General features: G+C 39.5%; 4 protein-coding genes across 7 annotated transcripts in view; 1 reads left to right on the forward strand and 3 right to left on the reverse strand.

Annotated features, from left to right (window-relative positions):
- Window positions 1-595: 595 nt before the first annotated feature.
- crybg2 (crystallin beta-gamma domain containing 2) lies at window positions 596-39,967 on the reverse strand. Its single transcript, XM_084919530.1, has 24 exons — window positions 39,659-39,967; window positions 32,781-32,886; window positions 28,454-28,609; window positions 25,206-27,820; window positions 16,864-18,040; window positions 15,780-16,535; window positions 12,759-12,806; window positions 11,477-11,595; window positions 9,165-9,378; window positions 8,202-8,341; window positions 7,948-8,074; window positions 7,826-7,861; window positions 7,605-7,744; window positions 7,342-7,468; window positions 6,327-6,484; window positions 6,070-6,196; window positions 5,932-5,964; window positions 5,345-5,457; window positions 5,082-5,211; window positions 3,241-3,380; window positions 3,000-3,123; window positions 2,273-2,431; window positions 2,018-2,177; window positions 596-1,660 (listed from the first exon to the last, which is right to left on the reverse strand). Exons 1-24 carry the CDS (start codon window positions 39,850-39,852, stop codon window positions 1,572-1,574), a joined length of 7,188 nt encoding a protein of 2,395 aa, XP_084775656.1. The 5' UTR covers window positions 39,853-39,967; the 3' UTR covers window positions 596-1,571.
- A 9,241-nt stretch (window positions 39,968-49,208) lies between these two features.
- Window positions 49,209-61,207, reverse strand: prdm1b (PR domain containing 1b, with ZNF domain). 2 transcript variants are annotated; one of them, XM_084919995.1, is made up of 6 exons: window positions 60,366-61,207; window positions 56,799-56,918; window positions 54,818-55,058; window positions 52,172-53,091; window positions 51,923-52,051; window positions 49,209-51,430 (listed from the first exon to the last, which is right to left on the reverse strand). In XM_084919995.1, exons 1-6 carry the CDS (start codon window positions 60,534-60,536, stop codon window positions 50,864-50,866), a joined length of 2,148 nt encoding a protein of 715 aa, XP_084776121.1. In that variant the 5' UTR covers window positions 60,537-61,207; the 3' UTR covers window positions 49,209-50,863. The 2 variants fall into 2 exon arrangements, with proteins under 2 accessions (XP_084776121.1, XP_084776120.1); XM_084919994.1 differs by lacking the exons at window positions 56,799-56,918; window positions 60,366-61,207 and adding an exon at window positions 55,283-56,758 and having other exon boundaries at window positions 49,227-51,430.
- A 14,776-nt stretch (window positions 61,208-75,983) lies between these two features.
- Window positions 75,984-90,361, forward strand: LOC146363239 (prolyl endopeptidase). The gene is made up of 15 exons (XM_084919924.1): window positions 75,984-76,061; window positions 78,752-78,826; window positions 78,933-79,066; window positions 79,186-79,316; window positions 79,431-79,640; window positions 79,750-79,871; window positions 80,288-80,393; window positions 81,148-81,339; window positions 83,111-83,308; window positions 83,709-83,812; window positions 85,386-85,522; window positions 87,372-87,466; window positions 87,575-87,706; window positions 88,378-88,534; window positions 89,701-90,361. Exons 1-15 carry the CDS (start codon window positions 76,020-76,022, stop codon window positions 89,993-89,995), a joined length of 2,130 nt encoding a protein of 709 aa, XP_084776050.1. The 5' UTR covers window positions 75,984-76,019; the 3' UTR covers window positions 89,996-90,361.
- Window positions 90,362-96,979: 6,618 nt separating this feature from the next.
- epha10 (EPH receptor A10) overlaps window positions 96,980-144,179 on the reverse strand; it is a 166,779-nt gene continuing 119,579 nt past the window's right edge. Inside the window, exons 6-19 of one of the 3 annotated variants that reach the window (XM_084919679.1) lie at window positions 129,621-129,745; window positions 125,614-125,887; window positions 123,539-123,647; window positions 116,326-116,448; window positions 112,946-113,001; window positions 108,794-108,919; window positions 107,477-107,662; window positions 104,981-105,042; window positions 104,379-104,495; window positions 103,527-103,613; window positions 103,042-103,194; window positions 100,600-100,790; window positions 100,333-100,497; window positions 96,980-99,407 (exon numbers count right to left, since the gene is read on the reverse strand). In XM_084919679.1, the coding sequence (XP_084775805.1) occupies window positions 99,293-99,407; window positions 100,333-100,497; window positions 100,600-100,790; window positions 103,042-103,194; window positions 103,527-103,613; window positions 104,379-104,495; window positions 104,981-105,042; window positions 107,477-107,662; window positions 108,794-108,919; window positions 112,946-113,001; window positions 116,326-116,448; window positions 123,539-123,647; window positions 125,614-125,887; window positions 129,621-129,745 (1,889 nt within the window). In that variant the 3' untranslated portion in view covers window positions 96,980-99,292. Of the gene's footprint in view, window positions 99,408-100,332; window positions 100,498-100,599; window positions 100,791-103,041; window positions 103,195-103,526; window positions 103,614-104,378; window positions 104,496-104,980; window positions 105,043-107,476; window positions 107,663-108,793; window positions 108,920-112,945; window positions 113,002-116,325; window positions 116,452-123,538; window positions 123,648-125,613; window positions 125,888-129,620; window positions 129,746-144,179 lie in introns of all 3 variants that reach the window. The other 2 variants (XM_084919678.1, XM_084919680.1) reach the window with 2 other exon arrangements.

Consider the following 144,179-nt stretch of genomic DNA (forward strand, 5'->3'; position numbering starts at 1 on the left):
AACAAAGCACTATTTAAAGGGACAATTTGTATGCATCTCATTACTATGGAAATATTAGAAACAATTCAAATTTTATTTTTATAGAAGCGTTTAAATAATAGTGCAGGTGGCCTAGATACTTCCAGTGGCTTAAGTGAAACCACTGAAAGCATGTGATATGTGAATTAGGTCTAAATTTGTGAGTGAAGTCTGAAATTTTAAATGTCTTTTAAAGATTGAAAACTGTTTATTCAAGCATGTGCACTACTATTGAAAGTAGCTGAAATGCTAGCTGAATTGGGGTGAAAATAGTAGAGGTCACCAAAGTTTATTCGACACTGCTAAACCTTGCAGAAAGCCTCCCCATAAGAGTTGAAGCTGTTGTAGCTGAAAAGGTCCACCAACATCATATTAACCCTTTGGATTAAGAACTGGAATTCACTCGAGTGTTCTCAAAGAGCTAAAGTATGAGCACTGATGACGTTGGTCTAAAATGCACAGCAGATAATGTCCTGAGTAGTTTAAAAAACTATGATGAAAAAAAAGAAAAAGAAAAAGACGAATGGATTTAAAAAAAAAAAAAAAAAAAAAAAAAATACACCCCTATTTTGTAATCTTTTCTACAATCATTTTATTCAATATTTAATATTTTAAAACCTTTCCCTCCTACATAACATGAAATTACATCTTTAGTATCAAATATTAACATACAGCTGAAGCAGGGAACACAGAAACATGCACATTAAGATTTACATCAAAATATGTCAAGAAACGGTAACTCGACAGAAACTACACAGTTCATTGCACTGGACCATGCATGTATACGTAAGTGCAACATTTCCCACAACACATACAGGATGTTTTTTATATTACATATATAAAAACAAAAAACTTAAAAGCGTAATACGCATTTCTTGAATACTAAACATCCTTTTGGCTTCACCCATCCAGCTTCACTATAAACCACAGAAGGCCATTTTGTTTTCATTCCACGAAATCAAATGCCCAAAAGCAATTTGAATTTCAAACTTAGAGTTATAGTAAACAAATATAGGACAAGATGATGTTCCTCTTCTACAGACAAAAAAAGCCCACATAAACTCAGATTCCGATAAACATGGAAATCCCAGGCTGGATAATCAAATTGTTGACAAATGATCAGCTGGAAGGTCAAATGAAAGTCGCAGAACAGTGTGAACCATATACGGAATTTTCACTGTACATCTTTAAACAAATAGCATGTATTTGCTATTGGTTTTCGACTGTGCTCCAAATGAAACTAAACAACTCAAGGCACTTATTTAAACTCTTCTTTAGTAAAATACATTTTGAAAATGATTAAAAGAAAAAAAAACAAAAAAAAAAAAACATTTCATGCTATGAATGCAAACTAACAAAAAAACCTTGAAAACAACTTGCTTCTACGCATTCTTGCTGTTGGATACTGATTTCAAACTAGCTCATAGGTTTTAGAAGGAATTGCATGTCCTGAGATGCAGTAGGTCATGAAACAGATACAAGAGTGTGATATTGTCTTGATATTTCAGTATCCAAAGTGGCAAAGATAAGCTCGGTTCCTGTGCTGCTGATGGCTACAGCAACTCTATCTCCCACTGCTGGCTGGGCCTCTCATCATTCTCGGGCATAATGACCACGTGGTCCTTGTCGTAAGTTTTGCCACCTGATGAAAAAAGTAGTTTCACAATGTAAATCTGACTAATTATTCATGCTGTAGTGGAATGTATCTGAATAAACTCATTTTCATTGTGGAATTGTTATTTTTACATTAATACATAAAATACCCCTGCCAGTGAACACTTTATTAGATTAAAAAGGGAATATGCAGGGAAATAAACTTGGACACTTCTGAAAATTAAGTTGATATCATTTGAGATTAGATAAGATTTTGTGATGACCAATTATAACTTAATATTTAATAATTTTAGAAAATGAATGCCAGTAAAAACTACAATAGCCACTAACAACTTTACGCGCAACAAATATTTAAATGTTAAATTACGACATTTTCTTCTCATACCTTTAACATCCAGGACCATGCCAGGGAAAGTATTGCTAGCGACGAGGCCTTTCATTTGGGCAGTCCAGGTTTGAATGGGCTGTCGGGTTTCTGTCCACAGAACCACCTTTGCTGCTGGCTCGATGTTGCCAACCACCTGAAGGCTCATGGTTGGGGACAACTACAGAATACACAAAGTATTATGTTGGAAAGAATTGTCAAGATTTGGAATGTATGACTGTGTTGAGGTTTTTGGGATGTCACCAGCATTGTTACCTTGTTTTTAATCAGTCCATCCTGGTAGAACCAGATGTCACTCAGTGGCTCCACCTCAGGCGTCACCACCACTCGTCCCGATTTCAACTCCTCCACGCCACCCTGGACGGACAGGAAGTGACCTCGCTCTGTGTTCTTGATACGGAAAAAGTGGCGCTTCTGTAGAAGGAAAAAATAGCACAATGTACTACTGTTATAGAGACAGACAACTCAAAGTTATTTGTAAATAAATACTAGCTGAAGTGAACAGAACTGGCTGCACTTGTAATGATGGACATTAGTTTCATTTTTTTTTCTCTCTTTCTTTATTTCGTTTTTTTTTTTTTTTAAATATAGGGACCAACAGAATCATCACTCTCTCCGTTTTGGAACTACTGGATACTTTTAACATCTGAGATTTATAAAAATGTCAGCCTGGTTTACTAATAACACTAATGGGTGACCTAGAACACCAAAATCAACACCTTTAGGATCATATTCTTCTTCTTTAAGGCTCCTAATGAGGGTTTTTCTATGCAACCTTCACTTATTGTGTAAAGGGAAGGCTCTGAACTGGTGCTGACGACAGGAGCTTAAGTCTATAAACATGATTTAATGCCATTAAAAGCAGGAAGAACATAATTGTATAATTTTCTTTTAATAATTAATAAAGATTCAAACTTTCAGAGGTTCTCTTATTGTGTATCTCATGTTTAAAAGTCATTGTAAAGAATACTTGTTAACAAACCTGTCTGACTGGGTACATTGAGCCAATAGTGTGAAGGGAGCTGAACTTTGGCCAGTTGGTGATTTCAATTGGCTCCAGTAGGAAATGGCGCCCCCTGTAGTTGCTGTGTTCGCATATCACCCAGCTACAAAGTAGGAAGGTGGACACGAAGCATTACTTATGACAACAGTATCCAGGTTCTCAGCAAGATATTTTTAGTTCACTATTAGCTGATGAAGCCATTTAATTGTATGTAAGTTACCAGCCGCTGTTGACTCTGAGTGACAGGATGTGGTTGTTGAAGCCTTCTTCGACCATACTCAGGATCTCTGTGTCTGTGGTGATCTCTCTGCCCTCCAGACACTCAAGCCCGAACAAAGAGATGGAAGGAACTGAGAACAACTGGAGAAAGAAAGAGCATTCAGTAAGGCCATTGCCATTGCGTGCAATAGGTTGGCAGCCTTAACATGAAATTTCCCACTCGTGGGACTAATAAAGGTATCTTATAATCGAGAGCAAAATTTTCCCTACACTACAGGGAGTGCAGAATTATTAGGCAAATGAGTATTTTGTCCACATCATCCTCTTCATGCATGTTGTCTTACTCCAAGCTGTATAGGCTCGAAAGCCTACTACCAATTAAGCATATTAGGTGATGTGCATCTCTGTAATGAGAAGGGGTGTGGTCTAATGACATCAACACCCTATATCAGGTGTGCATAATTATTAGGCAACTTCCTTTCCTTTGGCAAAATGGGTCAAAAGAAGGACTTGACAGGCTCAGAAAAGTCAAAAATAGTGAGATATCTTGCAGAGGGATGCAGCAGCCTCAAAATTGCAAAGCTTCTGAAGCGTGATCATCGAACAATCAAGCGTTTCATTCAAAATAGTCAACAAGCAAGAAGCGTGTGGAAAAACCAAGGCGCAAAATAACTGCCCATGAACTGAGAAAAGTCAAGCGTGCAGCTGCCAAGATGCCACTTGCCACCAGTTTGGCCATATTTCAGAGCTGCAACATCACTGGAGTGCCCAAAAGCACAAGGTGTGCAATACTCAGAGACATGGCCAAGGTAAGAAAGGCTGAAAGACGACCACCACTGAACAAGACACACAAGCTAAAACGTCAAGACTGGGCCAAGAAATATCTCAAGACTGATTTTTCTAAGGTTTTATGGACTGATGAAATGAGAGTGAGTCTTGATGGGCCAGATGGATGGGCCCGTGGCTGGATTGGTAAAGGGCAGGGAGCTCCAGTCCGACTCAGACGCCAGCAAGGTGGAGGTAGAGTACTGGTTTGGGCTGGTATCATCAAAGATGAGCTTGTGGGGCCTTTTCGGGTTGAGGATGGAGTCAAGCTCAACTCCCAGTCCTACTGCCAGTTTCTGGAAGACACCTTCTTCAAGCAGTGGTACAGGAAGAAGTCTGCATCCTTCAAGAAAAACATGATTTTCATGCAGGACAATGCTCCATCACACGCATCCAAGTACTCCACAGCGTGGCTGGCAAGAAAGGGTATAAAAGAAGAAAAACTAATGACATGGCCACCTTGTTCACCTGATCTGAACCCCATTGAGAACCTGTGGTCCATCATCAAATGTGAGATTTACAAGGAGGGAAAACAGTACACCTCTCTGAACAGTGTCTGGGAGGCTGTGGTTGCTGCTGCACGCAATGTTGATGGTGAACAGATCAAAACACTGACAGAATCCATGGATGGCAGGCTTTTGAGTGTCCTTGCAAAGAAAGGTGGCTATATTGGTCGCTGATTTGTTTTTGTTTTGTTTTTGAATGTCAGAAATGTATATTTGTGAATGTGGAGATGTTATATTGGTTTCACTGGTAAAAATAAATAATTGAAATGGGTATAATATTTGTTTTTTGTTAAGTTGCCTAATAATTATGCACAGTAATAGTCACCTGCACACACAGATATCCCCCTAAAATAGCTAAAACTAAAAACTACTTCCAAAAACATTCAGCTTTGATATTAATGAGTTTTTGGGTTCATTGAGAACATGGTTGTTGTTCAATAATAAAATTATTCCTCAAAAATACAACTTGCCTAATAATTCTGCACTCCCTGTATGTGAGTGCATTTCTTACCAAGGGCACAATCTTAACAGAACGAATGGAACAGTCAGGGGGGCAGCCCATGCTGGTTAGATTGGGGTAGTCTCCTTCAGATAAGACATACAAGTTCCCAGAGAACTGTTCATTCTCATAGAGGACCCAGCTGAAATACACAGCGTTAAATTATGTGTCTTTATTGCTTTGCTTATTGACTTGAAAAAATAAAAAACACACACACACACACACACACACACACGTCAACTAACTTTTAGTCACTTTACTTCCTGCTTACTCACCTTCTTCCCGTCACTCTGCATGACTTGGTAACTAATTTTTCTGGCATTTCCTCCTGTTTGCAGTTAAAGATGTAACACTCTCCCTGGAAGTCTGGCTCAGAGTACAATTTTATCTGACAAGGAGAAATAGGAAAAGCAAGGTGAGATGCCAGCTGAGAACATTTATATCTGAACTGTGACAGAAGCAAAATTAACAGGGAAAATGTCAAGGTGCTTAAGTTTGACCAAGTTATTAGCTTTAAGATATGCTCCATCCTTGAAAAAGGTTTTAAGCAAACAAATAGAAACTCTGGATTCAAGTAATACAGTTCAATACAGTTCGCACATTGTTTTGGGACTGCTATCAGGCAGGGGACAGAGAAAGGTGAAGAAAAACAAACTCTACTGCAGTTTATAAGTTATACACTAAGCCTGTCAACCTTTGTTTTTTAGTTATTTTGCTCCACTGTTCAAACAAAAAAAACCCCAAAACAAAACAAAAAACCCTGCATAACCCAAACTTAGTGTTGTAAAGAAGAGACGGTCAGAATTGCTCTGCTTCAATTCAATTCCCTATGAAAGCTTTCTTTCCACATGACTGTACTTACCTCATCCCTGGACCTTGAACTGTCATTTGGAGCCTAATAACAAGACAAAACAAACCAAACCAAAAAAAACAGAAGAATTACATGTCTGCACAGTTCTTAGTTTAGCAGTTTGAAGATATGACTCCCAGTGATTCTCACCAGTAAGATGGGCTGAACTGAGCAGATACGAGTGTCTTGAGACCCCCAGTCAGCACAGTTATTGTAGAAGCCTTTCTCTAGAATGTACTGGTGACCAGAAAAGTCCACATGTGAGTAAGCGATCCATCTGTAAGGAAGACAAACAAATACCTGATTATTGTAAAACCTGTCAATTCATCGGTACAATGTAAGAAGAGGGGAAAAATATATATATAAAAAATATAAATAAAAAATACTGGTGTCTTCTACACACTTACGCCCCACTGATTACTTCGATTGAACACGTGGAGGTTTTGTAGCCAAACAGCTCAACGTCAGGGATGGCCTCTGTCACCTCGAAGGTCTTCTCCTCTTGCACTCCATCTTGGTCTTCCTCTAGCTGCTCAAACATCACCATGGCAGGGTCTGTCAAGTCCTGCAAGAGACAAAAAAAAAAAAGATTAATAGTCTGCATTCTAATATTTATCATGTTACTGATAATATAAATCATATCCGAGTCCCTTCATTTCTCTGGAGCCTGTTGTTATGAGTTTGTTGTAGACTTGTAGTCAAGACCGCCTAAACCAAGACCAAGACAATATCAAGACCAGACCAAGACAGACCGAGTCAAGACCAAGGCAAAGTCGAGACAAACAAAGTCTTTAAACTGCAGCCAGATGCTGCTTCATTTACAGGTGTCAGGCATATTTATGTGTTTTTGCGATGCACTCGCACAGCCCTCCTCACCGCTGTCTACTGTCTCACTCACTTACTGAGAGGACAGACGCATGCTCCACTTGACTGTCGCGTCTCTCACCCTCTCTGTTTTTCACATAATGTGATTGGCCACAATATGGAGGGACTGGAGCGCAGCTGAGCCACTGTGTGAGAGCTGAGCAGCGAAAGGAAATTAAGTGAGGAGCCGGCTCTCGCTCAATGGGAGTCGACTCTTCTGATTCACTACAAAGCACTCTCTAAGCACGGCTCTTACAGCTGATGCTTTTGAGCATGACACATTATCGAACGTTACATTGTGTGTCATGGATACCGTTGACTCCGAATCTCCCGACAACTGTGTCGATCTGAGACAGCACGACCGAGACAGCAAGACCAAGACAAGACCGAGACCACGTAAAAGTGGTCTCGAGACCAGAAACACGTATTAACAATTTCAAGTTAAACGGCCCTCTTGCAATTTAATGTGCAGCTTTCACTTACTGGGAGCCACAGCTGTTTCGTTTACAGACATAAGAATGAACAAATATTAGTTCTTATGAAGTCATTGTAACTTACTGCTCGAATGACCCTAACAGAGCGCAGTTCTGCATCACAGCCTCCCCACACCCTCCAGTCATGATACTCTCCTTCCTCCAGCAGGTACTGGTGGCCTCGGAAACCCTCCTTCTCGTAGCCCACCCACCTACAGAAACAGAGAAAGGCACATGGCTTAAAAAAACAAAACAAAAACAAAGTAATGATGTGATCTGCAGCTGTTAAAACTTGCAAAATGCCTTTTCAAGGATCACCGAATACAAACAGGCAAGAATACCACTTACATTCCTCCTAGTACTTTAAGAGAGCCCACGTTATACATAAAGGTTGTTTGCTGCCTCTCTATTCTGGTCATAAAGTCTCTCATGTTGGTGGTTATGGTCCTCGATTTCCCAGTAAAGTAGGGCTTTTCATAAATCACCATCTGGAGACAGAAAGTCAGCTTTTAAGTTTCAGTAATAGTTTCAGTAGCAGTTTGTGAACAGGAAAATTTATCTTTCTTCACCTTTGGATCATTCAGATGTTCCACCTTTGGTTCACCCTGTGATTTAAAAAGAAAAAGAAATCCAAATTAAGTGCAAGTGATAAAGAAGGCAGATTGTAAGTGCTTCTAGAAGTGACACTTACTATTTTGAGTGGATGTAATGACCCCACGTAGGGCTGTTCCACCCCCCAGGCTGCTGGGTTGGAGTACCCCCCAACCTCCAGGACTCGTGGTACACCCTGGAAGAAAGGCTGCGCGAACACAAGCCACCTGAAGAGCAGAAAAATAGATGTCAGTAAAAAACATTAAAGCAATCTGATTTGTCAAATTGGATGAAATGCAACACTAGTGACAAATGATCAATATCATATTAATTTTGGCTTTGGGCATCACTCACAGCCCTGCGTTAATAATGATGGAATTGGCCTTAATGGGGAAACCAAAAATCCTGGCATCATCGGAAGTATCTCGGAAGATGACTTTCTTTCCCTCCGCTTCCTCTTCAGGGAAAAGGCTGATTTCTGGAACGCTGTAGTCCTGAGGGAGGATAGAGGGAGGCTGTAACGCTGCTGTCACATGGGAAACACGTGACTTACAGATAAACATCATAATGAGTAGATTTTTACACCTCCAGCATGGACAAGAAAGTTGTCCACCCTCTGTTAAAGGAGCTTTAGAAGAAGAAGATAAAGAATGTTATACCCTTTACTAACAGAGCAACACTGTTATAGTTCTGAATACAGAATGAGCTGATGTGAGACAGACACCTCTACCAACCAATCACTGTCAAGTACTGGGAGACAACCCACGCAGGTGACATTATATAGGTATGGTATGTTAAAACAAAAATAAATATATGCAATAGATAAGTGTCTCAGGCTTTTTGATGTGAATAGTCCATATATCTCAGATTAATAAAATAGTAAATGGCCTGTATTTGTATAGCGCTTTACTTAGTCCCTATGGACCTCAAAGTGCTTTACACTACATTCAGTCATCCACCCATTCACACACACATATATTCACACACTAGTAGAAAATAATTAAATATTTATTTTCATGCTTCAATGTTTGGATCCTTTAAAACAAAGTACATTTGTAGTAGTATCTGACTTGTCATACTTGTCGGCCCAGTCAGGTGTTGACACTTATTTTTGACACTAGATGGTGCCATTGAGCTAAGGAGCAAACAGCCACTCGCAAGATTGAAAACAAAACATTTGAGAAGAAATCAGCCGTTCATGCTGATATAATGATTCTGCAACAAAATGTTCCACTGCACTCAGTTAGCTTTCAAATCCTAATTCAGGCTTTGTGGCAACAACCAGCGACAACAGAATTGAAAGAAAATTCTCCTTACCCTCACTGCTCTTCGTATGGATCCGATGAGGAACCTCCTGGCTGGCTTGGTCTCCTTTTGCTCATCATTTGTGTCTCCGTTCTGCTCTTCTCCCTCATTCTGTTCATTCTCTTGCTGCTCTTCTGGAGGGCTGAACGGGTAAGTAATCTCGATGTCACCCTCATCCAGAGCAATCTTCTCCCCTTTGAAGTTGGGTTTCTCATAAAGCACCCAGCTAAAGGATTAAAAAGAAGAAGAAAAAAAAGAAAAGAAAGGGCAGTGTAAGGTTACAGCCTGCTGCGTATGACCGCTGTTTCTCCTGATAATACGTTTATGCACTTTTCATAGACATTTACTGTTGCAACATCATTCTGATGTGTCAAAGCATCGAGTATTTCTCATTATTAATGTAGAGATAGTATTTGTTATTACTCTCATTGATGCCAGTGTTGATTTTACCCAACTATACGGCTTTGTTACTAACAAAAAGGGTTTTAGAGGCAGGGACATTAAAAACCTGACACTAGTCATTCACTACTTTACAATTTTGCTTTTAATGAACCCAAGGCACAAAACTTTATGGGAATCAGAAGCTAAATGAAATCCTACTACTTTGCTACTTTTTAAGATTGGCTTTTCTTCTTTACAGCCCTCTCTTTAAATAGAAGAACACACACTTTCTCTTTCTTATAGATGAAATTCTGCATGAACAAGCAATCAAACGCACTGCTAATAATGAAGTATGTCAGGCAGTTTTTCTACCACGGTCTGGTAAATGTTGTGCAACTCCAGCGGTGCTACAGTTACAAAGAGGATCAAGGATTATGTGAAATGCGATCAATAAATATAGCCTAATAAATGAATATTCCTCTCTAAATATGAGTAAAAATAGAAGACACCATAGTAGAAACATGCAAGTACCTTTAAAATGGACCCATATGCAGTATGCTACCAATAAAATCCCAACACTTGAGCTGCTTGACAAAGGTAATCTCTTTATAAAAGACAGATTTTTTTTAAAGTCAGAGGCTGATGGCCTACAAATGCCACTTACTTTGCATTCTTAAATTAGAGTATTAGCTGAGGTTTGGGTAGTGGCGCAGGAAATGGTGTGTGAACTGACAGTATAATCATCTCATTGTAAGAAGCTGAGGAAGCATTAGTCTAGTGTTAGTACAGGCCAGCGCAGCAACAGCAGGGTTACTGCAGGTTCACAGAGCTGGCTGTGTTTGACAAAACATTCCATGTCTGAGGCAGGTGTGTGTTTAAGCTTGTGTTTGGGGTGTGTTAACGATTGAAGGAATTTGCATGCCCACAGCACATCAATAGCAGTCTTGTTTTTATAACGCTACCTGATCACATCCGGAGAGAGGAGTTTTATTTGGAAAAACCACTGACTTGCAGCTATAAATTCTGGTGATTAAACAGTTTCTGGTTAGAAAAGAAAAACAAAAATCTAGTAAATCATGAAAAACTTCTTTACTTATTTCCTTGTGAAAAGCTTTGTGTCACTTAATGCCATTTTTTTTTTCTTTTAGATACTCACTGCAGAGTTATGCATTAACATGTAGTAAGAAAGCGCTACTTTCTGCATTTGGTAAATAACAGCATTTAAAAGTCCAAAGTCCCAGACACCTGTATTAAGGGGTTCTTTGTTTCACTGCATGTGGGAGTGCCCACAGGTGAAAGTCTTTTGGGAAAAGGTAATAAATCTGTTAGGCCAAATCATTGGTGATGTGCTCTGTTAACGATAGGTCTTTTGGAAGCCAAGCGATGTATTGCGTGTTGGAAAGATCAAAAAAAAATATGTGGACTATCTCAGTGGCTTAATGGACTGACGTCTATACCAACTCTGGAGAAAATAACTTATGCATTAAGAAACAAACTGAACAAGTTTCGGGCCATATGGTCAAAATTCTACAACTTTTTTGAGAAATGCAACGTATACACTATGGACTTGACGGCTTGAAGTGCTAATTTGATATGTATGCCTGCCCTCCCCTCCCCCTTTGCTATGGCTTGCTTTATTTTTGTTTCTATTATTATGCCTTTTGTCATTATTTTATTTTATGTTCACTGTATATTATGTAAAACTAGTTAAAACCTAATAAATAAATGTGTCAAAAAAAAAAAAAAAAAAAAAAAAAAAAAAAAAAAGTCCAAAGTCCTGTACAAGATAATAAAAAGTTAAATACATACATGCATGCCTAAAATACAATCCAAAATAAAAACAAGACAACAAGTAGTATCTGTTATCGACAGCAAGAGGATCCATATGGATTTGTTTTACGGGAGAAGGGGAAAATAAATAAGTAAACGCTTCCAGCACTTACCCTCCTCTGACCACCCTGATAGAGATGGTTTCCTGCAGCTCCCAGGGTGTAGCATCAATGACATCACCGTGTACCTCAATCCTTTGGCCGCACATACCCGGTCGGTCAAAAATATACATCTAGCCGGAAGGAAGACAAAATGTTAGCATAAATTATGACTGCACACTTGTAAAATCAGATGTTTTAGGCTGCAGGTCATATAATCAGATATTGATAATAATTATGAATTACGTTGAGTACAAAATCAGTGTTAATATTACAGTAGATGTCATTTAATACTACACAAGCACCTGGGATGAAACTGTAGAAAAGACAGAATTACTGCAGTCTAGACTTTATCCTGTGCTGCAGAAGAGTCCTTTATATTGTCAAAGGAAAATAAAGCCAACACTGTTGAATGGCATCATCTCCAGTTTCATATTCAACCTTAACCTTTAGGCGTTTAATACTAAAAGAGTAGAAAGCTGACTATATGGTATTGAGATTGCAAACTTCTTGCATAGTTGCATTTCCTGATTATCAATAGAATCTAGAACATTAAAAAGTGGAATAAAATTTTGCACATCACAAGAGAAAATGGAGGTGCAGATGTGCATATATTGGTGTATATATGGAATTTATTGAATAACAAAAACCTGCCCAAGTCTAAAGCACAGACATGTTTGGGACATCCAGCTTTAAGGCCCTACAGCATGGGAGAGAACCTAAACCTAAATGGAAGCTCCTCCCCAATTATTAAGAATCATTTGTGGGTAACCTCAGTGAGAAAATCGAAGAGCTCTCCAGCAACAAGCACAAGCAGGTCTGAAATTAACACAAGGCCACAATGGTACAGGCAATAGTGTAGTAGGTATGCACTTTAGTTACCAATCAAAGGCAGAAATTCCACAGAAGAGGTTTGGGAGGGTTTTTATTAGCATCTCATAACAATCCTATTGTTTAACCAGACAGTCCGCGTCGTCTACTGCAGAATGGTTATGAAATGATGTGTAGGCTCCTACGTTACCAAGAAAAACAGTTTTGTAACAACAACTTATTCCCCCTCAGGTAAACTAGCAAGGTGTTGTGTACTTAATGGTTAACAGACTGAGATTCACAAGAAAGCTCTGCTTTTAATGGCCATTTTTTAAATTACACTTCAATATGCTAGCTGACATTACTTTTTAGCCACTTTCTAGTTCAAGTTAGTGGCAAAAGTGCCTGTCAGCTTATACACGTTTCTAAAAGGCACGTGGGTGAAAACAACTCTCACTGAAGAGTGCGGTTTGTGTGGCCAACTCACCTTTCCAGGACGAGGATTAAGCTTTCCATGTTCCTTCTCCTTTGTAAGCTATGGACAAACAGCAAAATTGTAAGGATTAAACAGACATCATAGGACATTATTTTCTTTTACATGTTTTTACGGACTCTGAGGGAAAAGAAAACAGCCTTGGTAAGCCACAAGCATGTAAGACACGCTATTACGCCCAGGTTCTAAACATGCCACACAATCCAAACAGTGTTACTGTACTGTCACCTTGTTCAACAGGTTCTGAGGAAGTCTGAAAGATGATGTGAGAAGACTTAAGATCCTTCACGACAATTCAAGGACAGCTTTAACAAAGAGGAATACATTCCTCTACTGAACCTTTTTGACACTTCTGACTTGGAACTACAGCATGAGCTCACATGACAAAGAAAGACATTGCACTGGAAACAAAAATGAATGTGCTGTGCACCCAACAAGTAATTAAATAAATTATTTTTAAATCTGAATTGTTTTTAGAATGTTTAAAAGGACAGACTGCGATGTGGTTGAAGCCACAGCAAATTAGAGTTTTGGGTGACACTGGTGTGTGATGAGGTATCACTTCACTGCTCGTCTGGGAGCTCTGCAGGAAACAGGTTACAAACTAGATCATGTTACTGACCAATGAGTGGCAACAGCTGAAGCTAAGGTTTCAAGAGTCCCTGACCTAATTTAATTCAGGAGCATGTTTGTAATAAAAATAATAATTATAATAATTTATTTTTTTTAAACATGAATAAAAAAAATAATTTAAAAAAAGGATGAAATGTATTCATACTTAAAAAACAAAACAAAACAAAACAACAAAAAACGTAAAGACAAAATAGTAAAACAAACAAACAAACACAGATGGTAGTAATCCCACTCAAAGGTGACTGGGCTTTTTCTGTTCTTCAAGTTTCTGAACTCTTGAGAAATTTCCTTAAATTAATAGCTTTGCATTTTCACAATAAATTATACCCAGTAGTTCATACTGATATCGTACGTTAAAAGGTGACCATTGTCTGCATATCATAATTAATTTGGAGTTTGAGTTTTAAGTTAGCAGTAATTGAGAATCACTGATTAAAAACTTTCACTTGCTAAAACCTACTTAAAAAAAAAGACGACATGTGCAGCTGTGACATTAAACTAATGGACCAATTAAAATCCTGATTAAGAAAAAAAAATGATGGAAATGTAAATTACGATTAGGTTGGCCAACTGTTATTGGGCCTCAGGCTAGTAGCAAGGCTAAAGTAGCACGTTCAGTGCAGCACCTGCTTAAATAACAGATGTTTTTTTTCCTGCATGCCCTCTGCACACGTTTCTTTTCTTAACATCACTAAAAACCTTGAGCCAAAAATCATTCAAAGTCAGAAAGCTACATCGCCGATGGAGACTGCAGAGTTTACTGCCTTCTTGATGCCCTACAGAAACAAACTCACACAGACACGTTTTACCTTCTGTTCCTTTCCCTCCCTGCAGCCTGGGTACAAGATCTGCTCTCCAATAAAATGAGCTACCACAAATGGAATGTGCAGTTTCAGCAAATCACATATTTAAAAACAAAACAAAAAAAGTTTGACCGTGTAATGAAATAACTGACGACTGCAGCAAACAAGAAACTGGGGAAGAGAAGGGATAACGGCTGTCATCTTTTCTTCTCACACAGGTGTCTCCTTATGTGTTCCTGTCATAATTCATCTAATCAAATATCAAGTTTGAAGGGAAAAAAAAGAAAAAAAAAGAAATGTGAGGATGAATAAAAAAAAACTAGGGTGTGGCCATGTCTCTGCAGGAACAGACAGATAGCTGGGATGGGTGGGGAACCCAGCTGAGACCATTTAAAAACAAAATAATAATAATACCACGGCTATTTAAGCAGTTGAAATGACTATAAGTATACATCAAAAAAAGGGTTTGCAGGATGAAACCTCCTTAATTCTTTGAGAATGTGATAACGAGAAATAACTAGAATACATCAGTGGGTGTAAAACTCTTTTGAAGTAATGCTCGTGTCTTACACAAATAATCTTTTCCCCACAGTTTGGCTCACATCAACAACTCAGGAAGCACATCTGAAGTCAATATTAGTGTCAAACATTGTGTCACACGAGCTTTGATCACTTCAGAGTTCTAATTGGACAAACATTGTGCCGGTATTTGTGTTAAATGCTACAAATGCCACAGGCCTACACTGACATTTCACTCTTCATATTCTTCCATCACTTATAGAATTGTTGTGCTTCCTAACTGCAGCTGCTTAAAACCATCCTGTGCTTTGTGTTTCGATGGGGTGGGAAACAGGATGTGGCAGAATGAACAAGAGAGTGTGTCCCAACATTCAGGCATGAGCTCTGTAGGCATATATACATAAACTAAAGTCTTCACCTACATGCACTTTATCCTATGAACTTTGGGATCTTCACTGAGAAATAGAATGTTTATATAATAAATAGGAACATTTATTTCATTTTGAAGGATCGTTTTAACACTGTATGACACTGGAACCACCAGCAGGCCCATCCTTTAATCACTGCTGGTGTTCTATAGAAATTCCATTTTGAAGCTTATTTAAATGGCACGTTTGGCATACAAATGCCAACAAAAGCCACAGATAACTGGATTTGTTGTGTGCAGAATAACCTACATGTAGTCATTAAGCTCACCTATTGTGAGCTGACCTGTTTTGTCATTTCTTACAATGGGAGAAGAATGGATCAGAGTATGGATGAGAGCTGCCTGTAAGTAAACACAATCATAGGATTTTCTTACTCATTCTGTTATCAAAGGGATAGTTAACCTTTCACACTTCACCCAACCCTCCACTTAATGCAACTGTTTGCATACTTTGAGCAGCCGCACTCGAAGACTTAGAAATATTCAACGAACGTGTCATCGAATATGTTATTTTTTAATAAAGAGGTCACACTGTACGTTTTCATGTCTAATGTGATCATTTCTTAGCCTGGATTGTTACATTTTTAAATGTCAAATCAACAAAAGCATTCTCACAAATTTAATATTACTCACATAGGCATCGGGGAAGGCTCTGTATTTTGAAAGTAAGTTCCTGTCAGGCTCAGTTGTTTGGCTCTGGAACTGAGACTTTCCATTAACATTGCTGAACAATGAACTGTGGACCCCCACAGCGGCATCACTACTCAGGCTCCTCTGCAGGATGGGAGTGCCCATTGTCCCGCTACCCACACCCATCGCCATCTGAGGGGTCTGGCTAAACATTGATAAAGGAGTGTCTGTGTTGGCGAATGGCCTGTGGAGGTCAATCGAGCCAGTTGGGCTGAGGAGGCGAGTGGGGCTGTTGCTGGCAGGTGGGGAGCCAATGGCCAGAGATGCAGGCCGACTCACATGAGTGTTCAGGTCTTCGGCTACGCTCAGAGAGGAGGATGAGGAATTCATAAGAAAGGAGAGGCGCTCAAAGCGCGATCCACCTGACTCTGTGCCAGTGCCAAGGTCACCCATCCCCTTTAATCCCGCAGTCATGTGATCTTTTAAAGATAAAGTTTCGGGTAGGGAGCTGGTGTGGAACACTGACCGATGGGCTTTTCCGTTTTCTTGTGTCTGAACTGTGGATGACGGCTTGTAGTTACCAAAGAGGACACTGTGATCAAGGCGAGAGCTTGTGGTAGGAGATGGAGGTACTTCATTGCCATTAAGCACTGGAGATTTTAAATCCTCAGACGAGTCAGAGGATTTTCTCATTACAGTACTGTTAAGAGTTGATGCTCTAAAGGGCAAGTTGAGACCTCTTGTTCCAGGCTGTCCATCCTGCAGGTGACATGACACATGCATAGTTATGCTAAGCTCTGAAGCATTCACCTATGAGATCTATGCCTTCCAAACAATGCAATGAATGCAATTTCATTTTTGGTGCTGACATATTTGATGAGTTGCATTCAAAAATATGCAACTACAATTCCTGAACAAACACATAAGGAGTGTATTATAAATTGCTTATAGCTTTAAAGAACATTTCAATTTTCATGACTTCTACAATAAGCAAAAACATAATCATAAAAACAATATAAATAAAGGTAAATAATGAAACAGCATGAAGATTTTCTAGCTCATGAAATTAATTTTAAGTCTACGATACCTGATTCTGCCTAATCAGTTCCAATGGAGAACGACTGTCTCTTGGGGAAGTCCTCTTCAATCCCAGGTCAGCAGGCAGAGTATACAGTCCATTGAGGGACTCGGCTGGAGCGCCAGTTCCTTCCATCTTTGTTTGGAGACCGCTCACGGAGTCAGGCACGTCAGAAGAGACTGGGCTTGGAGCATCCTCCACAATGGGTGGCAGAGAGGAGGCGAGGCCTGCATTAGTGGTGCGTATGCTCACATTCTTCTGCCTCAGAGAAGGCCCCATGCTCTTTAAAGTATCCACCAGAATTTCCATGTCAAACTGGCTGGTGGAGTCTTCGTCAGGGGAGGCAGGAGGAGTAGAAATAGTAGCTACAGGGTCAGAGACAGCCTCCACAAGTGTGGCTGTGAACACCCCAGTAAATCTGTATGAGTCGCCGTCCTCTTCCTCCAAACTGTTGTTGTAGCTGGTTTGTTGTGTTGAGGAAAGGCTGGATACAGGGAGCTGTTGTGGCTCCCAGGCTGACTTTACACTCTCTGACTCTCCCTCTCTCCGTCCCAGTGTTTCACCTGCAGCTGCTCCAGGCTCCTCCTGCTCCAGTAAGCTCCTCCTCCAGTCATCTGCTGGTGCTTTGACTGGGTTGCTTTCACGGCTCAGGTAAAATTCATTCCTGTCACTCCACCTGTTGCCAAGGGTAATAGGTTCCTCCAGAGAGGGGAGGGAGGGGGAAGAGAAGGAGTCAGTGAAGCGTGTGTATGCTGTAGTGTCAGGCAGAGCCGAGGAAGAGGAAGAGGAGGAGTTACTGGACGAGGTGTCTGATATATTGTAAGTCAGGGAGTCAGAAAAAGTGTAATTCTCTGTTTTACTTGGTTTATACTGACTTACACCCTCAAATCTATTTTTCCATTTATACTCTGAGTCAAGATCCATTTCATTTGACTCAGTCGAGGTGCTCGTTTTGCTCAAGTCCACTTCATCCTGGCTATTATTAACAGCATCAGCCTCATTAATGAGAGATAGTTTACGAAAACGATGTTTGGCTTCATCCTCTTTGGAGAGAGACGAGGTCTTTATTAACAGTTTGGTACTCAGGCTGCGGTAGCCTGAATTCATTTTGTCAGCTGATTCCTGGCAGTCGTCCGTCTGTTGACTTTCTGAACTTGCTGCGGTGGTCCTTGAAGCCGTCAAAGACCTACACAAATAGCAGAAAGAAAATAAGGTGGTAAGCGTTTCACAGCATACAAAGAGCTCCAAGGCAGAGTCTTCAGGGTGTGGTGGACACACAATGCCAACAATGCAAATTATACAAAGCAATATCGCTTATCTTGACTAGCATGCAACGTCCAAGTTTGCAAAACATGTCACAAATTTTGTTTCCCCATTTTATATCTGCTAAAAAAAAAAAAAAAAAAAAAAAAAAAAAGTACTATATAAATGACCATAAGCAAAATGCATTCAGCTGAGGTATTCAATTGACCTGAATACTTTACAGAATATAATCTGCACCAACAACCTCTTTAGAGCCATCTTTTTAGTTTTAGCCTCATAGCCACACTTGCACAGCAAAGTTATCCACATTTCAATATAAACATTAGATAAGAACACTCAAATGTAAGTACTACAAAGCGCTGTGTAGGAACTGAGACAGGCCGTTGATTCAGAGAACAACTCAAACGCCAAAGACGTGTTTAGAAGAATATAAACTTTTTCATACCATTAAAAAACGCACGATGTTCATGTTAAAATCTTTAAGGAAATTTTGCAATAAAAATTGTATTTTGTTGTTTAGTTTCAAATGCTTCTCTGTATTTTTTGTTGTAAACAAGTTTTTGAAAGATTTTTGAAATATTTGCGTTAACTTGTTTTTATGACAGGTGGTCTCATAACTTTGTTAAGCACTGTAGCTCAGGCTCTGCTACTTTAACTTTGGTCAGTTTTCCCTCTTTTTTTTTTTTTTTTTAAATAATTAATTTAAAACTCTTTAAGCTTCCCAAACCTTATCCATGTGAAAAGGTCAAATACTGAAGAGTATCCCTTTAAGAGAAGATTTTATACTTAATTATACTTTCACGAAGCAACAGATCTTACCAATTTCTCAAGAATTAAGATTCAGTTAGTGTGGGAAAAGAAATCCTTTATGACTAAATGCATTTACTGTGCATTTCTCCAATTATGGGGTTGTTTCTCTTAGATTTGAGAGGTTTTTTTAATCAAAGTTATAAGAATGTATTTTTACCATTGTCTGTATCCCATGGTTATACCCATCCAAGCAGGGCATACTAGTTATGACTAAAAGCACAACTAAAACAATTATCAATGTTGTTCAAGGAAACAAAACTAAATATCAAACAGCTTTCATAAGTCGAGCAGTAAATCTGACTTGATCCTCCATTAGTGACTCATTTGACCTTTGACCACGAGGAGAGGCTCATTTATAAATTGTGTTTACTCTAATGTGCAAATGTTGTTTTTTTGCTTTTTTACAGTTTCAGACAAAGTAGTGCATGACTGCAATAGTAGGGATGATTATTTAAAAGGTCACGAGAATACAGTCACAGCAATACGGTGAATTACTCAACCAATTTGCTCTTCTACAATGTGGGGTGGAGATGGTCTTAAAGGTCAAACTAAATGGTGATTTTAAAATGTTGCAATACTGTTGCAGGTTTCAAGTGTGCATCTATGTGTGCACATATATCCAAAATAATTTACTTGGTGAATTCCCACTACTTAGGCATTCTAGAATTTTAGAAACCCTGAAAGACACAACGCTGGGAAATACTGCTGATCCAGTTTTAGTTTAAAAGCTTTGGGAATTGTTTTAGTTTGATGCGGGTCCAGTCACAAAAATTAAGCCAAAACATTAGAGCAAGGCTCACAAATGTTTTGTGATGTCACCACACCGAGCTCATCAACATGTACCGACAAGCTGATACCGCATGTGTACTTCTACATAGATGGGGTGTCATTTGTGTAACTTTATAGATGTATTTCTTTTTCTTCCCATATAATTTTTTTAAACTAGTAAGAATACAGAAATTTAAAATACTTTAATCACATCATGTGAAATATTGGCAGGAAGTAAACAAATGGATTTTACAATGCAAAAAATCATGCAGCCTATGCAGAGGTAGCAGCAGCAGCTTTACGTAAGGCATGAGAAATGGCAGTAGTATGCACAGAAGGGACTGTGGAGTGCCAGACCTGCGGTCTTGACAGCTTAAAGCTTGGCTTAAATTAGATGGTGCAACAGGACAGTGATCCCAAGGTGTTGTTACAGTCCAGTTAAAGTCCCGACTTCAACCCAACTGAAATGTTGTTGTGGGGGCTTAAGAGAGCTGTACATTAGCTGTGGACCTTTAGGTGCAGCATTTGTCAGTCTCAAACCTCAATCCTTCAAGCGGGAAGATTTATGGGGAAAAAAAGGAATGCTTTTTAACTATTGTTTTGCATAAACACGGAGATTCCTGTCAAGGGGACATAAAGGTTTCTTTAGAAACAAGAATGTAGAGGATGATAATTATAAAGGTGTCAAGAAAGGTGACTGGAGAGTCTGGCAGTGATCCTAAACTTCTTCATGCTGGCCTGCAACAATCAGCCACATTTCATCATACACCAAATATCAAAGAACATCACTACCCTCTGTATAATTTCTTGGGAAACCTTATGATCTCTTGACAGGAATGTAGCTTCTTTCAGTAATAAAAATAAATAATAATAAATAAATAAATAAATAAAAAAATCAACAGTTTTAAAGTATCGCAGTCTGAAACTGACAAATATCTGCACCCAAAAGGCCTCGACTTTACTCCGAGAGACAGTGCATCTGCAGTAAAAGCCTATAAATGGTGCCCTTGAATGATTGCCGGTTTAAGTCTTGTGCAAACAGATGAACTTGATCTAGCATAATAAAAAACACACACCCAATCTACAGCCAGCTTACATGAGAAGCTGCAAAGGACCAGAGGTGTAACGCCTTCCATATGCTGAAGGCGTTTTTGGTTTTCTGTTCTTGGACTGTCTAAATGATTGAACTACTAAAATTCTTCTCAAGATAAAACTGATAAGCAAGATACTTAAGATAAACTTACGCTTGTGTTAGCCTTTGAACTTAAGAGAATATCTATTGACTTAATCTAGCCTGTCAAAATTTATTCCACTTGTGCAGATTTGAAAACTGTTTTCAGATTGGTATATCAGCATAACGTCAGTGGTTTTGCACTAGTTATAGTATGTTATAGGAAGGCACACACACACACCTGAGATGAAATCCCTGAAGACTCTTTATCTAACACGTTCATTGTTTAAACTGAGGAAAGATCAATTCTGTCAGGTCAAGGTGTGGTTTTGCGAGTATGTTCCAGTCATTTACAACAAAGGGAATTCTCCACAAGTCTGACATTCTATGGATGTCTCAACTAAGCTGTCAGATGGTCACACGTGGAAGGAAAACAAAAGGGAAAGCCCAGTGTCATGGTTTAGTTTAAAGACATAAGTGGCTTGACTGGCTTTGGTTATACTCTCACCAGAAACAGTCCTATGGGCCCTCAGTTTTGCACAGAGGTAGGAAAATAATACAGCAGATATCAAAACTGTATTTTTACAGAGAAAAAAAAAAGTTCAATGGATAAACTGCATTTCATAAATAGGAGGTCCCTAAGAGGCATCACAAGTGGAAATGCGCGTCTCACCCGACTTCAATACACAGAAAGAATGCACGACAGGTGGGGCTGGCTAAATGCCTTGCTCATCTTTCACTGAGCATCAGCACACCTCTTCATCAGAAACCTGTTGTTATTTTGCCAGAGGCCACAACATGTTTGTCGGCTTGCCATGCAAACAGGTGAGCACTACTGTACTTCTTACTAATCCTCATTTGTTCTTTTTCAGTCTGCAAAGCTTTTAAATTACCCAGCTAATACATGCAGCTCTTCACCTTCAACAAGCATAAACTGAGTTTCGCAAGACGCATTCTGATCTTTACCAAAGTCAAAAACAGACGCAAAATCTAAATATGACACAATTGCTTGGTGAGCTTATTCTACGATTCGTGTTTCACAAATCTTAGGGCTTCTTTTTAAAATAATCATTTCAAAATTAACACAGTAAACATACGTTACCACCCTTCCTGTGAGGTTAAACTACAGCCTGTTTTTAATGTTTGAGTAATAGCAATCTTTCATTGATTACCTACCACTCACAGCTAAAACACCTCTTCGGTGCCATCTTGTAGTTTTAAATGTACGTCAAAAATAAAGTGTCATGAAACAAGTTTCCTTTTTGATAAAGCACATAGTTGGGGAATCCTCCCTTAGTTATGCTGCAATAGGTGTATGTTGCTGGGGGATTCCTATGATGCATTGAGTATTTCTTCTTCAGTCACCTTTCTCACTCACTGTATGTTAATAGACTTTTCTGCATTGCATTCTGGCTCTGTTCCACAGCATGTCTTTTATCCTGTCTTCCTTCTCTCTCCCCAACCGTTGGCGACAGATGGCCGCCCCTCTCTAAGCCTGGTTCTGCTGGAGGTTTCTTCCTGTTAAAAAAGGGAGTTTTTCCTTCCCACTGTCACCAAAGTACTTGCTTATAAGGGGTGATACGATTGTTGGGTTTTTCTCTGTATGCATTATTGTAGGGTCTACCTTACAATATAAAGTGCCATGAGGCGACTGTTTGGCGCTGTATAAATGAAACTGAATTGAGCATCGTCTCACAAGTCACAGTAGATGCAAGTTGTTACCCTTTCTGAACTAGGTGTAGTAGTAGTTCTGTAACAGCTACTTTCTACTGCAATCTTGTTTGTACTGCAATGTTTGATTTTTTTTTTAATTAATTAATTAATTTTATTTATTTAAAACACCAGATGCCCCAAAATGGATTTGTGTGTCCCGCCAGGACCAAACTGGCAGGACACACAAACTGGGGATTTTCTGCCACAAGATGGCACCAAAAATGTGCAACAAAAAGTTACTGCCTGTCATCTGCTTCACTGATCATAAATGATCTGAAGACTCGCACCATTCCTGCTGATAGTTTAAAGATGTTCATAATGTAGAGGTTGCAAAGCAAAAATGTATTTTATAAAGTCTTGTGATATGCCAGTAAGTAATGCTATTGTCTTGTGCTTTATACTCTTAAAATTGTGCTGCTCATCTCTTTTATCGTCACAAGCCAACATGCTCAAAACATTGTTAAGCTTGATGCATCAAACGGAGCAGGTTTCACTTATTCAGTGTGTTACAGGGTCAAGGTGTGGTCACAAGCTCAAAATTCTTTCCATTTTTTCCTTTTAACACTACTTAAAGTTTTATTTGTTCAAGTAAATAAAGAAATCTGGTTAAATGCCAGCTTCAGACAAAACAAAACAAAAATTTTTTACTCATGATGGCAAACACAGTTGTGTTACATAAATGTGACAATATGAGGGCAAGTGCTCTACGTGTCAGGACTTGAATTTAAGTTTGGTTAAATATCAAGAATATTACATACAAGTACAAGTACAAGGCTCTGCTCCTGATACTTCTGGAGAGGATGCTTAAAAAACAAAACAAAAACAAAAACAAAAAGCCACATACATAATATGCAAGTGACCTAGACATTCTTCACATACACCTTCACATAAACCCATTACTGGAAAACTACCCTGGGTACCCCTGAGCAAGGTACTGTCCCTACACACTGCTCCCCGGAGGCCCAATGGCTGCCCACTGCTTCACTGAGTAAATGGGTTAAATGCAGAGAGACATTTCCCCACAGGGATAAATAAAGTATAACGTATACATTATAAAACACAAAGCATGCAATGTGGATATTCCAACCATCCTACATCTCCAGATGCAGGAAGAGGGCCACCTGTATCATGAAGGACCCCACTCACCCAGCACACACACTTTTTGTCCCGCTCCCCTCAGGCAGGAGGCTGAGAAGCATCAAATGCAAAATCACCAGACTGAGAAACAGCTTCATTCCAGAAGCTGTGAGACTTCTCAATGCATAAATGGACAAGAACTGCTATTGTAGCACCTTAATCACTACTGACACTGTCACTTTATCAATGCTGGTCATCACACCCTGTGCTGCTAAACTTTTTATACTTATATTTATACCTACATTCTATATCCATACTCCATACTGGTACTCAGATTGTTGAATTCTACTTATCATATTATTTATCGTATTATTTTATTACTTGTTATTCTGTTTTCTTTTTTAAACAAACTTTAAAAAAAAAAAAAATACAAACTTTACAAATATGAGGATTTGCTGTGTTCCTGTCCATATGGAAAACAAATAGAAAAAACTTATAAAAGACTTGCATCAGATGTGGCCTACCTCATATAGTGAATCATATAAGGCTTATATGATTTACTCATGAAAGTGGCCACTTTCATATATTGTTTTAGTAAGTATCCAAAACATACAAGTTTCATTTATATAATTTTTCTAGGGATCTTATATCTGTTTCCACTCTTGTATGCGTTTCATACAAGTTTCACACCAGAGACAAACTTTATAAGATTTATATGCATCTGGATGGATTAAACAAGCAGCATGACAAAATTAGCTTGGACTCGGGAGAAATGATGTATATTTGTATCCATTTTGTGCTTATAATTCAAAAACTACAACTACTCCTCCACACTGAAATGACACAAACATAAACTGATAGACTGAGCCTTTAGGGTTGATTGGATGGGATGATGTTGATGGAGGGGACTTTATAAGGTTTTGTTTTGAACTGAACTTTCAACCCCTTGTTACTTACATCTCAAGACGTTTGTATGAAAGTACATTTTGTTATCCTGTAACAATCAGAGTAGGCTGGCAACATCTATCGCATGCTCATTGGATTTGCTCAGCCTATATCATTTATTTACAGAGCTGAGGCTAAATCACTTAACGTGGAACTTTCTCAAGGGTGTGTTCATGATTCACAGGTATGTAGAAATCTGTGTTGGTAAACAAGGCAGCTCATCAACTGCTTTCCTGATCATCACAGGACGTGTTTAATCTTTACACATTTAAGAAGCTTCATTGAATGACTACTGTACATGGTAATGTGTAAATGTGAAGCTGTGAGTTTAGAGTCACTAAAGATGGTTTTAAATAACACAGTCTGGCGTGTGCCTGAAGCTACACGCTGTACATTCCAGCACAGCAGCTACATAGGCAGCAAGAATGAAAACTTGACACTCAAATAGGTAAAACAACTCTCACTTGTTCTCTCACCAACTTTCCCTTAATACTCTTACCATGAAATGGCAAAAAGAGTTTAGCGCATTTATTTTAAGTTTTATAGTTAAAAACACTCTTGGAGTCCAAGGAGCTTTTTCTACATTACAGAACTTTCCACTTACCCTTCATTCAGGTCAGGCTGGGCTTCCTTTGGATGCTCGCAGAGACCCTCTGCAGTGTCACTATCAAGATGGTGTGTGTCTGCGTTCGATGCTGACAGCTCAACTGCCACCTGTTCTGGCACGGTAATGTTTCTGTCAGGGCTCTGAGTAATTGTATCCACCCACTCAGTGCTCCGTGGAACCCTATTGTGTTCAATCTCTGTGGCATCTGATTGCAGGTGAGTGCTGTGTGTCAGATTGCCCATGACAGCCTCTGCTGCCCCAGCAGTATCTGTTAATGTGCTGTTTGTTATGCCCATGCTATTTTCTGTGTCTTTGTTGCCTTCACCGTTCTTGTCTGCATTCACAATCAGTGGAAGTTGCTCTTCTGTCTGTGTTGTTATATGCACAATCACATCCTCTTCCTTTGTGTGGCTGGAAGTAGCATGCTTGCAACCAAAATCGGTGAAATCTTTGTTAGGCAGAGTTTCTTCCACCTCTGTTGGAAACAGGTTCTCTCCATTAGAGTGGTCTTCTGTTTCCAAGTCTACAGTCCAGTTTCCCCCAGACTCTTCTACCTGCCCATGCTGCTCACTGGGAGGAGGAGCAAAACTACATACCATCATTGTGTTCACCTGCTGAACCGGTGTGGCTAGTAAATCCTCCTTTCTACCCTCCTCCTCTTCTTCTTTCATTTGTGGCCATACAGCAGTTGATTGTTCTTCCACCCAACTCTCAGATGTTCCCATTTCATGCACTTGACTGCCTGATTTCTGTTCTTCAAGTTGTTGCTGTACTTCAGTTTGGCCATTATAATCCTCTCGCTTTTCTTCATCGTCCATTTTGTCTTCTTTCTGTTCCATTTTCACAATCACGACCCTAAAATCTCGTTCATCTCTCTGGCTGATCCCTTTATCCATTGGCTCCGAGTGCTGTACGATTTCCTCACCTAGCCTCACAATGGACTCTTCTCTATCATCTATTGTGAACATCTCTTCGTCCCCACTCTCCTCTGCATTGTCCTCCTCAGCACTGTAGTAAATCTCCTTTGTACTTTCATCATCTGATCCAACACTTAGATATGCTGGACTTAAGAGCCTGTCATTTCGCACCGTTGGTCCAGAAAGGGCAGAAAACTCATCTGTCGTTTCAAATTCTACCTTAAGATCCTTCACCAGATTCATTTTATCAGGCACCGAAGAGCTACAGCCTGGATAAACGTTTGTGTCGTCTGTGACTAACTCTTTGACTAGGATCACTCTCCGTTTGGAGTCAGTAACCTGAGCATCTATCCCGTGGGATGTTTCATAGTTGGATATGGGAGGGGCAGGGTTCTGACACAAAGGGCCTGACCAGACACTGTCGGTAACAAGGCTTTTATTGTCCGATTTCAACTGTGAACGGGAGCGGGTCAGCTCAGAGTAAGAAATGCCAGCACTGTCAGAATACTTGGACGCTGCACTGAGAGAGGTAGGCACATATCTGTTTTGGTTTTCTGGGACTGTTTGAATCTGAGAAGCAGAAACTCTGGAGCTCTCACCAAAAGAGCTTCCCTTTATTTCACCGATGGAGGCCGAACCATCAGGAGCATCAATCATTCTGCCAGCAGCCAAGTCAAGATCACGAGAAGTCAATGTTTGGGAGTACTGAGTATTTGTTTCTGCATGACTTTCATCGTGGGTTTTGACAATGACAAATTCTGTTTTGGTGTCAAGAAGTCTTTTATCAGTGCAGATATGAGATGATGGGCTTAGGAGTGAAGAGATTACCTCAGAGGTAAAATTCTGGGGGAAAAGTGACTCGTACAGAGCTCCATAAACTTTATCTTGATGGATGGGAGCAGTGTTGCTTTCGCTGCTAACAGCTGAGGTTGTGCTGACACTCTTGGCATTTTCAGGAAAAGACCTCTCAGTGTGAGAAATGAAGATTTCATGATGGTTGGCAGCAGAGTCTGCACTGCTAGCTAACTTGTCATTTTGAGGATCAGGACTTGGCCCTGTAACAGTGGTGTAGTTACTGTTGTCAACACTTGTCAGGGAGGACTCACTATTTGAAATTGTACTGTCAACTGTGTCAGGGGCATCAGACTGATGATATGGTAAAGTCCCACTGGTGGATTCATTTTCTTGGGGGATATAATCATAAGAATTATTGCCCGAGTCGACAGTTGCTGCTTCGTAAGCCGAACTGTCAAGCACAGTTGGTGGCTGGCTGGCTAGAAGGGTATGTTCAGCCTGGGTTTGAACAACAGAAGCCGTTTCTGAAGTAGCTGTCAGAAGAGCTGATTTGACATCATTTCTGCTTGAGCTGTCGTGAACTGGAATGTTCACTTTCTCCTCCAGTGAGCCGGTATCATCAAGTTGCAGCTCAGGAATGGAAGCAATTGGAGCTCTCAGGGTTTGCCTCTGCACATCCGAAAGATCAGAGGCATTCGTAAGAAGGCCCTTTGATTCTTGTTGGGTGTTCACAGTGATAACTGGGACTGACTGGGACTGTGCCGAAAGAGTGAAGTACGAGTCAGTTTCATTTGCAGCTACAGGGGGAGGTGAAGGGATGTCAAATTTACTGTCGCTGTCAAGCTCTGGTTGAGACATACTGAACTTCTTTCTGTTCCCTGGGTCCCGTTCCACAGGTGTCTAGAAGAAGATTAGTTATACTTTAACTGATGAAATACACAATACAGTTTTAACCTGAGAGATCTGTGTTTTTACACAATGATTTGTACCCATGTAAACAAAAATCATTATTAATGTTTCACATTATGAAGCTGGAGGGGTAGCTGATGCAGCATTTCACTACTCTCACCAGCAACCCAAGATTGAGTTATAGACATAGATTTTCACATTTGTGCATTAGCGACCTGTTCAGAGTGTACCCCACCCGAGTTGAATAAATGTAAGCAAATGGATGGGCAGATTGATTCTGTTTTTATGTTTTAATACTTTAGTATTTCAACAAATTACTTGGTTGGAGTTAGGAATTAAAAATTACCGGGTTTGGTTTAGAAAAAGTTCATGGTTTGGCTTTAAATACAACAGCTGCTACTTCTTTTACAGCATATTCAACAATTCATGCCCATGAATACGACTACAATTATGTGATCATTTCACAATTTGCTATGAGACCGAGCTGAAAAATGAAACCCAATAAATTTAGCACATAGCAATACAAAAAGTATTATCAGGACAGATATGTTCCTTCAAAATTGCTCTAAGTGATTTTAAATATACTCAATTTTTCAAAAACCTACAATATTGATTCACTGTTACCTCTTCCTGCTCCTCAATGCCTTGGGTAGGAAGACCAAAAGTGCTCTTCGACATATTCTCTTCATCTTTCTTCTTCTTCTTTCTAAGACCAAATGAAATGGTTGCAAACCTCTTAGGCTTACGAAGGTCCATCTCTGAGTAGCTTAACGCTTTGGCCTTAGAAAGACAAAAGTACAGGAAGTAAGGATGGAGTGTAAAACACTCTTTAATGCAAAAGGAAAGAATTTGTTAACAAAATACACGAGGTGTAACTACAAATCTCTATGGATGAGACTTGTATGGCTTTATGCCATTAAAAGCAACATACCTTGCTCACAAACACTACCTTTCACCAGAGAAAACACATACCAAACATATTATAATCCCTTGCTACATGTTAATTAGAAACCATCCCTAGACTGTGTATTCCAATGGTAAGAATGAGGATATTACTCAATACTACTAATACTGTAGTAGTATACGTAATACTGTAAACAAGAAAGTGAGTTGACACCCTAACTTCATTCCTAAAAGCTGCTCCACCCTGAGAGGAATGAAAAACTAGTAGAACATGGTTAGCTACATTACAAGCAACAGCACTGCTGATTAAAATATTATGATTAATGAAACTGAGGGCAAGAAAAAAAATCTGATCCTATAATTTCACAGAACTATAATTTAAAAAAATACGCTGCCAAACAAAGCAAAAATAAATCCATTTATTATGTTAAAAGTAGAGATGGCACGATACCACTTTTTTTATGTCCGATACCATAAATTTGGATATCTGCCGATACCGATATGAATCCGATATAGTGTATTTTTTAATCAATAAAACGTTTTTTTAATATCTTGCTGCATTTTGTATAAGTTTATACTCAAGTTTAAATAAATAACAACACTAAAAGCTATTCTGTTATACCTGTATGTAAAAAAAAATACACTGCGCCCAAAATATTTCATAGTTCAGCAACACTGATCAATCTAATAAACTTAAACCTACTCCATCCTCCCTATTCTGGTATTTTAAAGAGTACTTAGCAGAAATATTAAGCAACCTAACTAATAGGGTTGCAAACTCCCAGCAAAAAAAAAAAAAAAAAAAAAAAAAAAAAAAAAATAGGGAACCACCCCCCCACCCTCCACCTCATGATGCTTAATCGATGTAATCAAATTTAATTTAATGCAGGGGGAAAAATGCACAGAAATAAATTATTTTTCAAGAATAATTAAATAGATTCAACATCTTTCTTCAACAGAATTGCAGACTGCACAGATGGTACCTTCCCAAAGGAAAAAGTAGTATAGCTTACTAGGCTATATTAGACTTAACAGTTACTATATACAGTAATGGACTACTATATATTTTACATCAGATTAAAACTTTGGGTGTAAGATTCAGATAATTATTCATTAAAAGCTAGACATTTTAAATGAGAATAAGAAAGAAAAGTATGTCTGTGTGCCCCCTTTTCCCTGTTCATGCCCTATCGGCCCCCCTGGCTAAACTTTGCTAGATCCGCCCCTGCACAGTTACCAGCCGTCAGCTACGCAGAAAAGGATCCTGGTGTAGAAAGTAATATTAAATAAATTCTAACAACAGCTTATCAAGCTTAATAGTGCTGCTGTTGTTCAACCGCTGGTTTCCTCTTTCTGGTGAGAAGTGGGTCAAAAACTAAGAAGAGAGACGGACTTGCGACAGAAAAGCCGATCAGCTGATCATTGATCAGTTTCACGATTGAAGTAGCAGCAGGAGAGAGAGAGGGGCAGTCGCTCCATATATCGGTTGTTAAGCTTAACGTGGGAATGATTTACAAAGATTCAGAGATGAACTTACACACTTGCTTTACTTCTCTCTGGGATAACTTCCTCGGAGATGAAATGCTGGTTTGGTAGCGAAGCTACAAATACACACAGCCGCTCTATCACGTGATGCATACTGCTGCGATGTGCTAGGTTATGAGCCGAGTTACGCCGTGTAGCAAGTTTTGTGAGGTGCTTTTTTGATATTTAATGGATCGGATTACATTTTTTATTTCTCGCCGATATCCGATCCAGTAATTTGGGTCAGTATCGGACCGATACCGATACATAATATCGGATCGGTCCATCTCTAGTTAAAAGTCAAACTTTCAAAAGTAGAGCATCAAAATATTTTTGCGGGCTTGTCTAGGGAAACATTGAGTCAGAAGTGGTGATGCTCTTCTAGTGGTTATGTTTTGTCAATCACGAGTGAGAAAGGAAAGTAGAAGTCATTACTTTCTATCAGACAACAGTGAGATATCAAACTGGGTGTGCCTGTTAGCATTCTTTCTTTGAGGGAGAGTTTGGAAAGTATGACAAGCTAATAAAGCATCTAAATAGAGATTTAAATAAAGTTTCAGTCGAGTCTGTGGTTTCTCCTAAATGTGAAGTCTCATATGTTAAGTAAGCTATGTTATCAGAATAATACTTTACGTAAAAATGTGGACAACCACAGAAAACAAAACTATACAATCTATAGGGAGATTAAGATTTAAAAGGCTGAAATATTTATAGGTAGGACAAATCTTTCTTTGTTATTTCAAATCAGTGTGAATCCAAAAATCTCAGCTTGACTTATAATTAAATTAAAAAGGAAATAAGTGTTTCTTTTTCAGCTAAATATCTCCATGAATACAAATAATTTTAAAAAAAGCTTTAAGTCCTCTATATTAGATGAAAAAACCAAGGGAGACAATGTATATAACGAATAAGCAACTGCATGTCAGAGTTCCCAACATGCTCACAATACTGTTTATGCATTCTACACTTATGGAATAAGTCTATCTTAACCTTTGGACATTTCTGGCAAACAGTGTAGCACCTGGTGGGGAAAGCGAGTCTTTTTTTTAGACTTATTTGATAATGAAGCGCATTATGTTATGCAGCCAAAGAAATGTTCCCATCCATCAGCAATGTTAACCTACTCTGCTGCCAGGCCTTAATCTTCACCACAACGCTGCTTAGCAAACTTCTAGCACCCTCTTCTGGTGATAAATTGCACTTGCTTTCCTTCTTCATTATATTAACATGAGGGCCTCTAGAGAGTTGATGCCCTATTGTGAGTAGTCATATACAGGGATTAGATCATAAGCAGGGCTCACTTTTATAGGGATAACCCAATTGAGAATTTAATAATCCATCAACAAGACTGTACTGACATGTACAGTGCACATTTGAATCATTATGAGAAGCATCGTTCTGTAAAATAAGACCCCGAGCTATGCAGTAAAACACAGCTGGCATAGAACCAGCATTGAAGAAGGGCTCATGAGGTAGCATTATATATGTTTAAGAAAAGAACAAAAAAATCTGGTCCCAAGAAAATTCTTGTTGAGACAGGTTTCCGATTTCTGACTGCTCAGAGAAAAACTTTAGATTTGTCCTGCAATCCAAGAGGGGAAGATTTGAAGATACAGCAACAACTGGATTTTATTCACAAACTTGTGTCAAAAAAGGAAACGTATCATCTAGGATTACTTGCGTGTGAGACATAAAAGTGAAACTGTAGTTTGAGTCGGCTCTATCACATTTCATGTGAACATCCTGCTTTTACCCTCAGTCTTTAGTTCTGGGTAATTTACAGCCTTGTAGAGCCTAGTTCAGTTTCCTATGTGGAAAAAAAATAATAGTGAAAGTTTCTCATTTACAGCAATAAATTAAAATAAAAAAAAAAGGGAGGTGGAGATAGAGAATTGCCGGAAACAAATGAGGTGCAGATAACATCTTATGAGGAAACTGGTAACACTTTTCATAATGATGATCATCTGAGGGCAGGGCAGAGTGGTGACTTTAAACTTGTTGCATGTTGGGCAGCCAGCCATGAGCTTTCAGTTGCCAAGTTTGACAAAACACTCGTCGTCTATAGTGGCTGTCTAACATTATCCTACTTTATTCAGAGCCGTGACACTGCAGGTTTAGGGAGAAATATCAAAAAGAATCTCCTGCTTATATTTGGGTTCAAAAGCTGAGAAGCAATAAAACAAAACAAAAGAAGAGCATTACTGTATTTTAAAATAAATATATTCATTACTTATTTTTTAATTATGAAACTGGAGATTTGAAATTAAATATGCAAGACTTAAAAAAAAAAAAACAACCTCACAAACCTTTCACACAGTATTTGTTTTCTTCCCCCTCCTACAGCTGCTATAGTTTACTACTTGTTTTTTTTTTTTTTTTTTTTTTTAAATTGCTGACTAAAATGTTATCTTTATGTAACATAATACACAATTTTTCAGTGTAGTTACCAAAAAATAAATAGAATATACAAAATTTCCAATAACTGCATGTGAAGAAGCTCACTAGTTACAACATCTTCACTGACCTTAACCCTAGGTGCGGTGGCATAAACAGGAGGTGGCTTGCTGTCTGGGCCATTGTTGTCAGAACCGGGCTCTTTGTCGTCTGCGGTCTCACTGTTTGCAACAGCTCTGAGGAGTACAAAGTTAAAAATAAATAAATTAATTAATTAATTAAAAAGTGAATGGATCGGAAATGTGCTGAAATATCCCATATCCATGATTGACTGACCCCAATTACAGAATTTGTACTACTTACAGTGTAACAAAGTAAATTATAGGCTATGCTCAAAACTATGAGGAGGTTTATGCAACTCATGTACTATTGTGTGTATGTATATATTGACAGATTTATTGTTTGCCATCCAGTGTGTGCATTACAGAGGGTGCAATTTTTGTTGCCTAACAAAATGAAACAGTGAATCACTGCTAATGGAATGCTGAACAGAACCGGCTACACAGAAAGTGAGCTGGTGCTTCTTAGAACTGAGATCAATGTTGCGAACAAAGGTAAATTAGGCCATTGGGATAGATGACGTACTTAAAAACGTTCGCTGACACCTAAAAAACACTGTAAAGAAAAAAGTATTTTTTTTTTTTTTTTTTAATTGAATTGAATTGAATTATTAACCAATTGGACCAACCAACCAAGTGGAGCGACAGGTGCTGCCTTTGTTCGGTCATCAGCACGGCCTCTAATTCATGTACCGCTACAAAGGCTTCAAAGTCAACAGAGAAGCTCCATCAATCACAAGCTGTCACTTCATTAAACAAGCACAACAAAGGTCTCTTTATGTGCAGGATTTTTCCGCTTTACACGACCGGATGCTCAGACAAGAAGCCAAATGACAAGCAAACACGTGGAGCTGTCACAATTTATAGATCACTGTGTTGAAACTCTTCTAATCCAAACACAATTATTTGCCACAAGTACGCATGAATATGCATTTGGCCTTTATGTGTACGGTAGAGTTGGGTGAAAACTGCTCAGTCTTTTTTGTAGCTTTACTGATAAAAGCTGATATGCACAGGCTGCCTTAGTCACACAAAGGGTTTTTTTTGTTTTGTTTTCTCCCCCCTGTGGTTGGCAACCCAAGAATCAGTCAAGTAACTAACCACTGCAGTATCTGAGACACAGGAGTAGTTTCTGGTAGAACAGATGTCCTAGAACAAGAAGATGAGTCATATCTTCGCCCCCGGGTGAATGCTGTTTACATATCAACACACAAGACACCCAAAAATGTGCAAAGCCTTTCACTGTGTGAAAATGCCACAGCTTAGACTTGTGGAAAAAAAGGGAAACAAATAAAGGTCTTCCTTTGATGAAGTTCAAAGTGCTTCCTGTACTTTCTGTCTGTGCTGTGCAATGTGAGAGTGTTAAGAGATAAAAATCAGGCCTACTAAAGTCCTGAAGCAAACACACAAAAATAGTTAGTACTTTAAAGGAAGAGTTTGAAATTTTTAACACATCTATATGGTAAATTGTTAGATGGGTGGTGATCAGCTTAGTTCAGCATGAAGTCTTTAAATCATAGTTATTTACCTGCCTACCCAGTCTTCTAAGCTAACCCCATACACAAACACGGGTATAATTTTTTACTCTGTAGTCACAAATGACCCACTACTCTACAGTTCCATTAGATGACCCATAATTTTAACATTTCAGAAACAAAAGTAACTTTTATACTGCTAGTACTAGATACTCGTTAGTCCTTCACCGTGTCACCTTTGAGTGAAGAGAATGAGGGCTTCTTCTATACTAGCTGGTTATGAAAACTACACTTTTTCATTACACCACATATTTCAAGCCTGTAGAAGAAAAATGCAATCCACTTTTTGGCCAAATTACATTTCCTGTATTCCTTAATGTTGAATATTTCACAATTTTACTCTCATTAAATTGTGAACATAATCTTTAATCCCTGAACTGATTCCATCTTGGTCCCTAAGCAGAAGGAAATAATCCTATTCCCTTAAAAGCAACACGAAGAGCAGTTAAAACAATGACTTTCTCACACACCCACAGACACAGAAAAGTTGAGAAATGTATTTTGCACACTTGTAACACCAGGACCTCATCCAGTTCATAATCCATTACGATTGACAGGTTATTACCACTAAATGACAAATAAGCCCTTCATCTTCACCACAGTTTGGGTGAAGAGCCATCAGGTTATCACTGTGTTCAAACTTCACCAAAGTCTGACCAAATGACCAAGTCCTACTGCCTGTAATGATTGTTGTGAACTGTCGACATGCAGAATGGAGGATGAATAAACATGGTAAGAGCTCGTCCGTCTTTCGCCTGGATGACCTAATTATTATGTACAATGCCAATGCATTATTTCGGTGCCTGGGTTACTGAGCCTTTATAAGTTTGATCCTTTTACTATGTAAAAACTACATCTGGAAGTTCATGTTTTTTTTAAAAAAAAATGTTCATGGTCTTGTCTATGTGAAACTTTATTCTAATGCTCTGTGTGCACGCAGTGTCAAATCAGAAAGTAATACCTGCTCTTATTAAACCACCTAGTAGTGAGTAAACACTGTAAATGAATACTTGATTATTCATTAATCCACACCGAAACAAACATGTTGCTAGTATTTCAAGAGAGCCTTATTGCCAGCTGTTGGCATCACCACTTTAACACACCTCTTTTAAAGTATAACACCTTCATGTTTAACTGTTATGTTATTTAGAACAGCGGTCCCCAACCCCCGGGCCTCGGACCGGTACGTGAGTCGTTTGGTACCGGGCCGCGAGAGTTGAGGCTCAGGTGTGAAATGTATGGTTTTCAGGGTTTTTAAATCGGTTTTCAGCGTTATTTTGTTATCGTTTTGATCGTTAACTCTGTTTTCCTTGGTCTTTTCACGTGTGTTATGAATAAATCTTCTTTTTTTTCGGTACCGGTACTAGTTTTAATTTGTTGTATTTATCCGTGACACCTTAAAGGCCGGTCCGTGAAAATAATGTCGGGCATAAACCGGTCCGTCCGTTGGGGATCGCTGATTTAGAATACACAGCTATCACCATTTGATGCTCATCACCACAATCACGCACTTTCTTTTAGAATACAGACACAATAAAAGCGTTAACGACGGTTTCTTTGTCATCTGCAGGAAAACATCCCACAGTTTAAAAACATAAATAAATAAAATCCATGTTTGTGTGGCAAGTGTATTGATAAAGATCCAAAGAAGTGCAGTGTTGATAGTTATTTGGAAGACCAGTTCTCAAATTTTGGATAACATTTACTCTCACAATTGTTGGCATGGGAGGTCTTGAGAACTCTGATGAAGTCCAACCACACGACCCATCACAATTTTCAATCTGGGAAAGGAAAAAACAAAACAAAAAACAAACAAACAAAAAAAAAACAACATATAGCGAGACAGTTTTTTAAATTTGGCTGTTGATTCTTTAGAAACGGCAGCAGAGGAGCTGAACCACTTCTTTGCTCGCTTTGAGGTGTCCCACCCATCATAGTCCCCTTACCAAAGAGAAAAAAAAATAAATAAATCTACTGCAACCTGCCTGTATGACCGGCCAGCAGTGCTCACCCTGGTGCTGAAGTGCATTGAGAGACTGGTCTGGATCATATCATGTCCTTCATCCCTCCCACATTTGATTTGATTTCCCGCATGACAAATTTGAGCCCACTGCTCTTCATACTGTACACCTACGACTGTGCTCCCCCACTCATCACAGTATCACCATTGTCAAATTTGCAGACGACACCACTGTGATGTCATTTCTAGTAGGGGTGATTCTGCCTAAAGGGACAAAGTGGTGCGGACGACAGGTTGGTGCAGGGACAACAACCTGCTACTGAACACAACCAAAACCAAGGAGATTGTTGTGGATTTCAGAAAAAAGAAAACAGACATTAAACCACTTTACATCAATGGTGTTGGGGTTGGACTTCCACTTCCTGGGAGTTCACATCACAAGGACCTGTCCTGGGGTGTGAACAGAGGGGAGCTGGCAAAGAAGGCTCAGCAGAGACTTCATTTCCTGTGAATCCTCAGGAAAAAAAATAACATCCCTCAAAAGCTGCTGTTGTCCTACTATCAATGTTCTATCAAAAGCATTCTATGCTACTGCCTGTGTGTTGTTACCCTCTCTGGACAAACTGCAAAGTTCTCGCCGTCACAGGAAAGCAGGAAATACCATAAAAGACAAAATAAATAAACAATGCCCAAACTCATCATGCACAACAATTAGCAATAATTTGATCTCATTGTGAAAACACGTTTCCAATAAGAGCTGCAGAAAACCTCACATTCTTGACATCTTACCTCTGAAATATTATTTGAAGTTATCAACTAGACTGTCCTTGTCAAGTGAAATCAATGCCCCTTTATCACCAAGAACTAACTGAATAGAACAAATATGCACGTATGAATGACTTAAACAGCATTGTGTAGCAATGCACTGCTCAAAGCATATCCTTTGTTTTAAGTACAAGGCCTTCTCTGACTGATCCATTTTTCAGCACTTTGTTATACAATTTAATGCAGTGGTGTGAAGAAGAAAAAAACAAACAAAAAAAAAACCCCACTGCCAAAATACAGCATTCTTAACTCAAAACACATTGAGTTTTACCTTGCTTACTCTTCTGGAACAGACATAACAGGTTCAACAATACAGTGACTTATTGTGAACTCAGCTGGATGTATTAAACACCCTTGTGCTGAGACATCAATGTTACCAGCATGCATCACCAAACACAATAGTGTAGCTTGTGTGTCCAATTGATTTGTAGTTTCATGATAATGCAACAGGCATGTGGAGCGGCAGGTTTGTCTACAGAACTTCCACTAATCCATAAAGCCACACAAGAGCGTGACAACCTAAAGAGTGGGTGTGTGTGGTTTGTTTGGAATTTCAAGTTTCCTGCAACGTAATACACTGGTGGTAAGGTTTCCAACACATCCAGTGTGACTTTGACCTCACCCTTGAACTTTATGAAAAGAGATGGGAGTCAAAACAAACAATAAAATGAAGATTTATTTCTTAGCTGATGAAATCCTCAAGTCTTGATAGATAAAATCTGGAACATGGATTAAAACGAAATCCTCAAACTAATAACAAAAACAGATTCAGTCTACATCTGGAAACAAGTCTATCTTGGTTGCCCATCCACAGTGTCAACAATTAAAAAAATCCTTTCATTCACAGCAAAACAATGTAATGTAATTCTGCACTTAATAGTTTATAAAATGATTTCTAGATATGGCTTGTATAGACAATCAGTGGATAAAAGACTACCAAGACTGACCTGAATATGTTTCATTCTGCTTTATGTTTACACTACTGCAATATTTTATTGATTATAGGGCGATCGTGGCTCAAGAGTTGGCAGTTCGTCTTGTAATCGGAAGGTTGCCGGTTCGAGCCCCGGCTCGGACAGTCTCGGTCGTTGTGTCCTTGGGCAAGACACTTTACCCTACCGCCTACTGGTGATGGCCAGAGGGGCCGATGGCGTGATATGGCAGCTGTGGCTACAACTGTAGCTTGCCTCCACCAGTGTGTGAATGTGAGAGTGAATGAATAGTGGAATTGTAAAGCGCTTTGAGGGCCCCGAAAAGCGCTGTATAAATGCAACCCATTATTATTTTTGAATGATGCATGATTTTTTTATGCATCGTTTAAAAACTTTACCCTTGCATAACCTCCATGTGCAAAGGCAGTCACAGTGTCAGCTCGCTGTTTATTTTTCTCTGTGCAAATACAAACCGTCACTGGCGCTCATCTACAAACACATGAACAATATGATTCTATTGTCCTGGCCTGTGATTAGTAGCTTAACCTCCACCCCACCTGTGTCTATATGCACACCCAATGGTGACTTATACATCCTTACAGCTTTAAAGCATGTCTTGTTTATTGCCTTGCAAACATTTGTGACCAAATTCACCATTCACACATTTTATTCTGCTACCTGCCACCTACTATGAAACACCTAAGACCTCAAGGTAAGGTTGAAATCTACCAACCAGATCAACTAAGTCAATGTTTACCCTGGAAAATAAAATGAACATATCCTGTTTTTTATGACTTAGAACTCCAGAAACTGTTGGGGTCTCATGCACAGCTATAATTTATGAATAGACAGCATAAAATGGGCCTGTGACGGAGGCCCTGAGAGAAAAGTCTAAACGAACAATATAGAAAAAAACCTAGGTTTACACTGGACGCCTTTCCATTTGATTATTTTTCATCTGGTTTGAATTCTGCATTATATCAGATAATGGTAAACTGAAACACTCCATCTGAAGATTGAATTTGAGCTTCAAGGTGATTTTTCTAACAGAACTTTGCCTCAAAAGCAGAAATATGTGGGTGGGGCTTGTGAAATGGCCTAGTTAAGCACCAGATTTGAATCATTGGGGGTTACAAACCGAGGACACATGCAAACGTTTTGCTGCTGAATTTTTTTTTTTTTTTTTTTTGCATGCAAGCTCGATATCAGTTTCCAGCATGCCATATCATAAGACTGTGGACAAATATGCAAAAAGCATGTTTTTGCTGAAGGGGACAGTGCTAAGCTAAGTATGCGCTTACTTTTATCCAACTCTAAAGTTCCTTGTGGCGCTATAATTATATTTAAGTGTACTACCCATTTCAAAGGTTGTTGGGATGTTTGCCCAAAAGCTCACAGTCTAGAAACATCTCAACTTTTTTTTTCCCCACAGCAGTGAGGATTGCTTAATTGGGACTTTTCATTTAGGCTACCAATGGAAACAGTAGGCGCAGGCTACTTGCTGAAAACTAAAGTTTATCTGAAGCTTTGCTGCTCTTTAAAGCGTCAGAAGCTGCTTATTACCCCTTGAGCAATACAGCAAATGCAGGCATGAAAACAGGTCACTGAGTCAACATCACGACACTGGGTAAGCATACCTGAGCACCTTCTGGCTGTCATTAGCCGACTTCTCAGAGTCGTTCTTGGACTTTGTCTTGAATTTGAACAACTTGAACTTCTTCTTCTCCCCTTCGTTTTTCTGCACATCCTTCTCCACCGATTCGTCCAAGTTGGCTTCGCTCTTGGAGAACAAACTTTTCAGAGACTTTCTGGTTGAACTCCTCTTCGCCATCTCTAGTCTACTGGGTAACGTCAGAGGGCCGAGTGAGTCGGGTCTTCTTCCCCACTGATCATTCAAAGCCGATGAAAACAGGCGAGGGGCAGAAAAGACTTACTGACAGCTGACAGCTGTTGCTCTGGCTGCCTCATTTTGTGTGCAGCACGCAGAGCTCAGGTGCGGGACACGCCCCCCGGGGAACACCCATCTCAGACAAACAGTGACACTCACTACAGATGATCACCGGTCTTGTTAACATATTTTTGCAATGGCGACAACTTCGGGAAATTAGTGGAATTTGTTTTTATTGGCTTTACTGTCTTTGGTGTTACGTAGTTCAGCAATTATTACCCACAGAAATTCAGCGGTTTATTAAAAATACAATGTCAAGGGCCTTAATATGCATATGCAAAGACCATAAAGGCCAAATTTTTAAATTTTTTTTAAATAAAAAAGATGTTTTAGGTGCTAATAATAATAATAATAAGAATAAGAATAAGAATAATAATCTCGATTTAATTAATTAATGCTTTAGTCAGATATGAAGGGAGCCTTAATTAAGGTTAACATGGTCAAAGCTTTCTGCTTTTATAAATTATCTATCTATCTATCTATCTAATGATAAATCCATGCGTAAACGTATTACTTTACACTGATGCGTTACAATGCGTTGTTTGTATGCAGTCTCCACGGTTCTAGGACGACATCGCCTGGCCTGTGTGCAGTTTGCAAGTCAATCATCAGGCGCTCACATGCGTGTAGATTGCTTTGCCACAAGATGGCATCCCAAGATTGCTCAGTCAAATCAGAGCGCTCTAGCTGCTCAAAGTTCAAGCATGTTACCTGTTAAACCTGTTGACTGAGGTGATGGATTGTCCATAAAATAAGGAACAAACAGAGAATAAACTGATTTCTTCCTCCTTCTTCCTTGTTCCCAGTAGCATTACAGGTTATGGCTCATATAACTCTCTCATGTGGCGATGAGTGAAGAAAAAGAAGCCCTAATTTGACTTAAACCGTTTCTGATAAGATAAAGAGTCGTTTGTTTGGTCATACACTAACGTTTCACTGCATTTTTTTACTGAGAGGGCCCCTACTCTTTTTCTATCATGGTGCATGATAGAGAGAGACAGAGTGAGCAGATGACAAAGATAAGACACGGAAAACACAAAACACATGATCTAGTTTTTATTGGGGGGGTTGGGGTGAGCTCATTCTGGTCACATTGTACTGGGAATCCCCTTTGGTGGCCTGTTGGAGCACAGTGTGAGAGACTTTGAGAAGAAAAGGGTGTTTTGAACATTGGGGGCTGAAGATTTAGGTTTAGCACAGGAAAAAAAAAGATTAAAAATACCTTAAAGGTTTAATCCTCACAATTACTAAAAATGTACATGTACCAATTTGTGCATCACATTCTAACAGCGAGAGACTCCGTGACATTCCTCTCCTATACAGTCTGGCTTTACTTCATTTAGTTTTACTTTATATTTACTTTAACACTGCTTCCCCATTGCCAACTCTACTCAACCAACCAACTAAAAAAATAAATAAAATAAATAAATCATCTATCCAGTCCATCAATGGAAAAGTTAGCTGCAGTTAAACGTAATGTGCTGGAATCAGAGGTTAAAATGAAGTAGTAGGTAAAATCCCGTGAAATGTAATTGTTGGGTTTTTGCTGATTATCAGCAAATGTTCTGAAGCAAATGAGAGAAATTGTGTGATTATGAACTCACATAACAGAATGAAAACCACACATTTTTTTTTATCTTTATATGTGAAACCTTTAGACCCATTTAGCTGACTGCTACAACGTCACAACCTTGTGTTATTACTCAGTGCCCCACATCCATGTTTATTGCCTTTACCGCTGACTAAAAATAACTGCTACTGAAAGTCAAACATTAAGGCAGGATGAAGTTCAACAGAATTTATTAATCCAGGTGAAACATGATTCAAAGGAAGCGCATAAAAAAAATGGAAACATTTGAAAAAACCAACACATTTGTTGTCTTTTTACAACAATCACTGGCTATCAGTGAGCTAAACTGAAAGGGAATGCTGTCAAGGAAAGGGCTGTGTGTTTGTTCACTCAAGGCATAGCCACCTGCATGAAAGAGCACACAAATAAACACACGCATCCCTTTTAACATTATCGTCCTTGGAATCTTTCTCTTGAATTAAGACAAAAAGCTATTTGATGCTCAGGGGTCATAGCATTTGTTTGTGAGATAAAACATCACGAAGCGATTTGGTGCTTGTCCAATACAGGCCCTTCTCTCCAGGTAAGAGGCCAAGGGGCAAGAGGCTTGGTTACTTTTAAAAACAGTCATCAATTACTCACCTAGTTATTGCTCTGCTGCTGTGTATAATGTTAAACAGACATGTGACCAATTGCTACAAACTTAACTTTTATGTTTTTGTTTAGGTTTTTTAAATTGCTTACATTTTATTATGTAATCTTTTGCCAAATTATTAATATTTGAATTTAAGCAAACGTCCTTTCTCTCACACACAAATTGGCCACATCTATATACCCACAGTATGAGTATACTGTGAGTATACTGACATGAAGAAAAACAGATTTGAAATGTTATGGATAGCTTCAAGCATTTAAGATTGAATAAGTCACAGTTATATGATTAATAAGGGCAGGTCATGTGTTTTAATTTACATCCTCTTTTAATCACCTTCTATTAACTGCCTAAAGTGTTAAATTCAAAGTGGTCAATCACTTACTGTAACAACTTCTGATGTCACCTTGCTTTTTTTTTTCAATCTGACAGGGTAAATTTCCCAAATTACTAACTCAAAGGTAACTTGTTACAAAGTTATCAAACCCCAATCCTGTGACTAATGGACAATCTAACACAGCGGTCCCCAACCTTTTTTGCGCCACGGACCGGTTTATGCCCGACAATATTTTCACGGACCGGCCTTTAAGGTGTCGCGGATAAATACAACAAAATAAAACTAATACCGGTACTGAAAAAAAAGAAGATTTATTCATAACACACGTGAAAAGACCCAGGAAAACCGAGTTAACGATAAAAACGATAACAAAATAACGCTGAAAACCGATAAAAACCCTGAAAACCATACATTTCACACCTGAGCCTCAACTCTCACGGCCCGGTACCAAACGACTCACGGACCGGTACCAGTCCGAGGCCCGGGGGTTGGGGACCGCTGATCTAACATACAGTATGCACAAGCCACAGTGAAACTAATTCTGTGAGTAGCAATTTAAGGTTATATGTCATAACCCTTCAGCATCATCTGAAGGGTTATGACATTTCTGGTTATGACTGGATGTGTAAAGCGCTTTGGGGTCCCTAGGGGGGACTAGTAAAAGCGCTATACAAATACAGGCCATTTACCATTTACCATTTCAAGACATAAAACTACAGCCAAGTTGAGTGTTACACCCTCTGGCTGATCTGCTCCTGTGCCAAATTTTGTATGTGTTCAATATATGTTTTCACCTGCAGCCAAGTATTCTTTGCCTAACCTGTTGCACAGCAATGGCATGCTGTCAACTGTCACTCAAAGATATTCTTTTTTAAGATCAAAGGTGTTGACCAATATATTGAATGATAAATGTTTCATTGAGTTGTTAAACAAATAAATATAGCAGGTAGAAATAACTCCTCTGCAGTTAATTAAATCTTGCCGATAGGGATAATAATTTTGTTCCTAAAGAATGTTAATTGAGACCAAGGTTTAAGTTGCAACTGAAAACATTAAGCAGAGTTTAGTGAATTTCCTGCTTCAGACAAAGAACTCCCGATTTATTTTTGTTCTGTATCTGTATTTGCTGAACTGCTCTCTTTGCCGCATATACACTGAGTCACTACCACAGTCACTGTTTCTGAGAAAAGAACTGGATATAATGTGACAGGTGCTTCCACTGCTTATATAACTTCCCATTAATGTCTGGTAATCGTGACAGCCAACTGTTGTTTCTACTAAAATATATGCGACTTTAACTTTCAGTTTGATCGGATTGCTGAAATTTTTTCTTTACAACATGACACATGTTGGAAGTCAGACGTCTTTTTCAGGGGTTTGTGGGATTTTAACAGTAGACGCTGTCCTAAACGAGGTGTTGATGAAGTTGAAGGTTAAACCACTAAAGACTGGGTGTTAGTTATTCAAATGGTTCAATGGGAGAGGTGTAGCAATAGTTTTCTGCTCTGTGGTAAGTCCGTTCTCTGTGATGCTGCAGGCGAAATTTGTTCTGTGAAAATAATGGACGCAAAGGAAATGACTCCATTTGGACATGTAATTGAACTATCAAGCAGTGATACCTATAAAGGCACATCGTGACCGTGTCTAAGTTCTCACTTTCCCCAAGAAAGTGAGAACTTGCAAGTTCAACGAATCTGAAACGGGATAGTAACTTCCCTGGAAACTTTCCTGGAATCTTTGCTACCTTGACATGCATAATGAAGAATGAAACTTGCTTATGTAGAACACACTAGGAAGGGGAGGTAGCTGATTGCAAGGTCCAAGAAAGAAATTCTCATCATTTTCTTTTTCACTAACTGCATGATTACCTCTTAAAGGGACAACTTAAAAGACTTGAAAGACTTACCTTAGTGACGCTCAGTGGTTTTTTATGTTTTCTTTTATTTTAGTGTATTTCTTTCATTTTCGCTTGCATAATTTCCGGGTGGGATTCTTAGGAACTGCATGAAGGTTGGAGCTGCATTGGTTTGCTGTTTGACATTTGAAATACAGGGTGTTAGGATTTTAAGAGATTATAAAATGTAGAGACATCAAGTAGATGAACGACACGAAAGACACTTTCATAAAAACGCGTCATGTCAGCCAGGAAGTAGTGGAGCGATGACAGATTACCGCCATTGTTTCTAAAGCAGTCTGTTCTTTTTAGACTGATATGGTAATAATTTTTACTGACTTCTTGACAATCCTGTCATCTGTTGATGGATAAATGTATTTCTCAGGTGAGGTATATACAAAATACTACAGTTGGAGGTTAAGATATTAGGTTAAGATATCTCTTGTAATATCTTTTATGGCCAGACTGATTTGCATATATTTGCACACAAAAAGTAATAATGGTCTGATGGACTCGTGGTTTAAAGGGAAGAAGGGCTTTAACGGTCACGCAGTTGATTAGCCTTGGCTATATGTAAATTTTAGCTTTGTGTTCACTTTGCTAAAATTCACCACTCACATTTTAAAGCCTTACTTCCTTGAAAGATCTGTTATCAATTGCCTGTAAGTGATAACTGAAATGCTAAGCTAATGTTAGCTTCTAATATATTGCCCAGATATTGGAAGCAAATATTAGCTCAGGATATAGAGAGGGTTGTCTGCCAGTCAGAAGGCTGGTGGCCCAATCTGTCCAGTCTGCATGTCAAAGTATCCTTGGGCCAGATACTGAACCCAAAGGTGCCCATGATGCATCCATCGGGGTGTGAGTAAGAAGGTAATTGTTAAACAAGATACTAATGCAAAGAAAAGAAAAAAACGTTTGTATGAATGCATATGTCAAAAGTACTTTGAGTCCTCAGTTAGGTAGCAGAAAAGCTCTAAATAAGTACCAGTTCATTTACCAATTACCTATTGAGTGCTGGCAGCAAAGTTAAATATGGGCAAACCGCAAGACCTGTGGCTCAGTGTCTTTTGGACACAATTTGGCCATCATGCACGGCACCAAACACAGCATATGAGCATAAACACATTATACTGATACTGTGGGGGAGGGGTGACGATTTGGGCTTGTTTTGCAGCCACAGGATACAGGTACCTTACAGTCATCGAGTGAAGTATGAACTCATCTGTATATCAAAGTTTTCCAATGTCAAATGCAAAGCCATGTTTCTAGCTAAAGCTTAGCATGCATTAGGACCATCAGCCCAGCAAGTCTCCAACAGAATGGCTAAAAAAGAAAAGAATCAAGGTGTTGCAATGACCCGGTCAAAGTCCAGACCTCAACCTGATCTAAATGCTGTGGTGGAATTTTGACTGCCATGCATAAAAAATGGCAGTAAACCTCACTGAACTGAAACAATCCTGAGAAGAAGAGTTGGCCACGATTCCTCCGCAATGATGTGAGAGATTGATGAAGTCATAGTGAAAACAATTAGTTCAAGTTATTGCTGCCAAAGGTAATTAGTATACTTTTTCACACTGCCGTTGGCTTAGTTTTTATTGAATAAGTAATATCATGTTGTTAAATGTTATGTGTTGTTGCTCATCTGAGGTCATCTAATTTTAAGATTTGTCATAGACCAGATCATTTTTTATTTTATTTTACTGTGCTGTGATATGCTAAACTTTAGTTTTGATGAAGGGTGTTGTTACTCATTCACATAACTATACAAAGGCCTAGGCTTGACATCAACATTCAACAGTCTCTTTAAAATAGTTTCACATTAGGGTAAAGTAGCTAGAAGTACCGACAGTAAAATGATTTCATATGAAGCTGTAATGCTATGAGAATTGATTTTACATACATATATACAGATAGTCTGTATATGTTTAAAAAATGTGTATAACAGCTGTAATGAGAGAGAGAGACCCAACTATTTATATGTGATAAGGACCTAGTCTACATGTTATTTTTTTTCCCTTCTTTTCATAAAAAACATTACAATGGGGCTTTTTTTTCCTCCAAATTCTGAGAGCACCTTCTGCATCTATTGCTCACTTGCACAGTAACATGAATATGTAGCTGGCAGCTTGCCAGAACAGAAGGGTTTCCTGTCACCATGGTGGTTTGCTCACATTAAAGGTCTGAGAGTGTTTTTATTCTGGTCAGCGGTGTGTAGGTGTTTTCTGTGGGGTTCTCCCCCACAGCAGAGATGACAACCAGAAAACACTACAGAATGAGAAGTCACTGCACAGCAAAAAGAAAAAGAAAGCGGTTAAGAGAGACAGATCAAGAAATACCTAATACAATTACTGTAATGAGCAAACCATATTTACAGTAACTTTAAAGTTTAGTTTGATTGAAACTGTCTCATTGCCATGGAGAGACAGCGATCAAGTAAGAGAATTATATTGGGGTTTGGTGTTCTTTTAAGTACAGTACTGGGGTAAAAACATTTGCCAATTCTGGGCATTCACGACAGTTAAATATCAATTTCAGTAGCAAAAACAGCAGTGGTCTTGGATGTCAGACGCTTCCCAAAGTAGGTTCTAAACACTGGGTTTTAATTTGGAACTCTATTTTAGTACAACTTAATGTGTAATAAATCTAGACCATGCTTTTTTTGCAAAGTCGGGCAATAACAAGTCAAGGCCTGCAGTGTTTCTTAGTAGTTTTTTAAAATTTGGGCTTGTAAAAATACATTAAATAACCAGAACATCAGGATAATGAGTCAGTCTAACCAACCTGCAAATGAAAAGAAATGGACTTACCTAAACCTAATCATACCAAAACACAAAAATTGCAATAAAAACGACTTGCTTTATCCTGACAAAGCTGTGAAAGCAAGCACAAATATACGTACCTTGCATTTATAAGTGGTGCTTCTGTGATTCACAGTGTTACTCACCTCTTCCCATTAAACACTGTGAGCTCTTGACAGTAACACAGCAACAAAGAACTCCATAATAGGAGAATGTGTTGTGAGACTCTGTAATTTTGTAATATTGTAACGTTGTGATCTAAGCACACTTTTTTCACTGGTGACTGAGTGATTTAATTTCCTTTACTTTCTTGGAAAGAGTGTACTGCCGTCAAATGAATGGCGGTAAGCAGAATGTTGCACTGTGTTGCCATCTATGACGAACAAACTTGGTAACTACATCATCATGACTTCTAGTTGCTGGTGCATATCAAAAAAGGTTGTGTCAGGATTTTCACTTGGCTATTTGGGTGATATTTTTGGCTATAATTCTATTGCTATTTTAACAGGAAAAAAGTTGGTAATAGTCACATAATAAAAATAGTAAGATTAAAAAAGAAGGAAAGGATTTAAAAGGCCCAGTCTTTTTGTTTGAGTTCAGCATGCCTGGGTTGTCTGTCTGGTATCTAGACTCACATTGGCAGTTAGGATAAGGGGTCACACAAAGCTGATTACTAGCTCCCTAAGTTAACCCAGGATTAAGTTAACTCTGGTTTTTACATTAAACCGCATCTAACCAATTATGGATGAGTGTCCTGGATGATTTTAAAAATAAAGGTAAAACTATATTAGAGGTTAAGCACATAATAAAGAATGAAAGTGACACAGGTGCTGCAGACAAAGCAGCAGTGTGAGAGGAAAATCATTGTCCATTTGTTTAGTGTTAAAAGCCCATATGACTGTCTGTGTGCTTCAAACATTTTGTCCACTAAGACTGGAAAACTGTTACTATATATTTATTGACTTATCAGTATCACTTAAAGATAATCTCATTATTATAACTATTTTATTAAATTAATGTTTGAAAGACATTTTTAGTTTTTATTCTTTCATTTGGAGCCCAGCTGTGCTTGATTATCCGAGAGACAGTGAAGAGTAAACATAAAAACAGAATTCCAGTGTAAGCTTACTCTATGTGAAAATTTAATACAAATAGGTGTTTTGTTTTAGGATTATATATTTATTTACATAGAACATTTTAATTGTAAAATTGTTTGCAACCAGCAGAAAAAGAAATAAATTTGCACAAGGATCTATATTTAATCAATAATTTATATTTAATACTGATGCTCATGAGGGAAATACAAAGACTAGATCTTTTGCCTTTGACTTAATTTTTTCTAATTCTCTATTTTTAACATGGTTTGATTTTATATTCTGTTTATACTATTTGTATATATACAGCACTTTGTGAATCCTAGTTTTATTTATTTTTTTTATAAATAAAGGTGGTAGGGTATGGTAGATCTTAATAAAAATCTATACCCCTATACTAGCTGTGCACAGAGGTCTCAGGGATCATTCAGTAATGGCGATACTGTTTTCAAGAGAACAGATTGGTCAGTAGGGCATGATTTTATACCTGTTCATCTTTATTTATTGCTCTTTTTTTTTTTTTTTTTTTTAGCATTAATGCTCATTCAAAGCCTGGATAAAGGGGCCAGTTGCATCAGGAAAGTCACCTGATAGAAAACCTGTTTAAACATTAAAATACATTCCCACAAAAAACTTTTTAGACTTCTGGGACTGTGCAAAGTGAATTTTCAGTAAGACACAGTGAATGGAAGTCACTTTTGAGTAAAAATAAACCTGTAAAACAGGTCAAATGTCTCCAAACACATAACACTGTTCCAAAACTAGACAACGATCTCAGTTTTTTAAATTATTTTGATTAAATGGATTCGATTCTTATCAGATTAACTTGAAGAGAGAAGAATGCATTTGTATTTCTAAATCACTGGCCAAGAGCGTTGAGGCACAGCGTGCTAAGAAAACAGTGCAAATACACAAACGCAAGCAAATTTGCCCTGCAGCTACATGACTCAGACGTTAAAAGCTAAATAAATACCTGTCTGAAATTTGTCAGCACTCCTGTTTATAGTTGTCTCATTATTATCTGAAGTTATGTTTTGACCAGTTTCATGTGACCTTTTTGGTGTTTGTCAAATCTGGCAATTGCATTGTGTGTATTGATGTGTTATCACAGAAAGCCCAATCGATCACTGGATTTCAAAAGCAGTCACACACAAATTTGCTACCCTGGCATGAATGCACTTGAAAACACGAGATGTATAGAAACAATAGCTTTAATGTGCTACATCATGCAAATATAAAAGTATCATCAAAATAGTCTCTCACATATAAATTCTTAACATATCATAACTTGTTTGCAAAAATAAACTACATAAACAAACATACTGTACATTTAAAGCACTAAAAACAAAGAAAAGTATATTACTCAATAGTAAAAGTTTTAAAGAATGGTTCCTAGTTACCTTTAGGCAAAAGCATACAGATATTGCTGCTTTATTATTACAGTGCCACAATACAAAAGTATTAAAAAGCTGGAAAATTGTGCCCCTTTGTTTGCACATAGTTTTTTGGGGGGTTTTTTTGTATTGCTGAATGAGGTACCGATGTTTCAGTTAAGATTTGGATGAAGCTCTTTTTCTTTTTCTTTTTTTTTTGCAGTAACATCTGGAGTGAAACTTTTGTGTAAAAGACATGTAAAACGTTTGAATCCAACAAAAAGCTGTAAGAAAGATGAAACCTCTTTGTTTCCAGAGGAACCTGTTTAAATAACTGTTTACACTGAATCTTGTCTTTTGTTTCTTTTGGCTACATTATGGTTTGATCAGGACGGTGTGTCTTTGATATCCAAGTTGGCAAGTAATCATCGAAAAGGTGAATAATGCTTTGACTGAATCTCTTTAGAATGTAAGAATGAGTTAAATAACCATGTGAAAATATTGCTACATATTCATGGTTTTTGATTGTAATTTTGGCAAATGCTTATTCCCAGCAGTTTCAGGACACATCGAGTTTCCCTTTATCATAAATAAATAAGACAATCGCAGATAATATTAGGAGTTGGTTTGTGCTATCACTGCGTCCTGCCTTTGATTGACAAAGTAAAATAACGCACACAGTACAATATAACAAGTGAAGGCTCATCCACAGGTTCGTGCCACGTTGTTGTTCCTGAGTCCATTTGCGGTCTTACCAAGAGCTCAAAATCTCTTTGGAAATGTCAACACACAGACGCAAACACACAAAAATAATACTACTAGAAAAAAACAAACTAAGAAACAACTAAATAAATAACGCTGATGGCATTTAAAAAAGGAATAAGTTAAAGCACAAAAGAAACAATCGTCTACCTGAGTAAAAGGGTTTTTAAATACTTCACAGCTTAACAACACCTCCCATGTTTATCTTTTTTAACTGAGGTTTGGGAGAAAGTACAGTCACTGAATACTATCACCCAGTCTTTGGAATGCTCTTCTTTTGGTGTTGTGCTCATTGGATTGGGTAAGTTAATATTCCTTGTTATGCCTCGTATGGCACAATAGGAGATTTCATTTGGTGACACTCATATTCTTGGTAGATTATATGCTGTATGTTCAACTTTATATTCCTTCTCACTGTCCTTCTGTTTTCACAGATGGCCGTTTGTGGAGATGAACGACGCTGGCCCTCTCCTGGTAGGCGAGAGGGGGATTGTGGTGTGGTGCCGATTGGGTCACGGGTGTCAGTGGTGCATTAATAGCTGCAGTCAGAGCTTTTAGCAGCATGGTGGCCTCCTTCTGGTCTTCTTTTCCTTCACCTTCTAAGGTACGAGCCAGCCAGTGCTCGACGGCTTCCCCAACCTGAGGCGCTGATGCTGCTTCTGTGAGCGCGTCTGCCTCTTGGCTGGCATCAAACCGCTCCACCATCTCTTTCATGTGCACATTGGCAGGCGTGCTGGAGTTAGCTGGGCAGGTGCTGCGCTGGTGGATGCAGAGAGAGAAATGGTGGAAAAAGGCCTGGGCGCAGAGCTGGCAGCGGTAGGGACGGTCGCGGCTGCTGTGGAGACGGCGGTGCAGCTTGAGGTGGATGTACTGCGTGAACTTGGTGTTGCACAGCTTGCACTGGTAAGGCTTTTCCCCAGAGTGTAGTCGTAGATGCGTCTTCAAGTTGCTGGTGCTGCTGAAGCGCTTGTGGCACACCTGAAACACATGGTGTGAAAGGTCAGCACTTCTGTGAGTAACGTACACATGACTGATTCTAAAGTGAACCACCTAGTTGTGTTTAGGTTCAACTTTGATAAATGATGTCATATTATGGTATCAGGATTGATCATGTTATTCCAGTTCTCTGGGTAAAACTAGCTCCATCCAACAAACTTCACACCCACAGTGTCACATAAGCAAACAAAAGCATAAAGATACTGTCGCATGACAAACTGGGTTGTGGCTCGGTGAAAATCAAATAGACACTGCATTACCAGAAAGGTATGCGAGTCAGAAACCGGTTACCTGTTTTGTGTACACACTGAGTTTCTCTGTGTCTCTCATACTCTCGGTTTTACATCAACATTTCTTAAGTGAAGAGTCAGGTTTAAACAATAAACAGTAACATTTTCTGAGTAAAGAGCTTGCATATCAAGCACGTAAAAAGGAAGATAAAAAAACACACAAAGGTTAGGATTATCAACATACCTGACATTCATGTGGTTTCTCTCCCGTGTGGACCAGGTGATGTTTCTGTAGGTGGGCAAGCTGAGTGAAACTCTTTTTACATAGGTTACACTGGAATGGTCTCTCGCCACTGTGCACTCGGAGGTGAACCTAGAGACAAATTATAGAAATTATACAAAGAGAAGTCATGAGTATTGAGGAACAACAGTAATAAGTGTAAAGTTTAGCTTAAAAAATAGGAAGTTATTGAAATGAAGTTAATGTTGTTACCTTGAGGTTTGACAGCTGTCCGAAGGTCTTTGAGCAGATATTACATTCATACTTGATCTTTCCATTCTGCTTCTTCAGTGGATAGGGCAGGGATTTGTGACCAGGCCCATTGCGTGGTGCAGTGCTGCTTTTGGTTGTAGCCAGGCTTAGGTTCATAGCCTCCTCACAGCCAGAGGGGGACTGCTCAGGGGACTGATAGTGGCTGTTGGGCTTGGCGGGAGGGGAGAGCTCTGGAGTGGCTGGGGCTCCTCTTGGTGGGGAAATATTTGGTGTTAGCTCTTTCAGACCTCCTTGTGGAGATGGGGTGTAGGAGAGAGACACTGGAAGAAGATTAGGTGCGCCGATAGGGGGATACGGGAGTCCGTCAGCGCCGAGGTAGCCGCTGTATTGGAGCGAGCCTCTCGATGACAGCATCCCATGAAAGGGAGGAGAGTATGGGGGGAGCAGGAGGCGAGGATAATGTGGGTTGTAGGGAGGAAGGAATTGATAAGAAGGCTGGAGAGGTCTGGACTGTAATGGAGGGTAAGATGACACCAGGCCTTCTCTGTGCCCATAGAGCCCGTGGAGGTGAAGAGGAAAATTCCTGTGTGGAGCTGGGAATGTAGAGTAGTGATCTGGCAAGTAAGGATGATTTAGACCCAGACTGGGCTCTCTGTGCTCCATCTGAGGGGAAGGAATGATGCCCCTTCCTTCTGGATCCTTATCGTCCTTCTCATCTTTTTTGCTGAAGTCAATTATCTGGTCATCAGGTGTGTCAGGTGGAGTGTCTCGCTCCAACATCTCCACATCAATCTTTTCTTCTGCGTCACTGTCCTTCCCTTCTTTTACCCCTTCCTTTGCTGTTTCTTTAAGCCACGTCTGCTGAGGTAAGTGCTGTTTCGCATACTCATGCTCTTGGTCTTCATTGTTACTCCTGTATTCTGTCACAGAAAAATAAATACAAGCATTTAGCTTTTTAACAGTGTGTGATGAAATCACCACATCAAACAGAGGGCAAAAAAGTAGGCAGTCAGTTTAATATAATGCTCGTTGTGTAAGTCAAACATGTTTTACAGGCATTATGGGACATCCACCCACAGAAGGTGCTTCTTCATATGGTAAATGATAGTAGTTTCGGTTTTGACATGATGTGTAAATCATAGATGACAGGTTTCTGTTCGGCAATCACTGAAGTTCTTTTGGTGTGGGAGAAAGAGTTGGTGGTAAAGTGAGGGGGAGTCTGTATGTGTCATGTATGGGCAGCAAGACTGTGAGTTTCGTTTGTAAAACCTTTTCTGGGTATACAGCAGCTGTCTTACCGTACAGACCACACAAAAAAAGAAAGAATCGTCTCTTCCTTTTTTCCTTTGCTTTCTTTGTTTGGAGATGGCATTTCCACGCATGTTATTTGTCCAAATTAGCCCTTCTCAGCTACTGCAAGATTTCACTATGTGAGTTATACTTAAAGTATGAGTGACTCATACGGCTCCTTTTGCATAACTTTATTATCAACAATTTGCCAAAGTGTTTATAGTGTTTTACATCAATAAAACACAAATTAGAAGGCATCAGCTTATAGAGACAAAAGCTTTATAGATCAGCTTGTATTGTACTTTAAAAACAAGCTGATTAAAATGGCCTTGAGAAATTTTTAGCATTCTGTGCATTTCATTGATGCCAGAAAGCATAGGCAACCAGTTCCAGAAAACTAGCTGTCAAACTTGATTGCATACGTTTAATCAAGTCCCGGAATATCTGGCACGCAACACTTAACAGTCCTGGCCTGTGACTAAAAGGAAGGTAAATGCTTTCAAGATACCTAAGATAATAAAATAAGGCAATAATACCTTGCCTTGCCTTAGCATTAGTCACCAAGTAGAACGGCGACAAGGTTTGTGTATCCAGTTGGAATGAATCACCAGACTTACCCTCATCTGTTATGGTGATGAGGGAAAGACCTGATGTTCTACTAATAGCTGAAAACCGGTGACTCACTAAGGTACTTTGACCAGCCATTATACACCTGAGATTACTCTTTCTTTCCTTCAATCCTACAATGAATAACAAACATCTCACAAAACGCGGAGATGTGCTTCGTCTGCGTGTGGCTCATACATTCCCCATGATCTTTTTAAAATTCAGCTCACTATTGTATAAGTCAAACAGAAAGAAAAAGAATCAAATCAGCTAACTTGTTTGTTGGTAAAAGAGATAACATCAGGCCTTTTTTTAAAGGAATGGAATAACGTGTCTTCATTCACTTTGAAGTGAAAGAATTTCACCGATAAGAGTTATTGCACAGTCTTCGTGACACTTGTTTACTCATTGCACTGATCTAAATCTGTCACTTTATTGGATATTGTGCCTAAATATACAAAAGTCGTTTTCAAGTCATTGTCCTGCCTCACCGCTACAGCTGGTAATCAACTTCCTTTCACTTCTTTATATGAAACATAGGCCCGCTAAAAAGTTTTTAAAGGCCAAATCAAAACACAAATCAGCCACTATACTATACTTTCAACAACGTACATCTCAGGAAGTAATAAGGGGCAGTGCGGTTTGCTTCTGGTGGTTCAGCATATTAGTTAAGCTTGTCCACTGTAAGTTCTACAAAGGAAAACTATCAGTGTCCCGTGTAGAAAGATTTTACACTCCTGCTGCACTCACTCTGTTTGATATCGTCTTGCTGGCCGCAGAGCCTCTGGGCGAACTCCTGACTGTACCAGACCAGCAGTTCCTGTTTGGGCTCCACAGGGCGGATGGTGTAGAAGTAAATGTCCCGTCCGTTCTGGCATGCCACCAGGTTCTGTTCGGCAAGAGAGCGGGCAGGGTTGACATAGCGCATCCAATTGCTCCTGTGGACATCGTAGCCATCAATGAAGTGTTGGAGCTGTCCACCGCTATAAATCTGTACAAGATGAAGAAGAAGACAAGGTAAAATCACATGTTCACATATGCGATAAGTCTGATTGATATATATATATATATATATATATATATATATAGATTACCACTCTAGTGGTCATCAATTGGGACAGTACTGGAATGTTGCTTAAATAGTAAAAAAAAAAATCAATAAAAAACATATCAAGAAACTCAAGTACAATTAAAACTTAAAGTAAAAATAGTCACCTCTGCCATGGGCAATTAAATATCCTGTATCCTCTTCAGTTATCAGTGACAGTAGTTTGCTCCTTTTGTTCGTGCCTTACTCCTCTCCACTGTGTGTGCTGACAGTTACAGTCTTGAATGTGTTGAGTGCTGAGTGCATGTACTGCTTTTGAGACGTAGTGGGCGGGGTCTCTCTCTCTGTCTGTCTCGCTCTCTCTCTCTCTCTGTCTCTCTCCCTCTCTATCTCTTGCCTTGCCACCTCTATCAATTCTTCTTTTGGTGGTGGTTTCAGTTAATTCAGTTAAATTCCTGTTGTAAAGTTAATTACGATCCCGTAATTCAAAAGTAAAGAAGATGACACATCTGCTGCTCTGTGAAATGTAAAAGTGCTGGCAACCAGCCAAACGCGAGGTATGCCTTTGGCAGCACGTCTGCACAAGTCATGCACCTGTGTCACGTGGCCGATAACATAATCACTTCCGTGGAACGGCGACTTTCACTCTTGTGGTTAAGGAACCAGTGTTGCCAACTTAGCGACTTTGTCGCTATATTTAGCGAGTTTTCAGACCCCTTAGCGACTTTTTTTTCTAAAAAAAAGTCGCTAAAAAGGAGGAGCAGGGTTGGAATTGTGACATTAAAAAAAACAATAATTGCTAAAAGAAATTTAATTTGTAGTTCTAAATAAACTCTAAATGCATTTAGGACGTTTTTTACTCACTTTATGTCTCTTCCACGATGTTATTTCTCTCTCCAACAACATAGGTTACAATTAGATTAGCATGACCAATTATGCAAATTAGGTGATGACGTCATGTAGCGACTTCTAGCGACTTTTAGGACAACCAATAGCGATTTTCCTTACTGAGGAGTTGGCAACACTGTAAGGAACACCCCTTACAGGTTTACAGGAAGTGAAGCTGGAAGGAAAATACGTAGCATGGCAGTAAAAACTCCTTATGGGAATTGACTCAGCACAATGCAAAATTTCCTGAGTGACACAAGCTGAGTCAGGATTACTTTGTGAAAGCAAATCTGAAAAATCTAACTTAAAACGAGTGGAAAGATAAGGATTCTGTGAATATGTGCATGTGGATTATGAAAAATAGTCCTATCCTTTGTGCATGTGACACATGTTGCATAGGGCTTCAGTGCCGGTAAGAGTCTCATGACTGTGTAAGCATTCCAATCCACTGTTACGTGCCACCGGCGGTCACAACTTCCTCTAAAATTTTGACCAAAACTTCTGTGCGGCAGTGCAATCTGTGTGAACGCATTTCTTTCCCCTATTGACGTATGGACAAAGACTTGATGTGAAACTTCTCCCTCTGAGCAACCAGTGTTTTCTTTTTTTTTCTTTTTTTTTTCATGAATAACAGACAAAGACCTGTCCATAGTAATTTCTTGTCTCTTCCCAGTCTCGTTTTTTCACATTTAGGCTCGAAACTTTCCCCTTCTTAAGCAGTACCTTGCCAGTGGGTTGGTTTATGCTTAAATGTCAGTGTACGAAAAAGCTTGTAAAGCATGTGGTTTCCCTTACCCTCCAGAAGTATTTCCTGTTGGCCAGCTTGGGTACATTGTCTTTGGTGTAGATTTCTCCTTGCAAAGGGCCAAAACGAGTCCCTTGTGGAATGTACTCTTTGCTGAACACACCTGTCACCTGGAAAACAGGACAAATAAATCATTGGAGTTTTTCATGTACAAACATACTACAACACAAGTCTTTCAAGCACTTATAAAGAAACAGTATTAATTACTTGTTTATTCATTGTTTACATGTAAGGGTTAGTGCTTGTTGGCCCGTGTTGCCCGTTTGTTGTCACTCTGTCATGTTAACCCAGACAGCTCCTGGAGCCACAAGGTGACCCACTTTCAACTCTAATGAGTTAAACGAATGAAGGGTATTACACTCTTTCTGACATACTCTACTGATCTCTGACCCACTGTCCTCACAAACACCAGAAAGCGAGAGAGAGAAAAGACAGAAATACAGATGTCTTGTTAACCACCACTAATACAATAATACTAATACTTTTATAGTTTTAAGTCAACAAAATGTCAACAGCAAACAAAGACGGAAGACACATTTTGCAAACTCTTTAAAACCCTTCATCCTGTTATCCATGGTTGCGAAATGGTCCATATATGTGGAAATGAGTCAGGCTTCTGACTCCTTATAGGAGTTTCAAGTCTTAGCATCTCCTGAATACGTACGTCATACACATAATGTACAGTATGTTCCAAGAAGAGCCTGTAGTGTTCTGCAGCAATGGTCGTAATCAGTAACTGAGTCATTTTTAGTCTATTGAAGTACCTTTGTAGCGTTTTATTTTTTTGTTTTTTGCTTTTTAAAATTTAGTTTAAAAAATCTATTGAGAGGCCTTACTGGATATGGCACAGTGTGATCTGATTTGTTATTTATACGTAATACAAGAGTAAGACTTACAAAACACACTAAAACACACACACACACACACACACACACACACACACACACACACACACACTATCAAGAAGCCGTATCTGCAGAACAGGCAACTTTCATGTTCAGTTCTTAAAAAACCAACGACCCCTAACTGAAACTTTTAGCCGCCACCGCCACCGCTACCCCCATCCTCAACCTTACATAAACACAAACTGTCTTCCTGCCATCTAGAAATTCTGACTCAAGCTGGCCCGCGAGGATTTTCATGGACTTCCATATGAAGGTCAACACATAACAGACAAAAAAAAATGCAACAAGCACCTGGGCATTTGTGGCGATTCATCATGCAAATCATGCTTAAGCAGTTAATTAGAAAAACAACAGGTCAGTGGGAGCAGCAGGACCATGTTGGTGCGCGTGTGTGTCAAACAGCCATTGAGGCGAGTGAAGGGATTCCAGGATGTGATGAACCAGTCTGACAGGGACATTGTACTTCACTGCTGTTGCGTGACTAACAAATTGCTGCGGCCGCTGGACTGCCACTGCTGCTTAACCGCTCCGTTCAACTCGGTTGATAGGCAGGGGAAGGGAGGGCAGGGTGTTGAAGAACGGAAGAAAGGAGGGAGAGCGTTCTTAAGTGGAGCCACGCTATCACCCGCACGAGGACCCTCCTTTTCTTCTGCCTTCCTCCAATCCCTTGTCTTTTCTGAATTCTATTGAAATAGCTTGTGTGAAGCCTGATGCCTGGCCGGCTGCCTGTCCCCAACGAAAGTTAATCATCTGGTTTTAACCTAAATCCCCACTGCCCCTTCCCCCCAGAACACCCGCTTCTCCCCATCTCCTTCAGTGCCACCCCCCCCCACCCCGTCCTTACTGGCACTCATTACTAATGCCCCATCTGCCACGTGCCCCCTTCACCTTACTCCGCCTTTCCTGGCATGCTTTATAAAACTGAGGTGTTGAAAAAGGGGTCCCAAAAACATGTGAGGAACTCATAAGAATAAGAAGATAGTGGACCTAAGACTGCTCCCTAATCTGGCTCCAAACAAGTGTGACACTTATGTAGATGTGCGTAACAATATGCTACACATGTTTGAAGGCATATTACACTGTTTTATTTCAGACTACTTTGATTTTACTCATCTAGCATTAATCACTCGCCCTTGGGAAAAATCCCAACTGATTTTTCGTGATAGCAGTGTGTACACCATCCCACATGAAGGAGTGGCTGCTTACATGACTATGACAGGAAATGGATTTCCCAACTTTGGTGGCAGAGAATTGAGGAGAAAGACTTGACAACATCTTTAGAAAGGGAAACCAGTCAAAAGACATGCCCTCATACTTCCAGTCATAAGAGTGCGTTCGTTCTTGTTTTTATGTCCCATTTCACAGCTGTCGTTGTTTCAGTTGACAGAGCACATTCACACATACGTGCATACAAGCTTAATTCTCTATCATTAAATGTTTGTTTTTCTAGTTAGCTAAATGCAACATATAATAATGCCAACAAGAACTGACAAGCAAACTGCTAAAATCAAGTTTGGTATAGTGTGAGTGTATGAAACGGTGGTACTGTGTTTTAGTCAGTAAATGAGGGTGGGGGATTTGAATCAATGTGATTTTTATCATGTTAGCTTTCATGCTTTTCTCATCCTGCAGCAGTAAATGCTGCAGAAGGAGGAAGAACAGATTAGAGTGTGAGACCAAGAGAAGAGGAACGATGTCAGGAGAAAAAAGAGGAAGGGGACAGCAAAACCAACCACAAGTATCGCAGTACTGAGCCTTAAGAGCGAGCACAGATGAAGTGAGTGTGACATTGCTTTCTCTTTTAAAATGATGTGTTTCTCAGGTACAAAACAAGTTTCCTCTTAAAGTCACGCTGGGGGCCAGGTCTATAGTTGTTCAGATTAGCTGACATGCCTAGGCAAAGGACTGATCCTACTTCAGCGGTGGCCAACAGTCAGCTGACTGACTGACAATGACTATCAAAGCCATGTTGCCAGACGTTGTGTTTGCGCTGGCTGACTCACCTGAGTGGAGGCGGAGGTAAAAATGACAGTTGTAAAGATAAATGAATGAGATCATTTATTGGAAACAGCTGATTCTTGTCATTCTGCTCCAAGCCTATGCACAAATGTGTTTGTGACCTGAGAAAATGAGTGGCGGTGTGCATTATTTGAAATGCGAGACATGTGCAAAACAGAAGTAAGTGAAGGTGGTCAGAAGACCTTGACCTCAAGCTGCCAGTGGCCTGTCTATTGAGACACACTCTCTCACTTACACACACACACAGACACAAAACACACGCTCACACCACACTGTGCAGTCTACCCCATACACCAAGAATGCATTAGTCAGCAGAGCTATTGTTCCAAGTAACCCGCTGCAGATGGCCTGACAGAATGTTATGTAACACATAAATAATAATATTGAGTGTAGACACTAAAGCTTTAATCTGAAAACTGGTAACAACATCAAAGACAGTGAATTGCTTGAGGGCAAAGTTATAGTAAATTGTTAGATTTTTATAACATGCTATTTCATGCATTGCATGAGGGGGCTGGTTTGTTTATATATACATGGTGTTCTGGTTGCATTGTATTGCATTTTAAAAGATGTTTCATAATTAGCCACTCTATAATCCAATGGGTAAAAACCTCAAAGGGAATTCAGTCTTACCTCATTGTCTGTGCTATATTCAAAGGTGAGGTTGCGAGGGATGGAGGTCATGGCTTTGGGCAAGTTGAAGCTGGGGTCTGCCACCTGGTCTGGCACAATGTAGGTGCAGTTGAGAGCGAAGTCCACTTCCTTCCACCCGCTCATGTCTCCAGGTGTGCTATCCAGTGTCATTTCCGACAATATACAGTATACTACACTTGATAGATTCAAGTGTTTAAGTTTGGTTGAAGTTGCTTTGGTATGGAAGTACTTTGGTTTAGCTGGGGAAGCTAACTTGCCTTAGGTACAATGGTTAAAGCTCAAGATCTGGAAAGAGAAATGTGGATAGAGAACAAGCTTTTAGTGCTTTAGAAACAGAACTTTGTAGTTCCCAAAAAAATTAAGCAAAACACATCTTATTATGTGAAATCAATTTGTGTAACCTGCTGTTTTAAATTAGGCCTTTTCACTTCTCAGTTATGCAGGAATGCAATTAGATGTTCGGGTATCCAAAACCACATCTGAGACCACCATAGTTTTCTGAGACTCACTACCAGTTGTTAGTCATTCATGATTCAGTCAGCTACTTCCATTCACGAAGAACCACATTCATTGATACTGTTCCTGGCCAACATCTCAGCAATCACCTTTCCATTTAACCAGCCAACAGGTCAGCCTGACATCTTATGCTTACTCTTATTCGCATCCATCTTCAAACATTATTCTTACAGGAAACACCCCCCACCAAGAAAAAAGAACAAGCTGTGACTTACTTTTACACATTCATTCAAAGGCTGGATCCTCATTTCTTTGGCTATGTCATCCCCTAACTGTTTCTCCGATCAGCCTTCTCCTCTATGGACTCTCTCCTGCCTCTCAAGTCCTTCTTTACTTCTTCAAAGATTCAAATAGTTCCTTAGGTTATCCACTCGGCTGCGGCCACTCACCAGAAACTCATGTGCCGGGGTTGCGCCAAGCTTTTTTAGCTCCGCGACCCGGCCAATCACAAGCCACTACGGTCACGTGACTGAGCCATCAGACACCCAACTGTTGGTTTCGGACAACAACATCAGTGACGTTGTACACTTGGATACCAAGTGGCTGTTGTGATGAATGCTTACACATACACACACATTCACACACGTCCACGCACACAGAAAGAAGACATCTTAATGAATGAATAAAGGAAGAGCAGATGGCTGGCCTGTTGCCACTGAAAAACACACTCGTAGACTTTTGCTTGGTTTGGCACTTAATGAGCAATCTGCTGCCACCGTATCGCCTTGACCTACATCCCACTTTAGAACATCTTCAACTGAGGACCCCCCCCCCCCCTTGCATTCAGATCTCAGCCGCACAAACATATATGCAGAAAAACACACGTCAGAAATTAAAGAGCACAACCTGAAACCAGGTTTTGATTTTTATTTAATATGGAAAATTTTTCACAGATACCCAATTCTCATATATGGCATATCAGGTAAATCACTACTTCCTGTCTTTTTCAAATACCGAGTTGCAGAAAATAGTTGTGGCTTTAGGCGCTATTTGTTCATTCACACATACAGATATAGGGCAGGTCAACCGAGCTTACAGGAAAGAGACTTAGACACCTGTCTGGCAAGCGTTCTCTTTACTTTCAGACACACAGTGGTCTAGTTTGTGTGACACAAAACTCCAGCCCAAGTCACCTTGACCCAGAGTTCTGTCTGCATATGCAGGACAGGACAGGAGAGAGGAGATAAAACAGTTTCTATGGAGAGTAAAGATTAGGTGACGCTTCTTCAAGTGGACATATGGCCTACTTAGATTTCATAATACCAATTTCATAGAACCCATATGTCTGCATGGGATTTTGTCAGTTATATCACAAATGGAAAATTTTCTGTGACACTTTTTTGAAATTCATGAAACATAAAACCATGAAAAAGTTACTAATTCTACATAGATTTATTATTGTGATTACAGTATGTACCAAATATGATATAATGTCCACTAAACTAAATGTTGACAATGACAACGACAAAACCGGACTCAATTCAGGAGATCCCTGGTGCTGAAAAAGTTTCTGATTTATTTTCTTTGGGCAACCCGCTCCCCAAAACACTAAAGAAAACCTGAAAAAATAACTTAAAAGTATAATAAAGTAAATATAAAAGAACATTCTTTAAGATGACAATGAGTAGCAAATTGCACAAACATATCACGAACAGGATAATGTCTATGTACAGATTAATTTTCAATGGTATCAATTTAAAAATGAATAAATACATTAAAAACTGAAAGATAAAGTTTCATATGCAGCTGTATATATATTTTTTAAACCATAGAGCCTACATTTGTGTCCATCATTCCCCCCTCCTCTCCCCTTTTTCTTTCTTAACTTGGCCGGTGAAATAGTAAATTGGCTGCCATATGGCAACACTGCTATTCCAGGAGTGCAGCTTGACTGCCCAGTGTGGCGTGGGGGTTAGTGGTGGTGGACCGTGTCTGTAAGTGTGTGTGGCAAAGAGGAGGAAGGGAGGGGAGATAAGGATTTAGGCTCTTTCACTGGCCCGCGCCTATGCTGGGCTAATTTCTCTAATTTGCAGACAGTCTGGGCTCAGGCTCAGGGCTCAAAGGCTAAAGACCCGGCACTCCATAATAGCAGGCCAGCCGACTCATCACACTCATGGACACACATTGCATCCAGGACATCAGAAGATTTAGATGTACTTTTTCCAGTGAGGGAAACCTCACTTGAGGGTCAGAAGGAACTGGGCCTATAGCATGAAGAGGGAGGTAGAGAGAGAGCCAGACAAGACCAAAAGGATAAGTGGAAGAAAAACCTGAGGTCAGCTTTATTCAAGCTGTCTTGGACGGAGACAATCAGACCAAATGATGCGACCTGAAACATGATAAGTGGCACCTGGGTGTTTTGTAATAGTCTGGTCTCGGTGGACACCTGTTGCAATGTAACAGTCTAATTCTGCAGCGCTCTAGTGTTTATAACGCTGCAGAGAAAGCAGCCACCTGCTCGGCCAGTTTATGGTGACGTATCTGTTCTCCCACTTTTACTAAAAGAAACCAAACATTTACTCACCAATAAAAATTTCCTGCAACGTTTATTGGCCCAACTCCTCTCACCACGGATCATGTATTACTAGCATGTATTACTCAAGCGTACGTTTACCTACTTCAAAGTTTCACACAGTTTTAAACAGACTACAAGACCATGAAAATTATGAAAATATTTAAAATCCTTTTTTATTTGAACAACTTGTTTAATATTATATACACATTAAAAAACGCACACACATTTGTTAAACATACGCACACCAAAAACAACCATATGAGGCGCTCCAAGTCCTTTTTGCATATAATAACAAAATAAATAATATTTAGGCAAAGAAAATCTATTTTGCCAAGATCGAGACTGATTCTTCATTTTCCAAACTGATACATACGCTTGATTCCACTGACAAAAAAAGTCTTGTGTGAAATGTAGCAGATCATGGAAACTCTGCCATGTATTCTGTGTAAGTGATATTTTGTCAAGGCCTTTGTTTCTACAACATATAGATTAATAGTTTTGTCCCATTGCAGTAAAGGGGCTTAAAAATGGTTATTGTAAATTGCCATAGAGTCCTCTGAAGAGAGTATACTTTGATATGCAGAGGAGTTTGACAGTAAACGGAGGCCTCCAAAGTCTGAAATTTCTTTGATGATGATACAATCTAACTTTGGGGTGAATTTGCTTGTATTTCCACTTGTAAAAAGATTGTGGCATTGTGTTAACATACATGTGAATGCTCCAGACCAGCAAACTGCCAAAAACATTTGTTGTTATAGTGGTGGCCGTACTTGCTAACTTACTGCCAAAGCAATTTAATTTCGTGGAATCATTACGAACTTCTTTGGAGATGGAGTAGAAGGCGTGGCAAGTGTTACGCAATAGTGCAGCTTTAACAATGGAGGAACGAAGAGCAATATCAGTCCTGATTTGTCACAGGGCATCTTTTATTTAGGGTTTGTGTAAAAGGGGAATGTTTTAGTCACTTTTGACTGACTTGTCTAATGCATCGATTCCTTGTACGGCTTTACTACTTGTACAGAGGAAAGAAAACTCAGTGTCAGATTGGACTGCCTTATCTGCCTCAATGAGTCATCAGGAGACATCAAGAGAAACTTTGACTCACATGGTGTGCCACCAACATAGTGGATCAACGAGCTCAACAGTGTTTGGTGCTATCAGTTGTAGTTCAGTCATTTTCTTTTTACTAAGAATGAAAGTGGAAACAATCCATCAGCTGCTTGGCTAGGAGTCAAGATCAGTTTCTGCAGTGGGTGCATGCCACACCTCAAATCTTAGGGACAGATAATGTTTACAGGTACTCTGTATCCTTATTTCTCGATGCCCTCAATTCTTCTTATTCTTTTGGTATTTTTGGTACTTCCCTCCCTTGGTGTTTTTTATTCCTGAGCTGCTGTAAACAGTAAACAGCCATGCTTTAGAGGATTACTTGTCTGTTAATGCATTCTTACTGTTTCCCTGTAACTGTTGTCCTTGATAACAGAGTGATGACTGATGGGAAGAAGCCATAGAAACAACACACTTCACACATAGGGGGTGGAGTGTGGGGGCTGTTTACTTGGTCTGGAGAGCTTAGTTTTCATATCCCTTTAACCAGAAGGATTATCCCCACTAGCTCAACGTTAAATATGTAAGATTACATTATATTTTTAATCACTAACATGCACAGGCAATTGTTTTCCTGGAAGCGTCTTTGTTTGTGTGGTTTTGCTAAATGGACAGAGGTCTCTGGTTGTAGGAAGTCCCATTGTTACCACTGTGCAATAGTTTCAATGAGGCTTTGTTTTGACAGGGGACTACAGAAAATGTTGCTTGTGTATATATACATGTAGCTACATGCATCTCCTTATACTGTACAGCCCTTTTAAAAAAAAGTCCATCCATTTTATATTTAACCATGACTGCATGACTTAGCAAACCGATATCTTTGTCCGTATAAATCCAAATTCGTTAGTGGCTCTTGAAACTTAACAGGTCTATCTTCCATGGAAATGCCTTTGCGTGGCGAAGATAAGCAAATAACAGACTAAAATCACTCTGAGGCTTATGGAAGAAATCAGGTTTACATATGGGTGAAATTTAATATCTTAAATCCACAGGTCAGGAGATCAACACAAATTTGAAATGCAAAAACAGTTTTAGCACATTTTGACGTGCAATCTTTGTTATTGTGTTATCAAAGTATCCATTGATATCAAACGAGGGTTAAAAATGCTAACAGCAGGCGCGCGCTGTCATTTCCTCCATCTCTCTAAAGGCTAGTGACAAGTGTTTGCAAGTGTTTCGTTCCACATTTCTCTATTTTCTTTCTTTGATCGTCATTTAATGCGGTGAAGATGCGTTCAAATCCCTGGAAACATGGAAAGACAATAAAATTATTGTGGGCACTGAAAGAGGCAGTTTGCATGGGTAACAGGAAAGAATAAAAATATGACAGTGGGTGATAAATCTTCCTTTCAATGAAGTGTGCACGGTACATTATTACAGTTTTCATCTGCAAACCGGAGCATGACTGTTATTAGCTGATTACGACTGCATCATTCAGCAGATGTGTTGCAATGCAAAAATCTGCTCCTGGCACTGGCTTTATAAACTTTTTGTGGTTGCATCTTTCCTTTTTCGCAAAGCAATTAATCAATGACTGAATGTTGCAGTGAAAACTGGCAGCATAGCATACGACAGGAAATTTCAAATCATTGCACACCCTCAGCCATCCTGCAAATCTGCATGTGCAGTTTATGTAGTAGAAATCAGTATAGATTCAGCATGGTGACTTTTTATTGATGAGAACTCTGACACGTTTTTTTTAGCCTGTAGCATTTCACTTTATCCGTACAAGGTTAAGACGAAGTGAGAGCACTTTCTCACACTTTCTCACAAGCAACTTTAGTATACGCCAGAGTTTCTCAGAGGTTTACTGAGACAGACCAAAATAAACCATCACATTTTCACACCTCTTCTGGGTTGCATGCCATCACAGAAGAGGAAGGAAAGAGACGGACGAGCCAGAGGCCTCAGCAAGCAACATCTTTATCTGCAACATCATCATCAGTCTGTTTACGTGCTCAGTAACTTTGCACCATACGAGGGGACTTTTTTTTTTTGTTACCATGGTTCTAATTTAATCTAAGAGAAAATTCTATCTACTATTAGAAATATATACCACGTTGTTTCTCTTTAGTCACCTACATTACTGATTAACTGATTATACGTAAACATTGACCTGGTAATGACAAAAAGACATGCTTGTGCTAATTTTATTACAGTTGCTAATGTTTAAAGGTGTTGGTTGTTTAAATATATAAACTCAGTGTCCGGTCAGTGTCACTACCACAAACAATTGTGGCTTATTTGTTTTCTTAGCATTGACGTCCATCGTGCTGTATTACCGGCAAATGTCGTACTGTAGCAGTCGCTTCTTCTTCTTGTTTTTCAGAAAATATATTTAACAATACAACTTTTCGCTTCTCACATTCATCAAATCTCAAAGGAAATATCTGCTTTTAAAAACGCATTGAATCGGAGGATGTAGGCGCCATGTATCTGTGAGTTGATGCAGTGATTCTCTCAGTTTAGACATGTGAATGTTCGCACTTACAGTACAGCAGTTAGTAGGAGCAGAAGGGGAACATGTGAATGGTGCGACATGGCACCGGTTGGGGACATTTGCATATTATTTGCAACAATTCACAACTCTTGCTAAACAAATGTATTCACCGTGTTTGATTGTGCTTTGCATTACTGAGCTGTGTCGACTTTTATAACTGAGCCGATTATTCATACAATGTTCGTTTTATCAGATCATCTTAGGTCACACTGCAATTCCTGGTGAGAAAGTGTGAAAGAGACAAACAAATGTGACAACCTAGGCCCACGACAAAAACCGACGCAGTGCATTTCATTTCCCTGTTGATACTTGGCGTCCAGCATGCAGCTGCACACGTTAGCAGGACACATTATCGCTTTAACTCCTGACTTACTCTAATAGGAGCTCTCTTTCGCCATTTTTTTGATATATTGAGAAACACAGTTTTGCAATAGTTAAACCTGTGGGATGATTTTCTGCTTCAGAGAAAAAACATGACAATCCTTAGACCGAAAAAAATAGGACATGACGTACCAGAAATCGTGGACCATTACACCACACGCCACCCTGTTTGACAGAATGAGTAACATTACTGTTGTTGCTGGTAAGACTGGAACACCTTTACATAAATGTGGTAGTAGGTTTTGTTTTTTCAAACAAAGACTAAAGCAGCGTAAAAACTTCCAAGTAAAAAGGCACATTACTTTGTGAAAGGATTGAACCAGCCCTCATTATATTTTGCTAGGGAAGTAGGTGCAGTTTATGAGACAGAAAGGAAACAGAGTTAATAGCATTATAATAAATTTGAAAGTCAATATTTGGCCTGAACTTTCTTATGCAAGCTTTCTTGTAGGGATTTTTCTCCAGGCTTCTTTTACAACATTCAAAGCTCTTCCTTGGGTGGTGGCTGCCTTTTGTTACACACTCTCTCAGCATGATCGCACACTGCTTCAATAATATTGAGGTCTGGGATCTGAGGAGGCCAGTTTATGACCGATAGTGTTCTACTGTGCATTTTTCTATCGAGGTATGCTCATCCTGCATTAGCAGTTTGCTTGGGATCATTCTCCTGATAAAAATAATGAAAAATGGTGATATCACGTAGCGGATCGAAATCTGATGATACTTTTACACATTCGTAATTCCATTAATTTTGGCAAAACTCCCAACACCACTGGTTAAAAGGCACCCCCAACAATTTCTATTTGAATTTGTATTGAATCTTTATTTTGAACATCAAAATAGTATAACCAACAACAGAGAAAAGAGAGACTAACAAACAAAGCAAAGCAAACAAAAACAAAGCATTAATAATTATAAATAACTCACATGTTCAGAACGGAGTAGGAAGAAGCATAAGCTTATTTGATCCCACCCCCTTTCTACTGTTTAGTAACTAATAGTCTACACTTTTTCTTCCTGTTTATGCCCTGTCCATCATAAATTCTTCATTACAATTTGTTACATGATTTTTATTTATTTATTTGTTTTTTATAACAAGTAACACATTTACAGATATATATATACTTATATAAACATACTTGTGCACCCACACACATATATACACATCCCTATTGTGAAAATAGTGGGTGAGAACATACGATCCGAGCCCTACCTCCTCCCTGCACCGCTTTTTAAACTGAGTCATGCTGGGACATTTCTTCAGTTCTTCACTTATTCTGTTCCACAGCTTCACTCCACACACAGAGATGAAAAAGCTTGTTAGTGTTGTACGGATACAGGGATGTTTTCATTTTAATTCCCCCCTCAAACTGTATCTACGTTCTCTTTTAGAAAACAATTTTAGAATATTATCAGGAAGTAGGTTGTGATAGAGCCTCCACTGTGTTTTACAGAATGCTGTTGACACTCACTGTTGTGCTTCTCTCTTGACCTCCTCTGTACATATTGATCACAGTTTGAACAAAATATTTAAAATTTGGATTCATCACACTATGAGCCCTGTTGTCACTGATTTTCAGTCCAGTTCTTGTGTAATTTGCAATACCTCAGCTTTTTCTCTCTATTCCTTAAGAATGGCTTCTTAACAGTCTACTGCTCAGACCAAGTCTGATGAGGATTCATTGGAATAGTAGATGACTCAAGGGAACGTTAACTGTCATTTGATGGATTATTTAGACTTCTGGGCCCAAATGCAGACTGGTTGGAGGGAGTAAATAAACAAAAAAAATTTACTTTATTTTGGTGTTGGTGAAAACCAACGGGAAGAAAACAAAGCTCATAAAGCTAAAAAGCTGATCCACAAGAGAAAACTTATGACAGAGCGACATGATGAAGTATTTAGGGGAGATAAAGGCAATAAATGCACACAAGGTAATTGGGGAAATGGGAAACACCAGGGGAACACAGGTGAAGGGGAAACAAAACTATGAGACTAGAGACTATCAAAATAAAACAGGTAGTAACTAAACACATGAATCCGTGACACCGAAACGCAGACTTAACAGATAGGGGGAACACTATGGGGCAGGAAGACTGAAACTCTGGGAATTAACGAAAGACAACTATAATATAAATTACAAAAGAAAACACAATGTTCACTGAGAAGAGCATAAAGCAGGAAATAAATCTAGAAAGTGAAACTCAAAATGACAAAAATAAAGAACAAACTAATCAAAAATATATTATGTAGATAAAAATGTACCAATGAACCAGGGTTAAAATCCCAAGTTTATGACAAGGACATGACCTTCAGATACTGTTCATCTGCTATAGATATTTTTTTTTTTTTTTTTTTACAGCTGGCACTTCTTTTGTCATTGTTTATCCAGTTTCCTCAATTTTATTTTAAGGCCACATTACCCACCATGCTAAAATATGCCATGGTTTCAGCGAATAGCTCTCAGGGAATCACCTTGCTGGTGTAAAAATGTTATTTTATGCCTGTGAAACTTATTTTTGGCGTTTATCGTGGATGCAACCAAAAAATAGATAAATTACAAGTATTTAAGTGTGACTTTAAAATTGGATTTTTGCTAAGTTGTCTGTTATATATTGTAGACAAAAACACTAGCACTGTTTTACACTTTTGGACTAAGTGTAAAATAAGTATAAAGTATGAGACGCTCAAGTCAGGACCTCAAAATTTGGTACTACTGACTAACTATTAAAGTAAAACGTATTAGTTATTTTCCCTGCTATCATGTGATGTAAAAAGCCAACATTATATATAAACCTTGTATATCTGGTATAATAAGTCTAACCAGTGTCAACAGATGTTAGTTGTGCATTGTGGCTAATTTGCGATTTATAATGCTTCCATAATCCGTCTATGCCACTTAATCACCAGCAAGTGGTTCCTCTCAATCTGCTACTTTCTGTACTAAACAGACAGTGCTAGCCTAAGACCCTAATTATTGCTAACTCTAGTCAGTACATGCAGTTATTATTTAGCAAGAACCAACAAAATGCGGTAGGTGGGGTAGGCTATAGAGGATATTAGGAGACTAAGAGATGTTGTGATTGGAGAATCGGGATAATAAAGGGGTGTTGTTAAGGGTGTAGCAAAGTCTGCACGCTTTTGGCTTGTTGTCAACAGGTGGGCCCGTGTACTAGCGATCCCTCCCCCAGCTCACAGCCCACCAGCTCAGGAGAAAGACTTTAGCCAAGATCTGTCTGGCAGACAGAGAAGGGGATTTCAGCACCAAATCCATTGGATCAATAAAAATGTCTGCTAATTAGGCGAGCCATGAAAGGAGGGGCAACTGGATGAGAGTAAATAGAGAGAGGGCAAAGAAAAGAAAAGCACCCAGTGCTACCTCAGAAGTCCAGACAGATGAGGAAACTCTTGAGACAGGAGTGCCCTCTGAGTAAATCAGGTACAAAAGCTGACACACAGTCTCGCTTCGAGAGCAAATCTCACGTAGTCATATGAGGAATAGGGCTTGCCCTCTTTCCCCCCCTCCGTCACTACTTTTATCACTCTCTTGCGCAGTCAGAGGCAACCCTCTCATGCAATGGTGATCAGTTTCTCTGACCCCAATCCCCTCTCTTCCGCCTCCCACCTTTTCTTTGCCCTCCTCCTTTTCCCTGCCCCTCCTCCTTCCTTCCTTCCTTCATCATCACTTTGACCTAAATCTCCACATTTAATCTTCTTCTTCTTGTCTTTTGGAATACAATCAACCCCTTAATTGTCTTAATCTCACTGGTCTTTTATTGTCACGAGGCATCATGCGTACTGCAGAACAAAAACATTAACCACAGATCAATACTTGGCATCCGGCCACATAAACCACCACGGTCTTCGATCGATAATCACTAATTTAATGTCGGACTGCCCTGCACAACAGCTTAATTAACATATAAAAGATGGTGGGGTGTATCAGGTTTGTTGTCTGTCGAAACAAATATAACAAGCTCATATTTTAAAAGCGAGGCGATGGGATTACGTTAGTCAGAAATAGGAAATGTTTTTAGTAAAATTCATCACTAAGATCATACTGTTATTGTTTTCTATAAATGTGGAGTTGAATGATAGACTACTAGAAAAGAGGTATATATTTCACTGTGGAGTGTTAAAGAAACTCTGTTTGTGGATCAGTGGATTAAATATATCTTGAAGGCAGAAACACAACTCACTGGCTGTAAACACCCACTGCAAATCTTCCCCAAGCCGCTTTATTTTTATCTTCTCTAAATAAAGACAAAAATAGTTGCATTGTCAGTTTCTAATAAGAGAAGCTTATGGACTGGCACTTTCAGTTATATTTTAACATGGTTTTAGAGCTTGAGCCAAACATATTAGCTTCCCAGCATTGGTAAGCCCAGGATCAAGCTAAGGTTAGGATGTGATTTGTATATGATTTTGAAATGACAACGCCAATGTTAATCAACATATTCAGAACAATAACAGATTATCCCTGTCAGCAGATGCACTCTGCACCATCTGTTAAGGAACAGCGCCTGGAGAGAATGATGATGTTCACTTCTGTGTTATGTGTACATATGTCTGTTTTTTGTGTTTAAGGTTGTTTGTTTTTTTTGTGTTTTTTTTATATATATATATATATATATATATATATATATATATATATATATATATATGCAGAGGTGGAAAGTAACGAATTACATTTACTTGCGTTACTGTAATTGAGTAGTTTTTTTGTGTATTTGTACTTTTTAAAGTCATTTTTCAAGTCTGTAATTTTACTTTTACTTAAGTATATTTTTAAAAAGTATTGTAGTTCGCTACGTTTTCAATCACACCCGTTACTGAGTAAATAAAAAAAAAAAAAAAAAAACATTGCGCTTCGGAAATACTGCAGGGAATGATGGGTAGTAGAACAAATTGGCACTAAGGTCACGTTAAAGATGGAGTCTGACATCGGTGTTACGGATCCAGTGAAAAAAGAAGCGCCGTCGAATTCTGCTGACCCTGAACTCGAAGAAACGGATGTGAACCCCTGGCCGTATTTAAGGGACCATTTCGGCTTCAAGTGCAAGAAAGGCAATAGCTTTATTATGCAGTGTAAGCTGTGTTTGCCCAGAGAGACCGAGTTAGCAGCTTTTAAAAATTCCACATCAAACCTGCGCAAGCATGTAGAGGTAAGTTAAATACAACTCGTACCGTTATGGTAGCAAAAAGGCTGTGTTCAAATTAATCACATTAAGTTAAGACATCTGTGAAGAACACAGATAACGTTGGTTGGTACTAGCAACTTTCTGTAATGGGGAATGTTGTTGTCCTCGCAACTTACATTTTTTTTACTGGGTTGGTAAATTGCCAAAAGAAAATGTGTTTACCTACGTTTTTCCTGTTTGTTAATAATAATAATTTATTTAAAAAAATAGTTAAATTAAAGACAGAAGCGGCTACTTTCTTACTTAACCCACATATGTTCACACTGCAGGCAAAAGAATAACAGAGCGCTCACTTACCTTAGATTAGTCAAAGACAGACTTCTGTTACTTGTTAATTAGCACTTGCAACCTCCCGTTAACTAGCCTGTTACTGTCCAATAAAAAAAACCCACGAGGTATATTGGTATAATTTACCAGCGGTAGCTATGTAATGCATTGATGTCTTATTAGGGACGTCAAAAAACTTTCTCTCAAACTTAACACTGGCCTGCCTGCCTCAGCTGCCTTCGAGCGTCTCTTTAGCTGTGCTGGACTACTGTTCACTGCAAAGTGAGCAAGGATGAACTCTACTAACTTTGAAAATCAACTGCTCCTCAAAATTAACAGGAAGTTCAGAGAGTAATACTCTAGGATTGATACAAAGGAACTTTATTCTAGAGGTACAGTAGGGCAGGGCCAAGTTTAAAAAATTAAAAAACATTTTTAAAGCAGCTGCCGTTCAGTTCAGTACTTGTTCTCTTATTTGACAGTTTAGAACACATTCTCATGTGAAAGAATGATATGGTTTTGTATTGAAAACACTGTGATACCTGACAGTTTGGTTGATTGGTTTGGTGACCATTATCCATTTTCATGTATAGACTTGCAGTTTAACTGCCACTGCACTTTAATTTGTAAAGTTTTTCTTTTCACTAAAAAAGAACTACTTTGAGATTTATATCCCACTGTCTTTTTTTGCACTACTCAGAAGCGGCTGTCCTCCTGCTGACAGAAAAGTAACTATGTAACTTTTACTCTGAGTACATTTTAAATGAGCTACTTTTTACTTTTACTTGAGTACATTTTTAGACAGGTAATTTTACTTGTACTTGAGTAAAATTTCAGCAAAGTAATAGTACTTTTACTTGAGTAAAATATTTTAGTACTCTTTCCACCTGTGTGTGTGTATGTGTGTGTGTGTGTATGTGTGTGTGTGTGTATGTATGTGTGTATGTATGTGTGTAATATTTGCACATGCCTATTTATCGCCATTCTATTTTTCCCTTCAAACAACAACAGGTCAGCACTTCCCTCCTCCTCTCCTTTCCTCTGTCTCAGTGGGTGAGTCTGGGCCTCTGTTGCAGTCAGACGACACTGTCCGACTCTGCTCTGCTGTAATCTGACATGGCTAATCTCATCTCTCTGTCTTCGGGACTGGCAAACTACCTGGGTCTCTGCAGCCAATTAGAGCCCATCTGCACAGCACACACCATGCAGGCCAGGCTGAAGCCAGCCTCTGTAGGGGACCAGCCAGTCTAGTCAGGCTGCTGAAGGGCTCAGTGGTGGCTAAGGCTGTCTGGTCTGGGCCCAAAATATCTGCTTCCATAACCGCCCATCTGCCTGTGGCTTGGCCTGGTACACTTTCATCCCCTGCCGCCCCCAAAATTTGTGATACTCTCCAGGCCTGCTGCCAGTTAAAGCACTTATTGCCATACAGTTGTTAGGCAGTTGCCAAAGCAGTGATTTAGGCTAAGTGGCCTACTGTTATGCCAAAGTTTGTTCTTTTTCATTATACCTATTGAACAGCATTGGCACAGAAAAAGGTTATTAATTAGTATAAATATTTAAGCAAATGATACAAACTATTAGAAGATTAGCCCACTCTCAGTCACTGACTTATCCATGTATACATATATCATACCATATATGATATATCATCTTATTGTTTCCTAAACTTTGTTTTATTATTATTATTTGTAATGGAAATTATTTGTAATGAAAATGTTAATTATACATTCATTTTTAACGACTTGCAGAGTGGTAAATAAAACGTAACAAGCCTTCTAACAGCTTGGTTTCTCATCAAGCCGGTCTCACTTAATCACCTTAGCTAAATTAGTTTGAAATTAGCCTTCTTTCTGACTCCCCGTTCTCCATCTTTCCCCTCCTTTCCTCCCCAGTCGTTTTCACAGCTTTGTGGATTAGACAGATTACCCGTCTGAAACTCTGTTTTTGTTTCTTTTTTTTCTCTTTCTCCCTCTGTCTCTGTTCCAGTCCTTCTATCTTTCCCGATGTTCATCCAGAATGCACATTAGTGTATAACACAACAAGCAGAGTCATTTAAAAGTTAACACTGTTTACCTCTTGCCCTTTACTGGACCAGGGCCCAGCCTCTCAGAAACAACTGAAGTAAATGCGGAACCTAGTAATGAGATCAGAAATGACTGTCAGATGGATATACAGCACAAAAGTCCACGATGCTGTTTTGAGTGAGTATCATTGACGGTAATACGGGAATACAGCAACACATACTGCAAACGTAACCTTGTGATTCTCACGGGACAACAGTCTGTTGTTTTATGACTGCATTATTACTAATGGGAAAACTGAAAATGAAATTAAACAAGGCGTGCTTTTTAACTGATTTACATAAATTTAAAGGGAAAGAATGCCACGCCTGTTTCCAAAGAAACAATTAAATTGGTCAATCAATAAATGAGGAGTCATCAATGACTGATATGAGTCACATGTCAACAACAGGCTTGATCTTGTCAAATGTCAAACCTGTTGACTTGCTGCTGATTGCAAAAAAACAAAACAACAAGCACACAAACCCCAAATCTGGACACGTCATCTAGGTACTTGGACATGTAGGCAACATTTCTACTGCTTTTTGTTAAATTAAACTACATTTAAACAAAATTTTAATTAATTAATTATATAAAAAATTGAAGATGATGAGTAGCCTAACTGCATTAAATGCAGCTAGGGCTTTGAGTGATTATTACTTTTGAATCCTAAATAGCAGGAAGCACTGCTTTTATCACAGTTATTCATTTGCATTTCGTATTCGTGTCTTCCCTAGATTTCTGTGAAAAGGTTCCTTTCTCTGCTTAGGATACCTTTGCGCATGTTGACGTGCAACAAGTCAAATACGTTTGGTACAAACTGCGTAAATTTCGATCGTCTGTAGCCTACAGCTGTGCATGTGCTGCCACTTGCCGTGTGACACATCATTTCCTGCTCAGGCCCTTTGCGCAAACCAGAGTAGGGTATAGGCGAAGGGGGGTCATGCTTTCACTTTCACTTTCAAACTCCATTGATTAACTCGAGAGGCTGCATTCGGTTAAACGATTAAAAAAGAAAGAAAGGAAGAGAAAGGCGCCCCAAGTAACTTTGCAGAAGAAAGACGACAGACACACTCGAGCTCGTTGCCATGGCGTTTAAGTACCCGGTAGCCCGAAGAGACGACAGTAAGGTCAGTGTCAAAGTTCTGCGGCGTGCTTTTTTCTCTCCTTTTTTCTCTTGGTCTGTTTTTCATTCGACGAAATGCTGTGGTGTAAGCCCACGAGCAGGAAAAGCGATACCAGGAAGCGAAAATGCACGTATGCGTGGAGGGACAGAAAGGCAAATGGCGAATGGTCGAGGAAGCAAAAACAAAACTTTACTGTGTGTAAAGTCCGAAAAGTGAAATATTCTGTTGCTTTATTTTGTCATTTCTCGTATTAGCCGGTGCATTGGAGGTAAAGTAACGCCCACGTGATTTGGAAAAAAAAAAAAACGTGCCTGGGGCCGTGGGTGGAAATTAGCTATCGGCTAAATCTGCACATCTCTTAGGAGAATTATTTTTTTTTGTACACGCTCCCTGCCAAATAAATAAAGGCAAATACAAACTAGTTCTTGTTCATAATGGCCATTAATTTAGCTCCAAGTACCAAAGTGGCGTTGCATGTTTAGTGAATCATGCAAACGTTGCTTTTAAAGCCACATTGCACTCAATTATAATTCCATATCGATTTAAGTTAGTGATACTTTAATACAAGAAAGGTCGTGCCAAACGCTACCAAATGTTTACTTCTCTTGACACACAAAACGTCCCCAGCTTCCCTAGCTGCATTTACAGCCCTAAGTATGTCTTCATTGTGCATAAAAGTAAAAGTGAAGCCAAAGTACATCCTGCAGAGCATGCAGCTGACTTGCAGTGGCATTCAATCATTAAACTCAAGTCAACATAGGCTGTATGTACAGGGGTAGAACACCAAGAGATATGCATGGCCTGGTACAGCAGTTGCAAGAAAACGTCCGAAATGAAATGATAACATCTATCAGATGAACGGTGCACTAGCAAAGATGAACAGAGGTGACAGTAGCCAAAAACGGACAGCGTCAAGTAAAATTAGATGAAGCGCTGTGGCTGAATATGTTTGGAAATTGCTTAGTTACTTGTGACTAAATAAATAAAATACTGCACCTATAAAATTTTCACGTTTATACTTTAGAATGGTGAGTTATGACATCTATGACTAGACATGTATGCATGCATGTGTTGATGGTTCAAAGCTAAACTGAATGTGATACAAATTTGTTTCGTGTGGGTTTTTGAGTATAAATAAAAACTGACGGGTCCCTCTAGTATTTGAAAATTTACCACTCTATAAGCCACAAATGTTTCAAATGACCAGCCGATCCTACCTGTGCCAACGTAAAGGTTGTCTCTAATCTTAGGATGTCTCGCACTGCCTCAGGGATCATTCTAAGGTTTATGAGATGTAGGTTTACTACTGTGTTTCACCCGATCTGAACTGGCATGAAGGCACGAAGGCAGGTAGTGAAAAAGCCAGTCAGACTGTCTTTCCAGGAGGACATTAGCTTGGTTGCATTCAGTCTACACTCAGTAAAGAGAGATAGAAAGAAAGGCATGCTGAAAGAAGGAGAGACAGAAAGATGAGCAGAGTGGGCCTAAGGTGCCTAAACGTTAATGTGGTGAGGATTAACCAGTTCTTTGTTGTATGCTAATTTTCGCACTAACAGTACGGCATTCGAGAACGTGAAAAATGGCTGTACTTGAAACATCCATCAAAACTAAAACATTTCACACTGGTTGATCTCAGGCTACTGGTGGTGAATTCGTATTGTTAAAATAAAATATGAGTAGGTTGTGGACAAGAGCTGTTTTGCAATGTCACATTTAGAGTTTGGTCATATTTCCCTCTTAATTCTTAGGAGCCAGTCAGTGGGAGTACATCCCACATACAGAGTCCATGTAACAATCTGATGCCACATGTCTCTGTTGTGTAATGGGAGATGCCAAGAAAAGAGATGGCTTGTGACTGAAGTGAAAAATGTGGTTTTGCATCCTGCTATCGATGTCCTGTCATAGATTTGGACCAGGGGTTTGCTGTAGATGTTAAGAAATATATATAATACCACCACAACGATACTCTAAACTATTTTAAAAGCTTAGTGTGCCACATGTATCTTGTGTAACGTTAAATTAAAACTACCTAAAAATAACTAACAATGCATTTCAGTATATACATTTGTATAGAAAATTTGTATAAAATGATTCCAATCTATGGTGAAATGGGTTTTTTTCTAATGTCCTTGATGTGTGCCATAAACTGGTACTGAAATGAGTTTTTCACCACAAGTCAAAGGCAATGTGGACAACGGGCTGTGCTTTCAGGTCGAAGTGGAAAATGTGACGGGCCTTATTTCTTTGAAGCGTTAATAGTTGTTTTTCATTGACAGAAAACTACTGGAACATTAATTTTTATTTGGATTAGTGGAAATGGGCACATTATGGAAATGCGTATGTGTGGGTGTTTGTGGTTTAAGAGAACTTGCAGTAACTCCAGTCTGCTCACTGGTGCATCAAGGTCGGCCTATCAAAAGTGCTTGGAGTAGTAATCCAAATTCCAGTGCTGATAAGCATCAAGTTGACGAACCAAAAATTTCTGATACAGTTGACAGTTATGAAATAAGATGCTCTGCAGTTCCAGAGAAAAATGCTTTTCAAAGGAAGTATAAATGAGACAATCCTTTCTGTCAAAAAAATCAGGTTTGAATGCCAAAGATGAGACGCGCTCTTTGTTTATGTGTTTGTATGTTTGTTCCGGCTTATTCCTGTTTGTTCATGTTTAGCTTCTCTGTGCATCTTTGCAACAGGTGGATGATTACCATGGAACTAAAATCAGTGATCCCTATGCATGGCTGGAAGACCCTGATGGTGCAGAAACAATGGTACATGATGATTTTTATTTATTTTTTTGAAGAATGCTACTGTTGGTTCTTCACCCAAAAAAACCATCTGCATTTCATCCCTTGTCATGTCGTTTTTGTTACGCAGGCCTTTGTTGAAGAGCAGAATAAACTCACTATGCCGTACCTGGAGCAGTGCGCCATCCGGGCACAGTTCAATCAGCGGCTGAATGAGGTCTATAATTATCCCAAGTACAGTTGCCCTTACAAAAGGGGGAAGAGGTAATAGCTGAATTTTAATTAATGGTTATCAGCATTTATACTTAAAGCGACAAGCTTGAATTGCAGGACTTAAGTCACAACAATGCTTTCCCTCACTGTAGTTTCTTGTCTCTTTTCAGATATTTCTACTTTCACAACAAAGGGCTTCAGAACCAGGATGTGCTGTATATGCAGGACTCTCTCGATGCACCTGCAACTGTATTCTTTGATCCTAATAAGCTTTCTGAAGATGGAACTGTGGCACTGAAAAGTTAGCCAAATTGCAGAACTTGTTATCGATCACAGACATACAGGCAACAGAGCTGGAATGATACTAAATTTGCACTGCTAACTTCTAATCTCTTTCATCTCCTTCTCCATTTAGTGGGGCGACTGTCAGAAGAGTGTGAATTTTTTGCTTATGGTTTGAGTAGCAGTGGCTCAGACTGGGTAACGGTGCATTTCATGAAGGCCGATGACCTCAGCCCACTGCCTGACGTTCTGGAAAGGGTTAAATTCAGCTGCTTGGCCTGGACTCATGATGCAAAGGGCATCTTTTATAACTGTTACCCACGGCAGGAAGGAAAAACTGATGGTTAGGAAGAGATATTGTGCAAATAAACTTACGCTGCGCAGAAACAACACATTTAACTAATCTAGTTTGAAACGTATTTAGTATTTAACTACTTTGTATTTTGCTGAAGGCACTGAGACCACCAGCAACATGAATCAGAAGCTCTACTACCATGTTATTGGCACCAACCAGTCAGAAGACATTCTGGTAGCAGAGTTCCCTGACCATCCCAAGTGGCACAGTGCACTGACCGTAAGTCTATAGTTAGATGTGTTACCCTTATTGAGTTGGGGTCCGCTAATGGTTCGTTCCTGTTTTTAAAAGGAAAAAACCCATTAGGCCATTGCAGTGCTTACTCTAAGGAGTTGACACTCTGGTCAGAAAAGAGAAGAATTTGATTGCTACCAAAATTAAATTAGTTTTCTGCAAACTACATGAACCTAATATTGCAAATTGCATTGGATTATAGCATCTTTTGTCCATTTTGGTATTTTAAAATGATTAAAGACCCAGCTATCTCTGTTTTATATGAGTGCATCTTTTTAGGGGATTCTAAGAGCAAAGATTATACTTTTATGGCAAAGCCTACATTGGCATTTTCACATCAGCTGCTTCTCAAATTCTCTTTCCCCTCCCTGTGTTGACTTAAAAAAAAATCCTCTTCCCAGATATCAGATGACGGCAGATATGCTGTTTTGTCGATCACTGAAGGCTGTGAGCCTGTCAACCAGCTGTGGTACTGCGACCTAAAGCAGCTCCCCGATGGCATAAAAGGTCTGTGTTAAATACTCATAAACGCAATAACTCATGTGTCTTATGGAGATGTAAGATCACAGGTATATATTTGGTATTCTTATTGCATCACAGTGCAAAATGCTGATCTGGCCATGACGGGTAAATTTAGGTTCATGGTAGTTAGTTTCCTCCCAGCTTTACCTCATTAGCCAGTATTAATTTGTGAAATTGCCACAAATTGGGAGTTATTTTGTTGGAGGATAGCGTCTAAAGTGGGATGAAAACGTTTGTGAAAAGTTTCAGACTTGTATGTAGCATGCAAAGAAGATTAAAAATGATTTGAATTGTAAAGAACTTACAATTCACCCCAAATGAGCAAATCATCTTTCATGAGAAGTGTTCATGAAGCAGTATGGACTGCAGCATGACTCAGTGTCAACATATATAGCTTCTAAGTAGCCGTTGCTTGGGCAGTTTTGTGAAAAATACGCCAGCTTTGTCATTAAGACGTGTCAATGCAGACACGAACTGATGCCTGTGACTCAACCATTAGTGAAGTAAATGTTGAGATTTCAAAATTCAAAATGTGGCCTGTTTTTAGTTGAGGAAAAGAAATCCTCCCACACAGAAGTTATGAAACCTTCTACTGCAAGCCTGTTATGAAAACTTGTTATTGTTTTTTACAAGCCACTGCAAATGAGGGTTTATAAGCTAATACTAGTTCCTAATACTCACTGCTAGTGATAAATATCAGTTTTGGGGTTTTTGTCATTTTATTTATCTACTTCTGCAGGTCTGCTGCCGTGGGTCAAACTTGTGGACAACTTTGATGCTCAGTACTCTTATGTTACCAATGAGGGAACTGTGTTTACTTTCCGCTCCAACTTGGATGCGCCTCGATACTGTCTCATCAACATAGACATCGAGAAACCAGACAGACAGCACTGGACTACCCTCATACCACAGCATGATAAAGATGTCCTGGGTGAGATAAAATGGAAATGTCATTAAAGCATACTGTAGTAGAGAGTGAATTATGTAGTGGCATGTAGTCTTAGTACATTTCTTTTGTGGAGAACTATCTGCAATGCAGTGTCTGAGAGTTAATAAAAGCAAACTTGCTGCTAAACGCATGACAGCATCTGAAACTCCAACAGTCCTTAGAAATGTGTGAAGGGTTTATTCATAGAACTGTACTTCCACAATTCACCTCTTAAAATCTTGCAAAATAGTTTTAAGCCGAATTTCTGTCCTGATGTTTCGATGACGGTCAAGCCACAACAATTGGGAACTTGCATGTCTGTCTGTGGTTCAAAACCTTCGTCAGAGGGAACTCTGCTCAAAAAGTGAAACTTGGTCCATAAGCACTTTGTGTTGTAATTTTTTTTTTTCTTTGTTCGTGTCACTTGAGTGACCGTAATTGTACTTGGAGATGAATGAAACATACACAAATGTCCATGGTACCTTTGAGAAGTGCGAACAACACGTCACAACATTTTACTTGTGGTAAAAACAGCTGTATAGCTCTTGGCGCACTGGGAAACTACACATGTTGAAGAAAGAGAAAAGAGGAACATAGTTGAAATTTGAACTTGGGCAATACTGGACTGATAAAAATAATAATGTAAATTCTATATTGTTAAAGGAAATGTAAATCACATTTTATGAAGGGCTTACAGTGTTGTATTAAACAACATAATGTTTCAGTTACTGTTGGCAGCTATTGAGTTAAACTTTATAACTAATTCAGGCATTATTAAGAGCAATGAAATTTTCATAAACTGACTATTCAGGTTTTTTTTTTTTAAATAATATGTTACTAAATGAAACCAGTAATACTTTTTTACTAGTGCAAGTTATTTCCTAAGTAATTACTGGCAATGGTATTGTGTTTTTTTTTTTTTTTTTTTTTTTTTTTTTTTTCTTGGTTTCTGTTTTTTTTTTTTTCTTTAAATATTCTTAAATTGCTTTTTTTGCTTGGTGTTGCTTGGGTAAAGTAACACACACTTGTTGCCATGGTGTCAAACAGTCATAGAAAAAATGCCATTCACATTAAGGATTGATGGTTTCATTTGATAGTGTCTAGTCACTCAGGTTCACCAACCTGTTCAAGACAAAACTGACTGCTCTCTGTAATTTTCTAAGCTGATAAATTGTTGTGGTCTCTGTTGCATTCCAGTTTAACTACATGCCCAACATCACAGTTTTGTTATTACCAGAAACGCTCCCAAATGTAGCCTAATTGTGATCCTTGTACTTTGTATAGTATAATAGCGCTAGGATTAAATATAAAGTCACCGTTTCAACATTTAACATTTTGTCTTGAAAAGGACAAAATGCCGTGCATGGAACTGTAGTTATCGCATATAATGTACGTAGATACTACCACAGCTATCTTAACATCTGTAGGCTGTTGGGACTTCATTAGGTACAGAACATGGATTTATAGTTTATTCCTGCAGTTATTCTGCCCTTTGCACATGTAGTTATGCATCAATTACAAAACTTAACTTAAAAACTATTTTATATATTCATGTTGAAAAGTGTTTATACCTTATACTTGAGTAATCATGAGATTACTCCTTATTGCTGAGATCATTGTCGGGAATCGACAGGAGGAGGAAGTATAAATAGTGTGATGTAGAAAGGAAAACAAAGACAGAAATACAGTGCCGCTTGGATACATTGTTTTTGACGACAACCCCCCCCCCCCCCCCAAGACATTTAGCATTACTTCCTCCTTTATTTTCCTGCAGGCTTTGTGTCTTGTGTGAACCAGCACCACCTGTTGGTCAACTATGTCCATGATGTGAAGGATATCCTGCAAGTATACGAGTTGTCTACAGGCCGGCTTGTCAGAGACCTGCCACTGGATGTGGGCACTGTGGCCGGAGTGAGCTGCAAGAAGAAACACTCTGAGTTCTTCTACAAGTTTACCTCCTTCACTACACCAGGCAATTCCAGTTTTTATATACTTGAGTTTTTCCATGAGTATGAACCACATAAAATACACTTCTTATTCCATGCAAAAAAGAATATACAAATATTATTGCAATTACTTCTCCAAAAACTCAATAAAGTAACTGTATGTGACCAAGGCACGTATTTAACAGATTAAATGCTTTCTGATGTGCAGCTGTTTGCTATTGTTATTACAACAGAGGATTAATTGCAACATAAAATACTCCTATAATTAGCCTATTTTTACTAAAGTTGCAGATCATGTCTTTTGAAATGGAATTAATTTGCATGATATAATCAGAATTTCTTAATAAAATGACCATATATTTAACTATTTAAATGCAACCAGTCACACTGGAAGTCTAACTTCGATTTCTATTATGCTGTATCCAGGTATCATTTACCACTGTGACCTGAGTGAGCCAAACCCAGAACCCAAAGTCTTCAGAGAGGTGGAGGTAAAGGGTATCAAACATGAAGACATTGAGACTAGACAGGTAATATCACTCTTTCTGGTCATCTGCTTAATTTCAGTAGAACATACTGTAATGTTATGTATTTTAACAGTACTTTTAATATTCAGAGTCATGATGTTGCTGCTTTAGAAATTTGACTTTGGGATCTAGCTTTTATTTCATGCTATTTACATGACCCCACGCTTTATCATTTTATACAAAGAGCTATTTTAATGCTTCTTTTGAGATATGCAAATACAAGTTAATGACTTACTGACAGTGGTAAATTGTGAATTGCCCAGACAAATAAAAGCCTTTAAGTTTGCAATCGGTGCTAGATGGCCAACACAAGAACCAAAGAACTGACTCTTGCACCTTATCTGTAAAATGTAATAAGAGACAACAACAAAAAAAGCAGAAATGGGAAACTTCACACAGGAAATGTACATTCAACTTAGAGCAGTGTGAAAAGTTTAGAAAAAAAAAGAAACCATTGATGGACTAAATAAGGACGGGGGCTGAATGACTACAGAAAATGACTGCAGCTAAAAAAAAAAAAAAAAAAAGTCTTTAGGCCTGCGAAGAAGAATCCCAGCATAGCAGGAGTCTAGAAACCCTTGAAAAATTAAGTTTCTTACTCAAAGTTTTATAGTCACAGTGAACTATAAGACTTGTTCTATTGACTATAAGTCACCTATGTTGACTAATATACAGCAGGAGCTGGGAGAGGAGATTGGAATTGCTGAAGTCGTGCCACAAAGATTCTGGAGAAAAGTTTTATGAATAGATGACGTGCAGTCAGCCTCTGGCAAAGTGATTAAAATTACAGGAAATGAACGTGATCCAAACCATCCCACGTCATTGGTAACATAATATTGTTACTTGTACGGCTGCTTGTAGAAATGGTTCACTCATCTTTATAGACAAGGGAGCAGAAAATGGTAGCAGCAGGATAAACTGAGAAGTCCCCTTACACAGTTTGTCTGGCTGTGTATAAAAGCAGTTCCTGAAATGTTATTGGTGGAGCCTTGAACCTTAAACAAAACATTTACCAGAAACTGCCTTCACCTGTCTACAAAAGTCTTATTAGTGATAACAAATGAAATGCCTTATGCTGATCAGTGACCAAGTTTAAGCCATAGTTAGGATCTATTTGTTCCTGCTGAAAAGTTAATTAAAGATGGAGTAACTATCATGGGGCTATTGAAGGGATTTAAAAGCATTTCCTTACAGAATACAAAGCATTTCAACACGTCAGTGGATCATGGACTCAGTATAGGCATTTCAGAGCTAAGCAGATATATCACACTCATTTTACATGTGACAGTACATGGATGTACTCTTTTGTGTTGTATTAAAGAAGCGTGTCTGCATATTTAGTGTCTCTGAGGCCTAAACATCCCCATTACTTTATTTGTATTGATTTCTAAACATTTGTCATTTTGAGGCATAGTTGTTATGAATTGTCACGTCTACTGTTTGAATACAAATGATGCAGAATTAGCAGAATTCTGTTCACCATGGTTGAGGAAGTCGCAAATAATATATCAAAAAGAAAAGAAGCCGTTGGTTGACACATGTCAGATCAAATAATACATTTTTCTCTACGTACCAGGTGTTCTATCCAAGTAAAGATGGAACCAAGATCCCTATGTTCTTAGTACATGCCAAGGCCATTCAGAAAGATGAGAGTAATCCTGTTTTACTTTATGGATATGGAGGCTTTGAGAACTCCATACAACCATACTTTAAGTAAGTACGACTGTGCTGTCAAAGCTGTCTTCTTTTAATGTACTTTTCCTAGTACTTCAGAGCAGTGTGATCAATGATGGTAGGTACTATAATAGTGGAAAAACAAGGTTAAATACAATAACATAATAATAATGATGGTCCTGCTAAATAATCCCAGTGCTCTTCAACTGAATGAACCCTGATTCATTCATTCATAATTTAACAGTGAAAATTCAACTTTTTTGTAAGCTGGAGATTTTAAATTAATAAGAAGACAAGACACCCTCTCAGTTCAAGGTTTTTGCCCATCTGGACATGATTTCTATTATTCTGTCTTGTCATTTGTTATTTAACAAAAATTAAGCCAAAATACAGAAATTTTATGTTTATGATTCAGTAGTTTGCACAACAACTTTTACCAGGAACAACTTGAAGTCTAATCTTTCTGTAGGACTTTATCAGTGTCTCACATCATTGTGGAGGAATTTTGCCTCATTCTTCTTTACAACATTGTTTCAGTTCGTTGAGGTTTGAGGACTTTCATTTACGCACAACTCCGAAAAGGTCCTAGCATATGAGGCTATACAGGCACAGCAATTCAGTCAGGTTTCTTCATGTAGATTTGCTGGTGCTCTTGAGGTCAGAAGGGTCGTGCCATACATTGTTCAGAGAAATTGTAATAAAAATTCCATAGTTAAATTTCAGACTCGGCAAGGCCTCAGTTAGCCAATTATATATTAAAGCTCGTGATATTACAATTAGAAAGAGAATGGAAAAGCAGAGATTGTTTAGAAGACACAGATCAATCATCCAAAGGTGATTTTGAAAGCATTTGTATGTGCATTTTGGCCTTACCTTTGTTAGATAAATGATGACAGGGTGTAATGTCATTTGTTGTTGTTCATTTACCTAATTTTATAACCTAAGGGCCAGATGATTTTATTATGTCCTGATAAGGAAAACCTTAGAATTTGAAGAGGTTGTATTTTTTTTATTTTTATGACTATATTGCATCCATCAGTGAGCTTTTATTACACCTGGTTGGATTCATCTCTGGAGGAAAGAGTACTGATGAGGTTGGATTCTCTGTAAGTGACTGGGTGTGGATGTATGCATTAGTATTTCTTGAGAAACGCTCTGTGTATTCAGTGCTAATGAAAAAGAAACTGCTTAGATATGTGTACTGTTGTAAAGCCACATCTAAATAAATCGCATTGTGAACTTAAGTGTCATACTGCCAATAACACTACTTCTGCACTTTGTTTTCTAAATACCATGCTTGTTACGTGGCATAAGCTTGTGATTTTGTGAAGGCCTTTCTAGAAGAAAGTGTTGGTTTTTTTTAGCAGTATTTTGACACCACTTTCTAAATGAATGGGGAAATGGTGCTAACTTGAATGTCAGTGATATAAAAACAGCATGACTAATTAAATCTAATAGGAATAATCAAAAATCTCCAAAAAAGAAGCTTAAAAAAACTTGGTGTCCTTGTCATGTAACTTTGTATAATCCTTTACAAATTCATGAAAGACTCAATCTGGAGTGCTGACACGATCAGTGTCACCAGAACAGTGAACTAATGGCATACTAATGCATATTATGCATATAGTTAGCAAAGACAATGAACTTACTATGATAGGGAGATATGTTTCTCATCATATAATTGAAACTGTTGCGTATTCAGCAGTGCAACAATACAGTCTATTTATTATTTTCTAGTTCGAGGGTTGATTGGCTCTTCAGGGGCAGGGATGGGACCAATGCTACCTTTCTCTTTAAATGCTTTTCCTATAGACTTCTAGTCAGTATTCTTTAAGTGCAATGTGCTCTTATAATATTTCTGTCTTTATTCTCTCTTGTATGTGGTCAGTGTTGCCTCTCTGCTGTTTGTGAAACACCTCGGCGGCGTGCTAGCAGTGGCTAACATCAGAGGGGGTGGCGAGTATGGCCTCACCTGGCACAAAGGTACAAAAAGACATGGAGTTTCTAAGTAGTATGCAAGCAAGTAATTGTGTGTTTTTTGTTTTTTTTTACGGAATTGACACGACTACTTCTGCTGTGTATTGTTTGTAGCTGGCAGTTTGGCGAACAAGCAGAACTGCTTTGATGACTTCCAGTGTGCAGCACAGTACCTGATCCAGGAGAAGTACACTAAAGCAAGCCTCATTGCTATCAATGGAGCCTCTAATGGAGGGCTGCTAGTGGGTAAGTACAGGATCAACTGTGTGTGTCTGTGCTTTATGTTTTTTAGTGGGATAGCTGCTGAAAAGGCCAGAGGGAGTTTTAAAAGTATACCTGGGAAACCATTATGCAACAGTCCACTGCCTGCACGTTCAGATTGGGAAGCTGTGTGAACCTTGCTCGTTATTTTTATAGCTGAAATTAGCCAATGGAACTGTACCTCTACTTCCTCCCCAATTTACCAGATGAGCTCCCTCTTCTCTGTGATTTAACCCATGAGACCCGTAACAGTCCAGTACAGCTTCATGTTTTCACATTTATTACTAATGCCACAAAAAGGGGGATGGGGGGCAAAAACACTATGACATTGGCCTCAGCTGCATCCACATCAGTGCTTCGTGTTCTTTTATAGTACTTCTTTGTCATAATTGCTAATGTCAAGTTCATCTAACAGTAGTTAGCTGCTTAGCTTCAATTAATTTCGCTATTAAACACCACATTAGACAGTGCTTAGTCACATCATTTACCAAAGGCTGGCTGCCATATGGCATCGCACAAACCCAACTAATGCCTGCTTCCCTGGTGTGTAAATAGCCATTTAGAAGTGACTGTGTCCTACAGTGTGAAGTAATTGAGATGCATGTGTGTTTGTAAGCAAACAGAATGTGCAGTACTAATTCTGAGTCTACACACAGCGGCATGCATGATTCAACGTCCAGACCTGTTTGGCTGTGTTGTAGCTGAAGTGGGCGTTATGGATATGCTGAAATTCCACAAATTCACCATCGGCCACGCTTGGACAACTGATTACGGCTGTTCTGACGATCCAGAGCAGTTCAAGTGGCTCATCAAGTATGGAAAAACACACACTGAACAAACAGCTAAAGTACACATCCATGACAGTGTTTTATATGTATGTACACGCGCATACTTATGTCTCCACTGCGATGACTGATCGCATTATTTAAAAACTATCAAAAAAAAATCTACGGTCGGTTGGGAGAACTTACTTCTGAGTATGTAATACTTAAGCTGAGTGACATCTTAATAAAATGTGCCAAAGTAGGTTTTTTTCTGAAAGTGAGGTGTACTTGTACATATTATTAATGTCAGAATACAGAGATGATGGTTTTTGTTTCATTCCCATGCTTCAAATGGCTACAGCAAGACTTTTGATGTCTTTTGAAGTCTTTAAAGGCAACATGACACTAAAAGTCTTGGTGGCCTACTGCCTGATAAACCTTAACACTGTTCTTGACCACACAGACTTTGAAAACCACAGCACATGTCCACAACAAAGCCTTAAATTAACAGAAATAAACTGTATATCACAATACAGAGCAGGTTAGAGTAAGAAAAGTCAGGTACACAGATTAAAATAAGTATATAGATAACTCAACCTAACCAAGGAAAATGTACCAAAGTTCAAAGTATCACTTTCTATTATTGTGATTATTACTGTTCCTTTGATTAGTTTAAATATTTTTAGAATTACAAATATGAGTATAAGTGTGAAAACGGCAGTAAATGGTAACATCGAGCTGTGTTGTCTGAATTTGAACCAGGTTTCAGTAAAGTTGGTTGAGTGAGATTCACTGCATGTTCTCATCCAAATGGCACTTTTGCTTTCCATGATTTTTGTTTTCTCTTGTCTGTCACCAAAAACCTTTTTAAGGGAGACTTTTGTTTTAATGATGGATTTTTGTTTTGATAAAGCGTTTGATGTTTTTTGTTAATCAACAGATGGATCGTCTGATAGCTCCCTTTTTGTGTGTTCCTTATTCTGACTCACGACTGAAGAATCTCTGCATGTTGTTGTGAATTCACGTCAGGTCTTGTTTTCAGTAATCTGAAAGTCGAGTCGCAGTGCTGCACTTGCCCGCATAACCTGAAAGATCACAGCCGAACAACTGAATAACAAATGAAAGTTTTCAAATGTCTCTTATGATCTTTGTTCTCTCTGTTAAGAGACTCCATCACGTTTTCCTTCCTTTTGATCTTTGTCATCCTCTCTCCAGGTATTCTCCTGTCCATAATTTGCCGCACCTACCTTACTCAGGCCCTCCTTACCCTGCTGTCCTGCTTCTGACAGCAGATCATGACGACCGTGTGGTACCTTTGCACACGCTGAAGTTCTGTGCTACCTTGCAGTATGGGGTTGGCAGCAGCTCTGTGCAGCGTCAGCCTCTGATGGTCAGGGTGGACACCCGTAGTGGGCACGGTGCAGGGAAACCTACTGCCAAGGCCATCTTGGAGGACACGCACATCATGTCCTTTATTGCTGAGACACTAGGCCTTAAATGGAGGGAATGATGAGAACATGACAGTAAAAGGGAGGTAAAACATATATTCAGCAATCGAGGCTTTTCTTAGGGATGAATGATTTCTACTTTTATACTTTTGAATAAAAATAAGAATACATCTGTTTAAACAAAGTCCTGGTAAAACTAAAGCAATGAATTAGAGGAGTGTAAGAAATTAATTTTAGAAATTAAGTCCACAGACTTTTTTTAACATACACTGTAACTTTGTGAATGACTTGAATTGGATCGAAGCATTTTCAATAAAACCTTTACTACATTATAATCCATGGTGTCTGTCAAATCTTAGTATTGTCTTCTACAATAGACCTAATGAGAAATGACATGTAAGTCATAATGAAAGAGCAGCTCAAAAGTCTTTAACTTTATAATAAAAGTGCAATAGTGTAAAAATAATGTTTTACAATTATTGGAATATTTTTTTTTTTTTACCAAAACAACAGAAGTACTGTTACCAAAATCATAGCAAAAGTGTCACTGTGGCATATGAACAGCTGTGGGAACGTCTTCATCAGTAGGAAAAGCTGTAAAACTTGAGAAAATACAATTAAAAAGCCCCACATCTTTTGTTCTCAGTCACCCCTGATCTAAAGGGTTGCTTTTTGTCACTTTTCAGTAGTTATTACTTTATGGTGCAGTTCTTTCATCTACCACCAAGTAGCAGTATGGGACTGCAAAAACTCACTTCAACCCCTTCTAACGCCTCTTGGTCAAAGGCTAGTCGGGTATCAGTGCACTAAGCCGCTTTTTTGATAGGATTTGTAGAATTAAAAATTGAAAAAACAACTAGCAAGATGAAATCCACTAAATCACTTATTTATTTATTTATTTTTTGCTGATTACTCTGGCTGGAGATTGGATCAAATTGCTGGTGAATAAAGACGGGCATGATGGATCTCTAAACACAGTAAAAAAAAAAAACCCAAACCAATACACAAGCATGAGGACAAATGGTAATGAACTTGTAAGGGGAGAGGGAGGTGCTAGAAATGTGTGGAAGCCTTTAAAGTATTTGCACAAAAGTTGAGAGATGGAGAGCGATGATAGACGGAGACAGTGAGTGGCAACAGAGACTGCAGACTGACTGAAAGTGCACTTATGCGAGTCTCGGCGGGTAGTGAGACATATGGGTGTTTAAACTGTCATAAAGAGAGATGGAAGCTCTCCGGCAGCTAACCACAGAGAGTGAGCGAAGTTGTCTGTTCGGTCACTCAGAGTTTAATCTCGGCTCAGTGGGAAGTTCTGATTTCGTCAGACTGAACCCTGGGCCTTATCTAAGTACCTCTCTGTGGAGAGATACGGTGGGAAAAGGAGAGGGGGAGCAGAGAAGGCAGCAGGAGGAGGATTTGCAGACAATGACTCTGCCACAGGGGCAAAGTGGATGAATGTAGCTAGGAAAGACAAAGGCAGTAATAAGCTGGACATATGAGAGACGGAGTGAGGGGTTTAAGATCACGCAGCAAAGAGGCTGTGATGCTCTTCTCTCAGGAGTGTCCCTCAGGACCGGACAAGCTTTTGCTGCTTCATTTCTCTCATTCACCCACCCGTCACCTCTTGAGCTCCCTCTTCCTTCTCACTGTACTCACATTCACACATGTACAAGCGCACACAGCCTTCACATCTCATTTTCTCTGGAGAAACACAAGCTTTTACCAACAAATGCCTCATCGCCTCACAGCTTCTCTCCTTTTCCCCCCGTCTCACACACTCGCAGGTCCCTGCTCTGTCCTCCATTTGTTTACTTTACTCCCTCCATAATGCAGGGATTAATTTCTCAAAGCCGATTTGAGCTGTGGCACGCTTCAGCAAAGAGCGGAGAGCGGAACTTTTGTGCTGGGGGAAGTTTCCCCTTCACACTAGCTTAGAGGTGGACTGCTCTCCCCTTTATGCCGCTTGCTTTAATCTTCACACGGAGCGGTGAGAGTGAGGGATAGAGGGAGGACAAGAAGGGGAGAGGGCTCTCAACACGCAGCTGGGAATCACTAATGTCTTTACAGAGGTGTTGTCTGCTTTCCCATGTGCCTCTTTGAATCCTTTTGCTTCCTTTGCTATTTCTCTGGCATTTCCTCCTCTTACATTTCTGGACTCTTTTTTTTTTTTTTTCTGTTTTGTTAAATGAGTTTTTGTTCTTTGATTTTCAGTTGCAAAAGTCATTTTTTTTACTAAAAGGTTTGTCGTACTGGCAAAAGACTGGCTGGGAATAACCTCCATAGTACTGAGAGATTGACCTGAATCCTTTTTTTTTCACTGATGTGTGAATAATTTCCTCATAATTGAATATGTCTTTAAATTGCATGTTTAACCAGTAGTATTAAACCCAAAAATACAACTGCAACTCATTTTTGCAACTAATTGTTGTTGTTATTGGTTATGCTAAGAACTGTGGATGTTGTTTTTCACCTCATGCATGTGGACTTCTGAAGATCTTCTTTGCTCTCCCTACAGAGCCCCTTCAAGTCTGCATATGCAGTATATAGCAATCATGTGGCTTTAGTGCTCTACCATGCTTTTTGTATCTGCAGTCAAGCAGTCCACAAGTGATATGAATAACATAAAAATGTCTAGCGGTGTCCATCTGTGCCTTGCTGCCACACTGACTGTATCCCTCCGATCATACATTGACCCCAGCTAGCAGGTCTGGCTTGGTACTTCTGTCGTCTCTCGCTTAAGTGGAGATGCGCTGATGAGCTGTCACGGTGTCCCAAATCATGGGGAAGGCCAGCTGAACTTATGTAGTCCCATACTTCAAGCAGAGCTGGACCCCCTTAACTTTTGGGTTCCCTACATCCCAGAAGACAATGGGCAAGATTCCAGTGGCTTAGCTCAGTTGTTCCTGTTTCCAGTTAGGAGCATTGGAGTCTGATAATGAGCGATCGAGAGCCCCTTGTTTGCTGCTTTCACTGTTCCCACTGCATCTGTGAGCCCTGCTGGATCAGCTCTTTCTGTCAATGTTGTAGTCATTTGGCCATCACTAAGTAGTTGGCAGATTTTAGAGACACTTCTGTCCTGACACACCACTCGGCACCTGCTCACAGCCTCTTAGGCAGGGACATTTATGATCAGGAGCCACAGGTCAGACATCCCTTCCCCGCTGTGGCTTGACCTCACAGAGCTCTGGCCATTCATAGAGGCACCACATAGAGTGGTGTTGACATCTTACCCAAGGATTTATTCAGATTGGCACAGCTTCTCTCCCAATAAAACCTTTTTCAAAGCACACAAAAGTGGGAGTGGATTTCTCTCGCCCTGGTTGTTCCCAGTCATATTACATATGCTGACAGAAAAACCATGGTAGCTCTGTTCGTGCTATCACAGCTAGACAGGGCACGCGAATCAATGGGAGTGTCTGTAGATGTTAGGCTACCCTAAAAATGGTATCCAAGGGGAAGTACTTCTGTTTATGCCTGTTAAGTGCTCCAAGTTAATGTATTGATTTTCAGCACTGGTGCATGTAGGGAGGCTCAGTCTCCATATCACGCCATCTGTCTCCAGTGCTGTCCGACCTCCAAATATTCGTACCAAAAGAGCTAGCTCCAACTATGATTGCCTTGTATGCCACTGCTGTCTTATCTTGTCATGAAGGCTTAAAGAGATTTTCAGTTTTTGTGCATCCTTTGTTAACTGCCTTTTGAAAGGGGTCACGCAACTAAGACCTGTCTTTGGCATCACAGTGTGATATATCGATGGTGCTGCGCATCACAGTTTGAGCCAACAGTCAAAATGTCTTTCAAAAGGCTGTCTCTGAAAACTGTTGCTCTTAGCTTTACCTTAAACAGTGTTATGCATGTTATCAGCCCCACTATCTTGTCTTGTAATTAGTGAAGACACGGTGGGACCACAGCTACTTTACAACCAAGCTCCATTTTTACACCTCAAACAACTTTTCTAGGTTGGAGGTTAATTAGAAGGCCATTTTTGTTCCCCTGGCTCTGAACAATGAAGCAGCTGAGCAATCTCTCTGCCCAGTCCTCTGTCTCATTATGTTTTGTGCACCGCTAACACGAGGCAGATGCTGCAACTGTTTGTCCACCTCAGAAGACTCTCATAAGCTATTTCTCTGTCAAAACAGCATTTGGCTCACTGGCTGTGTAATGCTTGCACGCAAGTATACATAACAGCAGGTGCAGAGCCTCTGCAAGACGCTCATATCGCGCCACAGGAGCCATATTCTCGTCCACAGCTCTCCTCAGAGGGACTGCAGTAGCAGACATCTGCACAGCAGCATCTTAGGCCTCTTCGTGCCCCTTCATCCATTCGCCTCTGCACCATGTGTCTGAGTCATCCCTGAGATGATGTTTTTCTTTTTAAATGGTAAATGACCATGATGTACCCATTCCTCAGCACTATAGTTCTTCTAGTAGTATGCAGCTTTTCTTTCTGAAGTTTAATTTGAAAAGAAAGTCTGCCATAGGCGGACCAAAAACTGTATTTCAATTCACTATTACTTATAAAGTTATTCAAAATAAACTTTATGCATGACTTGAGCGTCGGTGTGATGGCTTTCAGATCGTGCAATCTGCATTTTGAATTTTGAAACATGATATTCATCAGTCTCTCTGAAGAATTGCTGTCCAACTCCCTGTCCCAGTCTCATTTACAGTGAATAAACAGGCAAATCTGATTGAAGATTTACTCTCAAACCGTGAGAAGCCTGATAAAACACAGACTAACACAACTCCCCCCTTTGCCACCGAAGCGATGTACTGTTGGGTATGTTGTTTGCATACTAAAGCATCACACTCAAAGTAATAGCATTTATTATATTGTATTGCAAGGGGACAGAAAGAAGATAGCAGATGATTATGCCCGCTATTTGGTTCATTTAGCAAGAGTAAAGCTGCTAAGATAGCTTGTGACCCAGAGAAGGCAGGAGTTAACTCTCAAAGGCTATTAGGATTTCATAATTTACATTATGTAGATAAGAGCCTGCAAAATATCTCTTCTGCTATATTTTGTTCATTTTGTTATTGTGCCCAAATATAGAAGTCTGCTTAGAATTTATGAACTTGAAGAACTTTCAATACTTGAAGAAAAGTTTTTTTCTTTTCATATTTTGTCCATAAATGTGAAAAATATTTCTTTAAATCAACCACTTATGCTCTCTGTTTTTCAGACTTATAAAAGAGTTTTGATGAAGAAAACATCTTGAATGCAAGCTATGATAAGCCTCCAATAATGAATTATCCAAATCCCGTGTTATTGCAGCAGGAGTTCAAATCCATTTAGCACGGGTCTGCGAGACAGCATCCGGAGGAGGTGATGTTTGGTTGTGTAGGAGGTTTACAAAGCTTCAGTCAGCAATGGCTCAGAGATGAAACTCATTCAATCTCAGACTCCTATCCTCAGGTCCAATAAGACTTTAATATAAAAGGTATGGATTGGTACTGCAACTTTATGAGCTAAATAAAAAGATCATATTCTCTAATGTATGCCGATGAACTCTCAACGCACTGGCAGCACATTTGCACACAGTTAATATGCACATGCATGCAGTATTGTGCACACGCTGACCCTTGCATGCAGGCACTGAAACACATTCCGCCACACTCCCCTCTGCACACCCACACAGTTGCCTACAGCAATCCTACGCAGAGTTAATTTGCATTTACAATTATTTCCCATACGCTCGGTGCTGGTCTAAAGGTGGGTGTTACATGATAAAGCAGTAAGTAATATAACCTCAGTCCTCAGAGAGACTTCACAGACATGGTGTGGTAATGCTGAGAAAGTGCAAGAGAAAATCGGGAATAGAAATAGCTAGAGGATGTAACCAAAAGCTGAAGTTTATTGTAAGTGGATACGAGGTATTAACCTCATAACAAATGGCTGAAGAGTAAACAAATAAGTACGAGATGTCCTTAAGGTTGGAGAAGGTTAAAGAAATGTGTTTTCAGGGCCTTTTTACTTCATTCTGAAGTAATTCTTTCTTACATGAGAAATTACATTTATGGAAACAATCTTAAAGTATCTTAAAGGAAATTAAAGATGGTCAAACATTGCTACACAGCACCACCTGGTGGACACACCAGGTGGGGTACTTCTTGTTTGAAGTTTGACTGTCTCTTTTCCATTCCCCAGCAAGGGCCACGACCTTAAATACGACACAAAAACATGTATTGATAATGAAGCATCGAGCTAGGCTTAAGGTTACAGTTGAGACGAGAAGGAAGGGAAAGGATGCCGTTGAACTGGTAACCTAGTGCCATTTGCTCAATAGGTCAATAGCAGATGTTGTGGAAAGAGAAGGCTCTTGCACGCCGATTGAAACAAATCCCAGGGCTTTGCTGGAGGGCAGGTGGTAGTCACACGCAGTGACACTGCTGCGACCTTGACCTGAGAGAATATGGTTTCAATTTTCCTTTTGTTGCATTGTGAACTTTGAGAGGTTAAAAGCAGTTTAAGTGACTCTGCTTTACTTTTTAAGAAGTGATAGCTAGTCTCTCTCTTTTTCAAGGTTGGCAATAATGTGGTGTGTCAATTCTAGTGCTGAAACAACAAATGAGTGAGAAGGCGAGAGATTACTTTCAAAGGTAAGGGTTGCTCAACATTGAAAATTTATAAACTGGAAATTTTAATCTTAAATGTAACACCCTCATTTACTGTAGAATTTCACATCTATACATGATGTTTTGCTGAGTTATATTTTTATGAATTGTATTGCAAAACAAACTGATATCAAGGGTTGCATGAGAATACTGGGCAGTTTAGTGTGTCTAAACTGGTTAGTTTGCACTGTATGTATGTATACAGTATGCTTGGTTTGAAGTACAAAGGTGAATTAAGTGACTCTGAGCATGGCATGGTTGTTGCCAGACGGGCTACTCTTAATAACCCAGAAACTGCTGATCTACTGAGATCTTCCCACACAGTCGTCTCTAGTGTTTACAGAAAACTCCATTATAAAATGAGCTGGGCTAAGGCTATCCAATTTAAACCTCAACATCTGACATGGAAGACAACGAGGAAAAAAATGTGCTCGTATTGGAAGTTTTTTAATAACACATTTCAATATTGCAACAGCCATCAGATTTTCTCCTAATGGGTAAAAATCATTTAAAAACTAACAAAAACAAAAGAAACTTTTTTTTTTCCAGTTGTATATTCCAAACATCAGAGTTTCTTGGCTATTGCCCTAAAGTCAAACAAATAAAACCCTTACACAGTGAGCAGATATTATATTCAACACATTGTTCTTCAAACAAATTATAAAAATAGATTTAGCATTTTCAAATACATATATACAATATTAAACATATCGTAATGGTCACAGCAACATATTGGGGGACAGAGCGGGAAACATTTCCGGTTTCATTCATCGTGGTGAAGAGGTCCAGGCTGTTTTGTAGTCTTGTGTGTCTGTTTAAAAGGTGTATTTTTGGATACGTGTGATGCGTTTTATAGCAAAAGGAGGGTACAAGGAGGGACATGTTTACCAAATTGAAATCCTTAACTTTATTCCAATTAATTTTCGCACCTTTTACTGTGAATCTGTAATGCCCCGATAAATGTCTTCCCCAACCAAATGGAAAAGCCAGATTGCTGTACACAGGGAATTCTGGGAGTTAACTGGTAAAAGTGCAACCATATAGTCTGATGGAGCATGATATTAACAGAAACATAAATTTAAACCTGACAATCCAATAGCAACCAAAAGGAAAAAAATATCATTGATGTTCTGTAATACTGTATCCGTACTGCAACACACACACACACACACACACACACACACACACACACACAGTAATGTGTATACAGCAAATCTAAATGGTAATGAACCTAAAATTAACTGTTGCAAATCCAGCGTATAGAAATACACAGATACTGTGTGCTGACAGTAAAAACCCTCCAGTGTTCCTCTCACTTCCTCTTTACAAAATAATATGTTGAGGTACAAACTCACAGTCGAAATAAGTCAACGGAACAAAAACGAAACAAGACAACTGCTTTGCTCAAATTATTATTTTTTAAATACTTAAGTTTAAATAAACCATCCCAACATCCTCTCTGGAGAGGTCTGTGTTGCAGTCTGTAAACATAAATAAATATGGATAAATATCTAAAATCAGACCACCTTCCAGAGATAGCCCGAGTCCTATACAGAGTAATAAACATTGTAGTGAGAGCCTTTGGAGAGGAGGATCGTGTTATCCAGATGAAATCCAGCAAACTAAAGGGAACGATTTAAGCTTTAAATGCACACAGAAAGCATGGAGAAGAAGAGAAAGATATAGGGACTAAAGCAAACGTAGTTAGGAGTAGCGAAACAGACAGCGACGTACAACAAATTCATGAACAATCAAAAACACATTTTCAACCCTTTGCTTTACAATTTCATCCTGCAGCGATTGTTTCACCATCAGTAGTACCAAACAGGATAAATGAATGCTGATATCCCTGCTGAAAGAACAGCATAATATCAACACAAATATTTTACTTAAGTCCGTTCATGCCATGAGCAAACTTTAGATAACGTATATAGCACTACAATGAATCCTCGCCCCTCTCATTCTGCCACTTTGCGGCTTCATCCAACCTCCGGCTTCACTAACCTGAATAGCACGGTCTTCCCAACCTGCTGCTTTGAAAACGCAAGTTACATTCCAGCCATGTTTATTCTTTAGAGTATTTCTTTACCATCTGATATGAGATCAGCTTTGACCGTTCTTGATGTGATTCTGTATCTTCGTAGTAAATCAGTTCCTGTTGATGTGAAATCAGCTGTGCTAGTTCTGAGGCATTGTTTTGACCCAAGGCCAATAAAATAGTTCCCTTCATTGAGAATATCTTGGTTTTAGTGAATTTATGTTGTAAAGGGATATTTCACCCCAAATGTTCACGTGTCTTCGAGCTCTAGTTCAAAATTGCTGTGCGCGTCTCTCCCACAGATCAGAGTTCAGCTTCAGACAGAGACATTTTTAATTTGTCTTTATGCGCTGATCTAGAACCAGTAAGATGGAGCCAACGCAGGTGTTGAAGGTCAAAGTGCAGATAGAGGTCACAAAAAGTCACATGACATCACTCCTCTGCTATCCCCCCCGGTTATGACATGAACACAATGTCACAACTGATCGCAGTCTTCAAGGGGGACTTGTTGAAAAGAGAAAGGAAGGAATAAAGGAAGGCATGAGGAAGTGTGGGAAGGATGAGTAAATAGATGAGTGCAGTTAGCTGAAAGATCAGCTCATCTATCTTTATGTATGGAAGAGCTCTCTCTCCTCTACTCCACCCCATCATCCATCTGCACACATGTAAGGATCTGCAGCAGCACGAGACTAGGTGAGTTGACCGTTTAGACCTGCACACCACGCCCGTGCATTTGGATGACCTGGGCTCTCAGAGTCTGGATGGCAGCCAGTATCAGCTTCTGGTGCTCCAGGGAAGTGATGCCAAGGCTCAATACATCTCTGTGAACACAAGATTTACAGAGATCAGAAGATGTGGATTGATTGTTTTTAATGATGCTTCGCTTTTATGATTTTTGTTTAACAAAGATGTAAGACTGAAAAGGCAGTTTTAGTCAGCTTACTTTAAAATGCAAGCCAAACCCAAGTGTTAAAAAACATGATGCAGTGGAATTCTAATCCTTTGTGCTAAAAAAATACACCATTACTGTATCTTTGACCTAACAGCAAGGACACCAGTTTTTGCAGAAACATTTTTCTGTAGCAATCTTTATATGAAAGAGAATGAGGCTGCACACATATGTTTTCAGGGAATACCACTTCCAGTTTCTTAAATGTATTCATTTGCGTCTTTATATTAATTCAGCACAGACGCCCAGCTGTCTTAGATATGGCTGACGCAACTCTCTGACACACACCCCTGAGCTCAGATGGGAAAGACGTCATTTTAGATTCAGATTAAGAGATTAATCTCAGAGTTCACTGGGTCAGTTTGACACTTTGAGGCTTTTAGAAAACTGGAAAGGTCTGCTGCTTCTTAGAAATTCCTTCACTGTTAATACTCAACACTGTAAATAAGAATAACAACTGCCATATTTAGACATATTTAAATGGAGCTAAAAAGGTTGGTTGCTTCTGTGACATCTCATTTTTTTAATATACAGTCATGTTTTATTATAAGTAAGTTATCTAGTAAATAAACAGCCAAATATTTGCTCAAACACAGGGTGATGTCTCTTTACCTACATATATCTTACAAACATTGATTCAGTTGCTTTTAAAGTCTTGAATATTAGCAGTTTTTTACTAGAATGAATTGGCTTCTCCCTTCATTGATCTGTGTTCTTATTCTTTTATTAAGGTACCCTTCTGTTAAAAAAAATGTAATGAAAAGGTCACACAGTCAGAATTGTACAAAACTACTCACTGTACAGTCATTCGTGCCACAGACTCCAAGTAGCAGTATCCCGCAGCAGTGAAGTTGTCCTTGTATCGGCCCATGTCTACTGCATCCAGCCACTCTCCAACAGAGTTAAAAGATGGGAAGGTGGGGAGAGGCCTGTCAGCTAGTGTAATGGATGAACTCAGGGTTCTATAGTGGGAGAAATAACGATTAAGGCTTTGTAAAAGTAACTTTTTAAAAAATTTATACATTCAAGGATCTACTCCAACTCATGTAGTCATGAGACTGTACCTTCGCGCCAGTGTGGAGGAACCGATACCGTCAGGCGAGCGAATGCTCTTGCTGAGGGCCGAGTGGATCTGACTGAAGCTGGGCCTCTCCGTCCTCTCCTTCTGCCAACAGTCCAGCATCAGCTGATGGAGATGTGGAGGGCAGTTAACTGGAGCTGGCAGCCTGAAACCGTCCTCGATGGCCTTTATCACCTACACACAGAAAGAGGAAATCGATAATATCAGATTAGAAATTAGTTTTGTGATTTTCCAGTACTCATGGTATAATTGGATACATTCTTAAAGAGCATGTTTGAGTAGTAGGGCAGAGTGGGAGAGGTGAACGAGGATGTAGAGAAGTTTTGTCCTACTTTCAAAGTTCAATAAGATGCTTAAAACCTTTTCCCCTTGCAGTGGACTTCTTTAGTTGCCAAGAATAGAACTCTTACAGAACAGAACAGAAGACTGTATAGGTCACACGTGGAAAAAAATTATTAAATAAAAGTACATAATAATCACACTACCTAGAATGTCCCACTGTATGGCTTAAAATCTAAAACTGACCTTGCAAGCCTGCGGCAACTGTAATACTTAAATTTCACAGAGATATCATCACCCTAATATGAGTGGAATACATTATGTTTTTGGTAATAAAAAGGCTCCAGAACTGTACAGCAGGTATGCAATCACAGAGGGGAAAAAAGAGCCCCTGCAAATTTGTTCACAACTAACTGACGCTGTATGCAGACTGAAAGGTCAGTTAGTGGGATATCCACTGTCACTTGGTGTACCTCACACGATACTTACTGGGTATCACAATAACAGCACCTTTTCATTTCCAATAATACAATATGCGGTAGCTCTTTGGATTGGGGGAAAAAAATCTAACCAGCCAAGTTTGAAATACCAGAAACATCAAAGCAATGAAACAAACACTCCATTAAAAAGTCTGTGCTTTCTTAAATACTCCCCAAAAGATAAACTATCAAATTACAGAAAATGTTTAATCTCTGCTCAGCATCATCATCAGGCCTCTGAAAACTCACTGTCTTCAAACAGCAGTGCTTGAAAGCATCCTTCCAGACTCTCTTGATGTTCTTTACTGCTCCATCAAGCTAATGTCGCCCCCTATTAAAAATCATTCACTCAAACACCCCACGAGACATTTCCTTTCAGTATATCTAGGGACATGGGATATATCCTCCACCGCAACCACTCTAAGAAATACAATCTCCTGAAAGGAGGCAATAAAGTCTGAGAATAATCACAAAAATGACACCCATCAGCAGCATTAATTCCTAAAACACTCTCTTCTCTCTCTGCCTACCCGGCCACCCACTTCCCCACTCCACCATCCTCTCAGCCCCTTAAGCTTCTATCTCAGTAAAGAGCATTCATAAAATGCTTTTCAGCATTTGACATTTTCCATTTAATCAGAGCCGGTAGGTAAAGGGCACGACGGATCACAGGTGGACAGGCCGACCAACAATTCCGTTATGATATAATGTATCAATTTAAAGTGGATTAATATCCCTGGCGCTCTACAAGCTTGATCTTTGCCCTCTCAATTGGAAAGTTTGATAATATAAACCAGGCTGAGATGAAACTTTCTCCAGCTTTATAAAAGGGCACTAACAAAGAGTATTAAAGAGCTACCTATTCTTGTGCTTGCTGAATAACTCATGCATATTAATTTGGGACATTCAAAAATGGAACATGCAAGTAATCAGTTGCTTTACACGTAGCTGCCTGCAGAAAGTGTAGTCTTTATGATAAAATTCATTTGAAAAGGCATTAGGATGATGAAAAATAATATGTCTTGAAAAAAGCTCTTTGCTGATAATGCCTGGAGTGTCACTGGCCTCACTAATAAGAAAAGCAGTAACAAGGATCTGCTGTCTGTTGTCTCATATGCAGACCTGTATCCTGCTTTCAGCTATACTATAGAGGCATGACATCCTTAAAAAGGGGGGAAATATAAACCTCTTTTTGTAGGACAAAGAAAAAAGAGTGACAAGTAAAATGGGCCCACCCACAGTGACTTTTAAAGGTTGCTAGTGGCGGCAGGGTCCTATTAACTGGACAGTCACTCCCCTCAAATAGTGCTTTACATTTCTTGAAATAAGCTGACTATTTTCTGAGAGATTTTCTACACTTAATAGCAGGGTGGCAGGCAGGGATAGGCAGTGGACACTAGAAGGGGGTCAATGCATCCTTAAGAGAAAACAGGATTGGTCATGGAGCTGATGCAGACTTAAAGAGGGGGACTTAGGCCCTGCAATAGCTCTCAGAGGTACTGTGGCTTCTCGGTTTTCTATTAATAAGATGCATGGTGGGCACAGATAGAAAATTCATTGATAAAAAAAAATTAGAGAGCGGCAAAAGAGAGAGGTAGGGTACAAAAGTATAGAAATTAATATTGAAATTGGAGCAAGGAATATGGGGAATTTAAATGCACACTTACATCCTGGTTGCCCATATCCCAGTAGGGTCTCTCGCCATAGGACATGACCTCCCACATGACAATGCCAAAGCTCCAGACATCTGAGGCAGAGGAGAAACGATGGTACTGGATGGCTTCTGGAGCGGTCCACAACACCACACTTTTCCCTCCATGCTGGCGGAGAGGAACAGGAGAGGTAAGACAAGATGTAAAAGGGTGTGGAGAGTTCACCAAAGTAAAGCTTTAATATTCCCTTTGAAAAGCTTTGAGCATATTTCCAGCAGATCAAAGGAACTGTTAGGAGATTGGGTTCACCTTGGACTGAAATCCTAAAATAACCATAGAAACACTGGATTTTTCTCCCCCTCTACCTCAAAGCCCATGTGACCTCGCCTGAACTTGACATAACATATGATAATTCCCATTTGATCAGACTCATTAAGAAAATATGCCCTACATGTGTGAGTTATAAGATGTATAAGGTTGCAGAAAAAATGTTATCTCACCAGCGTGGTGTAGATGGCCTCTATTTTGTCCTCCTGAAGAGGTCTGAAGCCAGACACCTTGCAGCCAAGGTTGGAGTTAACCAGCACCTACGATTTGGAAAACAGGCTGATTAGCATGGCTTACGTTTGGAGGGGAAATGCTCACAGTATGAGAGCTCACTACCCTGGTGGGCAAAGCTCTTATCACACCAGGGACAATTGATTGTTTACAAGAACAGATGTTCCTGATTTTCCACAACACGACCACTGTATCTGTAGTTTGATAGACGGCCTCTTTTATGAAAGACAAAAAAACCAAACCAAACAAAACACACACACACACACACACACACACACACACACACACACACACACACACACACACACACAGTCGTGTTTTCATATCCTTGTGGGGACATCTAATTGGCATAATGCTTTCCCTAGCCGTTTACCATAACCGTAACCACCAAAAATGAAAGCCTAACTCTAACCCTAACCATAACCTAATTGTAACCCTGACACTAAAACCACATTTTGAGTCTCAAAAATGCCTTCAAACTTGTGGGGACGGGTTTTTTGTCCCCATAAGGGGTGTTGGTCCCCACAAAGATATGTAAACATGGTACACACACACACACACACACACACACACACACACCCCTAATGAAACGTGGGTGACACAATAATTTAGACAGTTTTGTCAAATTTTCAGCTTCATGTAGTCTTTCAGTAAAAAACCTACAGGTGAGTGCTTTCAAAGATGTTTGCAGACAAGAACGAATTGTAGTCTGCAAAAACTCATTATAGAACACGACATCCTGTTCATCACACCATACCTGTCCTCTATCATCTACTCCCACCTGCTCCCCTTACCTTGTGCGCGGCGAGCCGTTTGTGGACAAAGCCCATTTCGGTGAGGTACTTCATCCCCGACGCCACTCCGGTCAGCATATCCATCAACTGCATTATACTCAACTGGCCTTCATGTTTCTGAGGTTATGAAAGGAAAAAAAGAAAGATGAAGAAGAGGTGGGAGAGAAGATTGTGAGCAGGGTGAATGGAAGGGGGAGAAAAACAGCACATCTGCCTCTGCTTTACAATGTTGTGCTTGCTGAGCTGAAAACCTTTATTTGGAGAATAAAAACAAACAGGCCATTAATTCATATCATTATAAACCACAGTGAAGTGGTTCACAGAGCAAAGGGGCACACTAACAGTTTACAGAAGCTTACAGCAGCTTTGAGCAGAAACACTCCATTTGTGCAGTTAATTATGCTATGTTTTCCTTATTACAGTAATAAGCACAAGAATTGCTGCCCTAGGACCACATCATATTAACGGTATATTTAGGACAAGTAGAACAAAAGTGTTGTTAGTGCAGCTGCTTGAAAACAGAGAGTAGTAATGAGTAATTACAGTTTAATAATGAGCATCAGCACATATATTTAAGATGAATGCACAGTAATGAAACTTACCCTAAGGAATGAATCTAAGGCTCCGTTAGACATGCACTCCACTATGATCATCATGGTGTTTCCTGGACAAAGACATGACAGAGGGCATATATGAACAATTGAAACGGGGATAAAATTGTGAAGTGAAGGGAAAAAGGAAAGCAATAGTATGATAATAGAGATATGGAGGAAAAGGGAAGGAATAAAGTGAGTCTAGTCCACTTGGCAAGCATTGTGCGAAGCCATTCTTCACTCTGTGAACTGTAGTGAAGCCTGGAGAACCTGTGCGCTGCCCTGGCTGTCTCAGCAAGTTTAACGACCCTGAAACACTCACACACGCACGCTCTTACTGTGCACAGTAGCACGCGCTCATATACACTACACGCGTGCTCACACACATACTGTGCCGAGGCCCAGATGGCAGGGATCCAGTAGTGCTATGAAGTGCACGGAGGAGGGAAATGAAAATAAAACTGCATTTGTTGGAAGGGAGACGAAAGGAGGAAAAGATTGCGGGAGGTTGAGACAGTAAGATAAACCTTGACAGATATGTAAACAACTTTACATCTACAAACACATATTCTAGGATGGAAAGGTGGTCTGATCAGTTCTGACAGTTTATGCAGGCATAATACAAGAATGATAAATTGCCACTGTAAAATCCCCGGTTCCCAGTTTCCCAGCATTACTACGCTTTTAGGAAGCTATTTGAAAAGGTTACCAAATATGCTGTGGGAAGTGAGAGCCAGGGATGCTGCCATAATTTGCCAGCCATCATGTAATTAATGTGAGCTGGATAATGAGTCTGTGGTTGAACGGGCTTGCGCAGGGCTGGAATGGCCGATGTATTCAGCTACAACCATGGACCGAGTAGAATCATATTCTGTTTTAAAAGATGTCACGAATGTGGGCAAATTCTGAAGGGAAACAAAAACACAGAAGACACACTTTGAAACATATCTAAAAGCAAAGTCTTGACCTTTGTGGCACGGTGATGTTTTAAACTTTGGCAAAACTCCATCAGTCTATATAGAGACGAGAAAACAAAGCCTAGTGAAGCAACTTGCGACCTGGGAGCAATGTCACATTTTCTTGTAGGAGAACAAAAAGTCATCATAACCCATTATGCAATATGTCATAGTACTGACTGAGATGAGATGGCTATGCAGTAAAAACTATTTCTTGTGGTTATCTACAAGAACATCTTTGTTTGCAGTCCTGCAACCAGCTGTTCCAGGTCTCCTACACTGTGATTTTTTTTCTGCTACTCTCACTTTTTTTGATAATGATTATAATAGGTTTAAATAGTGTCTTCATTGATCACCCATTTAACACATGCCTCTAAATTATGAATAGAAAGATTAGTATAGAACAAAGGGACAATAGGTGGTATTTTGCAGGTGAGTGAGATGTATTGGGCGGATGGAAGGGGGGCTAAATAAGAATCCGGTGGGGGCGTAAGTGATGTAAAGCAGGTGATTTGTAGTCTAACGGCATGTGGGCGTGCGTGGGTGTGTGTGTGTGCAAAGATTTGTGATTTCATGCCAAGTGAAGAGGCAGGCGAGCAGGTGTGTGTGTGTTTGTCAGTGATGGTAAAGAAAAAGTGAGCATATGGGACAGCCTTTTCGTGTGTGCGTGGTGAGGAGTGTGCACGTGGGTTTTCAATGAATGTGTGTATGTGTGCATATGATGGTGGGAGGGATTGGAGTGCATCTCAGGGCCCCGCTGGGTCTCTAGCACCAATTACTGTACCCTGCACATCTGCTGCCATCCTACTGAGCACAGAGTGTGCTGGGGCACCGTGCCCACACATACACACACACACACACACACAAACATCACCAAAAAGCATCGCAGCGGCAGTAACAAAAACTTCACAAACTCCTTAAAGCTTCTCCCTTTCACCTGCCATTCCCATTAACCTCTACCTCATCTTCTGTGTCTCTCATGTCTCTTTCTTCAGTTTCCTCCCTTCAAGTTTTTTTCCCCCACTCTCCTTCCATTCTGTTTTCGCTCTTGGACCTCAATTGCTATCTGTCAGCAGAAAATAGACCTTGATGTAGCTCCGCTGCTGCTAGCATAAGGCATCCATCTACCCACCCTGCTTTCTCCTTTTCAAACTTTACTTCTTGTTCCATCCTCCTTTCTTGCCCTCTTTGCTGTAAGCGCTGACCCCCTCCACGTGTGAGTTATTGAGGTATCTGGAGTGTCTTAGCGCTCCTCCCAATCCTTGTCTCTTGCTACTCCCTTTTAACCTCTCTGTATGCAATTTTAAGATGCTCAAATCCCAATTACCCCCTTTTCAACAGCCTTACTTCCTTCAACAACTGAGCTGGTCAAACTGTAGAATTTCCCCTGATCCTTGGATTCCTCCGTTTTTTTCCACTCTATGCTTCTTTTCATCTATACCCATTTTCCTTTGTTTTCCCATTCTTTTCCCAGTGGTATCCCCTTCCTACTATACTACCTTTCTGTTTCTGCTCTCTGCACAATATCCCTCTCTCCCTCCTTTCTTACCAGTGGTGATAACGCCCTCCAGCCGGATTATGTTAGAGTGGTCAAATTGTCCGAGAATGCCAGCTTCGCTAAGAAAGGAACGGCGCTGCTTGTCAGAACAACCAGCCCTTAACGTCTTTATGGCCACAGGCAGCTCCCTCTTACTGGGCAGCTTCAGGCAGCCACGGCACACCTCCCCAAAGTCACCTGTGGGGGGAGACAAACAGAGGTCGTGATCAGTGTCAACGGATGCACAGAAAGAGAGCGCTTAGAGAGAAAAACATCAAAAGAATGTGAGAAGAAATGAGTAAGGGTTAGACTGAAGGGGATAGAGGGGGAAGCCAGACTTAGATGAAGAAATACTACTTCATGTTGGGAAGAAAGAGTGATGACATTGAGAGAAAAAGATGAAATACAAAGGGATCAAAGAGAGATCAAAGATGGAGTAGAGTGCAGGTGAAACAGTGAAGCATCTACTAGAGGCAAATACAATAGCCACAATAGTTTAGCGCAATTTTGGCAAAGGTCTGCAAGTTCCCAAATTTGATTGAACTGGTTGCCAATTCAGCCTCAAAGCAGATTCAGAGAAAGTGCAAAAAGACACAGAGTTGACTTTGAAAGGTTTCTAATACTTTTTGTTTTCTTTTTACCACAGGACAATATATTTTATCATTTTTGTTATAATATTTGGAAAATTAATGGATTAAAATTGGTTGTCATTCATAATTTCTACTGTGCTATATACTGCTTTTGATTATATCCTCATTCCTAAAATGCATTTGTATGCTTAGCAAAATATAAATGAAACAGAGGGAGTTATTCAACACAATCTATTTAATATTTCATGTAGCATAAATACTACAAAGACAACATGAGAGACGGATTTATTTTTGTTTAATTAAAAAAATATTAATTTTAAATGTAATGCCCGCAACATGTTTTTGTTCACTACTTCTTTGAACAGGAAACGCTCACTGTAGTTATGCTTCCAAAACCTCTCAAAGCAGAAATATTATCCAGCAAGTTGCCTTTTCAGATATGGAAGCTCACATATCATGTGCAATAATACTACAACAAACTAGATGCTATTTTGTTAAACCACAGTATAGCTTTCTAGTTCTCCTCTATCTTAAAGGAGCTTGGAGCTTAAAGGATAAACAACATGTGTACAATTCCATTGAGTATGTACAATGACAGTAAAGGGCTTTTCTATTCTATTCTACCCCACTCTAAAATTGCTGAGCCCACGCACCCTTTCATCGAGTGGTGAAGTCCTCCACCATCATCTCTGGGATGAATAGTGGAATCTGCGATGCTTTCTTGTGTATAGTCATGTACCTGTGTGCACAATTCTCTCGATCTTGATGCTCGAGTTGTCCAGCTCTTTGGCAAAGGCGTGGACAGCCTGAAGCAGGTCTTCGCAAGTCTCGGGGTCAATGTAGGTCCTCCGTGTTGGGATCTTAACTGCAGTGGTATAAACACACAAAAATATTTATATAGTTTTAAAACTGGTGATATAAAATGAGACATCTGTTTTCTACACTTTGTAAGACATTACATCATTTATTGTGCACATTCTTTATAATGTCTGAAGTACCCAGCAGCAACATATCCACATTAGATATAAAGAAACACTCCCAGACTGGCTGGACCTCGCTCTCAACACAAAGCAAAGCATTTCTAAAGTCTGCATCGCTTTGTGCTCTACTGAGGCTACCATCAGTGAAAGGGATTGCTATGTCTGTCTCCTTCAAGAAAGACTTTCTCTGTGTATGATAGTTGAACATTAGACCAAAATGTTGTGTCTGGGAAGAAGGCTTTGCTCTTTGATCTCCAGCCTGAAATCAATACCAGAGTTTTACCATTGATGTTTGAAAATGCTGAAAAGCTTTCTTTTATCAAACTCTACATAGCTCTATATAACTGTAGGGTTAAGGTAAATATCTCAGTTCTTAGTCAGTTTTTCAAGGTTATAATAGCCAAATATAACCCATAATGCAAAGAGATGATTTGGGGGGATCTGTCATTTTATTTAAAGGATGAAAAAATAACATATACTTCCATTTCTTTATTCATAACTCGCCTTACTCTCCGTTTTATTTGTTGTGACCTTGCAAACTCCTGGGAGACAAAGTAAGATCAAAGGCTTTGAGTATTCAAGTCTTACTGGGTTTCCTCCACAAGGCTTTATTCAGATCACACTGCTCTTCCACAAGGGTTTTTGTCTTTTCAAAATGTTATCGCTCTAACACACACATACGCAGGCAAAATAACAGACACACACGACCAAAATACAATCTTCAGTCAGAAACTGGGACAAGCATAATAGACTTAAAAATGCTGAGGCAGAGAAACCCTAGTCACATGGTGCTTATAGTTGCCTTGCTCCTTTGCTGTAAGTTTCACACTCTAGGTTAAAAGAAACCCTCAAACCGCAATGTTGAAAATAAAAAAACAAACCTGGATGTGTTTCAACTTAGTAATTCAAAAATTACTTGATAATTTTTCTCTGACAAATTGCTTCATTTCTTTTACCAGCATCTACAAAATCCCTACTGTGAGGCTAATGAGACACAATAATTGGAAATTTTACCTGACATTTAGAAATGAAAGGGATATCGACTCCAACTAGTTGACTGTACACAACAAAACAAACACTACTTGGTTTCTCAATGAGCCTTAGTTTTCTTTATCAGCTAACTGCCTGTTGTACTTACTGAATACCAACGGTAAGAAAATAAACTTGCCAGCAGGTAGTCAATGACCATTAACCAGTGTATTATAGCTCTCAGCTGGATGACCTTTGACTCCTGTTACTACACTTTAAGGCTAATCTTCCAGGAAAAGGCCTGGTAGTACTCCCAAAAGCAGCACAGAGGCTCTCAAATGTGATTACAGTTTCAGATTGACCTGAGGGAAACTGTACTGGCTGCTTCAAAACGGCTTATTGATCTACCACACACACATGCTTACTTGTGCGAACAAACACACACACGCTGATATGCTTCTCTCTCTCTCTCTCTGTGTGTGTGTGTGTGTGTGTGTGTGTGTGTGTGTGTGTGTGTGTGTGTGTGTGTGTGTGTATGTTCTTTCCTATAGTAGCTTAAAATCAGACATACACACACACAAATGCACAAAACACATAGCATCTCGGTTGGAAACATGAAGCTGAGCCTTAAATCTGCATTCTATCTAAAGGCCACCAGATGGCGATACTTGTGGTTGCAATAAAGATTTCCTGTCTTACAGACGTCGATGGGAAATCAGCTGACCTCTGGGTTTATGGGCTCAGTCACGCATTTTGAGTCTATTTTCTAAATTTTGTTCATACCATGTTTCAAAATGGAGGATTACCTGTGGTATGAAACCACGCAGTCATTGGCTTACAACTTGTCATTACCCAATGAGCATGCAGTTTCACAGTCAGACCCACCCCTTCCTGCCACATCCATTTTTTCCCCCTCTAGCAAAGCTGGAAACGCTCATCTTGAAGCTTCACAGCAGGACTTCAAAACCCAGTGCGTAATGTCATGGTAGCTATGCCCATCTTTTACACAAATACAACATTACATCATACATATGCCCACATACCAGGAAAAATCTCTACTCCAGTAAGGACTTAATCTTCAATCTGCATTTGTAGTATAAACTGTTCAAGGTCAGTCTGCTTGAATGTACTTCCATCCATCCTCTTCCGTTGATCTAATTCAGAGCTGTGAGGGGACCAGTTGCCATAGGCTGAGTACATCCTGTACAAGTCGCCTGTCTGTCGCAGGTCTACTTGACTAAAATCAACACCCAACTTTTCAAGGTTAACTAACAAATAGCTTTGTTTTAGTATGTCACCTTTGTAGCATTTAGCTTTTCATGTTCATCCATCACACATGCACTGCAGCAGCTGGTTAGATTCAGGGTTCACCGAGTTACTGCTAGGCACACTCGAAGGGAAACTGAAACATATTCAAGAACATTTTCTTTCATTATAGACAGAAGAACACAAACTTCTTTGTGTCTTTCTCCGTTCATTTCCTTACACACCTTCTCTTGCCGTCGCTCTCTTATGCAGAGTCAGACTATCGATGGCATTGCAAATGAGTCACGAGCCTCTTCTCCTCGCATTCATGGAATATGTGCTGAATATTTCTAGGTCACATACTCTGACATAAAACTAATATTCTGAGCAGTGTCACTTATGATGAGTCTCCTTCTCTACCAGTTCACATCATCACACTTCATCCCTCAAACCTCTTAGTGCGCCCTTCACTCACTCACTCACTCACTCACTCACCCTCCTTCTTCCTCTATTTTATTACTCACATGCTCATTTATTCACTTTTCGTCTCTCTTCCCCTGTCCTCACGCGTTAATATATGATTGTAGAATGTGTTTTAAGAGTCTGGCAGGCGAACAGATGGGAGAAAAAAAAATCACAACACCCACTACTTTGCGTGATTCCAGCTCTCGGACAAAGCAGACCTGCAGGAACGCGAAAGCATGCTGCACTGGGTTTGCATGCACGGAACGCAAAACGGACTTTTGTGTTGAATAATGAGGAAAAAATGTTTATATGGGTGTCCAAGTTTCGGAAAGAAAGGTGTGTGTGTGTGCCTCTGAAAAGCAGGCCAAAAATGTTTCGGTGTGTTTCTGTGTTTGTGTATATTACGTGCTTGTCAGCTGTTGGCATGTCTTTGTTTGGGAAGATTTAATTCCCATTCGCATGGCTTCGGCTCATTATTCATCAGACATAGTGCTCCAAACCTCTCTAGAGGGCTCAGTATGCTGGGAGATTAAACAACGCAAATGAGCACCAGCACACGCTTGCGCACTCACACACAATTAAAAAAAAAAGGAGAGAAAGCAAACTCTGCATGCATACACACATAAATAAACTCTAAAACACACACACACACACACAGAGCCACCACATTAGCAAAGCACTGACAGGCAAACCCGCACACAAACAGGAACAGATATGTCAAACTTGTTTCAATCTGTCACTGTCAAACAAAAAACCTATTAAGAGCTTTGTGACCAGAGGTTAAAAAAATAGGCATTTACAACCTTGTAAAACAACAACATTTACTGTTCTGCTTTTGAAGCACAATCTCGCTTGTTGCCTGCCTTGTTCATGAGATTTTAGCCTTTTTTTTATTCTTTTTCCTCCCGTCATCTCCGGCTCTTTATCTTCCTCCTCCTCCTCCTGATTTCAATCTCTCCCCATCAAACTCAACCACACACACACCACCTAATGGAGTGTGTCAGTGTGCTCAGAGTTGGCTAAGCATGCACTCAGAATTGCGAATCAAGGCTGCGGCGCTACTTAATGCCTCAAAAGTCATCTGTAATGCACGGGCATGTGTGTTCACATGCCATTCCCGCACTGGAATAGGAAAAGACAAAGCCTTTTTTTCCAGATTCCGCCTCCTGTCCCATACACTTTATACAGACACAGTGATGCTGTATAATACAATCATCACTTTTGTCACTTACATTGGAAGTAAAGTTCCTCATCTCCCTCTTGAGAAGCCTTACTGTAGCCACATTGCCTGCGAAGAAAGAGAGAGACGGTCATCAGAGAGAGTTTCTTTTTAATCCCACTTGCAGACACAGGTAAATGGCAGAATCAGCTGCTCTTTATCTTGAGCCATGGTTATAAGTAGTAACTGCCAAGAGAGAAGAAGCAAAAATGAGAATATTGATAGAGGAGAAAGGATGTGGAGAAGCATTCATAAAGACCTGAGGCTCAGTGCCAATCCTGCCTATTTGAGTGTGCCACTGACTCACACCAATAGCCTTGCAATTGATACACTATTGTTGTTTCACCTTGAATAACTTTTCATCCAAGAAATGAATATATATACACTTTGGCAACTGGACTGTCCTCATCCTTTGTCACCACAGGGGCCTAAAGAGGAGCAAGCTCAATAGGATCTCACTGTTGATGGCTTCTGGCTGAAAAAAGCTTCTTTTTCTTTTCTTTGCATGCAACACAAATGCCACGCACACTCACACTGTCAGTGACAAATTAACATTTGGCTGGCTACGAACAAACTTACTTAGATTAGAAAAATAAAGGAAAAACAAGACTAAAGAATTACTGACAACATCAGAAGTTTTTCTAACAACCGGTTTCCAATAAAATATAGTCTACAAATACCAAAATATAGTATAAAAGTGTGCAAAAGTCTCAAGCCTCCTCTCATTTCTTTGTATATTCATAGGAGAACTGAAAATATTGCGCTGACTTATTGGAACATGCGCAAACATACATGGAAATACAACATGAAAGCCAGAAACAATTCAGTAATGGTAAGGTCCGGGTTTTTCAATTCAGTTGTGCTTTTACTGCATTGGCAGTGTGTTTGGTTTTAATGTCATACTGAAAAATTAAGCAGTTCCCAATCTGATGCTTTCCAGATGGCATTGCATGGCGGATCAAAATCTGACTGTATTTTGTTTTTTTGGAGTTCATAATTCCATCAGTGTTGACGAGATCTCCAAAGCCACTGGCTGGAATCGTAATTTACAGATGGCTGTTGGCACTCACTCCTGTACCTCTCCTGATGTCATCCATAGATTTTGTTGATGATTTTAACCAAAACGATTATTACTCGATGAGTGCCATTGCCACTGATTTTCAGTCCAGTTTTTGTATAATTTGGTAAACCTGTATTTCTCTCCTAAAAATGGTATCTTGACACTACCCATTAGACCATTTCTGATGAGGCTTCGCTAAACACCAATTCTTATAGATATGACTTTCAGATACTATTCATCTGCATTAGATAGTGTTTCAGGCCTGTTCCTTCTTTTGTCCAGTTTGCTCCCTTTTTTAAGGACACACTGCAAACTATGCTAAGGTATACCAAGTTGTTTAACCAAGTGTTCAAAACCTTTTCAAAAACATTACAAGAAAGTTTCGCTCCTTGGAAGCAAAATATAAAGAAATGAGGGGTAGTTTAAAATTTCTGCACAGCACATTTAAATGCTGTATATGGAATAAGAAGGTCAAGTACAAACATCTGAAAGTTTTCTTCAAGTGCCAATCTTGAGAGTGCTTGTCCTTCAGGTCTTTAGCAAATCAGTTTAGCCTAAGCCTTTTAAAAGAACAGACATGTATGTATATCTGCATCAATAATATCAACAAGTGAACATGGAACATACTTAACGTTCTACTGCCATGGCTAACAAAGACTGCTGTGGCTGTTTTGACAAAGAAGTCACAACGTGTCACAGTTAAGGCCTGAGCACAGATGACACTGAGGTGTAGATTTATGTTTAAGTACTATATTATACCTGCTCAGGCAGGCATGTGTTAATGTGAACATCATAATATATCTGCACTACACAAAGAGCTGGTGCACAGCTGAGAGGGAGTATACAGAGAGCACGACAGTCGTATGTATGTGCACATGGGAATGTTAATGTGTGGCGTTTGTGCATGAGTGTGTCTGCACAAATTCATGTGGGCGCGCATGTGTGTGTGCGCTTTACAGGATCCTGTTATATTGCATGTGCATGTCCCCGTGAGTTTTTATAAGGAGAGACGTGGCTGAGGGTGAGGCTGACACATCCCTCAGCCTGTGTAGCAGTTGGGTCTGAGACAAGGTCAGGACCCTGTCTGTCAAAACACACCAGCAGACACATGCACCACAACTCCTCAGGGCAGGAGATATCAGACAGGAGAGAGGAGACAAGAATTAATAGATAAGGGAGCACAGCGTAAAGGGAGCAAGGGGTGGGAATGGGAGGAAGATGAGAATGGAGGGCACCACGGTACCGAGAGAAACAAGATGCAGGAGACCAAAGGGAGGAGTGGAGGTAAGGGAGCAAATAGCGAATGCGGCAAGGGGAGAAGGGCAAAGCAGTGGAGAAATCATCGAGAGAAATGAAGGAAGTACTGCTGCGACGAAGAGGCAGAGGAAGTGACATGAAAATAAGAGGTTGCGAACAAGAGGATAATTGGGAAGAAGGTTATGCAAGGAAGTTGAAACTTGAAGAGGCACACAGTATAGCCTATAAAGTACACTGCAAGGAGCAGCGGAAGAAGCAAAGAGAGACGAAAAATATGCATCTCAGAGATTAGAAAAGTGACAGAAAAACAGAAGCTAGGACACACAGCAGGATAAATCAACCATTTAAGCCCTGTACTCATTAAATAATTGCCAGAAATTGATATATATATATATATATATATATATATATATATATACATATATATATTTAAAATAGTATGCTATTGAACCTTCTGACAAATTAAAAAAATAAGAGTTAATATCAATTAGCATATATGAGTTTTAATTTTTATCACATTTGCTACATCTGGCATCTTTGTGCAATTTGTTGCTTAAAAATATACGTTCAAATTAGAGACAAAGTCTCAAAAACTCACAAAAACCCATGTATCAAATGTGATATGCTAGGCATAAGGGGTTAAAGGAGGGACAACAAGCTAATAAGCATGAATACTAATACCAAATACCAAAGAAGGATGTAGTAGGAAGTAGTAGTAGCAGGAGTAGTGGTAGGGATGCATGAAAAAGACTCATAAATTGATTTATGTGACCATTTCCCTTCTTCAGAAATGTCATATATGTGACAAAAATGAAATAGCAGATGCAAAGTAGTACTCATTGGAAGTTTGCTTCTTATTGAGTATGAATTCAATATGACTGGCCTTTACATTTTTAGTTTGATTTCAGATCTCGGTGGAGCGCAGTGGCGAGGATATAAATAAAACTGTGCTGAACCGCTTCATGAAAAAGGAAAGAAATGGTTATCATGATTCTCTCGGTATGAGGAAATGAAAGGAGACAGAAATGTGGGGCTAGGGGAGCAGGGAGAAAGAGACTACAGACATGCCAGTGTACCTGGGCATCAGCTCTGTGAAGGGAGGAAGAGGAGAAAGAAGAGGAGGAGGAGGAAGGGTGGAGAAGGAGGTCGAGAGCAGCACCACGCTAGCAGGAGTTACATTGGAAGAGCCTGAGCAGACGCTGCTGGGAAGAAAACAAGGAGGGGGTGCCATTGTAAATTCTGGCTCTTTTCATGAATTTAGTCATTCAACACAACTTTGGATCCAAAACAGATTTTTCTCTAAAATCTAATCACTGGAATATAGTGGATGCTATCAAGTAAACATACAGTACAAAAAAATCATATAATATACTTTCATTTTTTTTAAACAGACCTTGCAGTCCATTTCTAAAACTAGAATTACAAGAATTCTGGACTGATTTTTAAATTTCACAACTTCAAAAGAACCAGATGGCAGAAGGAAATGTGTGGATGGTGAATGCTAAAATTTCTGGCCAAACTCTGTCACTGTCTGCTCAGCTTCTTCAAATGTTAGTTTTGGCAAGACTTCATTTCTCTTTAAGCCCTATTCATGAGCAGATATGTTCATTGGGAGGGCGGAAAACAAACTTTTCATGTTGATTGACACTTCATTATTCACATCTGTGAAATCCTGTCAATTTAATTGAGCTATGCCAACAATTCTATTTTTCACAAATCTGCATTTTCATTTCCTAATATTATGTCATATGCATGAAGTGGATGGAATTTCTGTTTTAAATGCCGCACAGTTTGATGCATAACCCCCCACTGTAACCTCAGCAGAAAACAAAGTATATTTAAGACATGTTTCACAACCTTTGCAAAAACCTTAATGTAGAACCTCTAGCAAAACGACTGCATTAAGATTTTGCTGCCATACTTAACAAATTAGTAGATTTTCCCTTTGGTTATGTGAATAGCATTAACTATGGGAGCAAAAATGTTGATTGTTCTAGTTGTATGACATATAGTTATTGCAATGAATGGGTTAAGTGAGGTTTTTTTTTTATATAGTTTTAGAGAAAAATAATTTCTACACAATAAAAAAAATAATCTAAATCAAGCAGAAAAACATAGACTTTCTCTATAAATCATATACTTCTAGCCTTTAGTACCCTGATTAACCATTTTGGCAAAACCGGTTATGTTAGCTGGAGAAGACTAAAAGAAACCAGGGCACCGATGAATGTATGCGTCTTATCCTGGCATCTGATCGATAGCCAATTAAAAACCACTCCCTTGTCATGTGTGGATAGAGTGAGTGACAGCTTGATACCTGTCAAAGTGGGGGACATTTTTAATATTTATTGATGCTATCATCTCACCTCATCTTATGGCTGGCAATAAAGCCAAAGCTCCTACAACCTTAGCATTGCAAACGAAACACCCAAGTAGCTTTATTTTAAAAAGTCCATCCTTCCATCTTCTTCTAATTATCTACTTCATCATCACAGGGGAGCTAAAGCAGATATCACAGGCCAAGATTCTTGCCATGTTCCAGACACCTCAGAACTCAGATGTCAGGACTTGTGAGTGACATTATTCCTGAGCAGAGATGGGCAGTAACGCGTTACTGTAATCTGATTACTTTTTTCAAGTAACGAGTAATGTAAGGGATTACTATTGCAAAAACGGTAATTAGATTACCGTTACTTTCCCGTAGGAACGCTGCGTTACTGCGTTACTAAAACCGTGATTTTTTTGCGAGAATGTCTCATGACAATGACGTAAGCGAGTGCGACGTTCGTGACAACAGCTGTGTACAGATCAAATATCGAGTGCGGGAGAGAGTATGAGCATGCAGCGTTTAAAGCGTGGAAGTACTGACCTTACTTTAAGTTTGATTCCATAAAAAGTGACAAAAACATTAGCGTCCATTGTGCGTGGGAAGAAAACTTCTTTTTACACCGAAAACGATGTAATGGGAAATTCACAGAGAAACTCGCGGATTCTTCAACTGACCGCTGCGGCACACCTGCACCAGGGCAAACCTCCGCCTACCCCACTCCTGCTTTACAGGTGAAAATAGAGCAACAGGACCGCTGGTCTTTGATTTTATTTATTTTCTGCTGTGTTTCATTTGCATCTATTTGAAAGAGTGAGTGTAAACACAAAAAATATTTTATTTTATGTGCTGGAATGTGCAGAAAATAGGTTTAAATGTTAAACTAATTTCTTCAAGTCAGAGAATGTTGCATATAATTAAAATTTTGCTTGATGCATAAAGTTAAAAGATTAAAACTGATAAAACAAGTTTAAAAAAGAGACTTTTCCATTTGATTACATTTTGTATGATGGATTATGCAGAAAAAGTAGAATTGGGTTGACAGATCTATCGCTTTATCACCTATTCAGGTTGTAAATCGTATTTTTAAAAAGTAACTAAGTAACTAAGTAATTAATTACTTTTGAAAATAAGTAATCAGTAAAGTAACTGGATTACTTTTTTGGGGAAGTAATCAGTAATTAGTTACTGATCAGTAATTAGTTACTGATTACTTGACCAACACTGTTCCTGAGTTAGCGGATTCTTAGCATAGCTATTAGAGCTAAAAAACATATTCAGAGATAGAGACTAATCACTGCTCTGCGTATGACTTAATGAGTTGAAAATACAAAACAGTGGCAGTACAGATTAAAAGTTTACAGTTTTACTATTGTTTACGTTCAGTGCCGCCATCTTGGATTGATAACTCGAGGGTACGTTGTTCTGCTTCAACTTTCCGAGTGGGAGTTGAGGGGGTGTTACACAAAAAAATTCCGACTTATTCGGGGAATGCAGAGCTCCCATCAGACAGCCGTCCACGCTCACATTCACACTTACAGCCAATTTAGAATCACCAGTTGACCTGGTGTGTGTGTGTTTGGACTGTGGGAGGAAGTTGCTGCCCAGAGGAAGAAAATGCAAACTCCACACAGAAAGGCCTCAGCTGGCTGGTCGAGGACGTCAGAATAGTTTGATAGGTTTTGTGTGTGCTTTTGCTTAATTTAATCAATCTCTATGGCAACTTCAAAAATCGATCATAATTATAAAATTAGTAATAACATGCACTTTTATGCAGCTGTACATTTTTAGGTACAGTCACTCACACTTTAGGGTGAGAACTTTAAAACAAAATAGGAGATGGATGTCATGTAAATTACGCTGGTTCCGTGTCAACTCTTTCAACTCAGTACCTAAATATCCTAGAATAATGCAGGTGCAGAATAATAGTTGAGAGAGCATGAATAGAATCCTAGCTGAGATATTAGGCCAGAGGAGATTTACAATATGTATGGCAAAATGCATGTAAAATTAGGTAATTAAAAAAAAAGAGAGAGAACACTTTAACTTTTATCCATTAGTATAATGAGATTCACTTTATTCCACTGCCGAGTTTTGCTTTACTCGGATGAGCCCTGCTACCACATAAGTATCTCTCCCATGGGGCAGATAAATAGTGTTACTCTAAAACCAACTCTCACACAAAGATAAAGACAAATATAGTTTCAGCTTCATTTGAAAGTTATTACTTACAAAGGTGTTAATTTAAACACTATCTGGTGAATAATAAACAGCAAGACTGACAAAATGTCTTTATGCATAAGTAACTTCCAGACATAAAAGCACTGATCTGTTCAACACATGTATGCACCTATACACTGCTGTGTTTGAGACCTTTTTTCTTAGCTTCCCCATCTCTTCCCCTTTGAATCCTACTTTTTGTTACTGTGTCCCCAAGTGTCATCAGCCCTATGAAATGACCCTCATCTTTAATTTCCTGCTTCTTTCTTTCTTCTTGAACTCCTCTCCATCCTCTGTTCTTGATAACTTGTAACTCACTCACCAGACACCAAAACACACACACACACACACGCACACATTCAATCAGAAGACACAGAAACGCATGCTGGTGTGGCTGGTGAAGGGTAAACAATCCTTGCACTGACCAGTCAAGCCTGGGCTTCCTGGAGAATGTTTGGGCAATGCCCTGGAACTCTGGCTCTATCAAACTCTGTCAGGCACCACTGGATTCTGTGTGTATGTGTGTAAATGATAGGATAGAGCATCAAGGTGAGGTTTCAAAGTGAAGAAAATACAAAATACCCTCTCTTATCTCATCACGCCCCCTCCACTTTTCATCTGTTTTTATTACCACTTTATGTTAATAAGAGTTCATAATAATTTGTGTGTCACTGTAAGTGACTATGACTGATGATGAACCTGTGCTTAAATAACATCTTTATAATGGTGAGACTGAGCTGCAAGAGTTTCTCAGTTCATCAGTAAATGTATTACCATAAAAGCAATCAGCAACTATTTTGAGATTTGATTGAGCCTTAAAGCAATTTTCTTGCATAAGTAAATTGCAAGATAATGGGAGGCAATTCTAGGGCTTCTGGTACAAAAATGCTAAAATATTCATTGTTTTAATAGTAACTTTTACTATTAAACTTAATCAGTAGACTGCTATAGGTTGTCCAACACAAGAGATCTGAAGACTAAGAGAATAGTCGATGCAGAAAGTTAAATACACCAATTATGTGGTAAAATATGGCACGATCTGTTGTAGTGGTGTACCCACATATGGTAATTCAAACCAACTCACAGAAAATAAAATCACTGGTCCTGTCGCCCTCCCCTCACCTCAAACCTTTGCTGCACCAAGTTCTGCTGGAGGTTTCTCTCTGTTAAAAGGGAGTTTTCCCTTCCCACTGTCGCCAAATGCTTGCTCATAAGGGTTTGTCAAATACTTGGCTTTTTCTCTGTATTATTGTAGCGTCTTTACCTTACTTGGCCTGATATGACGCTTTATAAATAAAATGGAATAATTTCTAAGAGCTGCAGGAACAGAAGGGGTTAAGAGGAGGGAGAGACAAACCCCATGTCCATTACAGAGGCACAACTAACGCACTCTATATTAAAAGTGAAAAATGAAGTAGGTTTGAGGACCGTGCATAGCATCAAGGACACATCCATAAATGTGATGTGCCATAAATGCATTTCGCTGCCAGTGTCCATCCATGCCTTTATGTGTGTGCAGTGGAACTCATTTGCATGTGTCTGTGTGAACAGGCAGATCGATGTAACTGAGACCCTCCAGCCATAGCTGTAAGCTGGCTGTCTTTGCGAACACGAACATGGTAATTGAGGCATCACACCATTCTCCCTTTGTCTCTATGCAAAACATGAAGAGCTAGTTAATGGTCCAGCAGCGATGAACAATGGAGACCACTTGCAATGAATGCAGTGATGGAAATAAAAGAGTAAGATAACCATTATTATTCACTGTGAGGCTGTGCACAAGGGCATGATGCTGCCTTCCTCAAAGCAAGAATTTATTTAAATACTTGTGTTGTGTGTGTGTCAGAGCATGTGTCTACTGAGAATAAGCACCTTGTTGAATTTTATGCTTTTTCTACTACAGTGCTGTTGTCTTCACTTGACTATGTCTGCGAATGTTTGTACATCCATTCCTATATTTTCCTTTAAAAATGTTTGACTGATATCCACCAATGTGTATGACGCTGCTGTGAATGAACAGGACCCAGTTTTTCGCCCAGCTGAATCCATCATTGCCCCGTTTGTCTGGATCTTGAATTGGTCGTGGTGTCTATAACACAGCCCCTCTTTATACACACATACAGAGAGTGTAGCTGTGGAAAAAGCCCACTTTACTTTGTATGGCTGAGAGTGCAGCTTCAGTGAAGATCAGTGTATCCGTGTGTGTGTGTGTGTGTGTGTGTACGGAGAAAGAAAAGAGGATGAACAAAAGCTATACAGACAAATCTTTGCACAATGTGTTGGAAAATCTCCCTGGACAGACTGAACAGTTGAATTGCAGCCAAATGGAAGAAAAAAAACATATGCGTGTATGTGTACTGTGTGGGAATAGATATTTGCCCTCTACTCATGTGCTGCATATATGATTGAGTGTACAGTAAGAGTTGCGAGTCTGTGTGTTACTGTGTAGGCGTATTTGAGGTGAGATGGTAGAATTCAGAGTTGGGCATGAGTCAAAGAGCAAAATGTTTGGAACAAGCAGAAATCCACTCGCTCCCTTTGTCTGCTCAGCTGAATAAAACATGTAACTACACAACAAGATATTCAGCTTCCATATCATAAAATCATTTAATGTTTAACAGTCAAGACACTCAAGTCTGGCAAGTTATGTTAATATGTATTCGTCAGTTATTATGATTGCCTACATTGTCTTTAGTATTATATTGCAATGCATGAGCCTGTGGCACCAATGTAGTCATTGCAGGGAAATGTGCAGCAACATCTACTAATCACCTGAGGACTAAAAGTCCAATTAATTACTTAAACACCTAAGCTCACAATGCCCCACTTTACAATTTTTAAAAACATTCCATCATAACAATTATCTTATCTAAATTGTTGCATTTCATTTGCGTCATTAAAAATGACCCAAACTGAACCTAATTGCACCAGACTGCCACTTTAAGCCCAGCTGTACTAAAAGAAAACAGAATATAATAAATAAATAAGTAACAATAATAACTATAATAATTTGAAACAAAAATTGAATTTAATTAAACTGAGCAATATGCAGAAAAAGATTTCCCTGAAGCGTGAAGAGTAATTTTCATTAGCTGTGAGTCATTTTGGTTTAAGGTTAAACGTTAGTTCAGTTTAACAGTTTTTTTATCCTTACTGAAAAAGGTAGAGTAATAAAGCTGAACTTTCCACACTCATTATAAAACAACGTTAAAAAAGACCCTTTGATTCAGTGTAAACCAAAAGGTAGAGCAAAATCACTTTGCAAACCATGTGTCTGCCGTTATACAAGTGACACTACCTAAACCTTTCATCTCAGCTGTTTTAAACAGCTCCATTTCTCTATGTGGAAACTAATTAGACAGCAAAGAACTATGAACTTCAAGCCAAAAAAATGATCAAAGAAGGTTTTGACCCTGCCAACATTTTCCCCCGGGTGCGGACAGCGCCATTATCAAGCTGATGTCTTTATGTTGCATATTAAACGATGGTGAGCGTGGCTGCACAACGCAGAATCCCTGTTAATGTATGGTCCTTTTACAGGATCCTCTCTTACAGACAGATTACTATAATCTGGATTAAGATGGAGCAGCATGTGATGGTTAACTTAATATGCAGCTGAGTCTATGATGCGTACGAAGTGTGTAAAAAGATACTAAAATCTGGGAAGGCCTTCACGAACCATAGGGAGTGGCTATTGACTTAATCTACTGTGTGCATGTTTACATCAGTATATTCATATCTACCTCCTCCAGATGAGCAGTCCAGCTCCCATGGAGAGCAGCATAATGAGGGCAGCCACAGACACGACAACAATGATCACCACCGGATTCTGTTCACTGGACGCCAGTGCCACTGCAAATAACAAAACATAGTTATTACACATATAAACAAACACACACACACACCTTAACCGAACAACACAAGTAGCAGTTATGAGCCTAGGAAAGAATCACAGGCACATTTGTGCACATCATCTTGCTGACATTCAGCTGAAGAAGAACACGAGCTGAGGACAAATTATGAAGAAAAAATTTTTGCTTTAGTAAACAAGAAGCACTGACATCAACAGAACAGCCTCATCTTTACAGTCACTGAGTAGTTGTTCTAGATGCTGTTTTATACTCTAGTGTATCAGCTGACATACAATTATGCACATTTTCATATTTTAAATATTTCTCATCCATGTTAGTTTCAAATGTTTAGAGCTCGCTGTTGAACTTGTCTGTGTTGCAGTGGGCGCCTGCTACATCCTGTTTTCTTACCCTACCTACACCCGGTTCCTCTCGCTGAACATGTTACTTATCCAAACTGCATTTTAAATAGAAGTTTAAACTACACCTTAAAGCACAGTTAGAGTCAAACATCCAGCCACAAACAATGCAGTAATTTTCAAGATAAACCTTTCTGATTTTATTGCAGGTTTAAGGTTGACAGGACGACATGTTGAGATGTGTTTTCCTACAGTTTCTTTCCTTTGTTTTCATTGTTACTTTACCTTCGTGCATGTAATGCATGATTTGGTCAGTTCTCAACTGAGTGGGAAGCACAATTCCAAGCTGTTTAGGCTTAAATGTCAGTGTTGATTAATATTCACCGTCTCCCACACAAAGTTAATTGACAGATAAATGTAATAAGCTGTATGATTTGTTAGTTGGTGATGCAGTATGTGGGGCGATCAAAACATTTTATGAACCCACGAATAACAAAAACAAACATTTTTCTTGAATTGGACAGCCAGCCAAAACCTTTAAGAAGTGTCTTCGTGCACGTCAGCACCGCTTTTAGCCACTCACACATTTGAATCTATTCTACTGTGTCTACTGTGTCAAAACCCTTAAGAGGAGAAACTTGTATGAGGCTAAGACAGAGGCTGTTTTAACGCTGTGAGAGGGTGCATGATGGCATGTGCACAGTTCACATCACTCGTGTCAATTTTTCTGCCTTAAGCCTCAGTTATATTTTCCACGTCCACGAGTCCACTCGGGTCTGCTCGGTCTGAGTGACAAAATGTCGTCATAACACGGGAAGCGCGAAGGTCGGTGCAGATGTCTGTGCGCTTGGCTGTTTTTTTGTGACCGCGCAGACTTGTCAGCAGAGAACTGATATTATGGCTGCCCGGCCATCGAGTCTCCAGCTGTCCGTGTCCACAACGGAGTATAATCAAGGCTTTAGACACCTCATGGTGCCGACTGAACTCCTGATCTAATTCGCTGTATTAGAGCTTGGACAATGGTCAGTCATTCTGATACGGAGATTAATTTTTCAGCTAGATGCGATTTTGCGGTCCATGATAAAGTCACAATTGCAAGTGGTCAGATCAGGAGCACAGAGAGTGCTGGAGGTAGGGCCTTAATTTGTATCAAGGAATCACAAAACGTTTCGATCACACATTATAAAAGTTTCTGCAAAAGTAATGCACCCCTCTGGTGCGAAGCAACACCGCTATAATACTATAAATTCTCAACATTCCTCTTCCTGGAGAAATACAATGGTTGAAAAAAATATATTTGTGAAAAGTACAAGGCAAGAAACAAGAAGGATACCAGCCAAACCCTGAGGTGGCATAAGGGACACTATATCAACAGGCACAAAGAAGAAACATTTCACGGCTTACTGCTAATATCTTGAATCTTCACACATAATCTTAGATACAGTCACATCCCATATCTGTCTCACTAGCAGCACGCCTCATTGTGTGGGCTGGCCAGGTGCCTGCACCGAACGCCTACCCAGTCTGCCTGGGCTAAGAGAAGGGAGTGGGGAGAAAGGATAGAAATCAAGGAGGGGAAGGGGGAGGAGGAATAAAACTGCTACTCACACTCGCCAAGTGTCTGCAGCTCCAGGGGAGTGCTGTACGCCCCGTAATCAATGGGCGGCGGGGACGAGGATGAGGATGAAGAGGAGGATGATGTAGAAGAGGAAGAGGACGTAGAGGAGGAAGATGAGAGCGGGGAAGAAGACAAGGCTGAGGAAGGAGCTGGTGTTGAGAAGGGGCGGATGAGGAAGACATATGTGGTGCCGGGCTTAAGGTTGTTGACACTGATCCGTGTGGCGGCAGTCTTCACAGTAGAATAACTCTGATCCTTTTGTTCCTGCAGAGATCGAAAGAGAAGTGAGAAAGAGGGAGAAAAAAAAACAACAAAAGAGAGAAACAGGAGAGGAAGAGGTGGAGGAGTTAGACGTGTAGGAGGAATTCATTTGTGAGAGGGCTCATTCATTTCTGAGGCACAGTTTGTAATTCTGGGAGATGTGCAAGACAACTTTGTAACAAAATCAGAGGCTTCGGTAATGTTTCATTTATTGAGACAGTGTTTCAAAGAGTCAGACAGTTTGGCACGCCAAGTTAGGAGTTTTTAACTTGCTTTTAATAAGGGAGCATTACTCATTGCTTTGGGAATAAATTATAAAAATTCCAGAAGGCAGTAACAGTGCGACTCCGTGTAAAGTTTTTAGAAAAACAAATATGGTGCTCATCTGTTGATGAGAATGAGTGACACCTTCTACAATGCAGCAGAAAAATGGGCTGAGTGAGTAACACATTCAAATAATTGCAACACTTGCTTTGTAATATACTTGTTTTTGCATGTTATTTGCAAAACATCTCCATTTAAAACAGCAAGTATAAGAAGTCTGCCATGATTGACACGGATTCTGGTTCCCAGAAAATGAATTTTAAAGCTTTTGGCGACTCCCTGACTTTGTGCAGCATCTGCATGAAGTTGATCTGATGGTTTTTATGAAAAATGCGTGTGTGTGAAGGTCATTGTAGTCTAAGGAGCTTGGATTTCTTTAAGTTGCTTGAAGACGTTTCACCTCTCATCCGAGAAGCTTCTTCAGTTCAGTTCCATAGGAGGTCCATTGTGCCTCTTTGGGGGACACTCCTATAGGGCTTAAATCTGGGCTTCTCCATGATTTGACCTTAGAACTGAAGAAGCTTCTTGGATGAGAGGTGAAACGTCTTCAAGCAACTTAAAGATGCTTTTCTTTCCAAGCTCCGTAGACTTCCCAAAAGCTTCTTATTAAGCTTAATCTTGGTCAGCAGGTCAGATTTTTATATGGAGCTTATTGAAAAAAAATAGCAATAAAACATATCACATCGTCATCAGCTTTAGCCTAGCTCAGTAGCAAATGTTAGCATGCTACAAAGCCTATCTGAGCGTGATGGGGGGAAAAAAAAATCCCCCAAAGCATCCGTATGTTATGGTATTATTGTGGCATTATGATGTGAATAAAGCAGCCACCGTGCCCACATAGAGAGCTGCTACATCTCTATGTTTTGTTCATTTGTGAACACAGAGGAGGAAATAAAGACAGCAGAAAAGTCAGATGAATGACACACACACACACACACACACACACACTGAAATAAAAAGAGATTAACTGAGAAACAGAACGGTTGCTGCTGCATAATGAGCGTACCCCGCAGAGTGAGCTAAGCTATGTGACAAGAGCTGACAGGAGAGAACTGAAGAGGAAAATTTTGGGAGTCTATGTAGATCTGACGCGCGAAACAACAACAGCACTCTGAGCTGACACTTTCCAAAGTCAAGTAATGAATACACCGAATTAATCATCATTAGTCATTAACAGTGTTAATCGTTCTTATTGTCAATAATGTTTTCTAATTATTATTCATATTATGAGTTTAAATAGTTCAATTTTTAAAATGTTTAACAAATCATTAAATTAAACAAGTGATTTTAAAATATCACTAAACACCATGTGGGCTCAGACGATGACTGTGCACTGTGGTAAAAGAGACAAAGAAAGAAAGAGGCAACATGCTGACTACACAAAGCCTTTTCTTTCTTAAACTTTAATCGGGTTTCTGCATTACCTTTTCATTTCATGGCTGTTCAACAATTTTCCTGTCTTACTCTCAGTTATACTCCTTCTATCACTTATATTCTCTTTACTCATCTGTTTCCCACATTCTGCTTTTTTTCCCCTACACACAGTCCCACTAAGCACTTTTTCATTTCTTTCTATCACTGTCTTACAAGCATATTTCCAACAAGTCATTTCCCCATCTTCCACTGTCTCAAATACCCTCTTCACCCCTCTCTTTCTATCTGTTACCACAAAAGCTTTTTATCCCTTCAAAGTACACCACAATATTCCTCTTGTTACCTCTTCTCTACCCCGCATCTTTCCCCACCCACCTCTGTTCCCATCTCTCTTTTTTCATATAAAGATCTGGGAGTAGAGCAGCAAGGAGCGGAGCTTTAATAAATATGATGAAGCATAGGGAAGAGAAGAAAATGTGAAAACTGGTGAGAGCTTGCCACAGCCAAACACAAAGACCTGGCATTGCCAGAAAACACAGTGTGTGAAAATAGACAAGTGCGAGTGTGACAGCTGTCATTTTATGTCCACGACAGATTTACTGTAAAGACTAATCGCAATCTGCTATGCTATGCAAATGAGCGTGACACAGCAGATGAAATTACAGCGGGTGTTCATGAAAGAAAAAAAAATTAATAAAGATATTCATTTATACATTAACTGGGCTATGAATGACTCTGAAAAAATATTCAGGAAACAATAAATGGTTGCATTTGAACATATGGCCTTCTGTGATTCTGCAGGGAGTGCTTCCAAGTGTTAAAATGTAACAATCTCGGCTTTTGTGGGAATAATTTTGACCTCTCAGAGTAGCTCTTTAATGTCCTTTAAAAATTTGGTTAATAAATAAATTTCATCAAGACACTGGTACTATTATAGTACATGTGAAAAAAATTAGTAACTAAAATACAAATAAAATCTAGATTAAAAAAGCATAAGTGAAATGATTTCAGAACTTGGAAAAATCCTAAAACAAAATAAAAATATAGAGTTTTGATATTTGTTGGTTTGGTATAAATTTTATTACAACTTGCCTGATGAGGCATTGATGGAGGTGTTTATTATTGTAATACCTGTACTGATTTTTCATATATACCTCCAGCTCAAACAGCTGAAACAAGAAAATCTCTGAAAACTGAAACTAAACTAGTTTAAAAAATAAAAAGTCAAACATGAAACAATAATAAAAACTAATAAAAAAATAGAAGACATGAACATGAAACATAAGCCTGTTAGAGCCGTGTGGTACACATCTATTATAGTGGCACGGCCTCCCTGTTTATCTGCACTCTGTTCTGTACAGCAGGTTCTGTACTGCTTGTTCTTGCTATTAATATTGATAAACCTGTTATAGAAGTAAATTTGATCTTTAATATCAGCCACGAACATATCTCACTTCATTCTAATGGCAAAGAAAGAACCTCCAGAGTGCTGAACTCTTCCTCCAGTGAGTTGCTGAATGCTATTTATATCAAGCAAACACGAGAGAAATTAAAGTTTACTGCAGCTTTACTGCAGTGAGGAGTGGGTGTAGAAAATTTGGTTGGGCATCAGAAAGTCACCAGTAAACAACGGACTTCTGAGGGACTCCATATGATGCATGTAATTCATTTTGTGAGTTCTTTCCACTATAGTTGGTACCTTTAAGTCTTTCCTTTCTCTCTTTGCACCGATCTGTGCATATCTAATAGTAATCTTATCTGTCTCAGGCTCTGGAGCTGCATGTTCCTGATCTGCAGTTACTGTCCCATCAAACCTGCAGGGCATTTATTATTATATTGCTTGCCGTGTCTCTGTGCACGTCTTTCATGTTGGCTTTTCCCTCGTCCCACGTGGTGAAAGTAGATGGCCAACCTCCCAGAGTATGATTCTGCTGGAGTTTTTCCACTTTCTTCAGTAAAACTTGTGTTCCCCCCCCGCCTCCTCTACAAATAAGACTGAATTCAACTGATATTTATGATGAAGTAACAGCACATATACCTTTTCATAGTATTTGACTTCATATCCAGTCCGGCTGCTGTTGGGATAAGAGGGCTCTCTCCACACCAAGGTTATGCTCTTCTGTTCGATCTTCTCTGCTCGCAGTTCGCTGATAAGAGATGGTGCTACAGAGGGAAAGGAGGCGAGAAAAAAGAGGAGAAAGCTGAGTTTAGGTATGGTGAAAATACAGTGGCTACAGCTATGATGTCTACCTTGACTCAATGAGCAAAGGTTAAAGAAGGAGTAGCATCAACTCTCTTAGAGAGAAGAAGCAGGCACTTATATGTAGTACACCTGACTGGATTTCCAGATCAAAAGGAAGAGAGGGAAAATGTCTGCATGAGAGGGCTCATAGGAAAGTCAGGTATAAAGTATGAGAGGTAAGAGATTAAATACTGAAGCTAAAATGTGTCAAAGCAGGTAGCTGCCCATGAGTAGACAAAGGCTGTCTCCCTCTTTCCATTTGTGTGTGTGTGTGTGTGTGTGTGTGTGTGTGTGTGTGTGTGTGTGTGTGTGTGTGAGAATGAACAGCTCCCAGATCCTGTACATCGGGATTGACAATATATCAATACCAATATGGGCTGAGTGACAAGTCTTTATTGACACAAGACAAACGGACAGAGGCACTCTTAATCTTAACTTTCTATTTCTTCTCCAGGTCTCTTAATTAAACTGACCTCACTTCAGTGTTTTCAGACTGAATCCAGAAAACTGCACTGGAATTTAGCCTGACACATAATTCAGCTCTTATTGATCACGCCAGTGCAATACATGAGGAATGATTCTGTTCAAAGCTCATCCAAATTTAGATGCAGTGCATAATGACAGTTGCTCACAAAGCAAACACTCTCATTACTGATGAAAAACTAGTTCTTTGATTCTGTGTCAACAAATGACAGGCTGCGCATAGTATGATAATCAGCAAACACCACCCACTCTTGCTTAAGTGCTAATTATACGGCTAATTATACCATGTGTAATGAAGTTGCAAAAAGGGTTGCCAGTCAAAAATACTAAGAAAAATAATGTGGTGTATTTAGCTTAAAAGGCCTTTATGTTAGGAAGGAGTGGTGCCATTAAGGCTGGGCGACAGGGTGAAGTGGCAGAGAAGTTTACGAGGGGGATTTCTAGATTTCATTTACTCAAATGCACATCAATACCTTCAATAGCATTCAAAAATATCCAATTAAGTTCCATATTTTCTATGGTTTATTTTACTTCCCTTTTGTAGTGCTTGCTCTTTTTTTTTAACCTTAATTCATTCCGACAATAGTTACCCCATCAGTTCTTTCCAGGTCCATTTCTTCCTCATCTCCTCCTTGACCTTTAGCCATCAGTTTGTCTCATTGCTCCTTGAAAAAGGCTACACTAATGAATATGTTCTGTCTGTCACTCACACGTGAACACATGAAATACTGCACACATACACACATATACACATGCACGACCTCCTCTCAAACAGCAGGATAATAGTCATTTTAGGCAGCAGATCAAAGGCAATCTGTCAGCATTGCTCTCTCTCAGTGTCCACCTCCATCTGTCATTTTTTTATGTCGCTGCAAACACAGGTATAATGCATTTTTCGTGATAACTATGTGACTTTTTGTTTCATGTTGGAAGTAAGCATGTATATCCATATGTGTGTATAGGCTGATGTCAAGTCTGCCAATGGCCACTGCAATCACAGATGCATTTTATTTTTGCCCAATCAAGCTGAAAGAGGGAAATCCGGGCCATATGGAGACTATTAGTGTGAAAAAAGGATTAAAAAATGGATTTTTTTTTTCTTTTTAATACAAAAGAATCATTTACTTGGATTCAGTGATATTAACACTAGTTATCACCAACACACCAAATAAATCCAGACATTCCTCAACAGCTGTCTCAGAAGGATTCTCCACATTCACTGGGCAGACACAATCAGTAACATCAAACTATGGGAAAGAACTTGTCAACTCCCAGTAGAGGAAGAAATCAGGAAGAGAAGATGGTGCTGGGTAGGGCACGCTTTACACACATCGCCAATCAACATCACCAGGCAAGCTCTCAGGTGGAACCCCCAAGGCAAGCGAAAGACAGGCCACCCAAGAAATTCCTGGAGAGGAGACCTCGAGGCAGAAGCAAAAATGATGGGCTACACCTGGACCCACCTAAGAACGGCCCAGGACAGAAAGCTCTGGAGATCTACCTTTGGCGGCCCATACCCTGGGAGGTGTGACAGGCAGTAGCAGTAATAGTAGTATCACCAAGACATTAATACTCACCGAACACTGTATTAGTTAAACCTTACTAGAACCTGATAGGAGGATCTTTTGCCTTGAGTACTGCCTTAATTCTTCAAACCATAGTTTGGATTAAACAAAATGCTGAAAACACTCTTCAGAGATTTTGGTCTCTGGTGACATGACAGCATCACATAGATTTGATGCAAATTTGTCAGCCGATTCTCCTTTTCCAACACATCCCAGAAAGCTCTACTGGAAATGTAATAACTGTGGAGGCTATTTAAGTATCGGGAACTCATTGTCATTTTCGGGAAACAAGCTGGAAATGATTTGATCTTTGTGACATGGTGTTTTCTCCTGGCCTAGCCTCAGCTTCTTCTTGTTCTTCTCTCTTCTGCTGCTTTAAGGTTTGATGTGTTCAGACATGGGTTTAAAGATACTCTTCTGTATATCCTGGATGTAATGTAAAGAACCCTGGTCATTCTCCTCCGACCTCTGACATCAACAAGGCATTTTCACCCAGATAATGGGCGCTTATTGGATATTTTCTCTTTTTCAGGATACTCTTCATAAACTCTAGAGATGGTTTTATGGAAAAATCCCAGCAGATCAGCATTTTCTGAAATGCTCAGTCCTGCAACAACAGTCCCTTAAATCACCTCCATTCTGATGCTCAACTTCAGCAGGTCACCTTAACCCTGTCTTCAGTTGCTGCCATATGTGTAATCAGTTTATTCTAATAAGTATTAAGAGTGAGCAGAGGTTTTAAAAATAGATATACATAATAAGAGCAGTTAGAGATCTTTTGAAAATATCATCATTACTTTAAGTCCTCAAGGTATTCTGAAGAATATTCCTGCATAATGTGAACACGGCACATTGTACAGATGCATACACAGTAGGGGGAGAGTAGTCGTGGAAACCATAGGCGCTCTAAAAGTTGTTATGATGTTAATGAACACGACACACGAATGTAAACAGACATAAGCAAAGAAATTATTTGCGGTGATTAATGAATATGCATGGGCATTAATTAAGTGGGAAATAGAATAAAGGATGTAGATGGTATAGTTAGGAGAAAATAAAGGGATTACCTCCACGATAAATGAAAGGATTAGACAAACAGAAATGGAAATAGTAAAGGTATTGGGAGGAAAGAAGAAAGCGAAAACTGTTAGTAACACTTGAAAAGGTATTTAGGTCAAAATTAAATTTTTACCATTAAAAAAAGCATTAAGCTTAATGTGTTTAAATTACAGAAAATAATTACCTTCTATGTTTATGTGTTTAAAAACTGCTGAGCTAATGAACACGATTACTTCATTTTTGATACAAATGGTTCACACGAATTTTCTCTATTATTTATTTCCTCTGTTAAAAACATGCATCCTATATAGATGGAAAATGTATAGGAATCTAAAATACGTAATCCTAATCTTATTAGAGCTCAACTATTTTGAGTGAATGCTTGAACAGACAGTCCCTACTTTCTCAAAGCCTCTGACACTCAAATACAAGAAGAAAGGTAGCTTAACATACTAAAGCAAGAACACAGTGTCAGCCTGCTCTGGAGGCTATTGTTTGCTATTCTTTCCTTCCTTCTATGCTGAATTATGCATAAGACTATTCCCTTCCTCCAAACCGTGGATCACATCACAGCTCAATCTGACACACAATAAACAAGTGTGCACTACAATGCAAAAGTAATACAAAGGTTAAAGTGGTGCTTCCACCTCAGCAAAGAAGCGCTGTAACTTGTTCGCCAGACAAACTAGCATCAAATTCAAATTCGCCCGTATTTGAAGTGCTTTAGCACATAGGTGTGCAGACTGTACTATTACTTTTTTTCTGCCCTGTTATCTACCAAATGTTCCTTTGAGAACATAGTAGGGTTCATCTCTACTTTCAGCAGATTTACACATTTTGAGGTTATATTTTTACAACAACCATAAATACAAAAAAACGTTAGGACGCTCTGTAAAATGTAAAACAGAATGTAATGATTTGGAAATCTCACAAACCCATATTATATTCACATTAGAAGACTGAAAACATATCAAAGGTTTAAACCAAGACATTTTTGCTTGTTTTAGTATTTTTGATGGCAGCAAGACGGCTCAAAAAAAGTTGGGATGTGGGCTTCAAAAATTCAGTGGTACTAAACAGAAAGAGCTGGAGTCGAATTTTGCAATTAAATGTGTTAATTGGCAACAGGTCAGTAACAAGCGACAGGCAGAGTTTCTCAGAAGTTAAGATGGGCAGAGATTCACTAATTTGCAACAAACTGTGTCTACAAGTTGTGGAATAATTTCAGAATAATGTACCGCAATGTAGAATTTTCAAGACCTTTGAAATGTAATGATCTACAGTACATAGTATGTATTAAAAACGGACATGAATCTGTTCAGAGGCTCAGGAACAAGAAATAATTGTCTGTGAACACAGTTCACCCTGCTATCACACAAATGCAGGTTGAATCATGCAAAGAAGAAGACACCACATGTAAATATGATCCAGACACACCACCTTCTACTCTGGACCAAAGCTCATTGACAATATACTGAGGCAAAAGTGTTCTGCGGTGAATTAAATTGAAATTTGTGCATCTTCTGGACTAAAGAATAACATTCAGCTTGGTATCGGCACACAGTTCAAAAGCCTGCATCGTTGATAGTATGGGATTTGTTAGTATCTGTGTCACTGGCCGCTTGGATGTCTGGAAAGGTGCTGACAGTGCTGAAAGGTGTGTACAAGTTTTAGAACAACATATGCTCCCACAAACTAGTCTAGACTTTTACCAACGGAAAACATTTTTCTTTGAATGATACATTTTCTCAGTTGAAACATCTGACGTGTTTTCTGTTGTAAATAAAATATGGGTTTATCAGATTAGAAAAAAAAAAAGAGCCCCAGCTTTTTTGGAAAAGGTGAAAAAAAGAAAAATGGTACGGCACTACCGGTGTGCTTGATCTAGATGGCCTGAATAGTTCAGTGACTTTTTCTCTCAACTGACCCACTGAGAAGAAAACCAGTGTGTTCCAGGACATCCTGATTTATAAACTAAGCACTGAGTAATAATAGGAAATAAGAAAAAACTAATTGCTGCTTTTTGCCTTTCAGCATCATGTAGAGGAATGAGTAACACACTTTACTGCTGATTTTAGCATGACCCCCAAAATATAAAACATGACAAATCCAACATAGCGTCACATCATATTTTCAGAGGACTTTCATCCTTGCTCCCCTGCAGCTTGCAACCTGGCTCCTGGGCAAAAAGCTGGTTGTGCTGGCTCTCTGTGCATTTATCATTTGCAAGGATTAAACAAAACATGAGCTCTAATTAATTAAAAAGGGGAACAAATTAATCAGAACAAGAGCATAAATTAATCAAAATGTGAAAAATGAATGAATCAAAATGTGTGCGCACATTTATTATGCACAAGATAGCATTTTGTGTACTCAATATAGTAAACTATAGCCTCAGAAGATTTTCTTTTCAGTGTCTACTGACAGGCTTATAAGATTTAGCCATTTATGAAGGCAAGTAGATGTGAAAATACGGTCCATTCTCCACTTCAACACACACTCAGCACACACGAGCATATGGGAGGGAATAGTGACTGCATTTGGCTTTGTGTTTTAAAAGAAAGAATCGGTGCAGACTTCTCTTTGAAATGTGTTTTTGACACACATTTACACAACTACACTCACATAAAAACATATACAACTGCATGATGATTTTCAAAAGCAATATAGAAGAGGTGATGGCTATGCAATAGAAGTGCACGCCAGACATTTCCAGTCCCTCATCTTGCAGCAGAAATCGCACGGCAGACATGCTCATAGGTGCCCATCACAAAGATGAATGGCTTCTGATAAGGTCCTGTATGAATGCCTTGCAGTACATATACCAATCACTAACACAAGTATAGGTCTGTAGACTCTAAAAGGGACACTATGAATTTTATAAAAGTGATGCATGTACAAGTATAGTAGGTATATTTTGTGACAAAATAGTAACCAGGCTACAATTAATACAACTTTATTATCATATCAAATCAGGTTGTGGCTCTCTGTCAGTCATTTTAAATAAGAAAGACTCTCAGCACGGAACTTTAAATACTGGAAGTTCTTAGAAAGTTGCTGGATCATCATGAGCTTGTGAATGCCCTGGACATGCAACACATGAAAAGGAGAGCTGATACAGCCCCAGTGTGAGCAGCAGTGATCCTCTTGGGGAATCTAGAAAACTCCACCTGTTGATGTTGGTTTGACTAACATTCAGACTGGAAGGTAGCAACTATTTGCTCTTCCTGCCACATGCAAGCATGCATGACAGAATTCTACGTATAAATATTATGGACACATATCTGTCATACAGTCCATGGCTTTAGGGTAGAGAATGGAGAGTGTCAGGTTTGGTGGTGTATGAAGCAGTTGGGATGAGAACTAACATCTCCAAATCAGAGGCCATAGTTCTCAGCTAGAAAAGGACGGAGTGTCCACTCAGGGTCAAGAACGAATTGCTGCCCCAAGTGGAAGCAGGAGAGGGGAGCGGGAGACTGACAGACAGATTGGTGCAGCACGTACCATAACAGGGATACTGTACCAGTCTACTGTGGTGAGGAAAGAGCTGGGCGTGAAAGTGAAGCTGTCAGTTTACAAGGTTGATCTACATTCCTACCCTCACCTATGGTTATGAGCTGTGAGTAGTGACCAAAGAAATGAGATTGCAGATACAAGTGGCAGAAATTAGATTCCCCTCAAGGGCATCTGGGCTCAGCCTTCAAGACAGAATGAGAAGCTCAGCCATTTGGGAGGGGCTGAGAGTAGAAGTACTACTACTCCACATCAAAAGAAACCGACTGAGGTGGTTTGGGCATGTGACTAGGATGCGTTCAAGGTGAGATGTTTTGGGCACATCCTAGGAGGCTGTGTATTTAATTCAAAGGGACTCTGATTGGTTTAATCTTCTAAATACCACAAATGTTTATTTGAAATAACTGAAAACTAAGTGATAACAGAGTCAAAGAACAGCAAATAAGCTGACAAGTAATCACATGGATTGTGCTTGTGGATCACATACAATTGGCAAGAACACAACCGATTTATATTTTACAAAATATTTAGAGTAATTGTAATTTTTTTTAAAATAATGTGTGTCTTTCTTTGGATGACTAATGAAATAACTAATGATGATTTTAAAAGAAATGTAGTTCGCAAATATTTATTTATTTATGATTGCTTCTTAAGGTCAATCGATCTTGGGATCACCAGAGACTCCAGTTGTTAGTCCATGTATGTTAAATATGTTGGCGCTGAAACTAAACTCTTAAATCAATATATGTAAAGTGGAGGTTCTGACCCTGGTATCATTATTTAAATTCAAAAACTGTTGAATTTAAAATACTGAATGTTTACACTACTATAAACAGGAACATGACATGGTATCTTAGATTTGTTTCTTGGTTTGGTCTCTGATTTGCCAAATACCAGCAGAGCAGTTAACCTCCTAAGACCCGAACTCTTCCACTGCATGAATTCTTAATTTCTCTTTGCTATTTGGGCTGATTGGGACCTGATGAATGTAAAAATAAAGAATTACCAGAATTTTTTTTACCTGATTTTTGTTTCTGATAAAAATGAGATCCAAATATGAGAACATTTGTTTAAAATTTCAATAGAACAGTGGCAGTGTGATGTCCTTGTAAGTGGATATCAGGCCCTTGTAGAGCAAAATTTAGTATTTTAGTCTAGACAACCCAAAATGTGATGTCCACATATGTGGACGGCAGGTCCTAGGAGGCTGTGTTTTACATTGTATGTACAGTTAAATGATTCCCACAAGTAAATCTTTTTTATTAGGATGGACTTAATACGTTGTATCAAATGATCTTTCAGAATTTTGCTCCTTAGATGAGTTAAATACAGAAGTGCAGGAAGCGATAACTTACTTTTAGAATTGTGTGGGGTTAAAGAACTGAAAAGACTTTAACAAAAACCCAGGTTCTCATAAGTTCATCTTCAGATCCACTCAATAGCCACTGCTTTCATTACAGAGACTCTGGAGGTTACATGGCAGCTCTGTCCTCTCTGTGGCAAGTAGATGTGTGAATAGACTTTGGCAAGAAATGGCACCCACTGCTGTAGGCTCTTGCATCCAGGTGTACGGAGGCAGCTGAGGTGCAACTGGCATCTCCTTTTTGTTATCAAAGGAGACAGGCGGAGGAGCTTCTCTCCCCAGGGGGGACAGCACAAACAGGGCAGAACATCTCGCAGTCATTCTTACTTTTTACTTCTTCCTCACATCTGTGGATCCTCTCCCTGGGAATTCTCTCTTGCAGTCTCTCCATCTCCTTATCTCCTTTTCCCCAACACAGCCTTGTCTCCGTCTTTGTTCTTAGGGGAATCTGTTGTTCCCTCCAGGTTTGTGCCTCCGCTGAGATGGCATCCATTTTCAGAAGGTGATTTCATTGTTCTACTTCTCACTAACTTGTGCTACCCCATGTGTCAACGCATATTAAAGATAGTGAATGATTGCATGCGAATCTATAATGAAAAGATATGAACAATGGTAGAAAATGTGTAAAAGTTGCAGACAGGAGTGATTGAGAGAGCCGTATCTGTCACGCATGCGCTTGGTAAAAGGGTCAAGAGGAAGCAACAGTGATGATCCCTCTGGGCATAGCACCACTTACTTCTGCCTGGAGTTAAAGGGATAGTGCAACAATGAGCCTGACAGCAGAGGACTGGGAAGCAAGCGCCACTCTCTGGGATGGAAAAATGGAGCCAACACACAAGTGCCAAAAGCTCCTGTTTCTTAAATGGCCTTTTGAGCTTGGCTTCAAAAGCAAATCAGTCCCTGTAGACCAGTATGTTAAAAAGCCCAACTTTACAGGAAAAATAAACATGTTTACATGTCTGGTCTCCTGCAACTTGTCTCCTGGCTCACCAATCACTGCCTAATTTGTTTTATTTGCCACTTGGACACCTAATCCCAAATTGCAAACACAATTATTCTGCCCAGTGCATCATAAGAGTGAAGAAGAGCAAGTGTGGAACAAGAGAAAAGGAAAGATGAAGATTAATAGTAAGACCCTGCTTCAGAGCAGGGTGAGGAGATGCAGTCAGACACAGCTATTAGCTACAGTGTTTTTTATTCATATCTGTACAGGAAGAAAAGAGGAGCAGAGGTGTTTGGAGGGAATGAGTCTTGTCTAGGTGTAACGCACACACACAGACACACAAACCCGGCTGTGAGTGGGAGGAATGGTGCAGGGAAGGCACCTGGATGAAGCACATTTTCATCTCAGCTACTAAATTATACGTTGCAAGGACACAAATCCACACACCTTGGTGGATAGGTGTGTGGATTTGTGTCTAAATTTGTGTCTGTGTAGGAGACCAGCATTTGTGTGCGCAACACCGGAGAGAGTCTTAGGGCTGGCCTGATTGAATGTGTCAGTCAGTAGGTGGTTGGGTGAGAGACAGACCAGAAGAGCGAGCGAGACACAGAGGCTTTTCTGTATGACATATTCAAAAAGGCTCGATCAACATAATCCAGCTGTGCCAAAACACCATGCCCTGAAAATAGGCTACCAATATACTGGTGAATTTTTTTTCCTGCACATACATGTGATCAAATCTGGAAAAGAAAACACCCTTAACCTGTTTACATTGCCTTTGCATAGTGTACAAATCTGGCATGAGACGCCCTCACCGGGGGAGAGAGGCTGGGGCCAACTTCTTTAAACTGCTTTTGACAGCTGCACACTGACTGATTCTGAACACTCTCTGGGCCCAGCATGCTTTAGCCTAAAGGCTGAGGCATGGTCTGATCATGACACGTCCGTTAAGCCAGACAGCCTCTGCCCGAAGCCTCCACCAAATAAAAAACACAGGCCGCGCACAAACCCTCGCAAAAACACAAACATACAGATAGAGTGGCTGACCCAAGACTGCTGCAGGAGGTTGGCTAAGAAGGTAAATAAAGCTCTATCTGCCTTGGCAGACTTGAATAAAGGGGCAATGCGTATACACACACAAACGCTGCATCTTTACAGCCTCCATCCTTTAGCATGACACAGCAATCCGAGCATAGTCTAACTTGTTTGATGACAGGATCTGATTTGGAGTGTGATGATATTTGGATCTTTTGGATCTTCTTAAATGCAAAAATAACAGATGATGTACTACAGGTTGTTATAGAAGGTTGTTGTAAGCAGCATTTTCCTATTGTAGTTCATCTGGGAGCCAGTTTTAACTGGACAGCGGGGGAGAAAAAACTAGAATGATACAAACTTACATCGACAAATGAATATGGATATTTTGAAAGTGTGCTTAAGTGCAGCTCTTGACTAAGAGCTGATATTACTTGAGGAATGTGAGACAGACAGCAGCTATAATGTAAAGAGTAATATAACCTATAATAAAGAGTAAAACATGAGCTCTTTTTAAGATGTATGACAAAAGCTGCAAAAATACATCCACAGTCTTCCATTTGAAATGTAGTCTTTTATTAAGTTAATAGTTTAATTATGATCAAGTGATCATGGCTGTGGAAGTTTTTCCCCTTCTTTCATCCTGTTTATCCCCCTTCATGAAAAAAACAACAACTTCCAAACAAGAATTCACACAAACACAAAACCGTGTCTTGAAAATTAAGGGATGGATTGACATACTAAGCATTTGGCGCATTGTTAAACCTCTGCTGGATAAACTGTACTGTAACCCCTCCCCCTGGAATTTTCTGCATGAAATTGTATAAAAAGATGCACGGCGAATGAGAAAAGAGGTGTCTGTGTGCGTGCAATGTTGGTCTGATGAGCTGAACTGTCTGTCACCCACCTACCGCTGTATCAGAGAGGAGTGTACTGTCATTCAGAAAGACAGCTGCATCTCCACACAATTTGCTCTCTCTCTATTTCGCACAGCAGGACGCAGCCGCCTTCCCCTCCCCTCCAGCGACTAACCCCACAAGAAACCCAGACGGCGCGCACACACAAACGCCGCCACGCTCTCCACAGAGGCACAATAAAGACGTCACAGAGTATTAGAGAAAGTGAGACATGAAAAGCATTTTGGAAGTTTGAACTTTTCTCTCTAGTCTGCTTGCAACCTTAAGCGTTTTCACCTGCCTACCCTCTCCCGGCAGGGGTTTCGACAAAAGATGTGCATCAAAGATAGGCTTTGTGATAATATGATTATGAGGAATACGCTGTGTCTTCGTGTCATCAGCTATCTCCGAGCTTTGCTTTCATTCCTACCCATTCCTCTACAATTCCCTGAACAACAAGGAACAGCCTGTAAATCCACATACAGAGTACACACACTGAACACTGAGAGTGCCTCTTCATAGACTCCAATTATAAGCCAAGAGGTAGGCAATTAAAATTCCCATCACAGGGTGACAAAGTGTCTTAAGTGGCTGGGCTATAGTCCTGAAAAGTAGCTTGATGACTCTATTCATTTGGTGCCTGCTGAAGCCTCACCTTCCCATCACTTCTAATTAAGGAGGCAGAAAGGATCCAAATGCCTTCATGCAAAGGGCTGAAGGGGGGAGAAGGCTGAGAAGTGTGAAAGTGAAAAAAATAAAAACGGCAATTGGAAACTAAATGACAAAGAAACAATGTTTCATACCTTGGTATTTGAAGTGTCTCTTTCGTTCACTGAGTGAATGGGGGGGAAGCAATATTCAAACCTCCCCCCCCAATTATAATGCAAGAAAAGTCTGATCCCAAGTTAATTCAGACTTAAACTTTAGTTCAAATCTTAAAACGCAAACATGTGTACCATAGTTTTTTGAGGAACCTATTTGATCCAGAGAATCAGAGACAACCCCACCTTCAATTAGCTTCCATTCATTTTTTTTATCTTTCTGCCATAGTAGGCAATGTGAATAAGTACATTACCCAAGTACTGCATGTAACCTTCTTGTACTTCATTTAAAAACATTTTTCTATTTCCTTCTACAACCCTTTTAATTTTAAAGGAAAAATATGACATTACTTTATTTAATTTATCTGAACATTTAAGTGACTTTTCATTTTAATATTTAATAGTCATTTTGTAATAAGTTATGTCTCCTGTATATTTGGCTTGTACCCCCATAAGCAATATTTGGTTGGGCTCCCTTTTCTCATATTATGATTTTATCAGTTTTTCTTATATACATATATTATGGATATTTTGTGTAGGAATTGCAGCAAATTTGAACTTCTTTCATAAGTATTGCAAGGTCTCCATCACACTTTTTTCAGTTTGTGTTGCCTTCAGTTTCAAACATTTTATTCTTCTGCTATGCACCCTGTGCTACTTTACTTGCTTTAAGTCATCTTTCATGCTTTATGCTTCCTAACTTTTATCTCAAAACCATCTCACCCTAACGTTTGTCCACACACAACTTTAAAAATGTATTAAGCAGTTTTGATATGCACGTCTTTAAAAATATGGTTTCAGATCGTTGTTTCTTGTTTTAAGTCTTCTTGCTTTTGCTCTTCACCCCTGCTCCCTTTTCTCCACATCCAGGCGTTCTCCTCACAATGCCACACCGCTCTCTTCTCTATCCCTGTACTTCTATATTCATTCCCCTCTCCTCTCCTCCCTTTATGCATCCATCTCTAAGGTCTATGTATCTCTGCGGGGACCAGCCATCTCAAAGCACGGCCAGTAATCCTCTCAGGATATTGAAATGCCAATCCTTCCTCCCTGACCCGCACCTCCACCCCATCTCTACAGCTACCCTGCATCCCTGTCTTCTTCCCTGCCTTAGCTAAAGGGCTTTGGATGTATCACTGGGGGCCAAGACATTCATCCAGAGACCAGTTGGATCACACATACACAGAAACACACACACACACACACACACACACATATACTGAACAATTCTGAAGCAAGATATCATCTTTTCTTAAGAAAAGAAATGAAGCATGGACCAATGTACAGAAATTATGTCATGCAAGCACAGCAAAGTATGGCCGTAGACACATGGTCTGGTGCACTCTTTCGCTTATATATGCACCCCTAATCCACCTCGATATGGCGCCCCATGAGCCTTAGGGAAAATTGATCTCCCGTTTACCCAGCTCATGTCCCATCGCCTCCAGTTTCTATCCCCTACTCTTCCTTTTCCCCATTATCCATCCTTGACACGCCATGCAAAACTCCCCTTTCCCCCTGGTGGCCTGGAGAGTCCTGATAAAACCCCATCTGCATGGGAGGATGTGCATGTGCAAGCATCCAGTTCAACTGCATATTTTCAAAGAATTCAATTTGTATGTCGCTTTTTGTAAGGTTTAAAGACCGACAGTGTCTAAACTGCTGTTTTTTAATGATTTGCATAAGATTCTGATTTTCCAATGAAAGCGGCCGAGGGAGAGAGAAGCTTGTGTTTGCATTTTATAGATGAAAATTGTCCCTGGTGTATCTTGCATGTGCGGCTGGGGCGGCGGGTTATCATGGTATAGTATCCAGCAGCACTTTCTCTCAGCAGCTCGGTTCAGATTGTGCCCTTAAGTTGTCAGGCTTTCTCCACCCTCAGCTGCCAGTCAAAAAATGCCACCCACTGCTAACAAGCTTACTCTGCACCGAAAAACAAATATGGCGCAATCAGAAAAGGTGGGAGAAAATAGTCCTAAGAGAGAGAAGCAGAGAGATGGGGGAAAAGAGGGCAGTGGTGATCATGTCAGGACAGGTGATGAAAAAGGAGAAGATAGCGGAAAGAGTGGCAGTGAGTAGGAGAGAAATTACCATCTAAGAATAGTGAGCTTATGGGGAGAGCAGGGAAGGATGTGGGGAGGGAAATGAGGGAGGAAATAGAGGGTAAAAAAAGATGAGATCGGTTTACAAAGGAAGGGAGGAGGTTAAGAAAAAGAACAAAGTAATAAAGAGATGATGAGGTGGCTAGAGAGAAAAAAAAAGGCCAGAGTGTGAGTCTGCTGATATGTGCTAGCTTTGTTCCAAATCCCTACTGCAGTATTTATAAAGGTCAGCGAGTTTTGATATGTAAAGTCTCGGTGGGGAGGTGCACACACAGGTGCGGACACAAAGCTAAGGTCCGTACAGAAATGCTTTTTGCAATTCTGGACCTGACCTGGCTTTACAGAACTTCAGACGATATCCCGCAGATACATAAAAATCAGATGAACAACAAAATGAAAACCGGACTTATCATGCAGCGACAATAAGACCAAGTGAACCATTATCGAATTTGTTTGCAGGCTTTGTATGTCAAGTTTTAATATTGCGTCATTTTAATGATCACTTCCGCTTCTATCTGATAAAACTGAGCAGATCCTTTATTGACCTTGAGGTAAACCTCTCCCAGAGGACTTTC

The sequence above is a fragment of the Perissodus microlepis genome, chromosome 22 (assembly GCF_051167445.1).
Source record: "Perissodus microlepis isolate ML-2025 ecotype Zambia chromosome 22, ASM5116744v1, whole genome shotgun sequence".
Lineage (NCBI taxonomy): Eukaryota > Metazoa > Chordata > Actinopteri > Cichliformes > Cichlidae > Perissodus > Perissodus microlepis.

Excerpts from the sequence above, each read along its gene's own strand:
- crybg2 (XM_084919530.1), bottom strand. The coding sequence starts at position 39,852 with ATGGCGAAGAGGAGTTCAACCAGAAAGTCTCTGAAAAGTTTGTTCTCC. Across the intron at positions 18,041-25,205 it reads CAGCCTGACCTGAATGAAGG|GTCTTTGACGGCTTCAAGGA; the intron begins GTAAGTGGAAAG and ends CTATTTGTGTAG. Across the intron at positions 6,197-6,326 it reads ATCGAAGTAATCAGTGGGGC|ATGGATCGCTTACTCACATG; the intron begins GTAAGTGTGTAG and ends TCTTCCTTACAG.
- prdm1b (XM_084919995.1), bottom strand. The coding sequence starts at position 60,536 with ATGACACTGGATAGCACACCTGGAGACATGAGCGGGTGGAAGGAAGTG. Across the intron at positions 55,059-56,798 it reads ACAGGAAATACTTCTGGAGG|ATTTATAGCGGTGGACAGCT; the intron begins GTAAGGGAAACC and ends CATCTTGTACAG. Across the intron at positions 51,431-51,922 it reads AGAAACCACATGAATGTCAG|GTGTGCCACAAGCGCTTCAG; the intron begins GTATGTTGATAA and ends CATGTGTTTCAG.
- LOC146363239 (XM_084919924.1), top strand. The coding sequence starts at position 76,020 with ATGGCGTTTAAGTACCCGGTAGCCCGAAGAGACGACAGTAAG. Across the intron at positions 76,062-78,751 it reads CCCGAAGAGACGACAGTAAG|GTGGATGATTACCATGGAAC; the intron begins GTCAGTGTCAAA and ends TCTTTGCAACAG. Across the intron at positions 79,872-80,287 it reads AGTGGCACAGTGCACTGACC|ATATCAGATGACGGCAGATA; the intron begins GTAAGTCTATAG and ends TCCTCTTCCCAG.